The sequence below is a fragment of the Meriones unguiculatus genome (assembly GCF_030254825.1).
Source record: "Meriones unguiculatus strain TT.TT164.6M chromosome Y unlocalized genomic scaffold, Bangor_MerUng_6.1 ChrY_unordered_Scaffold_32, whole genome shotgun sequence".
In the NCBI taxonomy this organism is placed as follows: domain Eukaryota; kingdom Metazoa; phylum Chordata; class Mammalia; order Rodentia; family Muridae; genus Meriones; species Meriones unguiculatus.
Window position 1 is genome coordinate 4,908,445 of NW_026843711.1, and position 144,179 is coordinate 5,052,623.

General features: G+C 39.3%; 1 non-coding gene across 1 annotated transcript; it reads left to right on the plus strand.

Annotated features, from left to right (window-relative positions):
• The first annotated feature begins 123,994 nt into the window (after positions 1-123,994).
• On the plus strand, positions 123,995-124,096 carry LOC132651877 (U6 spliceosomal RNA). Its single transcript, XR_009589428.1, has one exon. It is a non-coding gene; the product is annotated as a U6 spliceosomal RNA (small nuclear RNA).
• The last annotated feature ends 20,083 nt before the right edge of the window (positions 124,097-144,179 follow it).

Sequence of the window (144,179 nt, forward strand, 5' to 3'; positions counted from 1 at the left end):
AGACAAGAGGACTGTGTGTTTCTACTTTGTGTGTTGGAGGTTTGAATGCCACTGGGCAGATTGAAAGTGTCTGAGAGTTCTGTGTGTATATGTTGGCTGGTAAAGATTGCCTTCTGTAGATAGGCAGAAAGGTGCAGATCCTTGAGCACAATGAGAATTAGCTTGACTCTCATGTTCTAAGGTCCTAAGTCTCAGAGGATCTAAAGCACAAAGTTGATATCCTGAAGTTGCTACTGTTGATGGAAAATCCTCCAAATTCCCTTCTAAAAGTAGTGATTGTGTATGACACCTCTGTGTAGAGTGTTGTGTTTCTAGGTCACCAGTTGAAGATGATAGGGAATGCTGACTTCCTTTGGAAGATCCTGAATGTTCCGAAGAGGTCTGGGATGATATCGTAAATTCTAAAGGATCAGCAGCAATGATCAGTGGTCATGAATCACCAGGAGCCGGTGCTGATAGTCCCATTGCCACTATGTTGAATGTTGAAGGCTCTATATGGCCGGGGACAGATGGAGCCTTTCCATGGTTCCTCTGATATGAAACAATTGACATTTTGTTTGGCTAGGTTGTGATGTTCCCAGATTGTTTGAGAAAGAATCCAAATGACACAATGTTCTTGGAAAAATGAAAATGGACTCTGGGTGCTCTGAGCACATATGGATATTTCCTATGGCCCACCTAAAAATAGGAAAATGGAGAAATTTTCTAGGAACCTGTAACACATGCAGCATATATCCCAGTCTGGGGGAAAAGGGCAAAGATCCTGGAGAAGCAAAGAAAACTCTCCTTTGATATTTTGTTAGATAGAAATGGCCTGATAGTCCTTGGTGAAGATTTTGAGTGCAGTACCGTATTTTGGGGAGATGTGTAAAGTTTCAGAGCCTACTGGTGGCAGTTAGATATTTTGAAGCCTTATGAGGAGATGACACCATTCTTACAATCCCCTGTTCAGATGTGGCTAATTTTAGAGACCCTTGAATGTATGTGGAATGCCCTAGAACCCCATTCAGAGATGAACAGGATCATGTAATTCCTTGTGCCAATAAGGATATTCCCAGAGACTTTGGATAGATGGCAAAGTCGTGAAAATTACCTGAGCATTTTGGGTAGAACCTTGAGGTCCTGGATTTGAGGTCAAATGCCCTATAGGCTTCCCTACAGATGTGGGACTCTTATGCCAGTGGCAACATTTCAAGAGCCCTTTATGAAGGTAGCATACATAGGTGCCAAATTTAGGGAAGTGTCTGAAGTCACTTGAAATAATGGAGAATGCACCAGAGACTGTGGAGCAGAATGATATGTTACTGATTTCCCTGACAGAGATAACACTTCTACTACTGCAGGTTTCAAATACTCATCAGCATTTTGGAAAGATGGGTGATTTTCCACTCTACAATGGGAAGATTCAGAATAGTCTAGAGAATATTGGTAAGATGCTGAAGGATCCAAAATCCCTTGAGGCCATATGAAAAGTTTCAGAGACCCTTGGGCAGAAAGTAAATGTTCTAGATAGCCTGGTCCAGATTGTTTAGGCTCCAGAAAACATTGATGAGATGATGGTTTCTCCCTAGACCTTTTCAGTGATGACCTGGTTTTCTTAATAGAGTTGGCAGATGCAGAATGTTTTAATGCCTGTTCTAGTGTGGAAAAATATCTAATCTCCCACTGGGAAAATTTCAATGGCCTTGGGATACCTGTTGTTAATCTCAGAAGTTCTAAAACTTCTAGAGTGGGTGGAAAAGACACAGACTTTCATGTGCAGATAGGGAATATTTCAGAGGCTCTTTAGTTAACAAAAAGTCTGGAGGCTATGGGCTAGCTACAGAAGGTTCCTCATCCCCTGGTGCAGATACTGGTTCTTTTGAAATTTCTAAGGAACAGAGCAAAGATTCTTCAGTTTCCTCTTTTCAATGGTAAGGTCTTAAGCCATCTGTGACAGATGGTGGATGAGGTACTTGATCTTGGGCAGATAGAGAAATTTTACTAGCCTTCTCAGGACAAGTTAGAAAGTTGATGGCTGCTAGAGCAGATGGCAAATTTTATAAAGCCCCTTGTTCAGATTTGCTCATTTCTAAAACCCTTTGATGAGACAGAAAAGTTATGTGATCTTCACGGCCCATGGAAAACTTCAGACTTGCCTGATCATAATGCTTAGATGCTGAGGCCTCAGAAGATGGCATAAGTGCTATGGGTCCTGATGAAGATTTAGACAGCTTTATCATATCTTGTACAGAGAAAGAAGATATGGAAGTTCCCCCATCTCTTGCTGTAGATGCCAACAGTGCTAAAGAAACTTGATCAGATGTAGATGATCCCACTATCCCACTTGTTCAGATTTAAGAGATTCTCACAGATCTTGGGCACAAGGGGAAGATGATGGAGTATTATTTAGCAATGAGGAATGATACCCTGGTGCAAATGAAGAAAAGTTTGTAGATACTAGACTAGATTGAGAAGATCCTACAGTCTTATCTCATGATGAGATCACCAAGAATGCTCTGGTTAGTTAATAGTTGTATTGCATTCCCAATGGAAATAAAAGAATGTTCTACATCGTCTACCAAAGTTGCCAAATGAAAAAGAGTCTGTTGTGAAGGTGTTTAATTTTGCAGTGGCCCTTTGGTAGCTACTAAAGGTCCTTGGGTCTGTGCATTAGATGGAGAAGGTTGCAGTGCACCTGATGCATAGGGTGACTATTTTACACATTCTGTGGCAGATAACAAAGAACATTGAGATTCCTGACCAGATGAGAAAGTTCCCAAAGTCCCTGTGGGAAAGAGTGAATGTGGAGCAGAGGGTGGGATTCCTTTCTCTAGTGTTCCTACAGTAGAAGTTGGAGGAGAAGAAGTAGGAGGTGTCAAGGCATTTAGGGGGATGAATTCTCTCTTTTTTTTTTTTTTTGTACTGTACCTTTGGTGGGTTTGGACAGTTCCACAACCCCTTAGGTAGAAACAAAATTTTCCACTGCTTCTTGGGAGCATGAATACTATTGTAAGAACCCTTGTCCCAATAAGAAATTGTCCAAAGACATTGGGGCAAGCTTTGTTAATCCTAGAGTTTCTGTTGCTGAGGGAGAGGATTCTACAACCTCCTCAGCACATTGTGAATGCTCTGGTGTCTTATTTGTTAATGAGGAAAGTCTCATAGGTTTTAATGCATGTGACAAATATTCTAGAGTCCCTGATATACTTGGGGTAGATTCCAGAACAATCTGTGAAGTTGTCCCAGTTCTGAGTCCCACCTTGGCAGACTGGCAATATTCTAGATTTCATAGAGAAAAAGGCTCAAAACATTTTGGGATTTTTTTGGAGCATTAGTAAATGACCCAGAGACCCAGGTGCAGATAAGGCAACTGCTTTGGGCACTTTAGCAGGTAGTCTGTGTTCAAGATCCATTGGAGCAGATGAAGAGATTTGCAGAACATCTTTGTCATGACCAACTTTTTACACCTTATAGTTAGATGACAACTTTTCAAGAGTCTTTTGGGCAGATGTCAAGCAGTCTTGAGATCCGTGGTTAATTTGTGAATGTAGAAGGGTTCCTATATTGGGTCTCAAATGTTCTGGAGTCTCTGGAGTAGAGAGTGGAATTTTCAGAGGCCCTAGAGCAGATAGAGAAAAGTTTTGGGGCTCTCCGGCAGTAATTGTATGTTCAATAGCCCTTGGAGAAAATAAGGAAGTTTGCAGACAAACTGTGTCAGAATTCTCTACAAACTTACATTGAGAGGGCAAGCTTTAAGGTCGTACTCCTACAGATGTCAAACATTTATCAGTCTCTAGATATTTGGGGAATGTTTAAGAACTCATACATTGGAGGAAAAATGTCCTAAAGGATCTTTGATATATTGGATATATCCTATAGCTTGTTGACAAGAACCAGGGTTTATGGGAGCCACTTCAGCAGCTTCCAAGGGATTGGTGGTCAAATTTTCTAAGCCGGACACTTCTGATATCTTTGGGCAGCCGCTGAATGTCCCACAGCCTTTGAATCAATTGGCAAATATCTGAGACTCTTTTGTACAGGTAAGGAAATTCCCACAGGATTCTGACCAGACAGCATAGATTCTTGCAACTCTAAGGAATCTCTGAAATGTCTTGCAGATCCCAGAGTAGGTAAAAAAAGTATATTTCCTTATCCACAACTACTGATGGCAGGAGTCCTAGGATCCCTTGGGAAGAAAAGGAATGTGCCATATCACCTGAACCAGGTAAAGAATGTTGTAGAATTACCTGTGTAGTTGTTGACAGTTCTAGATTCTTCTATGAAGATGAAGAATATCCCACTGTTCCTTGGAGAAAGGGCAGAGGTCTCACACTCTGTTTGGAGACTGAGGGTCTTTTGTGTTGCCTTTTGGGTAGATTGCATCAAACATAGAATCCCTGAGCAATATTGAGTACTCCTAGACCCCTGAAATCATGTGGCAAAAATAATGGAGTCTCCTGAGATGATGGAGAAATAAAATAAAAGCTCTGGAGCCACTGGTAAGTGTCCAGGAGCCCTTGGGCCAGAAGGGGAAATTACAAGAGCAGCTTGTGCTTATGGCAAAGTTTTGAGCATCTCTTGTGCAGACTGGAAAGTTTCCATTTTGCTAAGGGATGACAAAGGTCCTAGAGCCCCCTGAGTAGTTGGAAAAATACCAGCAGTACACTGAGTAGCTGAGGAAAGTTTCAGAGGGCTTTGCAAAAATACCAAATATCCTTTAACACCAGTTGAGCATCAAGAAGATTCTATTTCCAGAGGCCCCTGATCAGGGATGGAATGTCCTGGAATCCCTTTTGCTAATAAGGGATGTTTCAGTTCCACTGGGATGTGGGGTCAATGTCCTGAATATGCTAGTGAAAATAGAAATTTTTCCTGAACCCTTTGGGGAGATTGCAAAGATTGTATTGTTCCCTGGGCAGATTGGAAACAACACAGATTTTTTGGGGCATATGGTGAAGTTCTTACGTACACCTTATTAGATGCTGATCTTACTGGAGACACAGTGAAAGTGATAAATATTCTCCAGCAAGAAGGTAGGAAGCAGAATGGTCTTTAGATTCTCTGGGAGATACAGAAAATGCCAGGTCCTCTTGTGGTACAAGTCCTAGAGATTGTGTGCACATGTGGACTTTCCCTCATTCCCAGGTGCAGATAGGGAATATTACTCAGCTCCTAAGTGAGGTTTGGAAATGGATGGAGCACTTTGAGTTAAGGGAAAAAGTACTGGAGAGCTTGATAGAAGTGAAAATTTTCCCTGACTCCCCAGGGATGATGTTGAAATTTCTAGACCCTTTGGGATAGACATAGTAGGTCCTGGAGCCTCTTCGGATAATATGGATTGTCCAGGAGGCCCTTGAGAAGATTAGAAACCTTTCACAGCTCTTTGGCCAGATTTGGAATATTTGATGGGCTTTTGGAAAGTTATAGAAGGTGTGTGATTATCCTGTGAAAGAGTTGTGGCTATTGATATTTCTTTTGAAGCAGAAGAAAAATTCAATTTTTTTTTAACAAAAGAGAGGTTGTTGAAAGCATTTTCTTTGGCTGGGAAAGTTATAAAGTCCCCTTGATCTGAAGGATCAATTCTTAACCTCTATTTGGTGGAAATGAGATATTGGAGCCTACTTGGGAAGAGGAAGAATGCCTAATTTCTCCCCCCCTGAGAAGGGCTATTCACAAAACCCTCCTTTATGATGGGGAAGATTGTATAGCACTGTGTTTGGATATGGCAGATCTTAGAGCCTTTCCCTCAGACGAGGTACATGTTGAGATGTCTTGGGAATATATACAAGGATTGACAGTGGCTTCAGAATGAGTGGAAGTTAATAGAGCTTCATGTGTAAGTGTGGCCTTTCCTAGAGCACATGTGAGAGGTTTAAGAGCCTTGTGGGCAGGTAGGGACTTTATTATACCTCCTTGAATTCTTATGGAAATTCCAAGAACACTTCCTTCAGATAAGGAAGTTAATGATAATTTTGGATTAGAGATTTCAGATGCCAGAGCCATCTGGACAGACAAAAGAGATTCCAATGACCTTTTGGTACATAAGGTAGAATTCAAGACTTTGGAGTATGTGACAGGATTAGTGATGATAGTTGTGGGCATGTGGAAAGCATGACATCCCTTTGGAAAGATGGGGAAGAGTCTATAGCATCTTCTATATTTGTGACATATTGCTGATTCTCTTGGGGATATAGGAAATTCCCCACAGACACCTGTGAATTTTGGGAAGTTCCTATGAGGATTTGTGCTCTGGTAGAATCCTAGGAATCCCCTTATTTAGATGTACATGATGCTGTAATGTACTCTTGTGAACATGAGTCCCTTCTCATAGCCCATTTACCATGAATGGACACATCCAAAACCATTGGTGTAAACAGGCTATGTCCTAGAACATCTTTTGTAGATGTGCCACATCTAAGAGCCATTGGTAAGCCATTGGCATGATCCCCTTTTGTAAATGTATCCTATCCCACAGTCTCTTTCTGAGATTGGGTAGTACTCAGAGGGTCTGGAATTGGTTTCTGATGTCCTAGTAACTCTGGTGTATATTTAGAAATTCCAAGATCCTGTCTGACATTTGCAAAGATTTCTAAAGATGGCTGGGGTGGTCAGGAAGGTTGGATTCTCTCAGCCCCACCGAGAGATGTGGAACCTGCAAGGCTCTCTTGGACTTTTGTGTCATGTATATGTCTGTTTTGGGAGAGCTGAGAAGTCAAGAGGACCCTTTTAGCTTGTGGGCAATAATTGAAGTCCTCTTGGTCTGATAGGGACCCTGAGATTCCCCTTGCTCAGAGGGACCATTTCTCAATTTCCTCTTTGAATAGAAAAGTCCATTCTCCCTTTTCATAGGTTTGAATCTCCATTCAGGAGGAAGCACAGGTTTGGGAATATTTCTTTGACACTTTTCTATAGATGAGGACAATCATAGACCCAACTTGACAGAATGGGATGGACTCAGAACCACTGCGGGCTCTCAAATTAAACAATGTATGAAAGGGTTATCTCAGGCCTCCATCCTTTTTACTTGGAGATTGCAGATACCATTATATTATGATAGAATCACTGGAGATTCCCATCTGTTCATGCCTCACACATGGTACTATAAATAAGATTACTTCAGATTTAATAGTCCATGACAAAGATTAATCTACAACAGATAGGAAATAATTTGGATCTTACTACCATCCTCTTTTAGATAACAGAACACAAGTTTGAAACTGGAAATCAGATGTCATGCCATCTGCGTGAAAGTCGGGGCACCATCAGTATTTGTAGAAGCACTTACCATATTGAAAGATTGTTATGATAAGAGCCTAGACAATCAAAGAATTCACTAAGCCTATGCATGCTTGTATTGGGGAAATATAATTGGAAGCTAGTAAGCAGAACCAAAAACTTCCTTCAATACTTAATATCCTATGAGCTTCCCCATCTGACCAGCAGTGTTGTAGGGATATTCTTATTCTGCCAAATATGGATGGTGTCACTCACCCCAAAACAAGACATGTGTGAGTACTCCTTTGCAAATGTGGTCTCAGAACTTTCCTTTTGGAAAAGATGTTCTCAGAACTCCCCTGTCTCCAAGGTACCTCAAAACTTCCCCAGCTTATTGATGTAGTTATGACAAGTAGCCTGGCTCAGAGGAGGCCTCCATAATTTCCTCCTTTACAATGTGGCCTTAGACATTACCCACCTTTACAAGAGGGAATCTGAAGCACCATAATTTTTCTTTTCTTAGTTGAAGTCTGTTCTCATTTTTTAAATTTTTTTACTATTAACTGCACTTTATTCATTTTGTATTCCCCCATAAGCCCTTCCCTCCACCCCTCCCAATTCCACCCTCCCTCCCCCTTCATCATGCATGCCCCTCCCCAAGTCCACTGATAGGGAAGGTCCTCTTCTCCTTCCTTCTTATCTTAGTCTATTAGATCATCTCAGGAGTGACTGCATTTTCAACTTCTGTGGCCTGGTAAGGCTGTTCTCCCCTCAGGGGGAGGTGATCAAAGAACAGGCCTATCAGATTATGTCAGAGACAGTCCCTCTTCCCATTACTATGGAACCCACTTGGATACTACACTGCCATGGACTACATCTGTGCAGGGGTTCTAGGTTATCTCCATGAATAGTCCTTGGTTGGAATATGAGTCTCTGGGAAGTTCCCTGTGTTCAAGTTTTCCGGTTCTGTTGCTCTCCTTTTGTGGTTCCCGTCCTCTCCAGCTCTTACTATTTCCCACTTCTTACATAATATTCCATGCACTCTGTCCAACAGTTGGCCCTAAGTCTCAGCAGCGTCTGCTTTGATTGTCTGCACGGCAGAAGCTTTCAGAGGCCCTCTCTGGCATGTTCCTAGATTGTTTCTTGTTTTCTTTTTCTGATGTCCAGCCTCTTTGCCTTTCACAATGAACCAGAAATCTAAAGAATATCAATGTTCTCCATGTGACAAACTTGTAGTGGAAATGTCTAATGTGGAAGCTATGAAATCCTCTTCCGTAATAAAAAAAAAAATCCCAGTTGATGCAATGACCTGGAAAAGATAAAACTGTGGTTCATTGCCCCAGAAAGGCAAATGATACATGCTCTTATGTGAGGTTCCTAGGATCAGATCATTCCAAGTGCACACATAACCTGGAATAATTACAGAAACCAAAATATTAAAAGTATTTCATATTAAATTAAAACCAACAAGATAAAGAGGATACAAACAAGACACAAATAATCTAAAAAGAGTAATTGAACAATAGGGGTCTTAATTCAGGAAGGAGAGGGATACAAATAGGAAGATAAGTTAAACATAATAAGGATGTCTGAAATGATATATGGTGTCATACCACTCAAGTGAGGGTGAACTGGCCTTGCCCATAGTCTAGACAGCATGGGAGAACTGGCCCTGAAGTCCAGAGAGTGGGAGACCTACCCATGACCCCTCACTGGCTTCAGCACTTGGGTGAGCTTGTCCCAACACTTCAGGGGAAATGCAGATGTGTTGACTATAGTGGCTGTAGCAGTCAAAATTAGCTATAACACAGGCCCAGATCCAGGATTTTGAGTTAACTCATCCGTGAACTGCAATTATGTGTGAGGGGGGACATTCCTGCAGACACATGTAAGAGAAGCTTTTTGGACAAAGGGGAATATTATGTGACAAAGGGGACACTGTACATCTTCTACAGAGAGAGGCTTTGCTTTGTTTTGTATGTGTTGAGTGAGGCAGGAGGATGCTAGGGCAGAGGGATGAGGACTGCGGTGTGTGATATGGAAGTGACAAAGATTCAGTTTCTGAAACTGTTGAAACAACATTACCTATCTACCGTAAAATACATTAAATCATGGTGTGTATGTCTGTGAGCATGTGTGTACATATGTGTGTCTTAATAAATGACAGTGTCTTCTTTTTTCTTAAGGGGGGTTGACAATGCTCACCCGAAGCATCATAGGGCATCTAAAAAATGCCAGCACCCTAGGAGGTTAAACTGATATGTATTAATATACATTTTAACCATGGAATGACACTAGAGTTGGAACTAGCAAAGTGGTGTGTATGGGAATGTTTGAAGGGACAAAATGGAAGAAAGCAGTTATATAATTGTTTTACAGTCTCAAAAATTACAGCAGGTGAGCCAACATTGTATACAGTAAATTTCCAAACCATAAGATACAGGGTAAATTTTGTATGTTAGGGATAGAACAGAAAGCTTGCTGGGGGTGATGATTCAGGAAGTGTCATGAGTCTGGGTGTCTTAAACATGGCCTGAATAAGGAAAAAACTGGGAAACAAGACAACATGAAAGTAGAAAAGCTTACTAGGACGGAGTCTTTACAGAAAGAACTACAGGAAACTAAGGGATAAGTAATCTACCCCAGGGTTGAACACAACAATTTGATTCTCAACACCAAATTCAGAACACTGGAAATGTATATAGGCAGTAACATATGAACTTATCTAGTTGTTTTTAATATGTATGTAATATAGAATATTGCAAACATCTTTAAAAAGCAATATATATTATATATATGGATTTATATATTTATGTAAATGCAATATACATACACTGTATACATATATAGAACATAAACATTTTTAAAATCAAGGAGCTTTAGAATTTACTTTTTTTCCTTCCTATCCTTACTGAACGAGCCTCAAGTGTCATCAATGAACCTAACTAATTGTTTAGACCTACTAAAAACTTAAAAAAAATAAAAGAACTGTCAAAAAAAAAAAAGAAGAGATTCTCACTTTGGCCGAAAAATAATCCTGTGATTGTTTTCAACTTTCCCCATCTTAAAGAATCCCTTTGTAGGTAACTCCCCAGAACTCTCTTGCTGTAACATATCACCATCACATGACAGGTCAAACCATTCAACCAACTTTTTTTATATCCCTGTGTTCCCAAAAAAATGTTCAGGGCCACCTTGCTGTAATTATCATCAACATTCTCCTGGGACCAGATGTTGCTTTTGTATTTCTGGATAAACCTGGTTCCTGCTAAGTATTTGGTGCTTCCTGTGACCAAACTTAACTTTAACTATAACTATGGGGGAATTCAGCTATGCCTCCTTGCAAAAGATGATCCTAGATATTAGCTTAAGATCCTCACCTCCTATTAATAGGTATCTTATGTAGATAGAGGGAGGAAACTGGATGGGAGAGGTGGAACAGAGGGAGCTGTGGTTGAGGATTGGTGATCAGGTATTGGGAAGGGAAGGGGGCTGGAAGAGAATACAAATCTGAAGTGGTGAAAGTCAGAAACAAGGGAGACTCCTAGGGGTCTAAGAAGGTGACCCGGCTGAGACACCTAGCAGCAAGGATAAGGAGCCCGAAGTGGCTACTTCCTCTACTGTGTAGGACTTCAAATGGTGGGAGGGAGACAACAACCCAGCCACAAAACTTCAACCCAAAATTTGTCCAGACTAGAAGAACTGTAAGGACCAAGATGGAGTGGATTGTTGGAATGGATGCCCAATGACAACCCCAAAATGAGACCTACCCTGTGTGAAAGAGCCAATCTTGGTACTATTAATGATGCTCTGCTATACTTTCAGACAGGAGACTGGCATAAATGTCTTCTGAGGGGCTTTCCCCAACAGCTAATGGAAAGGGATGGAGAGACCAGGAGAGCCAAGGATTCTACAAAACGTCCAACACTCAAATGTCCTAGGCCTATGGGGGCTCACAATGACCGTACAACCAAACAAAGAGCATACTTGGACTAGTCCTAATCCCTATGCCAAATTTATCAGAAATGTATCTTGTTCTTCATATGGTTTCCCCAACAACTGGGGACACTCTCTAACACTGATGCTTCTATTTGAATCCTGTTCTCCTAACCAGGAAGTCCTGTCTGACCTCTGTGGGAAAGAATGAGCCTAGTTTTGCTGAGTCTTAATGTGCCAGAGCATGATACCTATGAGGCACCTCCAACTTCTGTGAGGATAAGGAGAAAGGATGTGAGGAAAGAGGAACATGAGGGGTGACTGGGAGGATTGGAGAGAGAGGCTGCAATCAGGTTGTAAAGTAAATAAATGAATAATTTTTTAAGAGAAACAATAAAAATATAACAATTTAATAAAACAACAAAGGAAAAATAAACAGTAACAGAAATATAATAATAACAAGGTTCACAAAGACTGGCATAACAAAAATATGATTTTCAGCTAGCTTGAATAAATATAGGATACCAGTGTGTAGCTTGGTGTTCTTGTGGGACTCCAAAGAGTAGGGGTGGGGGAATCTCTGACTCTTGTTCCTGGTTTGGTACACCTTTCCACCTAATGGGTTGCTTGTTCAGACATAGAATGAAGTAATTTGGACCAATCTTATTGTAACTTCTTATATGTTATTTTGTTGAAATCACTGGGAAGTCTGCCCCTCTCTGAAGGGACACTTTAGAGTATTTGATCTGGGGGAAAGGAGAGAAGGCAAGAAAGTAACAGAGCAGTGTTGGTAGGGGAAACTGAACTCACAATGGAATGTATGAAATGGTAATAATGATAATAACAACAAAGACCAAAAAGTGGAAATGAAAACAGGGTCCATCCTTCTGCAGAATAAATGAAACAAATATCAACAGCAAAGATAACCTAATCTCAGAGTAAAGAATTAGTAAAGATTTTCCAAACAATTTCACCTAAGAAGCAACCTGCTATAGCTATTCTGATAGCCAACAAAATATCCTCCAATCAAAATTATTTACAAGAGAAAGATAAGATCAGGTAATATATGAAAAAAGAAAAAAAAGATAGAAAGATGTTTCAGTGAATAAAATCTGTAGCCAAATGCAAGCGAACCAACTTTTGTAAAAGATATTATTGAAGCTTGAATAACACATTTTCCCTTACACATTGTGATTGCGAGATTTTAATACACCAATGAACAACTCTTCTGGCCAAAAATTAAAGACAACTAGTAGAGCTAACAGGCTTATAAAATGAAGAGAGCAAACAGATATCTATAGATAGTTTCACACAAACACATGATAATATATCTCCTGAACACATTATAGAATATTTTCTAAAACTGACCACATACTTAGTCACAAAACAACTCTTAATAGACAAAAGAAAATTGAAATAACACCCTATATCCTATTACACCACCGTGGATTAAAACTGGATTTCATCAAGCGAAACAGCATAAAGCCTATGAAGTCATGGTAACTCTCTCTATTGAAGGATAGCAGAAATAAATACAGGATTTTCTATAATACATGAAAACAACATTACCAAAATTGTGAGACCCAATGAAGGTGATACTAAAAGGAAAGTTTGTAACACTAAGTACTTAACACTAAATAAATGTGAAGATCTCATATAAGCTATTTAGAAGCACCCCTGAGAGCTCTAAAACAAAAAAAGGAGGAGGAACACTCAAGAGGAATAGATGTCAAGAAAGAATTAAACTGAACACTGAAATCAATAAAAAAGAAACAAGGAACAATATTAAGACTCAATTACACAGAGGTTTTTTTTTGTTTTGTTTTGTTTTGTTTTGTTTTGTTTTGTTTTCCTTTGGGAAAATCTACAATATAGAGAAACAAGTAGCCAAAGTCACTAGATAGAGAGGGAAGCCTGTGTTGTGGAACAGTCCTGCAATCCCAGGACTCTGGCAGACAAAGGGGGTGAATTATGGATCAGTAACAGGAATTTTCCACCCCAATAGGCAAAAGTTCAGGTACTCAGAGCCTTATGAATACTAGAGATTCAAAAGACCCAGCTCTCTTATTACAGAGAGCCTGAGGCACCACATTCCTTTTATAAAGTCAACACTCAGTAAAAAAAATCCCAGATCCCATGAAAGATCTGAAGGAGACCAATGAAAAACAAGCTCCAATACCTTTCATGGCTCCAGAGTGCAAGAGTTAAGAAACTGAATGAATAGGGTAAGCAATCTATTTACTTTAGAGCCTACCACCAAAAGAAAGTTAGACTCACCTTTTCACACATGCCTGAGAAGGTGAAAAAAAATGACTGACTTTGTCTTCTGAGCTTGAGGTCAGCCTGGTCTTCAAACCTTGTCCAGAACAGCCAAGGCTACATTGAGAAAATCAATGTTTGCCTCAAACAAACAAACAACAAACAATAATTAAGCAAGTAAGTTAGTAAATAAATAAGATGTATTTATTAAAAACAAGACACAGAGAAAATGCCCAAATAAATACAGGGTCTTGTATAGAACCCTTCTAGCCTTGCAGTCCACAGATACTCACATTTAACTGCATGCTCACTCCAAATGATCCCACTGTAAAAAAAAAAAAAAAATGACCTGGAGTTCTTAACTCTCCCATAAAGAATGTATCAGTTGTTTTCAGTCTAACCAATTCACACTCATGCTTTTGTATCCCCCCAAAGCATCATCAAGAAAACAAAACTGCTGAAAGAAAGATGGCAAAGTGTGCAACAATGTGTCAGAAAAAAGAAAATCTCCATCAGTATTCTGAATTTTACACTGTGGATCCAAGCTAGAGTCAATCAGCAGCAAGGTTTGAATCACTGAAATTGGATAGTGGAAGGTAAATTGGTGTCAGAAAATCATCATTGTGGCTTCCTGAAAGAGAGGGGACATGACAGGAGCAGAGAATATTTAGATTCACATCAGGTGTGAACTTCACTGGGAACAGAGAAGGGATTTCCATTGTACATGACTTTCTCCTCCTTGGGGGAGCCTACCCACAACACCAGTGAGACTGAGCACAGAACTCACTGTCTGGAGACCAAGAAAAGCAGAGGTGGGGTTCCTGGTTCCTCAGTAGCAGCTGCCAACTCTACTGACCTGCTGGGTCCATATCCACAGTAAAATCCTCCTAGATAACAAGTCTGAGAGTGGCCATATGGTTTCTTCAGAGCCTCCCAGCCAGTGAATGTAGAGTGGCAATCTGTCATGACAAATAGCCAGATGTATAGCCACCACAGTCCAACACAACTGCAAAATCACACAGGTACACCAGTCACCAGGCCACCTAGGTCGGGGGACTTCCCAATAGGTACGTGGACACTCCAGTTCTGCATCTGCATCTGTACTTCCCAGTTCAGTGGCTGCAGCACCACAGAGCTGACTGAGTTCATCCTGCCACATTTGACTCAGCAGGTTCAAACTGGTCATTAGAGAATGGGAGGGACACCTGTGTCTTACAATTTGACCTGCAAGAGAGTGAATGCACCCTCAAATGCCCACAAAGCCCAAGATCCTGGGTGTTTCTAAGCTAGCAACCAGTCATCAGATTCTTCCCACCAGCACAACCACTGTGTGAAACAGAGTGTTTCTTGGGAAATTGAAGCCCCTGGTCTGTGGATCTACCAGTGGAGTTTAGGAAAATAGGTACTAGATCTCAGTTAGAGATTCTTACAAGTAGCCAGTAGGCCACTGACATACTGAAAGAATTTACATCTGCTATCCTCACCAGCACTTGCAATAACATTAGTATCTGAGACCCCTTCAGTGATGCAAAGAGCCCCTTTCTCACACTGAGGTCCTCTACATTGTCTAGCACCCTGTCCCTCAGGCTCACTTCCACTCAGAAGCTTTCCCACTTTCGTCTTTTTGTTCCCATTGACATTCCACCCACTGGTACAGTTGATCAAGCAACACATATGCTGAAAATTGTGGACCTCTCTCATGTTCCTGAAGATTTTTCCAGGCACCAGTCAGAATTGCAGAATCCAAGAATAAACTGTGAAGGTTACAGTAAGCAATGAGCCAGAGGTCTTTGAAAGAACACATCCAACAAATATCAGGACATCATGGCTTCACCAGCAATCCCAGCAAATCAATGGATACTCCATCTCATCAGTAATACAGGAAAGTGAGTTTAAAGATATGTTTAACCAGTTATTAGAGACACATAAATAGGAAAGAAAAATATTGTTAAAAAAATTTGCCACACAGATGGAAGCAAATATAGTGGAAATAAACAAAGCTCTCAAAGAAACACAGGCAAATACAGCCAAACAAGTAGAGACAGAAGTAGTGGCACAATTAGTGGCATATAGAGAAGACACAGAATAAATAAATAAATAAATAAATAAATAAATAAATAAATATCATCATTCAGAGACTGGAAGCCTCATTCAAACAGATCAAGGAAATGGTGGCAGGCATAAAAATAGAATTAGAATTAAAAAAAATGGAGAAAACCCTGGATCTGGAGACTTACACAAAAGATCAGGAACCACAAGGTATGCATCACTAAAAGAATACCAGGGATGGAAGAGAGAATCTCTGGTGCTGAAGAGATACTTATAGAAATTGATACTTCCCTCAAAGGAAAAGGGAGAATGGAAAAGTCCCAAACACAAAACATTGAAGAAATCAAAGACACATGAAAGGCAAAATCTAAGAATAATAGGAATTGATGAAAAGGAAGAGTCCAGGCTCCAAGGTCCAGAAATATCTTCAAGAAAATCATATAAGAAAAATTTTCCCAATTTAAAGAAACAGATGTCCATAAACATACATGAGGCCTATGGAACACCCAATAGATTAGAGGAGAATAGAAATTCCTCTCCTCACACCATAGTCAAAACACCAAATCTCTAGAGAAGCCTTCAATTTATATAGATGGGGAAAACAAAATATTTGGTGGCAAAACTAAATTTAAGTAATTTTTACAGAGTAAACTAGTCCTACATGAGATTCCAGAAGTAAAATTCCAATGCAATAAAAACAACTATTCCAAAGAAAACATAGGGCACAGATAATTTCCTACAAAAATAAATAAATAAAAGAAAACAAGCAATGAATCACAGTAAGACCACAAACTCCACAATAAAAGGAACTAATGTTCATTGGTCACTATTATCTATCAATATCAATGGAATCAACTCTCCAAGTAAAAGACAGAGACTAACAGAATAGATGTGCAACCTGCATCCAACACTCTTATGCATCCAAGAAACACACCTCTGAAACTAAGATAAACACTAGGTCAGAGTAAACAGCTGGAAAATTATTTTCAAGCAAATGGTATGCAAAAAACAATTGGGCATAGCTCAGCTAATAGCTAATAAAATAGAGTTGCAACCAAAAGTAATAAAAAACAATGAACAGTGGCACTGCATTCTCATCAAAGGAAAAATCAACCATGAGGACATCACAATTCTAAACAACTATCCTCCAAATACAAATGTGTCTATATTGGCAAATAAAACATTATTAATTCTTAAATCACACATCCATCCCACCAGCTTAATAATGGGAGACTTGAACACCCCACTCTCACCAAGTGACAGATCCTCTAGACAGTAGGTAAGTATGTAAATAAAATACTTAGGGAGGGCCTAATTCACATGGAACTAACAGATGTCGGCAGAAATTTTCACCTAAACTCAAAAGAGAACATCTTCTTTTCCACACTTCATGGAACCTTCTCCAAAATAGACCGTATACTTGGACACAAAGCAAGTCTCAACAGATACAAGAAGTTGAAACAATCCCCTGTATTCTACTTGACCAACATGGATTAAGCTGGACCTCAACAATAATGGAAATAGCAAAAAGTCTACACACTCATGGAAACTGATCAACTTACTACTCAATGACAGCTGGGTTAAGGAAGAAAAAAAAAGAAAGAAATTACAGACTTCCTAAAATTCAATGGAAATGAAGGCAAAATGTATCCAAATGTATGGGACACAATGAAAGCAGTTTTCAGAGAAAAATAAGTGCTTTCAAGTAGAAATTTATAACATCTCATACGGCCCAACTGAATGCCCTAGGAGAAAAAAGAAGAAGAAGAAGAGGAGGAGGAGGAAGTGAAGGAGGAGGAGGAAGCAGATATACCCAAGAGGAGCAGATGGCTGGAAATAATCAAACTCATCACTGAAGTCAATCAATAGAAACAAATGAAACATTTCAAATAATCAGTGAAACCAAGAGCTGGTCTTAGTCTATCAACAAGATACACAAACGCTTAGACAAATTGCTGAAGTTGCTGAGAGAAATTATGGAAGTTTGCAAAATCAGAAATGAGAAGGGGACATAATTTGAGACATGGAGGAAATCTCAACAATCATTAGGTTGTACTACTAATGCCTCTATGCCACAAAATTTGAAAATCTAAATGAAATGGACAATTTTATTGATAGATTCCATATACCAAATTTAAGTCAAGATCAGGTAGAATGACTTAATAACCACATATCCCCCAAGTAAATTGAAGAAGTCATCAAGAGTCTCCCTCAAAAATCAAAACAAAACAAAACATCAAAATCCCTGGATCAGATTGTTTGAGCACAGGAATCTAGCAGATCTTCATTGAAGTGGTAACTCTAATTCTCTTCAAACCATTCCACAAAATAGAAACAGAAGGAACATAACCAAATGTATTCTGTGAAGCCACAGTCTCCTCAATACCTAAAGCACACAAAGACTGGAAAAAAAAAGAGAGAATTTCAGACCTATCTGTCTTATGAACATTGATGCAAAAATACTCAAAAAATACTTTCAAACGAAATCAAAGAACACATAAAAGATATTCTCCACCATGACGAAGTAGGCTTCATCCCAGGCATTCAAGGGTGTTTGAATAAATGGAAACACATCAATTAAATCCACCATATAAACAAACTGAAGGTGAAAATATACATGACCATCTCCATAGAGGCCAAAAAAGTATTTGACAAAATCCAACACCCATTCTTTCTTGCAGAGTTCAGGGATACATGGCACATGTATATATATAGTAAAATCAACATACATCAAGCCTAGAGCCAACATCAAATTTAATGGCGAGAAAGGTAAATAATTCTCAATGAAATCATGAGAAAGGACAGGCTGTCCACTCTCTCCATATCTCTTCAACAAAGCACATGAAGTCCTAGCGAGAGCAATAAGACAAGTAAAGAAATAAGATCAAGGGATACAGTATGGAAAGAAATATGTCAAAGGTTCAGTATTCACAGATGCCATGATAGTATATATGAGTGACCCCAAAAATTCAACCAGAGAACTCCTTCAGCTGATAAACACCTTCAGCAAAGTGGCTGAATACAATATTAACTCAACATAATCAGAAGCCCCCTTGCACACCCAAGACAAAAGGTCTGAGAAAGAAATGATGGATAGAACACCATTCACAACAGCCACTAATAACATAAAGTACCATGGGGTGATTCCAACCCAGCAGGAGAATGTGCTCTTCAAAAAAAAAAAAAAAATTTAATTCAAGTCTCCGAAGAAAGAAATTGAAGGAAATATCAGAAGATGGAAAGATATCCCATGCTCATGGATCCATAGGATTAACATAGAGAAAATGGCCATTCTGCCAACTATAGATTCAATGGAATTTCCATCAAAATACCAATACAATTCTATAGAGACCTTGAAAGAAAAATTATCAAATTCATATGGAGAAATAAAAAAAAAACACAAAATAAAAAAAAGAATTTCCAAAACAATTCTGTGCAACAACAGGTCATCTGGAGGTATCTCCATCCCTGAATTCAAGCTATATTACAAAGCAATAGAAATAAAAACTGCTTGGTATTGGCATAGAAACAGAAGGTTGGATCAATGAAACTCAATAGAAGACCCAGAAATAAAACCACATGCCTCTGAACACTTGATTTTGGAGAAAGAGGCCAAAAACTTTCAATGGAAAAAAAAACAACATCTTCAACCAATTGTGCAGCTCCAACTGGATGTGTACATGTAGAAAAATGAAAATATATCCATATTTATCACCCTGCACAAAAGTACAGTCCAAGTGGAACAAAGACCTCAACAAAAACCCAGATACTCTAAATCAGTTAGAAGAAAATGCTGGAAATAGCCTAGGTTCCAGAATGCAGTAGTAAGCCACTGATAGGATAGGAATTGAGCATTTTAGCAAGAGTCCTCCCTCTTGATTAGATTCTTTAGGTGTACAGAATTTAGGAGGTTTATCATATATCAAATGTCTATGTGAGTGAGTATATACCGTGTGCATCCTTCTGCTTCTGGGACAGCTCACGCGGGATTATCTTTTCCAGATCCCACAATTTACCTGCAAATTTCAGGATTTCCTTGTTTTTTATTGCTGAGTAATATTCCATTGTGTAGATATACCACAATTTGTGCATCCATTCATCAGTTGAGGGGCATCTGGCCTGTTTCCAGCTTCTGGCTATTACAAATAAGGCTGCTACAAACATGGTTGAGCAAATGTCCTTACTGTGTACTTCAAAATCATTTGGATCCGAACCGTGATTATATTGTTCTAGTAATTACATTCCCATGGAGGCATATTTAGAGGGTCTTAGAAACTTTGGATTTTGAGGAGGGAAGGTATCTTTTACCATAGGCATGTCAGAAATCCCAATGCTCAAAATAAAATTTGTTGGGGAATACATGGGTTGTGGGGATTGTCTAGAATCTGCTTAATGAAAATGGGATGCTTTTGGGTATCTGACTTTTTTGAGTAGGTGCTGTAAATCCAAATTCCCTGTAGGTAAAAGGGAAATTCTTTCTATGGAGACAGTAAATAAGTACAAGAAACTCTAAAGCAGATGGATGAGATACTAGTTTCCAAAAATTTCATGAAATAGCCTAAGCCTCTCTATGACATATACCTGCAGCTCTAGTGAGCAAAAGCTGAAGTTTCATTGATACCTTGAGAATATGTAATGCTCCTGACACTCACTGATTCATTAGCTCTAAAATAAAAGTCACAATCTACACTACGCATCTTCTGAATGTCTGTGACAGGCATGGCAGCAATCTTAGAAGTCTTCTAAGAGTCTGCAGTAAGGAGTCTCCGGATCTGTCTCATCCTCCAATATATTTCCATCCACATATTCCTCTGCATGTAGGAAGGAAGGTATGTGTCTAAGATACGAGAATGAAGACAGAATTTATGCTCACCTTGGTTTTCTGTAATTTAGGGTCTCATTCCTGTATGTTCTGACACCACTTTTACAAAACAATGCTTTTCTGGAGATTCTAATTAAAAGTAGTTGCTATAAAATCATCTGAGCATATGGTGAATAAGGAGGATTTCCTTGCTAACACAGGCAAAGTCTAGAGCAGTCTTGATTATAAACATCTACATCTTTTTATGGAACATTGAGAAAGTGTCTGGGCAAATTTAGATAGGAGTATAAAAGGACAGTATGCCCTTTTTCAAAGAAGTAATGTGGCAGTATCCATTTGAATACAGCAAAATGCTAAAGCAAGCGGGTCATAAGCAGAATTTCTGCGATATTTTGTGCAAAGTTGATCATCTACATCTCTCTGGGATGTAGATAACCTTTGGCTATGCTATGTTCAACAAAACAAGAAAAAACATTTTCCTATGAACAAAACGTAAAAACCTTGTAGAGCAGAGGAAGTTATGTTACTGCCTATCACCTTCCAATGATTTTTCATTTTAGAGTATCCACATATTCTGTGGGCTTTGTGGAAGCCCTGGGAACAATTGCTCCATTTTTCAGCAGGTTGAATGGTTACTTTTGGTCCAAAAAGCCTTTGGTCAGATTAAACAAGCCCATGGAACAATTCTTCATACTGGTAGTGGCTTACACTGTATGAAGCAGGAAGAAGGTTGAAGGAATCCTACACAGTCGGGAAAAGCGCAGGCCTAGATAGTCAGTAGAGCAAGATTGTAGAAACCTCAACAAGAGACAGTAATCCTGACAATTCCCTTGGGAAAATAGGATATTTTAAGGTCTATTTGGAAGTAAGGAGTAGATTTTCCAGCCCTCTAAACAGACAGAGCAAGACTAAGGCTTTCTGAACAGAAGTGTAGTGTGTGAGGCACCCATAGACTGAGGAGAGGAACTGAGTCAATTCTATTAAAGGAGACATTTTCAGACTTTTGGCCACATGGTTCAAATTTCAGGAACACTGCAAAAAAAAAGGAATATTTCACTTTCATATGAGGTGTGCATGTGAAAAAGTGTTATGTAACAGTATAAGGTTTGAGCCTCCTTAAACACAAAGAGAGTGATTTTTGGGAAGATCCTTTTATGAATGGAGTTGGAGTTTGGGACCTGAACTCAGGGTTTCTCAGTCCTATTGCTGACATATTATTTCCACTTGGTTACAGATGGTACATTTGGCATATCATGTAGAGAAAATGATGCTCTAAAGAAATGGTGCTCAGTATTAAAAGACTGAAGAAGACTTCGAGCAATAAATTTACAAAGTCACAAAACCCTTATCATTAGGGATAACAAATCATCCCAGCCTACTTTGTGTAGTGTAAGAAGGACTAAGTCACATTTAACATCTTCAGTCATACATTGGTAAGCCTAATGGCAATCCTATTATTATACATGAGTCAGGACTGTCAGCCTCCAAGGACTCTTGAAGCTTATCATCCCATACAGGGCAACATGCATGCAGGATACCCCTTCCTTTCAGTGACTTGAACACAGGACAGATGATCTAAGATGCAGACTCTTTGAAATAATGCATAGTTAACTATAATCCCTGTGGCTTATAAAGGTATTTTCTTAGGGGTGACGGGTAATCAGTTCACACTTAATCAGAGTGAACTGATTAACGAGGCTCACCGTCATGTTAGAAGCTAACATGAATGTGGAGAATGATCTTTGGGACTGTTAACACTGGTCTCCTTGATTAAAAGGAAAAGTTCAAGATTCCCTTTGTAAAATACAGACATTCTCAAGGTTCATCATACACACAAAGAAAAGGTCTGGGCTATATATTACTACTAATAGAAGAAAGGCATGAAGGCCACTTTCACCAAAGTCAAGATATAATGTCCCTTGAACAAAGGATTGGTGAAGTAAGATACCTTAAGAACTGGCACAGTTCAAAGAGAGTATATGCCGAGCCGAAAATTTTGGGTGCATCCTGAACTACCTGGTTTCAAAAGAAAGTGCCTGACCATGTTTTTCATGAGAGCAAGATTTAGCCACCCCATGGTTCAAGGGGAAAAGACCTAGCTAATCATGGGTAGTGGGACGATGGTATTGCATTACATTATTTGCTTCCAACTCTTCTCAACAGATCCCAGTATCCACATATTGCATAGATACAGGTGACAAGTCTAAGAAACAATCAGAGCACTCAGAAAATAAGTGTTTGCCTGAATTGTTATGCTTTATTCAAGGGTATATTCATCTGGTAAAATCTATAAATTATTGATGATAACATTTTTTTTCTGACAAACACCTGCTAGACATTGGCATGTGTGTTAGTTTTAGATTTTGATATTCTGTCTTCTGACCTAAATCCAAAATTCTGTGAGGTCACATTGGTTGCAATGCTGTTAGCCTGGCAACGGTGGTTAGAGGAATGGGTACTGGTAGTATCCTGAGACTCTACCATGCATGACAAGTGACCTAGTTTCCTTTGGGAAAATGCTGGATGTTCTAGAGGCCCTGGAGTAGAAGACAATAACTCAGAGTTTGTTGGATCAGCATAGAATATTCCAGATTTCCTGGATTACATAGCACAGTTGGTAGAAGTCCTGCAGTAGTTTGGGGATGTTTTGGAGAACCTGGTACAAAGGATGGTTTAACAATACATGGGGAAGAAAAGAAGTTTTGTTTTTTTGTGTTTTTTTTTCTCTGTGTAGGTGAAGAAGAACTCAGAATCTCTGTACCAGATGTTGCATGTTTCAGTATGCCTTGCAGAGATAGAGAATTTCTAGAAGAGTTCAGGAAAGCATGAAAGTTTTCATAAGTCCATGGACAGATGCCAAATTTTCTAGAGTCATTTCATATATGGGATGCCCCAAAGCCCCTTTAGGAGACATACAATGTTCCTCAGTCCCTTGTGTAGATGGCAACATTCCAGGCTTCATATTCACAGGAGGAGCAGATTCTAGTGCTCCCTTGGTACATGCTGATGGCCCTAGAATCCCCTGCACTGATATAGACTCTTCCAGATTATCTTATTCTGAATGAAATTTAATCCCTTTCTTTTGGATAGACACCAGAAGGTATGGGGACTCTTGTGCCAGTGACAACAATTCAAGAACCCTTTGTGAAGGTAGCATAGGTGCCAAAACCTCATGAATATTTAGGGAAGTGTCTGAAGTCACTGGAAATAATGTAGAATGCAGCTGAGATTGTGGAGCAGAATGAGATGTTACTTATTTTCCTGAAAGCAATAACACTTCCACAAGTACTACCACAGGTTTCAAATACTCATAACACTTTTCGGAAGATGGGTGAGTTTCCACTCCACAATGGGAAGATTCAGAATGTTCTAGAGACTCTTGTTTAGATGCTGAAGTATCCAAAATATCTTGAGACCATATGGAATGTTTTAGAGGCCCTTGGGCAGAAAAAATGTTCTAGATCCCCTGGTTCAAATTGAGAAGGCTCCAGAACACATAGATCAGATGATGATTTCTCTCACCTTTTCTTTGAAGACCTGGTTTTCTTAATACAGTTTGACGATGTAGAATGTTTTACTGCCTGTTCTATAGTGGACAAATATCTAAACTCCTTCTGGGAAAATTACAATGTCCTTGAGTTACCTGGGGTTAATCTGGGAAGTTCCACACCTCTAGGGTGGTTGGCAAAGGACACAGAGTTTCATGGGCAGATAGGGAAGATTTCAGAGGCTTTTTTGTAGGTACAAAGAGTCTAGAGGCCATGCAGTAGCTACAGAATATTCCTTAGCCTTGGGTGCAGATACTAGTTCTTTTGAATGTTTTAAGGAACACAGTAAAGATTCTTCAGTTACCTCTTTACAATGGCAAGGTCTTAAAGCACATGTGACAGATGGTGATTGAGGTACTTGATCTTGGACAAATAGAGAAATGTTATTAGCCTTCTCTGGACAAGTTGGAAAGTTGATGGCTGCTAGAGCAGATGAAAAATTTTCTAGAGCCCCTCATGCAGATTTTCATTCCTAGAACCCTGTAATGAGAAAGAAAAGTTATGTGATCTTTATGGCCTGATGGCAAAAGTCCAACCATCACCGGACCATAATATTTACATGCTGAGGACTCAGAAGATGGCAAATGTGCTTTGGGTCCTACAGAGAAAGAAGATATGGAAGTTCCCTCAGCCCCTGCTGCAGATACCAACATTGGTAAAGAAACTTGATCAGATGTAGATGATCCCAGTCTCCCTTGTTCAGATATAAGAGATTCTCCCAGCTCTTAAGCACAATGGGAAGGTGATGGGGTCTGATTTTCGCACTGAGGAATGAAAACCTGATGCAAATGAAGAAAAGTCTGTAGATCCTAGGCTAGATTGAGAGGATCCTACAGCCTTAGCTCTAGTTGTCAGATGATCAAGAACATTCTGTTTGGTTGGTATTTGTGTTGCATTCCCTGTGGAAATAAAGGAATGTTCTACATCCTCTAGCAAAGATGGGAAATGAAACAGAGTCTGTTGGGAAGGTGTGTAAATTTGCAAATGCGCTTTCATGGGTACTAAATGTTCTCAAGCCGGTGGGTTAGGTGGAGAAGGTTGTAGTGCATCTGATGCACAGGGTGACCATTTTACACCTTCTGTGGCAGATAGCTAAGAACATTGAGATTCCTGAACAGATGAGAAAGTTCCCAAAGTGTCTGTAAGAAAGAGTGAATGTGGAACAGAGGGAGGGATTCCTTTCTCTACTGTTCCAACAGGAGAAGTAGGAGGTGAAGAAGTAGGAGGTGTCACAGGCATTTTTTCTACTGTATGTTTGGTGTGTTTGGACCATTACACAGCCACTTGAGTAGAAAGAAAAATCTCCACTGCTTCTTGGGAGGGTGGCAACTTTTGAGAGGACTCTTGTCCCAATACAAAATTGTATAAAGACTTTGGGGCAAGGACCATCAATCCTAGAGTTGCTATTGCTGAGGGAGAAGATTCCACAACCCCATCAGCACGTTGTGAGTGAACAGTGTCTCATTTGTTAACGAGGAAACTCTCCTGTGTTTTAATGCATTTGACAAATCTATAGTCCTTGAAATACTTGGGGTACATTCCAGAACAATCTGTGAATGTGTCAAAGCTCTGATTCCCAGATTGACAGAATGGAGAGATTTCCTAGTGAAAAAGGCGCCAAATATTTTAGAATTTTTTGGAGAGGTACTGAATGACCCAGAGACCAGGTGAAGATGTGGCAATTACTTTGGGCTCTTTATCAGGCAGCCTGTGTTCAAGATCCATTGGAGCAGATGAAGAGGTTTGCAGACCAACTTTGTTATGACAAACTTTTACTACCTTAGAGTTAAATGATAATTTTTCAAGAGTCTCTTGGGCAGATGTCAAGCAGTCTTGAGTTCCCTGATATATGGAAATGTTCAAGGGAACCGATATTGTGTCTGAAATGTTCTGGGGTCTCTTGGGTAGATAGTGGAAGATTCATAGACTCTGGAGCAAATATAGAAAGGTTTTGAGGCTCGATATCAGTATTTGTATGTTCAAGAGCCCTTGGGGAAAATAAGGAAGATTGCAAAAACCTGTGGCAGAACTCTCTACAAACTTACAGAGAGAGGGCAAGTTTTTAAGAGGTGCTCCTGCATATGTCAAGCATTTATCAGTCTCCAGATCCATTTGGGAATGTTTAAGAACTCATACACTGGAGAAAAAAAAAGTCCTTAAACATCTTTGGCACATTGGAAATGTTTTATAGATCTTTGACAAGAGTCAAGTTTTATCAGAGCCACTTCAGCAGCTTCCAAAGGTGGAAGCTTTTTTAAGGTGGAAACTTCTTGATCACTTTAGGCAGACAGGGAAAGTCCCACAACCTTTGAAGCAGGCAGCAAATATCTGACACGTTTTTGTACAGGTAAGGAAATTAGCACAGCATCATGACCAGGCAGCACAGGTTCTTGCAACACTAAGGCACCTGTGAAATGTCTTACAGATCCCAGGTCAGTATGTCCTCATATCCACTCCTATTGAGGGCAGGAGTCCTAGGATCCCCTGGGAAGACAAGGAATGTGCCATATCATCTGGATCAGGTAGAGAAAGTCCTAGAATTCCCTGTGTAGGTATTGAGACTTCTAGAGTCTGCTGTGTAAATGAAGAATATCCTACATCTCCTTGGAGAGAAGGCAAAAGTCTTACACTATGTTCTGAGACTTTTGTGTTGCCATTGTGTAGATGGCATCAAACCTAGGATCCCTGAGCATTATTGAGATACTCCTAGAACCCTGCAATCATGTAGCAAAAATAATAGTCACCTGAGATGTTGGAGAAAAGAATGAAAGCTCTAAGGCCTCTGGTAAGTGTCCAGGAGCCCTTGAGCAAGAAGGGGAAATTTCAAGAGAAGCTTGTCCTGATGGCAAATGTTTGGCATCTCTTCTGCAGACTGGAAATTTCCGATTTTGCTTGGGAATGATAACAAAGTTTATAGAGGCCCCGTGCTAGTTGGAAAAATACCAGCAGTACTCTGAGTAGTTGGTGAAAGTTTCAGAGGCTTTGCAAAGACACCAAAGATCCTTTAATACTAGTTGAGCATGAAGAAGGTTCTATTTCGAGAGTCCCCTGATCAGGGAGGGAATATCCTGAAATCCCTTTTGCTAATAAGGAATGTTCCAATTCCCCTGGGGGGTGGGGCCAGTGTTCTGAATATCTGAAGGAAGATGGAAATATTTTCTTAACCCCTTGGGGAGATAGCAATGGTTGTATTGTTCCCTGAGCAGATTGGAAGCAACACAAAATTTTTGGGAAATTTTGTGAGTGTTTCCAAGACCTATGGATATATGGTGAAGTTCTAAGGTACACCTTATTAGATGCTGATCTTATTGGAGATGCTAGCAAAGGTGAGAAATGTTCTTCAGCAAGAAATCAGGAGGCAGAAATGGTTTAGATGCTCTGAAAGATTCTGAAAATGTCAGGTCCTCTCTTGGTACAAGTACTAGGGGTTTTTGTGCATATGTGGACTTTCCCTCACACCTAAGTAGAGATAGGGAAGATTACTCAACTCTTAAGTCAGATTTGGAAAGTAATGAAGCACTTTGAGTTGGGGAAAAAAGTACTTGAGTGCTTGACAGAGGTGAAGAATATTCCTGAATCCCCAAGACAGATGGTGAAATTATTAGACACTTTGGAGTAGACACAGTAAGCCCTGGAGCCTCTTGGTATGATATAAAATGTTCAGGAGGTCCTTGGGTAGATTGGCATCTTTTCATAGCTGCTTGGTCAGATGTAGAATATTTTATTGGCTTTTGGAAAGTTATAGAAGGTGTGTGATTCTCTTGCACAGGAGTTGTGGCTATTGCTGTTTCTTTTGAAGCAGAAGAAGATAAATTCATCCTTTTTGCAAAAGAGAGGTTGTTGAAAGTGGCTTCCTTGGCTGGTAAAGTTATGAAGTCCACTTGTTCTGAAGATTCAAATATTAACCTCTTTTTGGTAAAATGGAGATGTCTGGGGTCTACTTGGGAAGAGGAAGAGTACCTAATATCTCCCCACTGAGAAGGGCTTTTCACAAAACCCTTGTTTGGATATGGTAGATCTTAGGGCCTCTCCCTCAGATGGAGAACATGTTGAGGTTTCTTGGGCATATAACAAGTGAAATTAATAGAGGTTCCTGTGTATGCTTGCCCTTTCCTATAGCATCATCAGCACATGTGAGAGGTCTAAGAGACTTGTGGACAGGTAGGGACTTTATTATACCTCCTTGATTACTTGTAGAAGTTTCAAAGACACTTTCTTTAGATGAGGAAGGTGATAATCACTTTTGATTAGAGATGTCAGGTTCCAGAGCCAACTGGACAGACAAAAGAGATTCCAATGACCCTTTGGCACATAAGGTAGAATTCACAGACTTTGGAGTATGTGACAGAATTATTGGAGATAGTTGTGGCAAGTGGAAAGCATTTCATCCCTTTGGACAGATGAGGAAGGGTCTATTGCATCTTTTTATTTGTGAGAAATTGCTGATTCTCTTGGGAATATAGGAAATTCCCCACAGTCTTCCTGTCAATTTTGGGAAGCTCCTAGGTGGATTTGTGCTCTGGTAGAATCCAAGGAATCACCTTATTTAGATGTGGGGGATGCTGTAATGTACCATTGTGAACATGTGTCCCTTCCCATAGCCCATTTATCATGAATGGGCAGATCCAAAACTGTGTGTAAACAGGCTGTGTCCAAGAACATCTTTTGTAGATGTGCCACATCTAAGAGCCATTGCTAAATGTGTGGACTTGGCATGATCCCCTCTATAAATGTGTCCAATCCCACATTCCCTTTCTGAGATTGGTTGTATTCAGAGGGTCTGGAATTGGTTTCTGATGTCCTAGTAACTCTGGTGTATATTTAGAAATTCCAAGATCCTGTCTGACATTTTCAAAGATTTCTATAGATGCCTGGGGAGGTCAGGAATGTTGTATTCTCTCAGCCCCCCTGAGAAATGTGGAACATGTATGGCTCTCTTGGAGTTTTGTGGCATATATTTGTCTGTTTTAGGAGTGCTGACAAGTCAAGAGGGCCCTTTTTCCAGTGGGCAAAACTTGATGTCCTCTTGGTCTGATAGGTATCCTGTGGATTCCCCTTGCTCAGAGGGATCATCATGACAATTTCCTCCTTGAATAGAAATGTCCATGCTCCATTTTCATAGCAGATCTTTTGAATTTCCATTCAGCGGGAAGCACAGGTTTGAGAATAATTCTTTGACACTTTTCTGTAGATGTGGACAATCATAAACCCTACTTGACAGAATGGGATGGACTCAGAACCACTGGGGGAAATGGTGAAGCTGATAGATCCCTTTGTGTGTTTACTGAAGGCACAAGAATTGCTTGGGCAGACTCAGGAGATCCTCCCACTTACTGCATATGTGTGGAGCTCTCAAGAGCCCATTCTGAAGAGGGCAAAGGTCCTTGATATGTTGATGTACATGGGGAATTTTTTATTTCCGCTTGTGCATGTTTTAGTAATGAGGGTCTCCTTTGGGGAGGTGTGCTTGGGTTTAGGTCCTTTAGGTAAGTTAGAGATGCTCTGATGATATTCTCTATTAATGGATGGCTTTTAAAGACCTCTTCATTTAATTGGGAATTTCTGACACCCCCTTGGTCAGCAAGGTCATGACCCAAGATCAATTTGCTAAAAGGGAATTGCATAGTCTCCTTTTTGGGAGAGGCAGAACATATTTGGAAGTCTTCCTGAGAGGAACCAACTTTATGGTTCCCCTTGAGAGCTGTCAAGATTTTTCAACTCTCTTGAATATAGGGGAAAATAATAAATCACTGAGTTGCCCTTTTAGAGAAGACTTTAAGGCTTCTTTGTCTAATGGGGCCCTTTGAAGGTCTGCTTGATGAGAGTGGACTGGTCTAAAAACTTTTCAGGGAGATTTGGAAAGATAGGAGCCTGCTTGGGTAAAGAATGACCTTTTGAAACACCCTCTGGAAGAGTAGACATGTATGAATTTTACTCCAGCACAAGGGGGAGGTTTTTGGAACTTCTTTTTAGTTGTAAAATGCCCCTTAACCCTTTGAACACATTTGGTTAGTCCCAGAACCTCTTGGGTGGTTATGGACAATCCCTGAGCCTTTTGGGAAGAAGTGCAAGATCCCAGAGCTGTTGGTCAGATAGGGATGGCTTTAGGGACCCTTGAATATGTGAGGAGATTACAAGTCCTCACTGGTCAGTGGAAGAGTAAGCAGAAGATGGCACAGCCATTGAAGCCACAGGTTCTTCTACCACAGAAGACAAAGTCAGTCTTCTTTTCTTCTTCTCAGGAATGTGCATAATAGATGAGGCCAGTCTCTTCTTGGTGGCATCTCTAAGACAGATGAACCCATTTCCCTGGTCAGTGGCTTCCTCCTGCATTCTGGAACCTTTAAAGGATTTGGAACGTCCTTTTACATGATCTCTTTCAGTTCCTTCATGGAGTTCTGGGACTTTTTACAGCCTGAAGTTTTTAGAATAGTTTTGTGGCACAGCAGGCTCTATGCACTAAGAGTTTCAGTTCTATTGAATCTCTGGCCTTCATAAGGCTCTTTGAGCAGCTAGACTTGTGCCTAGTTGGGCAAATGATGCCTTTTGGTGCAAAGTCCAGAAGTTTGTTGCTGCTCAAGCACTTACCCAGGTTGAGTGTGGGGTCATACTCAATTTGGAGAAGCCTGAAGGGGGTTCCAGGCTATGGAGGTAGCGGACACTTAAGGGCATCTCAGGCTGTAGAGGCTGGGCACATTGAAGGTGTTTCCAGGCCATGGAGGCTAGGTGTACTGGGATTTGACCTCCAAATTGAACCCCAGGACTGACTCTTTCTGGCCTGTCTCCACATTTCTGAACATTTAGACTATAAATAAATTTAGTGATCAGTCTTCATGCCACTTCCTACACTTTGGTGGGAGGATAAAGGGGAGTGGGTGGGTAAGAGTAGAGCACAGTTAGGGGAAACAGGGACAAGGGTGCAGGCTAGAAGAAAAGGAAGGGGGGAAGGAGGGGGCTATGACCAGGATACACATTAAGTAAAATAAAATTAAAAATAAAATAACTTTCAAAAAGTTACTTGATATAGAAATAGGAAAATTGGCTATGACACTTTGCAAGGGGCAATGAATGTTCTTGCCAAAGATGAGTGGTGGCAAGTAGCGGTAAACATTAATAAGTTAGAGGAGCAGCTCTACTCTCTGAGATCTGTGAACATTTCCAGAGGGAACAACTCACAGAATTCAAGTGACTGTTGGCCTCAAGAGTCAAGTATAGCTCGAGGGAGGCAGTTAGAATGTGTGTCCTCTGGCCTGCATGTGCCAGTCCTGGTCTGCCTCATTTGGCAATTTGTATGCAGCAGCAGTACAAACACGCAAGCTTTCTGAATGAAGGGATGCTGAGGACCCACTTCCTTATTGTCAAGAAAGCTAGCTAATCTGGTGCCCATGGTCACAGCCCAGGAGAGGAGATAGTGGAAGAAGCAAGGAGACTACTAATGGCATAGGGTGCTTACAAGACTATGCTCTCAAGTCACTTTTGGAGACAAAGCTATTTACTAAAGCCAAAGCCAAACAGTGAGAAAAGGTCATTTAGTGGAGACCTTACACTATTTAGTGAAAGAGTTCCCTAGGACCCTAAATCATGGGTGATAGATTTGTGAGGACATCCGTCTGTTAGTTTTAGAGCATCCATGAGATATCTTAAGAAAACACCCTTATGGTATCTTGCAGGTGCAATATTCAAGCCATGAAAGCACTCTTCCTATCTCCTGCAGCAGTAAATTAACCTTCCTCCTTTCCTGCCTTCTCCCTATATAAGTTGGGTAAAAATTCCTAATAAAGGAGGCTTTGATCAGACAAACAGACTTGGCCTTAATTTTGTGTGTGTGTGTGTGTGTGTGTGTGTGTGTGTTTCTTGTCCCTTCCCCCTCATTCCTTCCACCCTCCTTCTTTAGGAACCCTTTCAAGTCCTGTCCTTTGGGGCATTTCTGGTGTCCAAGGTGACCTAGAGCTATGGAGGTCTGGATGGAATGTTGTTCTTCAGTGGCCACTAAAATATGTAGGATTCAGCGTTTCCACTGGGCAAATAAAAAATCTACATAAGAGATCTCCACAGAGCTGCCTGTCTTTGAGTTTGATTTGAGAGGTAAGTCAGAATGACCAATTATGGAACAAGATTTGAGTAAACCTGACTTATTCTTACATGGCCTCAAGGAGTTCCTCAAGACTTAAAGAGTAAGGGTTAAGAAAAAGGATTTAGTTAGCTTCTTTGTTTTTAATACCAGCATTTGCCCCTGTTTTCCACAAGAAGGCACTATTTTTTTTTTAGAATATTATTTTTTCCATTTATTTATTTATTTTTTTTAATTTATTCAATGCAGTTTTTTCAGGAACCTTGAACAATCATCTGACTCTGGGGAAAGCCAGCCCACAGCTTAAATAGCCTCTGGGTAGCCAACCCCAGCATGCCACGTGGGCAATGCAGATAGGTCCACATACATGGAAGCAAGCCAGATCCTCAGCCTTAGCCAAATGTGGAGTTGTTTGTGACAGAGAGCACTCACCATCAGGAAAGTGGAAGGCGGAAACCAGCTCCATCTTTCAGGTGCGTCATTACGCATCTCTCTACAGTTCCCCCTTTTTGTTTTAGACGCATCAGGCAAGAGTAGAGGTCTGATCTCTGATATTAGAAATAAATTGGGACTTTGTACTGATGTTCATTTAGGTGTCATCCACCCAAAGAGCATCAGACCCGTCCGATACCTTTTTCTCAGAGGCGGGACCTGGGGCATCAACCTGCATGCAATCAGACATGCTCAAGAAGACACTATTAATGTAAGATGCTGGCAGAGAGTTGGAAATTGTCTTAAAGAATTTTAGGAATCTTGTGATCCACAAAAGTTGCTTATTCAGGCATTTTCCTACTGGAATTTGATTAATGACATTCTTCAGGTCAGACATTCCCAAATTGACTTGCCTGGGGTAGTTTCTCAAACTGAAAAGTTCCTCAAAAATTATTCTAGAGGCATTCACAAATACCTTGAATTGGGTAGGGATGAGACTGCACTTCCCCAACTCTCCCGAGCTCCCTCTGTATACTCTATCTCTATACCTATTCCTGAACCAGAGACTCCAGTTCTAGTTCAGCCTGCAGCCCATTCTCTCTACCCCTCCCTTACAGCCCTCCACACACACACACAGCATTGTCCTAATGGCCAGCCTTTCACTGAAAAGGCCACTTCCCTTGAAGAGAAAGCCAGGTACTGTAACCTAGACTGGCAACCTCTCCTGTTTATGCCTTCATATATTAAAGCTCCTCCTTTCTGCACACCAACCTTACATTTTGATTCTGATGTAGAGGATGCTGCTCAGCATGCTAAAACTAAACTATGGCAGGAGGTCAAATCCCTCAGGGAACTGCTTCAAAATAAAAGGGAGCATTTAATACTTCTTAAATAACTGCAGGCCAATCAGATTATGTCAGAGTGAACTGACAGACTAAGATCAGAAAGGAGAGGAGAACCTCCCCTATTAGTGGACTTGGGGAGTGGCATGCAAGCAGAGGGAGGAGGGAGGGTGGGATTGGGAGGGGAGGAGGGAGGGGCTTATGGGGGGATGCAGAATGAATAAAGTGTAATTGATGAAAAATTAAAAAAAAATAAATAGTGTTAAATTAAAAAAAAATAACTGCAGGAATTGGATCTTGAATTGACCCAACCCCCTCTTGTGGCTGCCTCCCTCCCACCCAAGACAATGAAAAAGGCTTCTAATACCCTGCAGGCTTTTTCAGTAATTCATAGCAGAGCACAGGCTCCTGCCCAACCCCCATGCCAAAGAGGAGGAGAATTTAACCTCTTCGTGATGAGGTCCCTACAGGTGAAAATTAAATTTTTACCACCTTAGATGGGGAGTGGGATGGAAAATATGAACAGTGGTATTGCCACCTTGTCCTTAGATATACAAAGGAACTGAAAAATGCAGTCTCAGAATATGGCCCTGTTGCCCCCTTCACATTGTCCATAATTGAAACTCTGAGTGACCTAGTGGCTCACACCCAATGACTGGTACTTTTTGACTCATGCTGTATTATCAGGAGGTGAGAAGTCAGATTTTACTGAATTTTGCAGACAGACCACACACCGTAACATGGTGGCTGGTTGCACTTCCAATCAGTGGACCTTGCAAAAATCACAAGGGCATAGCCCCTATGATACCAATGAGAAACAAGCCAAGTACCCTCCTGTTCTTCTTTCTCAAATACAAACTGCGGGACTCAAGGCTCAGAAAAGGCTTCCCCCTAAGGGAGCCTTAATAACCTCCCTACCTAAAATCTAGTAAGGAAAAGACTAGCGGTATAGTAATTTAATCAGCCATCTTACTGATGTGATGGAATGGCTTCTGGGCTCACCTGAAAATAAGAGTGAATTCATAAAACATCTTGCTTTCAAAAATGCTAGCCCTGCCTGCCAAGATGCCATATAACCATACCATGAAGGCAAGGGTACATTTCTGACTATATCAAACTCTGTTCAGTTGTCAGCTCAGCTCACTCTATTGGCATAGGCATTGGAGCTGCATTCCAGGACCTAATTCAGGGCTCCATCCCTAAAGCTTGCTTTAATTGCAAACAACCAGGACATTTCACCAAGGAATGCAAGGCTGCTAAAACTGAGCACCAGTGTCCCCTTTGCAAAAGAGGAAACAGTGGGCCTCAGAGTGTTACTCTAAAAAGGATACTCAAGGCAATCCCCTCCAAAGCAGGGAAACCTCTCAAGGGGCCTACCTCTGGGCCCAAACATGAGAAAAAACCCTGGGGCTATAGGGTTTGCCCCCAAACATTAACCCCTCAAGCTCAGGCAGCTCAAGTATTTCCCCCATTCCCAAACAATCAGACCTTTCCTCCCTCCCTCAAGTAACTTCAGGCAGCACAGGGTTGGACTTGTGTTCCTCCACCAGCACAATACTAAAACCTGATATGGAATACAAGTCTTGTATACAGGAGTTTTCAGCCCCCTGCCTCCTGGTACCTTTGGACTACTTCTTGGTCATGCTGGTTCAACTCTCCAGGGACTACATATCTCTCCCAGAGTTATTGACAATGATTATACAGGAGAGATAAAGATTCAGGTTCTTCCACATGTGGTCCCTTAACCATTAACTAGGACAAATAATTGCTCAGCTGTTACTGCTTTCCCTCACCCATTTTAATCAGAAAAGCTTTAAAAAATCCAGAGGCAACAATAATTTTGGCTCCTTGGATGCTTACTAGATCCAGGCAATTGCTCAGGATAGACATCTCCTCAATTTAAAATTGGACAGAAAAAGCTTTGAAGGGCTTTTTCTGATACAAGAGCATCTGCCACCATAATTTCACAAAAATAATTGTCCTCCATCTTTGCCCCTTACAGCGTCCTTAACCCACTTCATGAGCATAGGACAAATGTCCAATCTCCAGCAAAGTTCTAAAGACCTCACATGGACAATTGAGGAAGGTAATACAGGCTCCTGTTCAACCTTATGTTGTGCCTGGCCTACTTGTTAATCTCTGGGGTTGGATATTCCTTCCCAGTAAATATCATTATGTGTAGTACAAATGAAATTGTTACCCACCAAATTAAAACAGGGCTTCCTTCCAAGACAAGGCTTAGGAAAATATTCACATGGAATAAAAGAACCTATCCAGGTAATTGAAAACATTGACCATGCAGAATTAGGCATGAAAAATTTACCCAAATGGCACTTGGCATCCCTGTACCCCATGCAGACAAAATTACTTGGATATCTGATGAGGCTGTTTGGGTTGACCAATGGTCTTTAACCTCAGAAAAGTTAGCAGCTGCTATGGCGTTAGTACAGGAACAGTTTGCCACTGGTCATATTGAACCTACTACTTCTCCTTGGAACACACCTGCTTTTGTTATTAGAAAAATGTCTGGCAAACTGAGGTTATTACAAGAGCTAAGAGAAGTTAATAAAAGTATGCTTACCATAGGTGCTTTTCAACCAGGATTGCCTACACCTGTAGCCATCCCTGTTGGCATTTATACGATAGTTATAATCTTAAAGACTGTTTTTTTTTTTCATCCCCCTGCTCCCCGAGGATAAAAAGTGCTTTGCCTTTAGCCTGCAAGTAAGAAACTTCAAAGGTCCTCTGCCTCATTTCCAATGGAAAATTTGCCCCAAGGCATGGCTAATAGTCCGACCTTGTGTCAAAAGTTTGTAGCTCAGATTATTGATCTTTTTAGAATACTCTGGCCTTCTATTTATATAATACATTATATGGATAATATCCTTTTAGCTGCACCTGATGGTTCATTGTTCCTTCATTGCTGTCAAAAGCTCTCACAAAAACTAATAGATTATGATTTACAAATTATTCACCGGAAATTATTCAATATAAGGCCCATATTTTTATTTAGGATTTGGGCTCCATCATCAAAAAATTACTACACAACAAATCCAATTAAAAACTAGCCATTTAAAGACCTTAAATGATTTTCAAAAGCTCCTAGAAGATATCAATTGGATAAGACCTTATCTTAAACTCAACACAGGGAAACTTATCAAACCTCTCTTTGATATTCTCAAGGTAGACTCTAACCCCTCCTCCCTTCACTCATTAACCCCTGCAATGACACAGGCCCATCAGGTTGTGGAAACAGCTATCCAAAATCAGGGAGCTACATTTATTTCCTATAAGGAACCCCTTTACTTTGCTGTGTGTACCTCATCCCATACATCCACTGGAGTGTTTTGGCAACATAATCCCCTGCTGTGGATGTATCTCTCTGCCTCTCCCACTAAGGTGCTTGCTCCCTATACTATCTTGGTTGCAGAGCTCATCCTTTTGGGGCACAAACAAAAGAGCCAATTTTTTTGGCAAAGATCCTGAGAAAATAATACTGCCCTATTCTAAAGATCAGTTAGAATGGCTAATGCAAACTACCAATATTTGGCCCAATGTCTGTTCTTTTTCTGGGATAATTGATAACCATTATCCTGCTAATAAGTTACTTCAATTTATTAAAACCCATCCTTTCATCTTCCCAAAAATTACTTCCCCTCAACCATTATCAGAAGAACATTTAGTGTTTATGGATGGCTCCTCTAATGGGGATGCCACCTATTCTATTAATGGAAAAACCAATTTTATCCAATCTCCTTTTAAATTAGCACATCTTGTAGAACTTTTTTCAGTAATTAAGGTTTTTCAGGTTCTAGAAAATTTCCCTTTTAATCAATGTGCTGACAGTGCCTATATTGCCCACTCTGTTCCACTTCTTGAAATGGTTCCCTATATTAGACCTACAAATGCTGTTCCTCTTTCGTCAAGCTCCAGGAGTTAATTATCTCTAAAATTCAACCCTTTTATCTTGGTCACCTCTGCATGCACTAAGACCTTTCAGGTCCTCTTTCTGCAAGAAACTTGTGTACTGATGCTGCCACACACTTGGCATTCCCCATTTCAGTAAACCTTTTGAGCAGGCCAGAAAAAAACATGCCCTGCATCATTTAAATGCCCAAATACTTCAACTGCTTTTTAAAATCACCAGGGAGCAGGCATGCAAAGTTGTCAAACAATGTCTTGCCTGTGTCACTCTCTTGCCCACTCCCCATTTGGGAATTAATCCCAGAGGCCTTGTCCCAAATGACATCTGGCAAATGGATGTTACTCACTTACCTGAATTTGGCAATCTTAAATATCTACATGTAACTATAGCTACCTTTAGTGGATTCATTTTTGCCAGTTTACATGCAAGAGAAGCCTCAAAAAATGTTATAGCTCATGTTTTAAATTGCCTCTTGGTTATGGGCAAACCTAAGGTTTTAAAAATGGATAATGGTCCTGGTTACACTGGGAAAACTTTCAGGAATTTTGCCATCAATTACAAATTAAACACATCACTGGTATTCCTTATTAGCCTCAAGGACAAGGCATTGTTGAGCATGCCCATCAAACTATTAAAAACACCCTTCATAAGTAAAAGAAGGGGGAGTTATATCCCATGAAAGGATCTCCAAGAAATATTCTTCATCATGCACTATTTGTTCTTAATTTCTTAACCTTGGACACCTATGGCAAGTCCACTGTTGATAGCCTTTGGCACCCTGAAAGAAATAAAAATTATGCCACAGTCATGTGGAAAGACCCCCTCATTTCCAAATGGAATGGCCCAGACCCAGTCCTTATCTGACATGGAGGATCAGTGTGCCTGTTTGACACCAAGGAAGGGGCAACTAGGTGTGTGCCAGAAAGCCTGGTAAACCAAATAGGTGGCCCCTCCTCTAAACAGCAGAAAAAAAAATAGAACCACCCAGAGACAATCCATGTACTCCTGACATCCAGGGTGGTGAGAACCCCTGAGATCCTTCTCTTTTCTTTATAGATGAGACCACTTTGGATAATATTCCTCCTCGGAGTGAAGATGCAAAGCCAGAAGGTGATTACAGACCAGAAAACAATGTCATCTAACCCTACAAGTATACTCGGGAAGTTTCAGGAGAATATGGTGAGGTATATTATACACAATCACAAGTCACTTCTGATACCAAGTGGTACCCTAACATGTCTTTTCATGCCCCTGAGTCACTCTTCACCTGTGAGCAATGGGAACTGACAATTGGGCTTTATGCCTGCCCAGGTTATAAGAGGATTAATGGATGTGAAGGTGCTGGAGACTTTTGTTGCATCTCCTGTGCATGTGAAACCTCAGCTATAATTGCCACAGGAATCTGGGGACACCTTAATAGTGATGATTACCTTATGATAACTATTACCCTTAAGATTGATATTAACTTCTGGAAATCACATTATTATTTGACAAATACCTAAGACAAGCTAAGATGGTCCCCAAGCTGGCAACAGCTCCATCTCCCCATCTTAAAGCTATCTTTCACTTCTAAAGAAAAACAAAAATCAGTTCCCTGGCATAAGGGCCTCACTTGGGGCCTACTCCTATACTATGGGTGGGCCAACAATGGTCTAGGAGTTATCATTTACCTCACCCTAAGGAAAGAATCAGGTATTCCACCTGTAGCTATTGGACCCAATCCTGTCCTCTGCCCACCCACATAGATAGAACCCAGGAAAAAATGATTTTCCCACACACACATAGCCTAAAGAAACTGTCCCTGCCTTCCTGACTCCTTCCTTTGCTGATAAGCCTATTCCCTCCTTGATTGAAGATGGGATTGATACATGCCATATTATTTTAGACCTTGTTAATCATACCTTTTTAGCCCTGAATCATACACACCCCAAGCTTACTGAGTCCTGTTGGCTTTGTTATGATTCTTCTTCTCCCTTTTATGAAGATATTTCTGTCACTGAGGAAATCTTCTACTCCTCTGACCATTCTAAATGCAGATGGTCAAAACAGGCTGAGGCTAGATTAACGCTGAGTTCTGTTTCTGGCCTTGGGTTATGCATAGGCAATAGTATCCCTCAGAAATACAGATATCTTTGTAATGTAACCATTACACCGTCAAGCCATCTTCCCAATTATATCATCCCAAGCAATAAGAGCTGGTGGACTTGCAGTGATGGCATTACTCCCTGTATATACACCCCTAACCTCAAAAGCAATCTTACTAACTTTTGTGTCCTTGTCCAATTAATTCCCCACCTGACTTATTATTCTAGGAAAGATTTTGCCTGGTTTTGGGACCCCATTAATGAGCATGAATTGCTTAAACAAAAAGAGAGGCTGTAACAGCTGTTACACTAACTGTCCTCCCTGGCCTCAGAGCTGCAGGTGCAGGAATAGGTAGAACCTTTCTCATTCTTTCCAATAAGCATTACTCTGAACTTCACTGGACAATTGACAATGATGTTGGAGATTGACATCACCAACTTGGAGAAATCCCCTCTCTCACTGTCTGAAGTTGTCCTACAAAATCGAAAAGGGCTAGACTTGTTTTTCCTCCAGGGGTCTCTGTGCTGCCCTTAAGGAAGAGGGCTGCTTTTACACAGATTATACTGGGATTGTAAGTAACAGCATGGCTTAAGGTTAGGGTAGGCTTAGAAGAGAGAAAGAGACAGAGAGAACAAGAGGAAAGTTGGTTTCATAATTGGTTTTCAACCTCTCACTGGATCACCACCATCCTTCCTTCAATCTTCGGACCCTTGGTGGATTTCCTTCTCCTCATATCTTTTCGCCCATGGGCCATTAAAGACTTACTGGCTTTGTAAAACAGCAAATTTTCTCCCTGGCATCTAAACCCATACAAGTTCATTATCACAGAATTGATTTGGCTGACAGAGGCTTAGCTGAGCCCGAGAAAGACAGTCCATTGCATGGGTCTTGACTGCTTGCATTTGGCTCTCATGAGAACAGCATGAAAATCAGATAAATGCTTGCCTGTTATAGCATGGGTACCTTTAATGGGGTGCAATATGACCTTTCAAGGGGAGGGCCCAATTGCCCACTTCTGAGTCACCTGAGAAGCAAACCTGATTACATAGAGGTTGGTGTCTGATCATCCCTAAACACAACCTACTGGGGATGCCCTCAAGTTTTTATAGGATCCTCCTCTCCTCCTCAAAATGGACCCAAAAAGGCTATAAAAAGCCTTGGGAGGATCAGGTAATTACTTCACCCATCTGCTTAATGCCCACCATCTGCAACAGACCTCATGTTCAAAACCCACCTGCTAGCCTCTTAAACTGTTTAAGAAGGAAGGAGATGTCAGGAGCCAAGGCTATTTACTGAAGATTAAGTCAAATAGTGATCCAAACCTAGTTAATGGAGACAAAGCTATTTACTAAAGCCAAAGCCAAATAGTGAGCAAAGGTCATTTAGTGGTGACCTAACACTATTTAGTGAAAGAGTTCCCTAGGACCCTCAATCATGGGTGATAGATTTGTGAGGAAATCTGTCTGTTAGTTTTAGAGCATCCATTAGATACATTAAGAAAACAACCTTATGGTATCTTGCAGGTGCTATATTAAAACATGAAATTACTCTTCCTATCTCCTGCATCAGTAAATTAGCCTTCGTCCTTTCCTGCCTTCTCCCTATTTAAGTTGGGTAGAAATTTCTGATAAAGGAGGCTTTGATCAGACAGACTTGGCCTTCATTTTTTGTGTTTCTTGCCCCTTCCCCTTCATTCCTTCCACCCTCCTTCTTTAGGAACCCTTGAAGTCCCACAGGTTGGGGCAGTAGGTATGGTATGGAGAATAAAGACAAAATTATAATCCCCTGTAGTACAGATACTACTTGATTTAAGTTCACAGATTCAGAACACAAACACAGTTGACTCGTGAAATTAACCCCTATGGACTTAAAAATTGTTTTGTCTATCGTGGTTTATATGTTAGGTCCCTATATCATTGACACATTTGGATTGCTTTTTAAAGGTTGATTTAATGTCCCTGAAGACACACTATGGCTAATGGCTCATACAAGTAAATTTGCATGGGTCACTTTCATCTCAATGCTACAGCTGCACCATTGTTTCACATAATGATTGTTAAAACCCTTAGTCCATTTGATGATTCATAGAAAGGTCAAAGAATATTTGCTGATACACTGACAGTTAAAAACCTTTTTATTTTTTTTCGAGTTTTTTTCAGTGTTTTTTATTTAAACTTTTTTTTTTATATTATTTACCGGTTACTTACTTATCATGCCAGCCGTATCCTCCTTCCTCATTCCCTTCCAATCTCACCCTCCTTCTTTCATCTCCTCTCTGCCCCCTTCCAAGTACACTAATAGGGGAGGTCCTCCTCCACTTACATCTGGCCCTAGCTCATCAGGTTTCTTCAGAATTGGCTGCAATGTCCTCCTCTGTGGTCTAGCAAGGCTTCCCCGCCTTTGGATTGGGGAAGAGTGGAAGTTAAAGAGCCAACCATATAGTTCATGTTAAGAATAGTCCCTGTTCCCTAATTAGGGAACCCACTTGGATACTGAGCTACAATGGGCAACATTATAGTAGGTGTTTTAGATTAAATCTATACATGGTTCTTGGTTGGAGAAACAGTCTCATAAAAGACCCTTGTGCCCTGATATATCTGGTACATGTGGAGCTCCTGTCCTCTCCAGGTCATACTAACCAGCCACCCATTCTTTCATATGTTCATATGATTCCTGACACTGTGCTGAATATTGGATATGATTCTCAGCATCTGCTTTGATACACTGTTTAGGTAGAGTCTTTCAGAGGCCATTTGTGGTAGACTCATGTACTGGTACTTGTTTTCTCCTATTTCCAATATCCATCTCATTTGTTTTTCTAAGTGATAATTGATCACAGCACTCCGGGTCCTCTTTCTTGTTCATCTTCTTTAGGTGTACAGATTCGAGTCTGTTTATCCTATCTTATAGGTCTAGTTCCCACTTATAAGTGAATATATAGTGTGTGTGTTTCTACTCCTGGGACACTTCACTCAGGATGATCTTTTCTATATCCCTTCATTTGTCTGCAAATTTCATGTTTTTTTTTTTCTTGTTTTTAATTGTTGAGTAGTATTCATTGTGTAAAATGTAATACCATAATTTCTGTATCCATTCTTTCTTTGATAGACATATTTCTTGATTCCATGTTTTGGCTATTACGAATAAAACTGCCACACATATGGACGAGAAACTGTCCTGTGTACTTGAGCATGTTTTCAATATATGCCTAGGATTGGGATAGCTGGATCTTGAGGAAGCAGTATTTATAACTGTATGAGAAAGTGCCAGATTGATTTCCAAAGTGGTTTTGCAAGTTTACATTCCCACCAGCAATTGAGCAGGGTCCCCCCTCTTCTAAAACCTCGATAGCATATGTTGTCACTTGAAATTTTGCTCTTAGCCATTCCGATGGGTTTAAGGTGAAATTTCAGGATCATTTTGATTTGCATCTCTCTGGTGGCTTGGGAGCATCTCTAGAAGTGTTTCTCTGCCATCCCATATTCTTCTACAGAGAATTCTGTGTTTAGCTGAGTACCCATTTTTTTTTTAATTGGAGTGCTTGATTTATTGATTCTTGACTTCTTTAGTTCTTTATATATTCTGAATATAAGCCTGGGTCTGGTGAAGATCCTTTCCCAGTATTGTTTTGTTTTGACTATAGTGTGCTTTGCTTTACAGAAGCTTTTCAGTTCCATGAGGTCCCATTTACTAATTGTTGCTCTTAGAGCCTGGGCCTTTGGTGTTTTGTTCAGGAAGTTGTCTCCTGTGTCAATGAGCTCTAGGCACTTCCCAGCATTTTCTTCTAACTGATTTAGACTATCTGGGTTTTTCTTGAGGTCTTTGTTCCACTTGGACTTTACTTTTGGGGAGGATGAAAAGATGGACATATTTTCATTTTTCTGCATGTAGACATCCAGTTGGAGCTGCACAATTTGTTGAACATTCTGTATTTTTTTTCCATTGAATGGTTTTGGCTTCCTTCTCAAAAAAATAAAAAAAAGTATTCATAGGCATGTGAGTTTATTTCTGGGTCTTCTATTTAGTTCTATTGATCCACCCAACTGCTTCTATGCCAATACTAAGGAGTTTTTATTTCTATTGCTCTGTAATACAGCTTGAGATCAGGGATGGGGATACCTCCTGATGACATGTTGTTGAAAGGAACATTTTGGAATTTCATTGGGGTTATTTTTGTTGTTGTTTCTCCATATGATATTGATAATTTTTCTTTTAAGGTCTGTAAAGAATTGTGTTGGTATTTTGATGGGAATGCCATTGAATCTGTAGTTGGCAGAATGTCCATTTTCTCTATGTTAATCCTATGCATCCATGAGCACAGGAGATCTTTCCATCTTCTGATATCTCCTTCAATTTCTTTCTTCAGAGACTTGAATTTATGTTTTTTGTTTGTTTGTTTTGACTTTCAAACAGGAATTTCACCTGCTCTTTAGAGTCACCCCAAGGTACGTTATATTATTATTGGCTTTTGTGAAGTTTGTTGTTTCCATCGTTTCTTTCTTGACCCTTTTGTCTTGGATGTACAAGAGGGCTTCTGATTATTTTGAGTTAATTTTGTATTCAGCCACTTTGCTGAAGGTGTTATCAGCTGAAGGAATTCTCTAGTTGAATTTTTGGGGTCACTCATATATACTATCATGTCATCTGGAAATAGTGAACCTTTGACATATTCCTTTACAAACTCTATCCCCTTGATCTTATTTCTTTACTTGTGTTATTGCTCTTGCTAGGACTTCAAGTACTATGTTGAAGAGATATGGAAAGAGTGGGAAGCCTGTTCTTTTCTCTGATTTGAGTTGGATTGATTTAAGTTTCTCTCCATTGAATTTGATGTTGGCTATAGGCTTGATGTATATTTCCTATATATATATGTATGTACCTTGTATCCTTGATCTGTCCAAGAATGAATGGGTGTTGTGTTTTGTGAAATGATTTTTTGGTGTCTATGGAGATGATCATGTGTTTTTTCTCCTTCAGTTTGTTTATATGGTGGATTTAATTGATGGATTTCCATTTATTGAACCACCCTTGAATGCCTGGGATGAAGCCCACTTTGTCATTGTGGAGGATATCTTTTACTTGTTCTTGGATTTATTGAGTGTTTTTTCAACAATGTTCATAAGATAGGTCTGAAATTTTCATTTATGTTCAGTCTTTGTGCACTTTAGTTATCATGGTAATTGTGGCTTCATAGAATGAGTTTGGTAATGTTCCTTCTGTTTCTGTTTTGTGTAATAGTTTCAAGAGAATTGGAGTCAGCACTTCTTTGATGTTCTGGAGTGGCTGCATTGTCTTCTTCTGTTGCCTGATAATGCTGCTTCCCCCTCAGTGAGAAGTAATTAAAGAGTAGGCCAATCAGTTAATGTCAGAGACAGTCTCTGTTCCTATTACAATGGAACCAACTTGGATACTGAACTGCCATGGGCAACATCTATGCAGTGGTCTTAGGTTATCTTCATGCATGGACTTTGGTTGGAGTAACAGTCTCAGTAAAGAACCCTGTGCCCAGATTTTTGATTTTGTTGTTTTTTCTTGTGGAGTTTCTGTCCTCTCCAGATCTTACTGTTTCCCAATGCTTTCATAAGATTCCCTGCACTCTGCCCAAATGTTGCCCATAATTCTCAGCATCTGCATAACAGTCTGCAGGGCAGAGCTTTTCAGAGGTCCTTTGTGGCAGGCTCTTGACTTGTTCCCTCTTTTCTCCTTCTTCTGATGTCCAGCCTCTTTGCCTCTATGGATAGGAATGAAAAATTTTAGCAAGAGTCCTCCCTCTTGATTGGTTTCTTTAGGTGTATAGATTTTAGCAGGTTTATCCTATATTATATGTTTATATGAGTGAGTATATAATGTGTGCATGTTTCTGCTTCTGGGATAACTCACTCAGGATGAGTTTTTCCACATTTCACCATTTGCTTGCAATTTTCATGATTTCTTTGTGTTTTTTTTTTTTTATGGCTGAGAAATATTCCATTGTGTAGAAATAAATATTCCATTGTGTAGTAAATGGCTGGAAAAGTGTTTTCAAGTAAAGGTCCCCAAAACAATTGGGCATAGCTTTGCTAATAGCTAATAAAATATACTTGCAACCTAATGTAATTAAAAAAGATGAAGGCGGCATGCATATCATGGAGACCCTAAGAGAACACAAATGTCATCCTAGGCTACTATACCCAGCAAAATTCTCAGTCCACATACATGGAGAAAACAATATATTCAACAACAACAACAACAAAAAAAAACAAATTTCAACAATAACCACACACAAATTCAGTATTACAGAAGATACTAAAAGGAAAAATACATCCCAAGAAAATATACCACATTCAAGAAATCACAGGAAATAAATAACCTCACTAGAGCAAACCAAAAATTAGCCAAACACACAAACACACTACCATGGACAACATCAATATCAAAGCATCTAACAGACACTGGTCTTTAATCTCCCTCAATATCAATGGACTAATTTCTTCACTAAAAAGATAAAGACTAACAGAATGGATGCATGAACAACACCCAACAATCTGTTGCACACAAGAAAGACACCTAAAGCACAAAGATAGATATTACCTGAGAATAAAGGGCTGGAAGACTGTTCTCCAAGCAAATGGACCCAAGAAGCAAGCAGGAGTAGCCATTCCAATATCTAATAAAATAGATTTTCAACCAAAATTAATGAAAAGAGATAGAGAATGATACTTTACTTTCATCAGGAGAAAAATCCACCAGGAAGACATCACAATCCTGAACATCTATGTCCCAAATACAAGTGCACCCAAATTTGTAAAAGAATCTTTAATAAAACTTAAACGATAATAGACCCCCACATATTATAGTGGGAGACTTCAACAACCCCACACTCAACAAAAGACAGGTCAACAATACAGAAATTAAACAAAGAAACAGTGACTGAGGTCATAAATCAAATGGACCTCACGGACATCTACAGAACCTTTCGCCCAAACAAAAATGAATTTACCTTCTTCTCAGCACCTAAAGAAAACTTTTTATTGGAGAGTTGATTCCATTGATGTTGACAGATAAAATTGAATAATTAAACTTAGTTCTTTTATTGTGGAGTTGGTGGTCTTACTGTGATTCATTGCTTGTTTTCTTTTCTTTTTGTAGGAAATTATCTGTGTCCTATGATTTCTTTGGTTGTAGTTTTTTTATTGAATTGGAGTTTTACTTCAGGGATCTCATATAGGACTAGTTTAATATTTAAAAATTACTTTAATTTAGTTTTATCATGAATATTTTGTTTTCTGTCTCTATATTGATTGAAGTCTTCTATTGAGATTTAGTGTTTTGACTATGATGTGAGGTGAGGAATTTCTATTCTGATCTAATCTATTGTGTGTTTTGTGGGCCTCATGTATGTTTTTGGACATCTGTTTCTTTAAGTTGGGAAAATTGTCTTCTATGATTTTCTTGAAGATATTTTCTAGAACTTGGAGCCTGCACTCTTCCTTTTCATCAATTCCTATTGTTCTTAGATTTTGCCTGTTCATTGTGTCCTTGACTTCTTGGATGTTTTCTGTTTGGGACTTTTCCAATTTTTCTTTTTCTTTGAGAGAAGTATAAATTACTTTAAGTGTATCTTCAGCACCAGAGCTTCTCTCTTCCATCTCTTGTATGCTGTTCGTGATGCATATCTTGTGGTTCATGACGTTTTCTGTAAGTTCTCCATATCCAGGGTTTTCTCTGTTTGTGTTCTCTTTATTGATTCTAATTCTATTTTTATGCCTGGCAACATTTCCTTCTTCTGTTTGAAGCTTACATTCTCTGAATGATGGGTTGTATCTTTTTTTTGTCACTTTCTTCTTTATATGCCACAAATTTTGTCACTACTTGTGTCTCTACTTGTTTGGCTGTATTTGCCTGTGTTTCTTTGAGAGCTTTGTTCATTTCCTCTTTATTTGCTTCATTCTCCATGGTGATTTTTTTAAGAAATTTGTTTCCTCATTATGTGTCTCTAATAACTGGATGAACATATCTTTAAACTCAGTTTCTTGTATTACAGATGAGTCAGAGTTTCCATTGTTTTGGTGGATTGCTTGTGAAGCCATAAGCTCCTGATTTTTGTTGTATGTGTTCTTCTGCAGACCTTCACTATTTGTTCTTGTTCTGCAATTTAGACTGGTGCCATCTTTCTCTGGTGCATGGAGAATTCTTTAGGAAGATGAGAGAGGTCCAGCAGTTTCAACATCTGTGTTGCTGGATCAGGTGTACCAGTGGGTGGAATGTCCATGGGCATAAAAAGACAAATGTGGACAAGCTTCTGAGTGGGAGTGAGCCCCAATGGATAGGGAATGTAGATGACTTCAGTGAGAGGGAGGAGCTCCTTACAAGCACTGAAGTGGTCTCAGGCACTAAAGTTATTGCAAGTGCTGTTGAGGGTAGCAAATGCAAATTCCTTGAGTATGTCAGTGGCCCACTGGCTACTTATAATAGTCTCCAACTGAGATCTAGGAGCTATTTTCCTAAATTCCTCTGGTAGATACATGAACCAGGGACTACAATATTCCAAGAAACCCTCTGTTTTATACAGTGGATGTGTTGCTGGGAAGGATCTGATGACTGGCTGCTAGCTTAGAGTTACCCAGGATCATGTGCTCTGTGGACATTTGAGGGTGCATTCACTCTCCTGCAGGTCAAATGGTAAGCCACAGCCACAGGAGTTCCTACTAGTCTCTACTGGCCAGTTTGGATCTGCTGATTAAAACATGGCAGGATGAATTCAGCCACTGAACAAGGAAGTACAGCTGAAGCTTCAGAACTGGCTATTCCAGGTACCTATTGGGAAGTCCACAGTCCTAATTGGCCTGATGTTTGGTGTACCTGAGCGGTTTTGCAGTTGTGCTGGACTTTGTTGGCTATACATCTGGCTATTTGCCATGAGGGATTGTCATTGAACACTCACTGGGAAGCCCTGAGGAGTCCATAATGCCACTCTCAGATATGGGGTGCATGATGACTATACTGTGGATAATATACCCAGCAAGCAGGTATTGTTTGCAGCTACCACTGAGGAACCAGGTGCCCTGCTTCTGCTGTCTTGGTTTCCAGGCAATAAGTTCTGTGCTCAACCTCACTGGTGCTTCAGGTAGGCTCTCCATAAGGAGAAGGAATGCTTGTACAATGGAAATCCCCCTCTGTGTTCCCATTGAAGTTCAAAATTGACCTGAACCTAAATTTTCTCTGCTCCTGTGATTGCCCCTCTCTTTCAGAAAGCCACAAAGTCTATTTTCTGTCTTCAATTGCACAACCACTCTTCAATTTCAGAGTTCAAAATCCTCTGCCTCTCAGAAACTTTGCCTGCTGGTCACCTCTATCTTGCATCCCATCCATGGTTTAAAATGAAAGATACTGATGGAGACTTCATTTTACTAATACATTTGGTTTGCCAGATTTCTTTCAGCAGTTTTGTTTTCTGGATGTATCTTTTGTGAGAATACAAAAGTGTGAGCCCACATTGGTCAGACTAAAAATATCTGATACATTCATTATGGAAGAATTTAGAACTCCAGCTCATTTTTTTGTAGTGGGATCATTTGGAGTGAGCATGGAACTAAATGTGAGTATCTGTGGACTCCAAGCCAGAAAAGTTATATACAGGACCCTATATTCATTTTGACATTCTCAATGTGTCTTGTTTTTAATAAATTCATCTTATTTATTTACTCAATTGCTTGATATTTTTGTTGTTTGTTTGTTTGAGACAGGTTTTCTTTATGTAGCCTTGGCTGTTCTGGACAAAGTATGAAGACCAGGCTGGCCTCAAGCTCAGAAGTCAAAGTCAATGTTCTTTTTTCCTCCTCAGGTATTGGTGAAAAAGATGAGGCCTTCCTCTTTTTGATGGTAGGCTCTAAGACAAATGGTGCGGTTTCCCTACTCATTCAGTTGCTTACTCCTGCATTCTGGAAACATGAAAGGAATTGGAGCTTCTTTTTTGTTGGTCTCTTTCAGATCCTTCATGGGATCCAGGCTCTTTTTATGAACTGAATGAACTGAATGATCTCTACAGAGGAGCCATGACATGACACAGGCTCTCTGCAGCAAGAGAGCTGTGTCTTTTGAATCTCTGGTCTTCATAAGGCTTTGAGTACCTGAACTTTTGCCCAGTGGGGTGGAGGATTCCTGGTAGTGGTCTGTAATATACAGGACTTTGCCTGCAAGAGTCTTGGGATTGCAGGCCTGTTCCAAAATGCAGGCTTCCCTCTCTATCTTTTAGTGACTTCAGCTACTTGTTTCTCTATTTTGTTGATTTTCCCAAAGAAACAACTCTCTGTGTCATTGACTCTTGACATTGTTCCTTGTTTTTTTTTTTTTTTTATTGATTTCAGTCTTCAGTTTGATTCTTTCTTGCCATCTATTCTTCTATGCTGTTCCTCCTTCTTTTTGGTTTAGAGCTTTCAGGCGTGTTGCTAAATTGCTGATATGAGATCATTACATTTATTTAGTGTGCTTAGCATGACACACTTTCCTTTTAGTATCACCTTCATTGAGTCTCATAATTTTGCTAATGTTGTGGACTTAATTTCATTGAATTATGGAAAATCCTGTATTTTATTCTACAATTCTTCTATAGATTGTTCCATGACTTCATATGCTTTCAGCTGTTATGCTTGATGAAATCCAATTTTAATCAATGGTTGTGTGATAGGATATAGGGTGTTATTTCAATTTTCTTTTATATATTAAGACTTGTTTTGTGACTATGTACGTGGTTAGTTTTTGAAAACTTTCCATAATGTGCTGAGGAGATATATTATCTTGTGTTTGTGTGAAACCATCTACGGATATCTGTTTGGTTTCTTGGTTTATAAGGCTATTAGTTCCAGTAGTTGTCTTTAAGTTTTGTCAAAAGAGCTGTTCTTTGTTGATGATGGCATATTAAAATCTCTCAATCACAATGTGTAAAAAAAAATATGGAATTTAAGCTTTAACAATATATCTTATACAAAAGTAGGTTCACTTGCATTTGGCCTACAGGTTTTATTCCCTGGAACATTTTTATACTTTTTATTTCCTTTTTGTTGTATTAACGGCACTTGTCTTTCTCCTGTAAATAATTTTGAATGAAGGATATTTTGTTGACTCTCAGAATAGCTACAGGAGCTTGCTTCTTGTTTGGAAAATCTTTACTCTGAGATTAGGTTAACTTTGTGTTTGAGATTTGTTTCATATTCTGCAGAAGGATGGACTCTGTTTTCATTTTTATATTTTGGTCTGTGTTATTATTATCACTATTGTTCTTTCATACATTCCATTGTGAGTTCAATTTCCCCTATTTCTACTGCTTTGGTACAGCCTTGCTTTCTCTATTTTCCCTGAGATACAATCCTTGAAAGTTTCCTTTCAGAGAGGGGCAGACTTTCTAGTGTTTTCAGCCAAATGTGGTATATCAAGTTACAATGAGACTAATCCAAAAAAACCTCATACAATGCTAAACAAGCAACCCGGTAGGTGGAAAGGATTAGCAAAAACAGGTAAAAGAGTCAGAGGTTCCTCCACCCCAACTCTTCAGTATCTCAAAAGAACACCAAGCTACACAGTGGTATCATATATTCACACAAGCTAGCTCAAAATCATATTGGCTCCATATTTGTTATGCTAGTCTCTGTGAGCCTTGTTATTGTTATATCTATTACTGTTTATTGTTCTGTTGTTTTTTTTATTAATTTATTCTATTATAATTGTTTCTTTTAAAATTTTTATTCATTTATTTACTTTACAACCTGATTGCAGCCTTCCTCTCCTCTCCTCCCAGTCACCCCTCATACTCTTTTTTCCCTCCTCTCCTTGCTTCTTATCTTCACAGAAGAAGGTGGTGTCCCATAGGTACCAACATGCTCTGCACATTAAGTCTCAGCAAAACTAGGCTCATCCTCTTCCACAGAGGACAGATAAGGCTGCCTGGTTAGGGGAAACAGGATCCAAATAGAAGCATCAATGTTAGAGAGGGTCTCGGATCCAGTTGTTGGGGAAACCATGTGAAGAACAAGCTACCTTTCTGATAAATTGAACATGAGGCTTAGGACCAGTCCACACATGACCTTTGGTTGGTGTTCAGACTCTGTGAGCCCCCATAGGCCCAGACCATTTGAGTGTAGGACTTTTTGTAGAATCCTTGACATTCCTGGTCTCTCCATCCTTTTCCATTAGCTGTTAAGGTAAGCCCCTCAGAAGGCATTTATGCCAGTCTCCTCTCTGAAAGCATAGCAGAACATCATTAATAGTGCCAAGATTGGTTCTTTCATATGCGGTAGGTCTCATGTTGTGCTAGTCATTGGTTATCCATTCTCACAATCAGCCTAGGCTGGACAAATTTTGGGCTGAAGTTTTGTGGGAGGGTTGTTGTTTCCCTCACTCCATTTAACATCCCACCTGGTAGAGGAAGTAGCCATTTCAGGCTCCTTATTCCTGCTGCTAGAAGTCTCAGCTAGGTTACCTTCTTAGATCCCAGGAGCCTCCCTTGTCCCTGACTTGCACCCCTACAGATTTTTATTGTCTTCCAGCTCCCTTCCTCTCCCAAAACTTGAGCCCTAATCCCCATCACAACCTCCTCCATTCCACCTCTCTCATGCAGTTTCCTTACTCTATCTATATACTATGCCTATTTTATTTTGGGGTGAGGATATTAAGCTATCATCCAGTATCATATTTTGCAAGGAGGCACAGCTGAATTCCCCCAAGGTTATAGTTAAGGAAAGTTTGGTCACAGGAAGCACCGGATCCTTAGCACGAACCAGGGTTACCCAGAAATATAAAAACAACTTCTGATCCCAGGAGAATGTTGTTGATAATTACAGCAAGGTGGCTCTGAAACAATTTGTTGGGAACACACGGGCATAAGAAAAGTTGGTTTAATGTTTTGACTTGTCATTTGATAATGATACCTTACAGCCAGACAGGTACCATCAAAGGGATTCTTAAAAATGGGGAGAGTTGAAAGCAATCACAGGGTTGTTTCTCAGCCAAAGTGAGAAAGTCTTCCTTTTTTTTTTTTTTTGACGGTTCTTTTATTTTTTATGTTTTGAATAGTTGTAAACAATGAGTTCGGTCCATTGATGACTCTTGAGTGTAGTCAGTAAGGAAAGGTGGACTACCTGTTGGGAGTAAAAAAAAAAAGTAAATTTCAAAGCTGCATGATTTTGAAAATGTTTATGTTTTATATATATGTTTGTATATTCCATATATATATGTGTATATATATATATTCCTTTTTAAACATATGCTTGCAATATTATATATTACCTACATATTAAATACAACTAGATAAGTTCATATGTTACTGCCTATATATATTTCCAATGTTCTGATTTAGGCTTGAGAATCCAATTGTTGTGTTTACCCTTGGAGTAGATTACTTCTCCCTTAGTTTCCTGTAGTTCTTTCTGTAGGGACTCAGACCTAGTGAGCTTTTCCACTTTCATGTTGTCTTGTTTCCCATTTGTTTTCCTTATTCAGGCCATGTTTAAGGCACCCAGATTCATGACACATCATGAATAATCACCCACAGCAAGCTTTCTGTTCTATCCCTCACTTAAAAAATGAACCCTGTGTCTCATGGTTTGGAAATGTGATGTATAAAATGTTGGCTCAATTGCTTTAATTTTTGAGACTATAAAACAATTATATAACTGCTGTCTTCCAATTTGTCCCTCCACACATTCCCATATACATCACTTTTCTAGTTCCAAGTCTAGTGCACTGCCAAGTGTAATATGTATATTAATAGATATCAGTTGATATAACCTCCTAGGGGTTTGGTGGGTATTTTTTTTTGGATGGTCTATGGTGCATTGGGTTTGTGTTGTCACACTCCTTAAGAAAAAAAAGAGACACTGTCATTTATTAAAACACACATATATGAGCTCACACCCACACCCACACACTCACACACCATGATTTAATGTATTTTAAAGTAGACATGTAATGTTATTTCAACAGTTTAGAAAGTGATTCTTTTCCAGTTTCATATCACATACCCCAGTCCTCATCCCTCTGCTCTAGCATCCTCCCACCCCACCCAACACACACAAAACAAAGCCATGCCTTTTTGTGTGGAAGATGTACAGTGTCACCTTTATCGCATAATATTCTCCTTTGTCCAGAATTTTTCCTTACAAATGTCTGCAGGAATAGAACCCTCACACACAATTGCAGTTCACAGATGAGTTAACTCAAAACCCTGAATCTGAGCCTGTGTCATAGCTGATTTGGTCTGCTGCAGCCACTAGGGCAAACACATTTGCACTTCACCTGAGGGGGTGGGGCCAGCTCAGCCAAGTGCTGAAGCCAATGAGGGGTACGGGTAGATCTCCCACTTTCAGGAACTCAGGGCCACTTATTCCATGCTGTTCAGACTAAGGGCAAGGTCAGTTCACCCTCACTTCAGTGCTATGACACCTTATATCATTTTGGGCATCCTTATTATGTTTAACTTCTCTTCCTATTTATATCCCTGTCCTTCCTGAATTAAGACCCCTATTGTTCAATTATTCTTTTTAGATTATTTGTGTCTTGCTTGTTTCCTCTTTATCTTCTTGGTTTTAATTTAATATAAAAACTTTTAATATTTTGGTTTCTGTAATTATTCCAGGTTATGTATGAATTTGGAATGATCTGAACCTAGGAACCCCACATAAGAACATCATTTACCTTTCTGTATCAGTGAAATACAGTCAGTTTTATCTTTTCCAAGTCATTGGATCAACTGGGAAATTTTATGATTTTTTTTTTAATTAGGAAAGAGGATTTCATAGTCTCCACATTCCACATTTCCACTACCAGTTTGTCATATGGAGAACATTGATGTTCTTTAGATTTCTGAGTCATTGTGAATATAGCTGCAATGAACATGGGTAAGCAACTGTCTGTGAAGAAAGATGACAAGCCTTTTGATATATTCTAAAAGAAGTATAGCTGGATCCTCTGGTACGATTGTTTTTTGCTCTGCACTGATTTCAACAGTAGTTCCACTAGCTTGCAAATCCAACAATAGTGAGCAAGGGTTCCCTTTACTGAATATCTCCTCTCACCACATCAATTTTACACTCCCAAATTTTGTGGTCATTGAAATGACCTATTTATGGCATACTTATCCAAATGATTGAACCCTATTGCCATGGATGTCTCTGCCTTCCTTAATGCAGTGGTGGCTACTGCTTGTAGAACAAAAGAAAAAAAAAATATCTCACAGTAAAGATCTAATACATGTAGCAATCCTCTCCACTGAGGAACAACAGAATGCTTACTCTCTAAAGAGTGTATGACCCAGTACCAGGCCCTCTTCAAGTCCAACTCCAGACCCCACTGCCATCAATCCTCTATCTTCTTGATGACCCAGGGGTGCTCATTCATGACTGTCACAAAATGCCAATATTACTTCTATTGATATTGGCGTGATTTATCCAACATTATACTACCTAAGATTCAATGGTAACAATGACATGTGTAGCTTGAAACTACAGGTGGATAGAAGACACCATATGTGATTGATCATTCTTGAAACAACTGTTAAGATGGTAGGAAACTAATCTTTGTTCACCTGGCATCTGGTTACTGAAATCCATTGTCATGTTGACCTTTGCTTACTGATACACACTTTAAATGTATAATGGAAAATGGAAATATGAGGGAATTGTTCTTTTCAGATGAGAATCTAAAGTGCACAATTAAGTGCATGCCCTTGGCTGGATGTCCCAGTTGCTAGAAACAGAGTATTCCATTGTAAAACTTAGGGTTGTAATGCACAAGGTTCCAAAGAGCAGACAGGTGAATATATAAAAAGAAAGTTTGCACCCAAGCAATGAATAAAGAAATATAAAATCCACTTGGAGTCCAAGACAGTGTTGATTGGTGTTGATCATTGTTCCAAGCAATAGCCAATGGGGGGGGAGACTAAAGATGCCAGTCCAGACAACTTTATACTGAAAAACTTTCAATCACCATTGATGCAGAAAACATGATATTCCATGACAGAGATACATTTATTCAATACTGATGCCCTAGTGCAGCCCCACAGAAGGTACTAAAAAGAAATCTTTCATACAAGGAAGTTAACTTCATATCTCTTACATTCCCTGTCCCCAAAGAACACAGAATTTAAAAAATGCAACAAAACAAAACTAAAATAAATATGCAAACAAACACACATTCACAACCAACATTAAAAATTAAATGACATATCTGTCACTTGTCATTTATCTCTCCCCCAATATCCATGGAGTCAACTATCCAATAAAAAGACAAAGTCTAAAAAAATGGACTTGTAAACAGGAACCAATTTTCTTCTGTATAGAAGAAACACACCTCAGCCACAATGATACATATTTTCAAAAATTGAAATGTGTTTTTAAAACATGTTTTCCAATCTAAAGGACACAAAAGCATGTTCCAGTCACCATCCTCACATCTAATGAAATAAAATTTCAACCAAAATTAATCCAAAGTGGTAAGAAAGAACAGTTCATAAACATCTAAGAAAAAAATACCACCAAGATTATATCTCAATTCTGAACATCCATACCACATATACAGGCACACATCCTCCTTGTAAAATAAGCATTAATAAAGCTTATGCCACACATTGTCCCCTAATCATTAAAACTGTTATACCTCAACACCTCATTCTCAAAAGAGGCAGTTCAATTCAACAGACATCATGCAAGAAAAAAGGACACTAACATATACTATGAATCAAATGGAACCAACACATATGCAGAGAACTTTTGAACCAAATACAAAAGAATTTACCTATCTATTCATCTCCACATTGAATCCTTCCCAAAATTGACCATGTAATCAGGCAAAAGGGAAGATTTAACATATACAAGAAAATAGAAATAATTCCTTGGAGTCTATCAGACCACCATAGAATAAACCTAGACCTCAGAAACAACAAAATTTAAAAGCCTACAGACTCTTAGAAACTAAACAATTTTCAACTTAATGACAACTGGTACAGAAAACAAATACAGAAATTAAAGATTTCCTAGCATTCACTGAAAATGAAGGCACATAGTTTGAAAATTATGGAACACAGTGAAAGCAGTAAGTGAAAAGTTGATAGCACTAAGTGCCTTTTATTCGAGACATCTCTTACAAGCAACTTAATGGCACAAATGGAGGTCCAAGGGGGAAAGCAAATGGAGACACTCACTAGTTGAGTAGAACCCTAGAAAAAACCTCTAGGCTGAAGCAAATATGTTTCCTTATTATGTTTAACTTCCCCTCTTATTTATTTCACACTGTATCCCAAACTAAGACCACTGTTTAAATATTGTTCTTTTCAGATTACCTGCATCTTGCTAGTTCCCTATTCATTTTTTGGTTTTAATTTAAAAAATTTTAACATTTTGTTTTCTTTAAATATTCCAGTTAATGTATTCACATAGAATGATTTGATGCTAGGAACCTCAAGTAAGAACTGGCAGCATTTGCCTTTCTGAGTCTTTGCAGCAGAAATAGAACCACTCAAATTATCAGTGAACCCAAGAGGTGCTTCTTTGAGAAAATCAACAAGATAAACTGACCCATAGACAATCTAACTAGAAGGCAGAGAGACACTTTCCAAATTAACAAAATCAGAAGTTATAATGACAGGCACCAATAAAATCCAAAAAAAGAAACAAAAAAATCAGTAATCCTACTTCAAATGCTGATATGCCACAAAAATTGAATATCTACATGAAATGGACACTTTTCTTGATAGAGTCCCCTATCAAATTTGAATCCATATGTTGAAAATTAAAACATGCTATGAGTCTCAGCTTCTACCTGCTGGGTATGGTCTTTCAGAAGCATTCTGTGGTAGGCTCCTATCCTATATCCTGTTAATTTGTCTTTCTGAATGTGGATTGAGCATCTTGCCAAAGGTCATCCTCCTTGTTAAGATACACACGATATATACTCACTCATATAGACATACAACATAGGACAAACCCACTAAAAATCTGTGCATCTAAAGAAACTAAGCAAGAGAGAGGACCCTAACTAAAATGTCCAATCCCCATACTGAAAGGCAAAGAGGATGGATATCAGAAAAAGAAGAAAACAGGAAACAACATAGGAACCTACCACAGAGGGCCTCTGAAAGCCTCTGCCATACAGACTATCAAAGCAGATGCTGAGCCTGGTGGGCAACTGATGGGCAGAGTGAATGGAATTTTAGGTAAGAACTGGGAAATAGTAAGAGCTGGAGAGGACAGGGCCTCCACAAAGAGAGCAACAGAACAAGAAAATTTGAACACAGGGAACTTCCCAGAGACTCATACTCCAACCAAGGACTATTCATGGAGATAACCTAGAACCCCTGCACAGATGTAGCCCATAGCAGCTCAGTCTCCAAGTGGTTTACATAGTAATGTGAAGAGGAACTGCCTCTGACATAATCTGACTGGCCTGCTCTTTGATCACCTACCCCAGGGGGGATCAGCCTTACCAGGCCATAGTAGAGGACAATGCAGCCAATTTTGATGTGAACTGATAGACTAAGATCAGAAAGGAGAGGAGAACCTCCCCTATCAGTGGACATGTGGAGTGGCATGTATGCAGAAAGGAGAGGGAGGGTGGGAACGGGAGGGGCTTATGGGGAATACAGAATGAATAAAGTATAATTGATGAAAAATTAAAAAAAAAGAAAAAAAAAAGAAAAGATAATTTAAGAACCTTAAATGACTTTCAAAAGTGGAGGAAAACTTGGAGTTAGTCAATTTACATGGAGCACATCTCACCCCTGGGGGCAATGGTCTCCTGAACCAACTCAGACCACAGACATCACCACTGCTAGTTCTAGAACTGATGCAGGATGTACCAAAGAGGGGGTTAAGGCTTCTCATAATATTTCCTATAAGTCCACACCTGTTTGTTTATAACCCCCATTTTTATTCATTGTTAGCCAGATAGAGCCAAGTGATTGTGGTAATGATACTTGCTTTTTTGCCCAATGCCGGAATGCTGGTGAATTTAGGTATGCCCTGATTACTCACATGCCTCCCTGGGTGCCTGTGCTTGTTGATGCCCCTCATGCTATGACTCTCTTCAGACAGAAAAGGGATCTTGGAATTACAGCCGCCATTGTTACTGCCATCTCATTGGCGGCCGTTGGAGCTACCACTACGGCATTAGCCATGAGTCATACTATGCAGACTGTTCAGACCGTAAATAATCTTTTAGCCAATGTAGCTCATGCTTTAGATGTACAAAAAGGAATTAATGCTCAACTAAAATGAGACTTGATGGTGTTCAATCAGAGGATTGACCTCGTGCAGGAACAAATTGATATCCTATGGCAAATTGCTCAACTTCGCTGTCAATGGAAGTTTGCTGGACTTTGTGTCATTAGCATACAAAATGACAATTTTTCCCATTCTGCAAATCTGTCTAAACAATTGTCTAGCTATATTTTAGGTAATTGGACTGAAGAATTCGATACTATGATGGAGCAGCTGAGAGTGGCCATTGTTATGGCAAATTCTACCAGAATGGACGCAGGACTAGCCACAGGATTATCATCATGGATTGCTGCAGCCATGAATCATCTGAAGGAATGGGCGGGCATGGGAGTGTTAGCAGGCCTTCTGGTGTTGGTCTCCTTGGTTTGCCTGTGGTATATATGCAAGATTAGAGTCTCACAACAGTGTAATGCAGCCATGACCATTCAGGCCTTTACAGCCATTGAAGCAGGACAGTCTCCCCAAGCATGGTTGGCTACCATAAAAAGCTAAAATGTTATGCTCAGGATGTGAGGCTAAGCACTGCACTCAGGGTCAGCCGCTTTTGACCCAGAGAAGAGTATGGCTGATTGCATGTGGGTTGCTGCCCCAGGTCCTGCCTCTGAGAAAAAGGTATTGGACGGGTCTGATGCTCTTTGGGTGGATGACACCTAAATGAACATTGGTACAAAGTCCCAATTCATTTCTAATATCAGAGATCAGATCTCTACTCTTGCCAGATGCATCTAAAACAAAAAGGCAGAAATGTAGAGAGCTGCGTAATGACGCACCTGAAAGATGGAGCTGGTTTCCACCTTCCACCTTCCTGATGGTGAATGCTCTCTGTCACAAACAACTCCATATTTGGCTAAGGCTGAAGATCTGGCTTGCTTCCATGTATGTGGACCTATCTGCATTGCCCAGAAGGCATGCTGGGGTTGGTACCCAGAGGCTATTTAAGCTGTGGGCTGGCTTTCCCCCGGGACAGAAGATTGTTCAAGGTTCCTGGATAAACTGCATCAAGAAGAAGAAGAACAACAAAAAATGATCAGAAAGAAGGAGAGGAGGACCTCCCCTATCAGTGGACTTGGGGAGAGGCATGCATGCAGAAAAGGGGGGGAGGGTAGGACCAGGGGGGGAGGAGGGAGGGGCCTATGGGGGGGATACAAAAGGAATAAAGTGTAATTAATAAAAGTTAAATAAAAAATTTAAAAAAAGAAGTGGAACAGAGTGGGCAATATAGGCACTGTCAGTATATAGATTAAAGGGAAATTTCTAGAACCTGAAAAACATTAACTACTACAAAAAGTTCATCAAGCTGCACTGGTATAAAAGGGGATTGGATAGAATTGTTTTTTCTATTAATAGTATAGACGGTGACTGCATTAGAGGAGCCATCTCTAAACACTAAATGTGCTTCTGATAATGGTTGAGGGGAAGTAATTTTTGGGAAGATGAAAGGGTGGGTTGTAATAAATTGAATTAACCTATTAGAAGAATAATGGCTATCAATTAGCCCAGAAAAAGAAGAACAGACAATGGGCCAAACTTTTGTAGATTGCATTAGCCATTCTAACTGATCTTTAGAATAGGGCAGTATTATTTTCTTAGGATCTTTGCCAAAAAATTGGCAGCTTTGTTTGAGCCCCAAAAGGATGAGCTCTGCAGCTAAGGAGTATAGAGGGCAAGCGCCTTAGTGGGAGAGACATTGAGATGAGTCCACAGCAGGGGATTATGTTGCCAAAACACTCCAGTGGATGTATGGGATGAGGTACACACGACAAAGAAGGGGTTCCTTATACAAAAGAAATGTAACTCCCTGATTTTGGATAGCTGTTTCCACAACCTGAAGGGCCTGTGTCACTGCAGGGGTTAATGTGTGATGGCAGGAGGGGTTAGAGTCTCCCTTGAAAATATCAAAGAGAGGTTTAAGTTCCCCTGTTGTGAGTTTAAAATAAGGTCTTATCCAATTGATATCTCCTAGGAGCTTTTGAAAATCATTTAAAGTCTTTAAATGGCTAGTTTTTAATTGGATTTGTTGTGTAGTAACTTTTTGATGATGGAGCTCAAATCCTAAATAAAAATATGAGTCTTTTAATTGAATTTTATCTGGTGCAATTTGTAAACCATAATCTATTAGTTTTTGTGAGAGCTTTTGACAGCAATGAAGCAACAATGAGGCATCAGGTCAAGCTAAAAGGATATCATCCATATAATGTATTATATAAATAGAAGGCCAGAGTGTTCTAAAAGGATCAGTAATCTGAGATATAAACTTTTGACACAAAGTCAGACTATTAGCTGTGCCTTGGGGCAAAACTTTCCATTGGAAACAATGCATTTGAAGTTTGTTACTGGCAGGCTAAAGGTAAAGCACTTTTTATCCTCGGGGTGCAGTGGGATGGTAAAAAAAAAATGTTTTAAGATCTATAACTATCTTATAAAAGTCAGCAAGATTGGCTATAGGGTAGGCAAACCTGGTTGTAAAGCACCCATGGTAAACATAGTTTTATTAACTTCTCTTAGCTCTTGTAATAACCTCAGTTTGCCAGACCTTTTTCTAATAACAAAAATAGGTGTGTTCCAAGGAGAAATAGTAGGTTCAATGTGACCAGTGGCAACCTGTTCCTGTACTAACGCCATAGCAGCTGCTAACTTTTCTGAGGTTAAAGGCCATTGATCAACCCAGTCAGCTTCATCAGATTTCGAAGTGATTTTGTCTGCATGGGGTACAGGAATGCCATCAGCCATTAGGGTAAATTTTTCATGCCTAATTCTGCATGGCCAATATTTTCAATTACCTGGATAGGTTCTTTTATTCCTTGTGAATATTTTCCTAAGCCTTCTCTGGGAAGGAAGCCATGTTTTAACATTTGGTAGGTAACACTTTCATTTGTACTATACATAATGACATTTAACTGGAAAAGAATTTACCAATCCCAGAAATTAACAGGTAGGCCATGCACAACATAAGGTTGAATGGAGCCTGAATTACCTTCCTCATCTGTCTATGTCCTCACAAGGTTTAGAACCTTGCTGGGGATTGGACGTTTGTCCTATTCCCCTGAGGTGGGTTAAGGAAGCTGTAAGGGGAGAGGATGGAGGCCATTTTTTTGTGTGTGAAATTATGGTGGCATCTGTTCTGGTGTCTATAAGCCCTTCAAAGATTTTTCTGTCCAATTTTAAATTGAGGAGGGATCTATCCTGGGTAATTGTCTCAATCCAGTAAGAATCCGAGGAACCAAAATTATTGCTGCCTCTGAATTTTTCAATGCTTTTCTGATTAAAATAGGTGAGCAATTATTTGTCCCTGGTTAATAGTTAAGGGACCAGAAGTGGAAGAACCTGAATCTTTATCTCTCCTGTATAATCATTGTCAATAACTCCAGGAGAGATATGTAGTCCCAGGAGAGTTGAACTAGCATGACTAAGAAGTAGTCCAAAGATAACAGGAGGCACAGGCATGAGCCAAAACCTCCTGTATGCAAGACCTGTATTCCCATATCAGGTTTTAGTATTGTGCTGGTGGAAGAAAACAAGTCCAACCCTGTGCTGGATTTTAGCTAGGGAGGTTGTTAAGGCTCACTTAGGGTCCAAGTAGGCCTCAGACATCTCCTTTTTACCAAAAAGAGGTTAAGAGTTGAAAAGTCCATATATGCACAAAAACATCTAACACTTGTGCCACAAGAGGACCTGACATTTTCTGTATCTTCCAGAGCATCTAAATACACTAAATACCTTCAGAACAAGTGGACTTCATAACTTTCCTAGGCAAGAAAAACACTTTCAACAACCTCTCTTTTGCAAAAAAAAGGATGAATTTATCTTCTTCTGCTTTGAATGAAAGAGCAATAGCCACAATTTCTCCACAGGAGAATCACACACCTTCTATACCTTTCCAAAAGCCAATCAAATATTCTACATCTGACCAAGCAGCTGTGAAATGTTGCCAATCCAACCAAGGACCTCCTGGACAATTCATATCATCTCATATGACTTTATTATTTTTGCGACATGATTAAGGGGGTCTAAGAGTATTTCAACAATGTTCAGGGACCCTATGTTTGATGCCATCTACCCAATGGCAACACAAAAGGCCCTCAGTCTCAGAACACAGTGTAAGACCTTTGCCCCTCTCCAAGAAGCAGTGGAATAGTCTTCATCTTCACAGCAGACTCTAGAACTCTCAAGACCTACACAAGGATTCTAGGACATACTCTAACTGGTCCAGATGATATAGCACATTCCCAGTCTTTCCAGATCCTAGGACTCATGTCCTCAATAGGAGTGGATATGAAGATATTACCTGTGCTGGGATCTGCAAAACTTTTCCCACATGCCGTAGTGTTGCAAGAACCTGTGGTTTCTGGTCAGGATCCTGTGGTAATTTAATTACCTGTACAAAAAATGTGTCAGATATTTGCTGCCTGCTTCAAAGGTTGTGGGACTTTCCCTGTCTGCCTAAAGAGATCAAGACGTGTCCACCTTGAAAAAGTGACTACCAATCCACTGATGAAGTGGCTCTGATAAACCCGGTTTTTTTGGCAAAGAGCTATAGGATAGTACATTTCCAATGTGCCCAAGATGCTTTAGGACATTTTCCCTCCAGTGTAGGAGTTCTTAAACATTACCAAATAGATCTGCAGACTGATAAATGTTTGACATATGCAGGAGCACCCCTGAAAACTTGCCCTCTCACTGTAGAGAGTTCTGCCACACATGTTCTGCAATCTTCCTTATTATCTCCAAGGGCTCTTGAACATACAAATACTGCCATAGAGCCTCAAAACCTTTCTATATATTCTCCAGGGGCTCTGGATCTTCCACTTTCTACCCAAGAGAATCCAGAACAATTCAGACTCAATATCATATCCCTTGAATATTCCCATTTTAATCAGGGGACTCAAGACTGCTTGATATTCTCTCAAGAGAGTCTTGAAAGTTGTAATCTAACTCTAAGGTGGAAAAAGTTGTTCATGACAAAGATGGTCTGCTAACCTATTCATCTGCTCCAATGGAACTTGAACACAGGATGCCTGCTAAAGAACCTAAAGTAGTTACTATATCTGCACCTGGGTCTCTGGATCATTCAGTACCACTCCAAAAAATTCCAAAATATGTGGACTCTTTTTCAATATTAAATCTGGAATCTTTCCAATCTGCCAAGGTGGGACTCAGAACTTTGACACCTTCACAGATTGTTCTGAAATCTACCCGAAGTATTTCACAGACTATATACATTTGTCACATGCTTTAACACAGGAGTTTCCTCATTAAGAAATGAGACACCAGAGCATTCACAATTTGCTGATGAGGTTGTGGAATCTTCTCCCTCAGCAGTAGCAACTATAGGATTGATGGTCCTTGCCCCAAAGTCTTTAGACCATTTCTTATTGGGACAAGGGTCCTCACAATCATTGCCACCCTCCCAAGAAGCAGTGGAGATTTTTCTTTCTACCCAAGTGGCTGTGAAATGGTCCAAACACACCAAACATACAGTAGAAAAAAAATCATCTCCTGAAATGCCTGTGAAATCTCCTAATTCTTCACCTCCTACATCTCCTGTAGGAACAGTACAGAAAGGAAAGCCACCCTCTGCTCCACATTCACTCTTTCTTACAGAGACTTTGGGAACTTTCTCTTCTGTTCAGGAATCTCAAGGTTCTTTGTTATCTGTCACAGAAGGTGTAAAATGGTCACCCTGTGCATCATATGTACTGCAACCTTTTCCAGCTAACCCACAGGCCTAAGAACATTTACTATCCATGAAAGTACCATTGCCAATATACATACCGTCCCAACAGACTCTGTTTCAGTTGCTATCTTTGCTAGAGGATGTAGAACATTCCTTTATTTCCACAGGGAATGCAACACAAATACCAACCAAACAGAATGTTCTTGACCATCTGTCAACTAGAGCTAAGGCTGTAGGATCCTTTCAATCTAGCCTATTATCTACAGACTTTTCTTCATTTGCATCAAGTTTTCATTCCTCATTGCTAAATCAGACCCCATCACTTTCCCATTGTGCTCAAGAGTTGGAAGAATCTCTTATATCTGAAAAAGGGATATTGGGATCATCTACATCTGATCGAGTTTCTTTAGCAATGTTGGCATCTACAGCAGAAGCTGAGGTGACAAAGGTGTATCAATCTTTATCAGGAACTGAAGCACATTTGCAATCTTCTGAGGTGACAAAGGTGTATCAATCTTTATCAGGAACTGAAGCACATTTGCCATCTTCTGAGTCCTCAGTATCTAAACATTATGATCAGGTGAAGGGTGGGCTTTTGCCATCGGGCCATAAAGATCACATAACATTTCTATCTCATTACATGGTTCTAGGAATGAAAATCTGCACAAGGGGCTCTAGAAAATTTGCCATATGCTCTATCAGCCATCAACTTTCCAACTCGTCCTGAGAAGGCTTGTAAAATTTCACTGTCTGCCCAAGATCAAATTCCTCATTCACCATCTGTCACATATGCTTTAAGACCTTGTCAGTGTAAAGAGGAAACTGAAGAATCTTTGCTCTGTTCCTTAGAATATAAAACAAAACAAAACAAAACAAACAAACAAAAACAACAACAACAACAAAAAAATGGTATCAGTACCCGGGGATTAGGAACCTTCTGTAGCTAGCCCATGGCCTCCAGACTCTTTGATACCTACATAAGAGCCTCTGCAATCTTCCCTATCTGCCCTTGAAACTCTGTGTCCTATCCACTAACCTTAGAGGTTGTGAAACTTCCCAGATTAACCCCAGGTAACTCAAGGACATTGAAATTTTCCCAGAGGAGTTTAGATATTTGTCCACTATAGAGCAGGCAGTAAAATATTCTACATCAGCAAACTATATTAAGAAAACCAGGTCCTCAAAGAAAAGTTGGGAGAAATCATCATCTGACCTATGTGTTCTGGAGCCTTCTCAATCTGGACCAGGGGATCTATAATAATTACTTTTTGCACAATGGCCTCTGTAACTTTCCATATGGTCTCAATGGATTTTGCAACCTTCAGCATCTAAACAAGAGTCTATAGAACATTATGAATCTTCCTGTTGTGGAGGAGAAACTCACCTATCTTCCCAGAAGGGTCATGAGTATTTGAAACGTGTGGTGGTGCCTGTGGAAGCATTATCTATTTCAGGGAAATCAGTAACGTCTCATTGTGTTCCACAGTCTCTAGTGCATTCTCCCTTATTTCTAGTGACTTCAGACACTTCCCTAACTGTGCAAGGAGGTTTGGCACCTATGCTACCTTCAAAGAGGGCTCTTGGAATGTTGTCACTGGCACAAGAATCCCTAGAACCTCTGGACTCTATCCAGAAAGGGATCAAATTTCATTGAGAAGATAATCTGGAAGAGTCTCTATCAGTGCAGGGAACTATAGGACCATCAGCATGTACTATAGGGGCTCAAGGATCTGCTCCTTCTGAGTATATGAAGCTGGGAATAGTGCCATCTACACAAGGGGCTGAGAAACTTGTCTGTCTCCTAAAGGGGCTCTGGGGCAGCTCATATATGAAAGGATGACTCTAGAAAATTTGGCATCTGACCATGGGCTTATGAAAACTTCTGCTTTTCCAAAGTCTCCTAGAAATATTCTATCTCTGCAAGGCATGCTGAAACATGCACCATCTGGTACAAAGACTCTGGGTACTTCTTGACCTACACAGAGAATTAGATAAATAAATAAAAACTTCTTGTCTACCCAGGTATTGTTGAACCATCCTCTGTACCAGGTGCTCAAAAACATTTCCAAACTTCTGCAGGGGTTCTCCCAACTGTGCTATGTAATCCAGGAACTCTGGAACACTCTATGCTGATCCTAAAAACTCTGAGTTATTTATCTTCAACTCCAGGGTCTTTAGAAAATCCAGCATTTTCCCAAAGGTAACTATGTCACTTGTCATGCATGGTAGAGTCTCAGGATACTACCAGTACCACTCACTCTGACCACCATTGCCAGGCAAACAACATTGCAACCAATGTGATACCACAAAATTTTGGGTTTAGGTCAGAAGATGGAATATCAAAATCTAAAGCTAACACACATTCCAATGCCTAGCAAGTGGTTGTCAGAAAAACAATGTTATCATCAATATTTTAAAGATTTGCCCAGTGGAATATGCCCTTGCAAACACTTATTTTCTGAGAAGAGTGTTTTGATTGCTTCTTAGACTTGTCACCCAAGTCTATGCAATATATGGATAGTGGGAACTGTTGAGAAGTTTTGGAAGCAAATAATGTAATGTCATACTATCCTCCTACTAAACATGACTAGCTAGGTCTTTTTTCCCATGCACCATGGGGTGTCTAGCTATTGCTCTTATGTTAAACATGGCCAGGTACTTTCTTTCTAAGCCAGGTAATTCAAGATGCCCCCCAAATTTTTAGCTTGGGATATAGGCTCTTTGAACTGTGCCTGTTCTTAAGTTAGTTCACATCACCCGTCCTTTTTTAAGGGACATCAGATATTGACTTTGGTGAAAGTGGCTTTCATGCCTTTCTTCTCTTAGTTGTAATATATAGCCCAGACCTTCTCGTTGTGTGTCTGATGAATCTTGAGAATGCCTGCATTTTACAAAAGGAATCTCAGGATTTTCCTTTTAATCAAGGCGACAGTATTAACAGTCCCAAGGATCATTACCCACATTCATGTTGGCTTCTAATATATCCCTATAATGATGAGCCTCTTTAATCTGTTCCTTCTACCCAGTGCCCCAAGGAAAATACATTTATAACCCACAGGGAGTATAGTTCATTATACTCTGATTTCAAAGAATCTGAATCTTAAGTCATCTGTCCTTTGTTCAAGACACTGAAACAAATAGGTGTCCTGCATGCATGTTGCCATGTATGGGATGATAAGCTTCAAGAGCCCTTGGAGGCTGACAGTCCTGACTCATGAATAAAAATATGATCACCATTAAAGTTAACAATATATGATTGAATGTGTTAAATGTGACATAGTCCTTACACTACACAAAGTAGGCTGGGATGATCTGTTATCTCTAATGTTAAGGGTTTTGTGACTTTGTAAATTTGTTACTCTAAATCTTCTTCAGTCTTCAACTCCTGAGCACCATTGCTTTAGAGCATCATTTTCTCTATATGATATGTCCAATGTACTCTCTGTAACCAAGTGTAAACAATATCTCAGCCATAAGACTGGGACAACCTGTGTTCAGGTCCCAAACTCCAACTCCAGTTATAAAAAGGTCCTCACAAAAATCAGTCTCTTTGGGATTAAGGATGCTCAAAATTTTATACTGCTACATAACACTTTTTCACATGCATGCCTCATATGAAAGGGGAATATTCCTTTTTTGTAGTGTTCCTGAAATTTGCACCCTGTGGCTAAGAGATCCAAAAATGTCTCCTTCCATAGAGTTGCTTCCATGCCTCTCCCTCAGCCTATGGGGGTCTCACAGACTAAACTTATGTTCAAAAATTTAGTCTTGCTCCCTCTGTCTAGAGGGCTGGAAAATCTAATCGTTATTCCCAAATAGACATTAAAATATACTGCCTTTCACAAGGGAAATGTCAGGCCTACTGTCTCTTGTTGAGGTTTCTACAGATCTTGCTCTACTGACTATGTATGCCTGATATATCCCCAAATCTTTATGATTCTTTCCAACCTTCTTCATGTTTCCTACATTGTAAGCCAATACCACACTGAAGAAATGGGCTGTGGGCTTATTTAATCTGACCAAAGGCTTTTTGGACCAAAAATAACCATTCAAACTGTTGATAAATGCAGCAATTATTCCCAGGCCTTCCACAAAGCTCATAGAATATGTGGATACTCTAAAATGAAAAAGCATTGGAAGGTGATCAGGTAGTACCATAACTTCCTCTGCTCCACAAGGTTTTTACATTTTGTTCATGGGAAAATGTTTATTCTTGTTTTATTGAACATAGCATAGCCAAAGGTTTTAAGCCGTTCCCAGAGACATGTAGATGATCAACTTTGCACAAAATGTCTCAGAAATTCTGCTTATGACCTGCTTACTTCAGCATTCCACTGTATTCAAATGGATACTGCAATATTAATACTTTTAAGAAGTGCATACCTGTCCTTTTACTTCTGTCCAAATGTGCCTATGCCCTTTCTCAATGTTCCATAAAAAGATGTAGAAGTTTATAATCAAGAATGCTCTAGACTTTGCTTGTGTTAGCAAGGAAATCTTCCTTATTCACCATATGCCCAGGTGATTTTATAGCAACCACTTTTAATTAGAATCTCCAGAAAAATATTGTTTTGTACAAAGTGGTGTCCGAACATACAGGAATGAGACCCCAAATACAGAGAACCAAAGTAAGCAAAAATTCTGTCTTCATTCTGGTACCTTAGACATATACCTTCTTCCTTCCTACTTGCAGAGGAATATGTGGTTGGACATATATTGGAGGAAGAGACAGATCCAGAGACTCTTGCACTGCAGACTCTTAGAAGACTTCTAAGATGGCTGCCATGCCTGTCAGAGACATTTAGAAGATGTGTGGTGTAGATTGTGATTTTGATTTTGAAGCTAATGAGCAGTGAGTCAGGAGCACACTATATTCTCAAGGTATCAATCAAACTTCAGCTTTTGCTCACTAGGACTATTTGCTTTAGATTTTATTGTATCTATTTCCTGTCCACAGAGAATTTTTTCCTCTTGTGCCTACAGAGAATTTGGATGTATAGCACCTACTAAAAGAAGTCAGATACCCAAAATAATCTACTTTCATGAAGCAGATTCTAGACTATTCTCACAACCCATGTATTCCCCAACAATTTCTATTTTGAGCAGTTGATTTCTGATTTGTCTGTGTTAAAAGATATCTTCCCTCCTCAAAATCCAAAGTTTCTCAGAACCTCTAAATATGCCTCCATGGGAATGTAATTACGACAACAATGTAATAGCGGTTCAGATTCTTCTATTGTGAAACATGGTTTACCAATCTACTGTCTCTGCTTTTCCAAAGAAACACACATATCCTCATTTCATTCAGGTGGTATTCCAGGATGCGTTATTGACCAAGGAGGGACTGTATTCCTCTGTTTCAGGGTACTCATATATTCCTCTCCCCAAACACAAGGCCCTAGAATATGTTTCTTCACATATAGGGACCATAAGGTAATATAAAGGAATGTGAGCTTAGAGTACCAAAGTTCAAGAGTAGCAAGTAGAGGACATAAGCACAAATCCCTCCTTCAAGACAGAAAGCAAAATGATGTGGTCCCCATCATTCACACCTATTGTAGAGCAGCTGAACATATACTTAAGAAGGAAAAACAGCACTGGACTAACATCCAGACTTTTTGGCAAATCATCAGAGTTCTGCCTGACCTGGCACCAATTTCACTACAGCAGAGAGACATTCTAGTTTCTGATGAGGAGCTGGAATTTGATTATACAGCACTGAAATGATAGCTACTGCATGAGGTAGATTGGTACACTGACCTCATGTGAAGAAGACAGTTTGCAAATTCCAATTCTATCCTACCCAACATGCTAGTTTACCCATAACATGCTTTCCTCCTTTATGCAAGGGGATTTCAAATACTTCCCCTGTAACCCTTAGAGCCTTGTGATTTCTCCATGGCTCTTGGACTTTCCTTTTTCACCATACACATGGCAAGCCTGAGAATTCTCACCTCTAACCCAATGATCTAGTTTCTCACTAAGTATCCGAGTAGTTTATGGGCCATTCATTTTCTCACTATGAGTCCTTCAATTGTGCCCACATTAATCAAGTGTTTCTTACAAATATTCTTACTACTGGGTTCTTCAAACATATTACTTCTAATCTAGGCAACTTTAGATGTTTCTTTTTCATTTTGTGGTGTCTCCCTAGTATCAGCATTATCCAAAGGGAGCCTATTTTACCTTCTGGTGTAGCAGGTATCATACTATTCCACTATGCTTTAAGAGAACCCATATTTATACAATGTGACCAAAGATCTGGACATTTTCCACATTGACAATATAATATTCATTCCTTCAGGTTTAGATCAAGAGCAGCAAGAAGAGCCTGGAACAGCAGTCATCATCTTCATGGCATTCATCATTAATGGAGTGGTCCTAACTTTAATGTACAGACCTTTATGTTGGAATGCAAAAGTTCTGGCCTGACATGTCTAGATCATCCCACCACATACTTGGAATGGTATTCCAAGATTCATCTACTAGCATTCAAACCAGCAAACAAATGCTTAAATATTTTACATTCAGCTTTATTTGGAAATCACAATGAATGCCTATCTTACTCCATTTTGTTTCAAAGACATAATGTTATGTAATACTCATTTACAAATATAAATATTTTAACCAGTATTCACATGATGAGCAGTATTGTACAGTTTCCTGTGCTGTGTTCAGTTTTTTCACTTGCTGACTTGATTTCATTGATTTTATTTAGAAGATCGTTTTTTACTGTAGTTGTGTCTTTAAATGCTGTATTTAGAGCTGAGGTTTTGTGGATAAATATCTTCAGCGTCATAAATTCCTTCAGTAGCAGTGCTCTCTAGTGGAATTTAAATATCATTTGATACACAGTAATAGCTGAATAAGTTACAAAGTGTTAAGGGTTTCAGAGTGTAATTCCTGAATATAACCAGCAACAATGGACAGACATATTACTAAACAAACCTTTGTTTATCAATTGGACATTGTGGTATTTGTTTTATTTTTTGATTTATGATTATTTTTCTGTGTGTTTGTGGAATACTTTGAAGTTTAGATGTCCAATCATTTGTTCTTAATTAGGGGTATTAATTGTTGCTCAATATATATATATATATATAGCTAAAGGCACTGTGTTTTTAGTATCTAGTTCATCATTAAATCTGACTGTCTATCATCAATGTTCATAGGTAGGTTGCAATTATCTGTATATCATCAGTCTGTATGTGTATCCCTCTTTTTATCTGTTGATCTTTGTATAATCTATGAATATATATATGCTTGTAGCTAGTAGACATTCAACAATCTATTATTGCTCTATCAAAGTACCTTTCAAGTAACCTATCTAGCTATCTGAAGTCTTGTGTTGTGAGTTTACTATGCATATAGGAGTCAGAAGTACATGTTCTGACATCTATCTTTCTATCTTGTTCATCTGGAGGATCAAACAGAGATCACTTATCTAACCAGTCCTAAGGCTATATAGTAAAACTTACTTAAAGGATTACATAAACTCTTATTTCTAAGTTCAAATGATATCATCATTATAAACCCTATTACTCAATGAATATATATATGTATATATATATACATCTATATATATGTGTGTGTGTGTGTGTGTGTGTGTGTGTGTGTGTGTGGCTTAAACTCTCTGACAAATTGCATGGTATCACTATGAATTGTGGCATATCCCAGTCTTGACTCTTGCTTCTACGAAACATTTTTTTTTTTAAATCAGATCAGGCCCAACCCAAGGAAGGTCTGTTTCATACTCCAACATGGAAGCTTCTAGGATGCTTGTTAGAGAGGGAGAATAGGCTTGAGGTGGTGGTAGTGTCTCCAAGCAACAGTGAGAGTGTTCTTCTAGGTTACAGAACAGAAATTATGGGCAATATAGAGGTGGGATTCTGAAGGCTCCGTCCTCAAGGGAATGAATGACTGTGGTTTGAGAAAGCTTTGCCAGTGTATAATCAGACTCACACACACACATACACACAAACAAACAAACAATGAAACAAACCAACAAGATTCTTATTCTAGAAACACTGGCTAGACTTAAGTATGCCAACATTCACCCTGAGAAAGGATCAGGGCTACACAACAATCCTGAAAACCTAGTGGAGTTGACAGCCAGCTATAAGATATTTTCTTAAAATATCTTGTATTTTAAGCTATTGAAATAGCTTAAACCCATGTACAAGTAGTTTTCTCTGGTGAAACCCCCATAGCAGAATGGCTCTTCTGAAAAGGATCAGATGTACCCCCAAATTATTGCTGACATGTGGGACTTCATTAAAAGTATTTAATTTACATACAGTTAAGCAAATATTCAAGCAGGAGAAATGAAATCCCATAGAATGTGGAAGATTCCCTTCTAGGTATTTCTAAGAAAGAGGATTAACATCCAGAATATGGACTGACCTTAAAAAAAAAAAACAGCAAAATACCTAAATGACATATTAAAAAAAACCTCAAGTGACAATACATGCTGAGAGGATAAGGAGAAAAAAAAAATTCCTCCATTGCTGGTTGGAATATTATCTTATAAAACCACTTTGGAAATCAGTCTGGTGATTTCCTAGACCATTATTAATAGAAATTCCTCAAGATAAAGGTATTCCACTCCTAGGCATATATTCAATATGTACTCAAGTACACAACAAGGATACTTGCTCAAACATGTTCATAGCAGCATTATTCATAAAGAGCCACCACCAGGAAAAAAACAAACAAACAAAAAAACATATGTCCCTCATTGCAGGAAAGGATACAGAAAGAGTGGTACATTTTCATAGTAGAATAATACTCAGTGAATTAAAAAAAAATCATGACTATTTTAGGCAAATGTTGGGTTTAGGAAAGATCATCCTTAGTGAGGTATCCCAGAAGCAGAAAGACAGACACAATATATACTCACTCATAAGAGGAAACTAGGCATATACTGTAGGATAAACATAGTAAAAATCAGTCCACATAAACACGCTAAGCAAGATGGACTACCCAGGGTAAGATAATCAATCAACACTCAAAAGAAAAATGGGATGACATATGAAGAAGGAGAAAGGAGAAAACAGGAAAAGGGTGTACCACAGAGGTCCTCTGAAAGACTCTTCCCAGCACTGTACAAAAGAAAATGCTGAGACACATAACTGATCTTTGGGCAGAGTATAGAAAAACCTTACAACAATTGAGGGATATAGTAACACTTGGAGAGGACAGGAACACCACAAGGGGAGCAAAATATCTGTGTACAGAGGTCTTTCCTGAAAGAGATGTTCCAACCAAGGACCATTCATGGGTATCACCAATAACCCCTGCTCTGATGTAGCCCATGGCAGCTCAGAATCCAATTTGGTGCCCTACTAATGGGATCAGGGATGCACACTGACATAACTCTTTTGCTGACTCTTTGACCACCTGCCATGAGGACAGAACATTCCTGTCAGGCTACAGGAGGACAATGCAGCCAGTACTGATGAGACCTGATATGCTAGGGTTAGACAGAAGGGGAGGAGCACATTCCCCATCACTTGACATGGAGAAGGGCATGGGAGGAGAAGAGGGAGGGACTTTAGAATGGGGAAAGAATGAAGGAGGAATCTACAGCTCACATACAATTTGAATAAACTATAATGATTATAATAAATAATTATATAATTAAACGGTTGTGCCTTTGATTTTGAAGAAGGTTCAGGAGTGGTATATGGGATTTTCTTTTTTTTTTAATTTTAATTTTCTTATTAGTTACATTTTGTTAACTCCGTTTTCCAGGTGTATCCTGCTCCCTCATTCCCTCCCCAACACCACACTCCCTCCCTGGTCTCCTCCCTGCCCCTTTCCAAGTTCACTGATTGGGGAGGACCTCCTCCCCTTTCATTTGACCATGTTTTATCAGGTGTTTTCAGGGATGGCTGCAAAGTCCTCCTCTCTGGCCTAACAGGACTGCTCCTCACCTGGGGTGAAGAGGGGAGGTCAAAGAGCCTGCCCATGAGATCCTGTTAGAAATATTCCTTGTTCCCCTTACTTTGGGAAACTACTTGATTACTGAGCTACCATTGGCCACATCCCAGAAGTTCTAGGTTATATCCATAGATGGTTCTTGGTTGAGTGTCATTCTCAGAAAAGACCCTGTGCCTGGATATATTTGGTCCTTGTAGAGCTCCTAATTCTTTCCATATACTAACTCACCTTCTTTCATATGATTCCCTGCACTCTCCTGAGGGTTTGGTTATGAGTCTTAGTGTCAAAGTCTTAGCTTTGAAACACTGCTAGGTAGAGTCTTTCAGATGCTTTCTGTAGTAGACTCCTGTCATATGTTCAATGCACATGCCATTTTTTTAATTTTATTTTTTCTTCTTATCAGTTACATTTTATTAACTCCCACTTCCTCATTCTCTCCCAATCCTACCCTCCTTCCCTTATCTCCACCCTTCCCCTTTCCAAGTCCACTGATGGGGGAGCCTTCTGCCCATTGATCTTATCCTGTTTTATGAGGTATCTTCAGGACTGGCTGCAAAATCCTCCTCTGTAGTCTAACAGGACTGCTCCTCCCTTGTGGGGTGGAGAGGTCAAAGAGCCAGCCATTGAGTTCCTGTTAGAAATAGTCCTTGTTCCCCTTACTATGGGAGATCAATTGGTTATAGAGATACCACGGGCAACATCCTAGCAGAGGATCTAGGTTATATACATACACAGCCCTTTATTGAATGAGGATTGAATATCTTCACCGGTGTCCACTTTCTTGATTATCTTCTTTAGGTGTGTAGATTTCATTATGTTTATCATATCTTGTAGGTCTATATAAGAGACTATATACCATGTTTGTCTTTCTCCTTCTGGGATACTTCACTCAGAATGATCTTTTCTAGATCTCACCATTTGCTGGTAAATTTCATGATTTTCTCCTTTTTCATTGCTAAGTAGTATTCCATTGTATAAAAATACCACAATTTCCTTATACATTCCTCTGTTGATGGATATCTGGGTTGTTTCCAGGTTCTGGCTATTACAAATAAAGCTGCTACAAACATGGTTGAACAAATGTCCTATTGTGTACTTGAGCAAATTTTGGGTATAGCTGGGTTTTGAGGTAGCACTACTCCTAATTGTCTGAGAAAGCACCAGATTGATTTCCAAAGTGGTTGTACCAGTTTAAATACCCACCAGAAATGGAGAAGGGTTCCCCTTTCTCCAAAACCTCTCCAGCATGTGTTGTCACTTGACTTTTTCATCTTGGCCATTCTGATGGGTGTAAGGTGAAATCTCAGCGTACTGTTGATTTGCATTTCCCTAATGGCTCTTGAGGTTGAGCATTTCTTTGAGTGTTTCTCTGCCATTCAGTATTCCTCTATGGAGAATTCTCTTTTTAGCACTGTTCCCCATTTTTTTAATTGAATTACTTGGTTTGTTGCTTTTCTGCTTCTTTAGTTCATTATATATACTGGATATTAGCCCTCTGTCAGGTAAAGGGTTGGTGAAGATTTTTCCCAATCTGTAGGTGGTCGCTTTGTTTTGATGATGGTGTCCTTTGCTTTGCAGAAGCTTTTCAGTTTCATGAGGTCCCATTTATTGATTGTTGCTCTTAGAGCCTGTGCTGTTGGTGTTCTGTTCAGGAAGTTTTCTCCTGTACCAATGAGTTCTAGGCTGTTATCCATTTCTTTTTACAACTGATTTAGAGTATCTGCTTTTATGTTGAGGTCTTGATCCACCTCAACTTTAGTTTTGTGCAGGGTGATAAATATGGATCTATTTTCATTTTTCTGCATGTAGACATCCAGTTGGTCCAGCACCAATTATTGAAGATGATGTCTTTTTTCCATTGAATGGATTGGGCTTCTTTGTCAAATATAGAGTATTTATAGGTGTGTGGGTTTATTTCTGGGTCTTCTATGTGGTTCCATTGATCCTCCTTTCTCTTTCTATGACAATTCCATGCAGTTTTTATTATTGATGCCTTGCAGCACAGCTTGAGATCAGGGATGGAGATACCTTTAGATGATCTGCTGTTGTACCGGATCGTTTTGGAGATTTTGGGTTTTTTGTTTCTCCATATGAAGCTGAGAATCTTTTTTTCATGATCTGTAAAGAATTGAGCTGGTATTTTGATGGGAATTGCACTGAATCTCTAGATTGCTTTTGGCAGGATGGCCATTTTCACAATGTTAATCCTACCAATCCATGAGCACGGGAGATCTTTCCATCTTCTGATATCTTCTTCGATTTCTTTCTTCAGAGACTTGAACTTTTTCTCAAACAGGTCTTTCACTTGGTTAGAGTCACACCAAGGTACTTTATGTTATTAGTGTCTATTATGAAGGGTGTTGTTTCCCTAATTTCTTTCTCAGCCTTTTTGTCTTTGGTATATAGGAGGGCTTCTGATTTTTTTGAGTTGATTTTGTATCCTGCCCCTTTGCTGAAGGTGTTTATCAGCTGAAGGAGTTCTCTGGTTGAATTTTTGGGGTCGCTCATGTATACTATCATATCATCTGCAAATAGTGACACACTGACCTCTTCTTTTCTGATTTATATCCCCTTGATCTTTACTTGTCTTATTGCTCTGGCGAGGACTTCAAGTACTATGTTGAAGAGTATGGAGACAATGGGCAGCCTTGTCTTGTCCCTGATTTCAGTGGGATTGATTTAAGTTTCTCTCCATTGAGTTTGATGTTGGCTATAGGCTTGCTGTATATTGCCTTTACTATCTTTAGGTATGTGCCTTTTATCCCTGATCTCCAAGACTTTAAACATGAATGCGTGTTGGACTTTGTCAAATGTTTTTCAGCATCTAAGGAGATGATCATATGGATTTTCTACTTTAGTTTGTTTATGTGATGAATTACATTGATGGATTTCCATATGCTGAACCACTGTTGCATGCCTGGGATGAAGCCGACTTTGTCATGGTGGATGATATCTTTGATGTGTTCTTGGATTCAGTTTACAAGTATTTTATTGAATATTTTTGTATAAATGTTCATAAGAGAGATCAGACTGAAGTTCTCTCTTTTTGTTGGATCTTTGTGTGGTTTAGGTATCAAGGTGACTGTGGCTTCATAGAATGAGTTTAGTAGTGTTCCTTCTGTTTCTATTTTGTGGAATAGTTTGAAGAGAATTGGTGTTAGCACTTCTTTGAAGGTTTTGTAGAATTCTGCCCTGAAGCCTTCTGGCCCAGGGCTTTTTTGGATGGGAGACTATTAATGATTGCTTCAATTTCCTTGGGAAATATAGGGTTATTCAGTCTTTCTACCTGATCTTGACTTAATTTTGTGACATGGAATCTTTCAAGAAAATTGTCCATTTCATTTAGATTTTGTGGCATATATTCTTTTGTAGTACGACCTAGTAATTGTTTGGATTTCTTCAGTGTCTGTAAATATGTCCCCATTTTGATTTCTGACTTGCTGATTTGGATAGCTTCTCTCTGCTTTTAAGTTAGTTTGCCTAATTGTTTGTGTATCTTGTTGATTTTCTCAAAAACCAGCTTTTTGTTTCATTGATTCTTTGAATTGTTTCTACTTGATTGATTTTAACCCTTACTTTGATTATTTCCATCCATCTGCTCCTCTTGGGTGTATCTGCTTCTTTTTTTTTCTAGGGTTTTCAGTTGGGCCATTAAGTTACTTGTATGTGATGTTACGAATTTCTTCTTGCAGGCACTTTGTAATATAAATTTTCCTCTGAGCCCTGCTTTCAATATGTCCCATCAATTTGGGTATGTTGTGCCTTCATTTTCATTGAAATCTAGGAAGTCATTAATTTCTTTCTTTATTTCTTCCCTCATCCAGCTGTCATTGAGTAGTAAGTTGTTCAGTTTCCATGTGTGTCTTGGCTTTTTGTTGTTTCTGTTGTTGTTGATGTCCAGCTTTACTCCATTGTGGTCAGATAGTATACAAGGGATTATTTCAATCCTTTTGTGTCCATTGAGTCTTGCTTTGTGACTCACTATATGGTCTATTTTGCAGAAGGTTCCATGAGGTGCTTAAAAGAAGGTGTACTCTTTTGAGTTTGATGAAATGATCTGTAGATGTCTATTAGGTCCATTTGATTTATGGATTCTGTGAGTGCTTTTATTTCCCTATTAGGTGCCTGTCTAGTTGATCTGTCCCTTGATGAAAGTGGGGTGTTGAAGTCTTCTACTATTAAGGTATTCATAATTTATGAATGTAGGTGCTCTTGTATTTGGGACATAGATATTTAAAATTGTGACATCCTTTTGGTGGATTTTTCCTTTGACGAGAATATAGTGGCCCTTCTTATCTTTTTTGATTAAGTTTGGATGAAAGGCTACTTTATTAGATATTAGCATGAGTACTCCAGATTTTTTTCTGGGACCATTTGATTGAAAAACATTTTTCCAGCCCTTTACTCCGCGGTATTGTTTATCTTTGTTGCTTAGGTGTGTTTCTTGGATGCAACAGAATGTTGAATCCTGATTCCGTAACCATTCTGTTAGCCTGTGTCTTTTTATTGGCGATTTGAGTCCATTGATATTGATAGAAAATAGTGACCAATGCATGTTAGTTCCTTTTGTAATGGAGTCAGTGTTCTTACCCTTTTTCTTTGCGTATTTTCTTTTCATTTTTGTTTGGATATTATCGGTATGCCCTGTTTTCTTGGGTGAATTTGTTTTCATTGGATTGGAGTTTTCCTTCTAGTATCTTCTGTAGAGTTGGTTTGCTGTGTAGATATTGTGTAAATTTAGTTTTGTCATGGAATATTTTGTTTTCTCCATCTATGTTGATTGAAAGCTTTGTAGGGTATAGTAGTCTGGGTTGACATTTGTGATCTCTTAGAGTCTCCATGATACTTGCCCAGGCCCTCTGGCTTTTATAGTTTCTGATGAGAAGTCCGGTGTGATTCTGATAGGTCTACCTTCATATGTTACTTGGCTTTTTTCCCTTGCTGCTTTTAATCTTTTCTTTGTTCTGTAGATTTAGTGTTTTGACTATGATGTGTTGTGATGTGTTTCTTTTTTGGTCTAGTCTATTTGGTGTTCTGTAGGCCTCTTGTATATTTATGCACATTCTTCCTTTAAGTTGGGAAAATTTTCTTCTATGATTTTCTTGAAAATATTTTCTGGACCTTGGAGCCTGGAGTCTTCTTTTTCATGAATTCCTATTATTCTTGATTTTGTCTTTTCATAGTGTCCTTGATTTCTTAGATATTTTGTGATTGGAACTTTTCTGATTTTACTTTTTCTTTGAGAGAAGTATCAATTTCTGCAAGTGTGTCTTCAGCCCGAGAGATTCTCACTTCCATCTCTTATATTCTGTTGGTGATGCTTACTTTTTTGGTTCCCACATCAGGACTGATATCCTCTTCTCCACTGTGGCTTTTAGAGAAAGTTCAACTAGGGGTAAGTTATTGATGAATAGGCAACAGTCTCCTTCTTAGCCAAACTCACACTTCTTTAAAGCAGGATGAGTTCATGATTGCCTCATCAAGTGAGGTGTGTAAAAGGACTCCCACAACTGAAGTAAGCATTTTATTCAACCTCTCTTCCCTGGTACTCCATTTTTTGTTGTTGTTGATGATGGTGATGCTCTTCACCACTCAAAACTGAGATAAGATAGATGAAATCTCAAGATTATCTTTAATTGCATTGCCCTAATTACTGAGGGCAATGAACATGTTTAAAATTATTCTTAAGTATATTTATTCATCATGTGACATCTCTATTCAAATTCCTGTATCATAGTTTTTTATCTTTTTTGATCAGATATACAATATCTATCCCTTACATTTCTCCTGATGAAAATCCCATGTACCAGGGGTGTACCAAGATGGTGACAAGCACACAAAGTTCCTGAACTGTGGAAGAGGTAAACCATCTCAGTCAGTGAGTGGAAGTTCCTCTGAACCCAGGAAAACAACAGTGAGGCTTTCTAAAGACAGGAAATATCACATGAGGTAAGGACTTAGATCCCGGGTCACCCGGGGACTTGTTCAGGGAAAGAGAGGAACGATCCTCTGATCACCTTTTGCAGACCTTTGCCCTCCCCCACAGAGCGGAATTACGGAGATTCTCAGCACAAACCTAACTACCTGGGGTCTGCAGCTGCTGAGGCATAGCTTCTACCCTTTAGCACAACTACCAGTGGTACGGTAGAGTACCAGAAACCCACAGAACCAGACCCACACAGCACCATCCTCCCAGAGTTCTGGGCTTCTAGTCGCCATACTGGCTCCTTAGGATCACACAGCCACTGACTGTACTCCCCGACTAATCCCCCAGTGACAGATAATATGCTATATACTCACCAAAACCAGGCAGAAACACCATACAACCTAGGCACACCAGGCACTGGGCCTCCCAAGCTCGAAGAGCACAGTAGAGAGCCTGCAGGAAGCATTTGATCTGGCAAGCCAGTCCCCAGCTACAGATGGACTTTCTAATCTGGCAGCGAAAGCAAAGCAGCATTGAGCTGGCAGGGCACATCAGACTGACAAACCTGCACTCCCGGTGCAGGGTCCATACCGCTCCCTCCCCCAAAAGTGACTCACAGACCTTGGTTCGATGCAAAAGCAAGAGGCAGTTTATTCTGATCGCGTTTGGGGGTCGTCCCTTCAAAGCAGGAGACGACACCGAGCATACAAAGCACAGAGTTTTTATTTTAGGCCTTTACATTGATTAGTTAGCAGAAAAGATAGCAGTTATGCGGTTGGCAGCTGTGGCGGGGAACTCATAGCTCCAAGGACAGTCCTCCCCTCTTCTCCCATCTCTCGGTTCTGTAGCAGGCCGCTTACAGCTTCAAGGACAGTCCTCCCCTAAATTGCCTGACTTGCTCTTTCTTTTTAGCTGGCCCTTATTCAAGGTCCAGTTGTTTTTTCTAATTTGGGATGGTCCCATTTCTCAAGACCTTTTTTGAACATTCAGGATCTTCCACAGCAAGTCAGCATTGCCTGTAATCTTCTGCTGGTGTCCTAGAAACACATCAGTCTGCACAGAGGAGTAATACACAATCCTACCTATAGAAGGGAATTTGGAGACTTCTTCATCAACAGTTGCAACTTCAGAATAACATCCTTCTGCTCCAGACTTTAGAACATGGGAGTCAAGCAACTTCTCATTGTGCTCAAGGATCTTCAGGTCACCGCATATCTACACAAGGGAATCTGAGACTCCCACACATATACAAACAAGACTCTCAGACACTTTCCATCTACCCAGGCACATTCAAACCTCCAACACACACCAAGTAGAGACATACAGTCCTCACCTGTACAGAATACAGTTGCACATTCACCAACTACTCCCTTGTCTCAGGGATATACCCAACATGCCCAATAGAAGGAAGAAACTCTGAAATTGACCCAAAGCTCTCTAAGCTTCACCACAAACTTGGGATATTCCAGGATATTCATCATCTTCACTAGGTATGAAAAAAAATATAAGGCTGCTGCAAGTCATGCAGGATATGAAGAAGATCCTGGGGAACTTTCCATATCTGTGCAGGCAAACTTGAGTTCCTTACTTTCATCTCAATGTGTTTTAGAATTTCCGTATGAAGAGTAGTCACTTTTCATCTCTCCACACCTAAACAAGGTACTCTAGGACCTTGTCCTTCATGCCAAGATCCTCTTGTGTCTTTGCAGTTTGGCCAAAGAGTTCAACGAACAGATAGATCAGCTTCCCACTATTTGAATCTATGCTGTCTTCAAAAGGTCAAGGGTTAGTTTATTTATCTGCACAAAGGGCTATAGGACCTTCTCTCTCTTCACAATCTCTTGGGTGTTTTCTATCTTCTCAAAAGGTACACTATACAGATCCTATTCTTTCAATCACTGCAGGATCTGCAAATTATTTAAAAGGGCACAAGGACAAGGGATTCTTGAACCTACATCATCTTCCCCAGGCACTTGGAAAATTTCCATATCTGTTAAAGTTAGTTCAAGACATTTGTTAGCCATTCAAGAAGGTGTAAAACTTCTCATGTCTTCCAAGGGGCCTCTACAATTTTCCACCTGCGCAGGTGGCAGTCTAGGTATATCCAAATATTCACCAGGGAATTTGGATTCCTCACCATCTCCATCAGTGATTCTAGGATCTTCTACCTCTGCACAAATGGATTTAGTAGTATCTCTACCTGTCTCATTGTCTCAGAGATCTCCTCTATCTGAACCAGGTCAGGGAAAATGCACATCAGTCCAAGGGGCTCTGAAATATTCACCTGCTATGAAGGGCAATACTGAACCTTTGCCATACACTCAAGATGATCTGGGACTCAGGTTTATTTCCCTGGAAAGTGTGAGAGGTTGTGAAGGGCCATTAAAATGGCTGCCACCATCTCCCCATGAAGAATTCAAAACTGCTCTGTCTAGCTCATGGCCTGTAGCATATTTTCTATCTGCTTCAGGATCTTCAGGATGTTTTGCTTCTAACCTCTACAATGTAGTATGCCCTACCCTGTCCTGTCAAAATAATCTAGAACTCTCCACATCTTCAAAGAAGTCTCTAAAATTTTCATCAGTGTGCCAGATATCTCTGAAACATACACCAACTTCCCAAGCCTCTCTGGGAATGGAGCCATCTGGACCAGGTACTCTGGTACATTGCTTACCAAAATGGCAGGTGAAAATGCCTACATCTGCCCAACTGACTCTAGGATAGCCATCACCTCAGGAATGTAATACAGGTAATTTGTCATCTACCCAAGTAATGGTGGGAAAATCGCTCTTACCACAAAAGTCCCCAGGGCATTCAACAATTGTTCACAGTGCTACAGAATCTTTGACATCTTCCATGGAGTTGCAAGGCCTTTCTTATACTCAATGTACTATAGCACATATCTCATCTATCCCAGCAGATGGACTCTCTCTTGCTGCCTATGGTATTCTGCAAATATTACCTCCTTGCCAAGTTCCTCAAATATCAACATCTGCCCAGGGAACTCTAGGAACTTTATCAGGTGATCTTTAACTTCATCTTCATGTCCCAGGGTAACTTCACAATTTTTACAAAATACCTCAGGAAGTGTGCCTTCTCCCTAGGAGGTTTTTAATTTTTCAAGATCTTCAATGGGATCTCTAGGATCATTTCCACTGCTCTCAGGAATTCTGAAAATTTCAATATCTGTTCAGGGTGTTGTGTGTGTTTCTAGTTCTAACCAAAACTTTCAGAGATCATCAACATCTCTCCTGGAAACTATCTTGTCATCTTCATTTTCTCAAATTTCCTTGGGACCTACTCAATCAGTACCGCAGACCTTTGGATCTGTATTATCAGGCCAGTAGTTCCTGTATTGTGTATTTCTTCTCTAGGTTCTATAAGCTTCACTGCCTCAGCAAGTGTGATCAGGAGAATCGTCAGCTACCCAAGGGATCTTGGAATTTCCACATGAGGAAAAAAAGGACTAAAATATTCTGATCCATTGACCTTATGACCACTGTCCAATGAAGAGGAATAGTTTGCCTGATGTGCCAGGGCTTTAGAGTAGTCAGCAGGGCCACAGATCCAGAATGTGTGCCTTAAACTTGGTCAGCAGAAAAGAAGAAGCTGTGTCCTTTTTGTGCACAAGTAGTAAGCTGAATTTTTCAGTCAACCTATGTGGAAGCTGCTTTCTTGCATTTGGGGATTTATCTCAACATCCAGGCTTACAATATATGTATGTTCTAGATTCCCATGACGATCAGATCAGGAAATATTCAGTCCTTCGTTCATCCCCAAACTGACTCTTGTTCTTCCCCTGCTAGCCATGAGACATTTTGGACTTTGTGTGTTCCCCAACGCAGTATGACACTTTGATCCTCTAGGAAAAACTGTCCTCAAAATTCTCTTTGTTTTGGGGTGTCTAACACTTTTACATTCTATCCATGGATACTCCAAATTGTGTGTAGAACAAAGGGGCTCATACTTATTTCTTCAGAACCAGGAGGGATTTCAATTTTTCAACCCCCTGAAGGACTCAAAAGTGCTTTAGGCATATGCCTTGTAAAACAGGAAGTCTAATGTAGGCCAGTAATTCTCATGCAGCGTTCAAACTCAGCACTTCAAAACCACAGATCTTCCAAACTACTGTAGGAACAAGGGGGCTTCTGACCTGTGCCTTTAATATCAGGAGCCTTCATAGTTTCCCCCAATACCTCAAGTACCCTCAGTCTTATCTGTGTAGAAAAGAAAATATGCCTCACATTTTTCACCAGTAAGTCAAGGGTGTTTTAAATCTAACTGCTTAATATGTGCTTCACAATTTCCCCAGTGTTCAACAGGTCATAAACAAATATTCCCTTTGAAAACCAGGGCACCTCAGACAGTCACTCACTGCCCAAATGAACCTCAAATATATACTGCACACAAAGGCCATCACAGCCATCCTCAGTGACTGAAGTTGTCCTTACATATATGACTAGAGTATCAAGGGGTCTTAGACTCAGCCAATGTCCCAAGAACATGAAAAATATCAGTCTTTTAGAAACAAGGAAGAGTAGAATTTCTACAAAGTTATAACAAGGCTTGAGCTTTATATTCTAGAACAAAGCCAGTTTACATCCCCATGCTTCTAATTCCATTAGTATTTAGATATGCCCCCTCAGAACTAATATAAACCACGACAAACAGAGGAGTGACACTGTCCTGGAATAATTTCAGAAGAGATACTTGGACTTATTTTCTCTAAATACAGTAGTCTTTGACTCCTGTCAAGGAGGACATCCATCCTTTTTCTGTTGGTGTATTTTACTCTCTGAACAAAAATTTTAGTCATCCTCTCACTTGACTGGAATTGTCTGAACCATGGCCCAATGATATATCTAGCTACATCAATAACCATGTGACTGAGGGGGTATGTCTCAGACATTGAATGTTAAGTGTCCTTTGAGACTGAATCCCTGTGGCCAAGGAAACATGGAGACTTCTCTTTCTTTTCGTGGCCAACTGAGGTTTACCAGTCAAGTAAGAGAGAGCAGAGCTTCTCCCTCACACATTATTGGATAAAAAAAAATCAATTTTGGCAACCAATGAATCCTCAGAGAACTCAAGATTCATGTCCTGTTTGTCACTGAAGACATACCTCAGCTTGAGTCCAAGGTCATTTTTCTTATTGGTGCTCACCAGAAATCTACCCATTCTCCATGCCCACTTCTGTCTTGCTTATCCTAAGTTAAAGTAGGAAACAGATCCTGGGACAGAGATCCAAGTTGTCAGTCAGAAGAACCCAAGAAAGCCTGTAGTGGACTACTAATGGATATGGATTTTCTCAAGTTCCCTGCAGACATGGAGTCATGGAGTACCTGGACCTCGCCTCTCTACGAGGTAAACTGGAATATTCCCCTTTTGTCCTATTGTTCCACCAATCCTTCTCTTTTGCAAATCTCGGTCTTTTTCATGCCCTGATGATTGAGTCCTTAAAAAGTAGCCTTTGACACAATGAACTCTCAGAGTATTTCCCTCTGAGCAAGGGAACAGGGGCTTTCTAACCCTCATGAAACAGAACTAGCCCTCAGTATAGATTTCACAGATTTCAAAAATGAGAAGCAAATTTTAGAGCCTGATGCCACTTGAATAAAATCATTAGATGTGGTGTGAAATTGTTAGTCCAACTTAATTTTGGTAGGCTCAACACAATTCCAATAAGACAACATTCTGAAACACCCAATCAAGCTGTTTATCAATTCTGATACTGATGCTTGGTATTTTGCATATTCAGCTGAAGACATGGATTTCCTAGACATTGAAGAAGACTTAGAAGCTTAGACAATGCTAAGACCTCATGAGTTATGGTAGTCAAATTTATTTGGCTTTTGCATGCTCTACGCATTAGTCTCTCTGTCAATCGTGCTTCAGAACTTCCCCACTTGCCCTGGCACTCAATTCTCTGGCTTTGGAAATGGAGGCATTCAAACTTCCTACTGAATCAAAGAACATTGTCATTTGTACAAAGTAGGCTTCAGCATTCATTGTGTTTAAATAGGACCATTCTACTTCCTCAAATTATAGAGTAAGCCATAGACTTTTTTTTTCTAAATAAATGGTTCCAAGGTTTGTCCTTCAACACAAGGTGAACTGAACCTTCCACAATGACTCAGATAAGAAACTATGACATGTGTAATCTGGAACTTGGCTAAACTATTTTTTTTTGAACAAGCAAACTATGTACACACTCTTTCTCTTTAGGGGATCTATACAAAATCTTCTGTTTTGGGAAGTTACAAACCAGGCCATTGACATGAAAACTCACTCAGATGTTCATCTTTTTCTCAATGAAGCTTAAAACAACACCCCATGACAATGTTTTCCTCAGAGAATCCACCTCTATACAGAGAAATCTCGGGTCTATTTCTCTAGGTGTTCTTAATATATTCCCTCTGACTTGGATGAACAGGCATACCCAAATGACCAAAGGGAGGGAAGACAACAGTGAACTGAAGTCCTGAGGTAAGACTCCAAATATCTAAGTCCTCACTGAAAACTTTCTACCTTTCAGATTATCACCTTAAATGAGAAACCCCATCTTTGTTGGCCTCACCTCTGTTGTTGATGACAGGCTTGTGGAAGAAACAGAATCAGGGACTACTCACCAAAATGGAAAAGTAAAGTGGTCTGATTGGTGGCAAATATGCCCCAGAGTCCCAGAATACACGATTACTCTCTGTTGTGACCATGTACACCTAATAAGGTACTGGTGCAAGATTTTTCCAATTCCCAAGTTAACCTAGGAGATTCATCTTCTGCCTGAGAGTTTCTAGTAAATTCCTGTGCTTCTATACCCTCCCAACAAATCTCCTTCTCAAGAATCATGCCTATTTTCTTCCAACATATGGCCAGAGTAGTTTCACACCAAACAGATCATTTACAGTTGCATGAGATACTCACTCCACAAACCTCCAGGGATTCCAATTCACTTTGGTTTAAAGTCTCATAGTCCAAGTTTAGCAATCAGAGCAGAGAAGCTGTGCCATCTTCTTTCAGGTCATTCATTAGAAATGAATAACTTCAACATTTCTGCCTTGATATTGAGTGTTGAAATGCAAACTAGAGGAAGCAACTTAGCCAGTGACTGTCATCCACTCCTTTGGAAGAATGCACAAGTTTCTGCCTCATCTCTCCCAGAATGAACACAAACTATGACAATATAAAACTATGAAAGGCCCATGATGAAAATTTTCTCCCCCGGTGTAAGTTATCAGAGACATTCTCTTCACCAGAAGTATGTGTGGGACCTTCACCCTCTGTGTAGTGGAGAGTGTCCTCCTTTTTCAAGAGTTTTCCTTCTTTGCACTGGGACTGAGTTTTTTCCTCTTTCCCCAAAGTTAGCATATTTCTTCTCATTATATTGAACAGAATGTCAGAACTCTGCAAAGACTGGGATTGTCCTAAACGCCACCTGCTATTGGGCCCTAAAACATTTATTTTGTGTTAAGTGGTACTCATATAGTCCTATTGCTACCCTCTGAAAGTATTTTTCTTCTCAGAACAATTGTCCCTTATACTTCACACTCTGCACAAAACAGTTTTACACATTCCAATCTTCTAAATAAGTTTGTGGACCAATTCTCTATCTAAATCCAATGAGAATATTTCAGACATTCAGTTTCTGCAGAAGTGGATCTGGGAAATCTAATTATATTGAGCAAGCTCTCAAATTAGACCATGTGTGCAAGGGATATCTTGGGACTCCATCCTTTTTACTAGGAGGTTGTAGATTCCATTATATGACTAAAGAATCACTGGATATTCCCATCTGTTCATGCCTCACACATGGCACTATAAATAAGAGTATTGCAGATTTAAGAGCCCAGGACCATCAAAGATTAATCCACAAAACATAGGAAACCAATTGGATCTTACTACCATCTTCTTTTAGATAATAGAACACAAGTTTGAAACCAGAAATCAGATGTCATGCCATCTGCATCAAAGTTGGGGCACCATCAGTACTTGTAGAAGAACTAACCATGTTGGAAGATTGTTATGATATAGCCTAGACACACAAAGAATTCACTAAGCCTATGGATGCTTGTATTGGGATATATATTTGGAAGCTAGTATGCAGAACCTGAAACTTTCTCCAATATCTAAGATATCCCATGAGCTTCCCCATCTGACCAGCAGTGCATGAATATTCCTATTCTGCCAAATATGGATGGTGCCAATCACCCCAAACCAAGACATGTGTGAGTACCCCATTGTGAATGTGGTCGCATAACTTTCCAATCTGAGATGAGGTTCTCAATACTCCCCTGTCTCCAAGGTACTTCAGAACTTCTCTTGTTTATTGAGGTGGTCATGACAACTAGCCTGGCACAAAGGAGGCCTTAGTTCTTTTCTCCATTGACAATTTAGACTTAGATATTACCCAACTGTACAAGAGGGAATCTGAAGCACCATCTTTTACCACAGGAAATTCACTACTGTATTCCAAGGTAATATTAGACATGCTCTTTTGAATAATACTGTACCATTCCTTGTAATATAAGCTTATGAACTCCCAAGCATCCTATTGTGCTTTCAATTACCTACAAACAACATATATACACTAAAGAATAAAGATTCAAGCCTTGGTGTCTTCTCATTGCCCTACGTTGATTTCAGTGCCCAAGTACTGTAAGGTAGATTTACAGGCAGGATCCTGAATAATGACCATCCAACTTACAACTAGAAATCAAGTGGCTCTATAGTTGCTGCCCATATACGAACACATGAAGACAAACTGAAGAAGCTAATGTAGCCACAGACAGCAACCCAGGCTGTTTGGATATGGCTCATGTTGTTTCTTGAACTCTTCCAGATCAGCACAAGATATAAAACTTCTCCATCCTATAGAAGAAATGTAAGCTAAAGAATGCTGATGTGACATTCCTGACTGAATAAGGGAGCAGGGAAACTCATGTTTAAACAGAATGTTGAATGACACTTTTCACCTCTGACCCATACCTTCAGAAAACCTACACCTTTGCCCAATCAGGTTTCAAAATTTTCTCTTTCTCATGTGGGGCACAGGTCTTCCTCTATTGCTAAGTTTCCTCACTTCTTTTACTTCACTGAATTAAATGGGAGACCTCATTCCTTGGAAAAGGGATACAACATTGTATCAAATATTCATTTTACAGAAAGACCCTCAAAATTTGTGGTCCTTTGAATAGCGGATTAACTCATTTCCCTTCTGGTGAATGTGGCCTCAGAACAAGTAATCCATTTGCCATTCCTTCTGTAGAAGTAAGAATCAGTTGCCTTCACATGTAGTCCAGTGTAGTGCAAAAGAAAACTATGATGACTTCCTTCAAGCACAACAGCTACAGAGATTTTATTTCTGCCTAAGAAATAGGCCCATGCCACAGTGATAAACAAAGAACATCCTTATCGAAGAGGTTCTCATTATTGCAATCTATTATAATAGTTGTTACAAAAGTAGTGCTGGCCAGAGAACCCCAAGAGCATCCTCTTCTTTCCAAGGACAACTTACACTTGAATTTCAAATATATATCAAGTTAGTACCAATCCCTTGGACGACCATTGCCAGGCAAACAGCATTGCAATCAATGTGACCTCACAGATTTTGGGTTTAGTTCATAAGACAGAATATCAAAATCTAAAGCAAACACCCATGCCAATGTCTAGCAGGTTGTTGTCAGAAAAACAATGTTTCATCATTGTTTTAAGATTTGCACACATGAAAATACCCTTGAAAGAAGCATAACAATTCAACCACATTTTTGAGTTCAGTTTGCTTCTTAGACTTATCACCTGAGTCTATGCAATATATGGATAGTGGGAAATGGTGAGAAGATTTGGAAGGAAATAACATAATGTCATACTATCCTCCTACTAACCATGATTAGCTAGGTCTTTTCCCCTTTTACCAACCATGGGGTTGCTAGATCTTGCTCTTACGTTAAACATGGCCAGGCACTTTCTTTTGAAGCCAGGTAGTTCAGGATGCCTCCCAAAATTTTCAGATTGAGATGTAGGCTCTTTGAACTGTGCCTGTTCTTAAGGTATCTCACATCACCATTTCTTTGTTCAAGGGACATCAGATATTCACTTTGGTGAAAGTGGCCTTCATGCCTTTCTTCTCTTAGTAGTAATAAATAGCCCAGATTTATGTGTGTATGATGAATCTTGAGAATGCCTGCATTTTACAAAAGGAATCTCAGAATTTTACTTTTAATAAATGAAACCAGTATCAACAGTCCCAAAGATCATTCCCCACATTCATGTTGGCTTCTAATATATCTTCTGACAGTAAGTCTCCTTAATCTGTTTTCTCTACCTGTGGCCTCTAGAAAAATACATTTATAACCCACAGGGATTTGAGTTCACTATGCTCTGATTTCAAAGAGTCCTAATCTTAGGTTATCTGTCCTTTGTTCAATTCACCGAAATAAAGACGTACCATCCTGCATGCATGTAACAATGTATCTGAGGATAAGCTTCAAGAGTCTTAGGAGGCTGACAGTCCTGACTCATGAATAATATTAGGATTGACATTAGGCTTACCAAGGTATGACTGAAGATGTTCAATGTGACCTAGTCCTTCTTCCACTACACAAATTAGGCTGGGATAATCTGTTATCCCTAGGGTTATGGGTTTTGTGACTTTGTGAATTTGCTATTCTAAGTCTGTTTCAGTCTCATACTCCTGACACCATTGCTTTAGATCATCATTTTCCCTACATGATATGTACAATAGGAACAATATCTTAGCCATATCACTGTTTTGTTATTAAGGGAGCTCAAACCTTAGGCTACTACATAACACTTTTCACATCCACACCTCATATGAAACGGAAATACTTTTTTTTTTTTTTGCAGTGGTCCTTAAATTTGCACACTGTGGCCAAGAGGTATGGAAACTTCTCCTTTCATCAAGTTGTTTCCATGCCTCTCCCTCAGCCTATGAGTGCTTTCCACACTAAATTTCTATTAAGAAAGACTTAGTCTTGCTCCCTCTTTCTATAAGACTGGCAAATCTACTCCTTACACTCAAATAGACTTTGAAATATCCTGCTTTTTCCAAGGGAAATGTCAGGCCTACTGTCTCTTGTTGAGGTTTCCAGAGATCTTGCTCTACTTACTATGTATGCCTGCTCTGTTCCCAACTACATAGGATTCTTTCCTACCTTCTTCCTGCCTCATACCAGTTTAAGCCACTACCATAATGAAGAAATGGGCCATGGGCTTATTTAATCTGACCAAAGGCTTTTTGGACCAAAAGTAAACATTCAACTTGTTGAAAAATGGAGCTTATCCCCAGGCCTTCCACAAAGAATATGAATATAGAATATGTGGATACTCTAAAATGACAAAGCATTGGAAGGTGATCAGGCAGTACCATACGTTCCTCTGCACCTCAAGGTTTTTATGTTTTGTTCATAGTAAAATGGTTTTCTTGTTTTATTGAACATGGCATAGCCAAAGTCTCTCACAGAGAGATGTAGATGATCAACTTTACACAAAATATCTCAGAAATCCTGCTTATCATCTGCTTGCTTCAGCAATTTGCTGTAATCAAATGGATACTACTATGTTACTTCTTTGAAGAAGGGCATACCCATCCTTTTACTTCTGTCCAAATGTTCCCAGGCCTTTTCACAAAGTTCCATAAAGATATGTAGATGCTTATAATCAAGAGTGCTCCAGATCTGGCCTGTGTTAGCAAGGAAATCCTACTTATTCACCATATGCCCAGGTGATTTGGTAGCTACCATTTTTAATTAGAGTCTTCAGAAAAGTATTGTTTTGTATAAAGTGGTGTCCGAACATACAGGAATGAGACCCCAAACTACAGAGTACCACAGTGAGCAAAAATTCTGTCTTCATTCTGGTACCTCATACAGATACCTTTCTTCCTACTTGCATAGGAATGTGTGGCTGGACATATATTGGAGGAAGACACAGATCCAGAGACTCCTGCACTGCAAACTCTTAAAAGACTTCTAGAATGGTTACAATGCCTTTTACAGACATTCAGAAGATGTGTGGTGTAGATAGAGATTTTGATTTTTGAGCTAATGAAGTAGTGAGTGTCAGCAGAACTATATATTCTCAAGATATCAATCAAACTTCAGCTTTTGCTCACTAGGGCTGCAGGTATATGGCATAGAGAGACTTAGGCTATTTCATAAAATCCTGGGATTTTATCTCATCCGTCTACATTAGAGTTTCTTATATCTATTACATGTCCCCAGAGAAAGAATTCCTTCATGTGCGTACATGAAATTTCAATTTATAGCACCTACCCAAAGAAGTCAGATACCCAAAATTATCCACTTTCATGAAGCAATTTTAGACTATCCCCAACCCACTTGTATTTTCCAATAATTCCACTTTTGAGCAGGTGGATTTCTGACCTGCGGTAAAAGATACCTTCCCTCCCCAATATCCTAAGTTTCTCAGACCTTCTAAATATGTCTCCCTGGGAATGGCATTACTAGAACAATTTTCCAGGGTTCAGATCCTTCTGTTGTGCACCTTTGTCTACCAATCTACTGTCTTTGTTTTTCCAAGGAAACACATATTTCATCCAGGTGGTCTTCAAGGATGCCTTATTGATCAAGGAGGCACTCCTCACACTCTATTCCTCTGTCTCAAGGCACTCATATATTCCCTTCTCCAATCTGGAGGTCCTAGAATATTTTTCTTCACCTAAATTGACCTCCAGAATCTCAGGCTTAAAGTCTCAAATTCCAAGAGTAGCAAGTAGTGGCCCTGCTTCATGACAGAGGGCAACATGATGTGCTCACCATCATTCACACCTATTCCAGTGCAGCTAAACATATCCTTAAGAAGGAAAACCAGCACTGAACTAACATACAGACATTTTGACAATTAATCAGAGTTCTGCCTGACATGGCATTTCATGCACTACAGCAGAGACATTCTAGTTTCTTATGAAGAGCTGGAATTTGATGAGACAGTACTGCAAACATACCTGCTTCATGATGTAGATTTGGACACTGACCTCATGTGAGGGAGACAGTTTACAATTTCCAATACTACCCAACTCAACATGAGTTTACCTGTAACATGTTTACCTCCATTCTGCAAGGGGATTTCACATATTTCCCCTATAACCCTTAGAGTCTTGTGATTTCTCCATGGCTCTTGGAGTTTCCTTTCTTCACCATGCCCATTGGCAAGCCTGAGACTTCTCACCTCTGACCCACTGATCTAGTCTCTCACTAAGTCTCTGATTAGTTTTGGGGACATTCATTTTCATACTATGAGTCCTTCAACTGTGCCCACATGAACTAAATGTTTCATACAAATATTGTTACTACTGGGTTCTTCAAACAATAGTACTTCTAATCAAGGGAACCTTAGACCTTCCTTTTTCATTTTGTGGTGTCTCCCTAATAACAGCATTATCCAAAGTAAGCCTATTTTACCTTCTGACCTAGCAGGTATCATACTACTCCACTACTCCACTGTGCTTAAAGAGAAGCAATATTTTTACAATGTGGCCAAAGATCTGGGCATTTTCCTCATTGACAATATAATATTCATTTCCTCAGGTGTAGGTAAAGAGCAACATGAAGAGCCTGGAAGAGAAGTCATCATCTTCATGGCATTCATCATTAATGGAGTGGTCCCAACTGTAGGGTACAGACCCTCCTGTTTGAATGCAAAAGTTCTGACCTGACAAGTCTAGCACATCCCACCACACTCTTGGAATATTGTTCCAAGTTTTATCTACTGGCATTCAAACCAGCAACTAAATGCTTAAGTTTTCCATATTTTCGGCTTATTTGGAAAACACAATGAATGCCTATCTTCTTCCCTTTTGTTTCAAAGACATACTGCTATGTAATTCTAGTTCACAAATGTAAATATTTTAACCAGTATTCACATGAATATATATTTTATGTGTATACATTTTCCTGTGCTGTTTTCAGTTTTTTTCACTTGCTGACAGTTTTATTGATCTTATTTGGAAGATATATAATTTTTTTTTACTATAGCTTTCTCTTGAAATGCTGTATTCTAGAGCTGAGGTTTTGTGACTAAATATCTTCAGCATCATAAATACCTTCAGTAGCAGTCCTATCTAGTGGAATTTAATTATCAGTTGGTACAACGTAATAACACAAGAGTGAAGAAAGGTTTCAGAATGTACTTCCTAAATATAGCCAGCAACAATGGACGGACTTATTAATAAACAATACTTTGTTTATCAATTGAACATTGTGGTTGTTGTTTTACTTTTTAAATTATTTTTCTTTTCTCTTCCTGTGTGTTTGAGTTTCTGGAAAAATTTGAAGTTTGAATGTCCAATCATTGTGTATTAATTAGGGGTAGTAATTAATGTTCACAGTATGTTTATGAAGTTAAAAGTACCAGGGTTTTTTTTTTTTGTATCTAGTTTATCAGTACATCTGACTGTCTACCTATCAACAATGTACATAGGTAGGTAGTTATGTTGCATCTATCTATATATCAGCAGTCTGTATATGTATCCAAATTTCTATCTGTTGATCCACGTTTAATATATGAACATATGTATACGAGTAGCTAGGAAGGCATTCAACTATATATTATTTTTCTCTCATCAAAGTACCTATCAATTAACCTCTCTAGCTATATGAAATATTGTGTTGAGTGTATAGTATGCATATAGAAGTCAGAAGTACATGTTGTGATATTTATCTTTCTATCATTTTCATCTTGAAGAACAAAGAGAGATCAGATGAAATTACTACTCACTTATATAATGAGTACTAAGTCTATATAGTAAATTTTTCTTAAAGATTACATAAACTCTTATTTATAAATGCAAATGATATCATCATTATGAACCCTATTACTCAATGAATATTTACAATTACATTTTTATATGTTCACCTCACATAGAATCCATTAAAATTGAATAATTCAGATGTAAAATGTGGGACTCCAGAGAATCTCATCTAGTTTTTTTTTTTTTTCATCTTTAGGCTCCCAAACTATGCCCCTGTTTAGTATGGTGTCTCTCTTTGTGTTGCTGTGCTTGTGTCTGCATGTCTATGTTTGTGTGTATTCTTATGCACATGTGTGTTTTCATATGTTCATGTATGTCTAATAAAAGTTCTTTCCCAGCTGTACAGGAAGCTATGCCCCAGAGAGTCAAGATGCAAGGCTACATTTAAGAGACACATCTTAGAGTAGATACAGAAAAGGACAATTGGTTCTGTAGGAAAAGCCACATAGGTCTCAATTACTCAAAATCAGCAGAGGTAGGCACATGGTCTATATTTGGTTAGGGATATTTGTGTATATATATATATATATATATATATATATATATGTGTGTGTGTGTGTGTGTGTGTGTGTGTGTGTGTGTGTGTGTGTGTGTCTTAACATTGCATGGTATCACTGAGTTGTGGCATAGCCCAGCCTTGGTTGTTACTTCTATGAAACATTTTTTAACTCAAATCAGGCCCGACCTAAGGAAGAGATGTTTCATACACCAACATGGAAACTTCTAGGATACATGTTAGTGAGGGAGAATGGGTTTGAAGTGGTGGTAGTGTCTCCAAGCAACAGTGATAATGGTCTTCTTGTATGTTACAGCACAGAAATTCTTAGCAATATAGTACTGGGATTCTGAAGGCTTGGTCCTCAAGGGAATGAATGCTTCCTGTGGGGTGTGAATGTTATGCCCCTGTATACATGGGAGATCTTCTGGTAATCAGACAAAAGACAATTAATTAAACAAACAAGATTCTAATTCAGGAAACAATGGCTAGACTTAAATATGCCTAGTGTGCACATGGGCATTTGCTTAAACATTCATCCTGAGAAAAAATCAGGGCTACACAAAAATCCTGGAAAACTTAAGCGTAGTTGATAGCCAGCTACAAGAGATTTTCTATCACTAAAACCCATATACAAGAAGTTTTCTCTGGTGAAAACCCATATCAGAATGGCTGTTCTGAAAAGGACCAGATATACCCTAAAATTATTGCTAACATGTGCGACTTCATGCACATATTTTAGTTTATGTAGAGTTAAGCAAAGAGTCGACCAGAGAAATGAAATCACATAGAATATGGAAGATTCTCTTCTAGGTGTTTTAAGAATAGGATTAACATCTAGAATACAGTCTGAACTTAAAGAGCAGCAAAATACCTAAATGGCATCTTAAAAAATCTCAAGTAACAATATGTGCTGAGAGGATATGGAGAAAAAAATCAAACCTCCTCCACTGCTGGTTGGAATGTCATCTTGTAAAACCACTTTTGAAACCAGCCTGGTTATTGTCAGATCATTAGCAATAGCAATTCCTCAAGATCCAGCCATTCCACTCCTAGACATATATATAATATTTGCTCAAGTACACAACAAGAATACTTGCTCAAGCATGTTCATATAAGCTTTATTCCTAAATAGCCAGAACCAGGGAAAAACCAACAACAACAACCAAGCATATGTCCTTCAATGGATGAAAGGATACAGAAATAGTGGTACATTTCCACAGTAGTATACTATTCAGCAATTAAAAAAAACATGAATATTTCAGGCAAATGGTAGGTCTAGGAAAGATCATCTTTACTGATGTATCCCAGAAACAGAAAGACAGACACAATATATACTCACTCACAAGAGGAAACTAGACACATAATGTACTTTGTGTAGGATCAACATGGTAAAATCAGTCCACATAAAGATGCTAAGAAAGATGGAGTACCCAGCATAAGATAATCAATCAACATTCAAAAGAGAAATGGGAAGGTCATATAAAGAAGGAGAAAAGAAAAAACAGGAAAGGAACGTACCACAGGGGGCTTTGGAAAGACTCTACCCAGCACTGTACAAAAGAAGATGCTGAGACTCATAACCAATTTTTGGGCAGTGTACAGAAAACCTTACAACAATTGAGGGATATAGTAACAGTTGGAGAGGACAGGAACTCCACAAGGGGAGAAAAAGAACCAAAATATCTGTGTAGAGAAGTCTTTCCTAAGAGTGATACTCCAACTGTGTGCCCTACTAATGGGAACAGGGATGGACACTGATATGAACTCTATTGCTGACTCTTTGACCATCCATCCTGAGGACAGAGCATTCCTGTCAGGCTACATAAAGAACAATGAAGGCAGTACTGATGGGACCTGATATACTAGATTACCCATGTTTGTATAAGCTTTATTTGTAATAGCCAGAAGATAGAAACAGCCCAGATGCCCCTCAAATGAAGAATGGATGCAGAATTTGTGGTACAACTATATAATGGAATATTACTCAGCAATAAAAAATAAGGAAATCATGAAATTTGCAGGTAAATGGTGGGACCTGGAAAGGTTTATCCTGAGCAAGTTGTCCCAGAAGCAAAAAACACACATGGTATATACTCACTCATATAGACACACAACATAGGGCAAACACACTAAAATCTGTGCATCTAAAGAAACAAAGCAAGAGAGAGGACCCTAACTAAAACACTCAATCCCCATCCTGAAAGGCAAAGAGTATGGACATCAGAAGGAGAAGAAAACAGGAAACAACCTAGAAACCTGCTAGAGAGGGCCTCTGAAAGCCAGAAGAAGAAAACAGGAAACAAACTAGGAACCTACCACAGAAGGCCTCTGAAAGCCTCTGCCCTGCAGACTATCAAAGCAGATGCTAAGCCTGATGGCCAACTGTAAGGCAGAGTGAACAGAAGTTTATATAAGAACTGGGAAATAACAAGAGGTGGAGAGGACAGGAACTCCAAATGGAGAGCAAAAATACAAGAAAATTTGAACACAGGGAACTTCCCATAGACTCATATTCCAACCAAGGCCTATTCATGAAGATGACCTAAAACCCTTGCCACAGATGTAGTTCATGGCAGTTTAGTGTCCAAGTGGGTTACATAGTAATGAGAAGAGGGACTGCCTCTGACATAATAGAACTGGCCTGCTCTTTGATCAAATCCCACTGAGGGTGGAGCAGCCTTACCAACTAACAGAAGATGACAATACAGCACTTTTGATGAGAATTGATAGACTAAGATCAGAAAGGAGAGGAGGACCTCCCCTATCAGTGGACCTGGGGAGGGGCATGCAACAAGAACGGGGAGCGCAGGTGGAATCGGGAGGGGAGGAGAGTGGGGTTTATGGGGAGATACAAAGTGAATAAAATGTAATTAATAAAAGTTAAATAAAAATTTAAAAAAAGAAAGAAAAATAATTCTCACAGACCAGCAGTTACAAACCACCATCACTGAACTGGGCTCCAGCCAAGAGTACAGATAGTTGCTGCATGGCCAACTCTTGAGAACAGGCAGAGCTGTGCACCCCAGGACACCAGAAATTGGGAGTCACTGTCTGGAAAAATCCTCACAGGGAACGAAGCATGGGGGACTGACTTAACAAACTTAAACAAACAAACAAACAAACAAAAAGCAACAACACATGATAATCTTCCCAGATGGAGAAATAGCATTAGACAAAATCCAACATCCTTTCATTTTTAAAGTATTTGAGAGATCAGGGATATATGGTACATACTTAAACATAGTAAAGGCAATATACAGCAACTTATGGAACCTTCTTCAAAATAGACCACATAGTTGGTCACAAAGACAGCCTCAACAGATGTAAGAAGATTGAAATAATCCCATGTATCTTGTCTGATCACCATGGAATAAAGCTGGACCTCAATAATAGAAATAGCAAAAACCCTAAACACACATGGAAACTGAACAACTTGCTACTAAATGAGAGCTGGGTAAGAGAAGAGATAAAGACATTAAAGTCTTCCTAGGACTCCATGTAAATGAAGACACAACATAACCAAAATTGTGGGACACAATGAAAGCAGTGCTAAGAGGAAGTTTCATAGCACTAAGTGCCTTCAAGACGAAATTCGAGACAGCTCATTCAAACCATTTAATGGCTTACTTAAAAACCCTAGAAAAAGAAGAAGCAGACACACCAAAAAGGAGTAAAAGGATGGAAATAATCAAACTCAGCGCTGAAATTAATCAATAAGAAACAAAACAATTCAAAGAATCAATGAATCTAAGAGCTGGTTCTTTGAGAAAATGGACAAGATAGAGAAATCCTTAGCCAAGCTAACTGAAAGGCAGAGAGACATCATCCAAATCAACAAAATCAGAAATGAAAAGGGGGACATGCTTACAGACACTTAGGAAATCCAAACAATCATTAGGACTTACTTCAAAAGTCTATATGCCACAAAATTTGAAAATAAAAATGAAATGGCAATCAAACAATTTTCTTGTTAGATTTGACTTACCAAAGTTGAATCAGGATCAGGTAAATCACTTAAATAATCCTATATCCCCTAAGAAAATAGAAGTGATCATCAAAAGTCTCCCATCCAAAAAAAAAGAGCCCAGGACTAGATGTTTTCAGGGCAGAATTCTACCAGAGCTTCAAAGAAGAGCTAACTCCAGCACAGGCTTTAAGAGCAACAATAAATGGGACCTCAAGAAACTAAAAAGCTTCTGTAAAGCAAAGGACACCATCATCAAAATGAAATGACTGCTTACAGATTGGAAAAGATTCTTCACCAAACCTCTATTTGACAGAGGGCTAACATCCAGGATATATAAAGAACTAAAGAAGCTGGAAAGCAACAAACCAAGTAATCCACTTGAAAAATGGGGAACAGAGCTAAACAGAGAACTCTCTGTAGAGGAATATCGAATGGCAGAGAAATACTTAAAGAAATGCTCAATGTCATTAGCCATTAGGGAAATGCTAATCAAAATGACCCTGAGATTTCACCTTACACACTTTGGAATGGCCAAGATGAAAAACTCAAGTGACAACACATGCTGGAGAGGTTGTGGAGGAAGAGGAATCTCCTCCAGTGCTGGTGAGAATATAAACTTGTACAACCACTCTGGAAATCAATCTGGCCTTTATCAGACAACTAGAATAGTGCTTCCTCAAGGTCCTGCCATACCACTCCTAAGCATATATCCAAAAGAGGCTCAAGTACACAATAAAGACATTTGCTCACCCATGTTTGTAGCAGCTTTACTTGTAATAGCCAGAAGCTGGAAACAGCTCAGATGCCCCTCAACTGAAGAATGGATGCAGAAACTGTGGTACAATACAGGATGGAGTATTACTCAGCAATGAAAAATAAGGAAATCATGAAATTTGCAGGTAAATGGTGGGACCTGGAAAGGATCATCCTGAGTGAGCTGTCATAGAAGCAGAAAGACACACACAGTATATACTCACTCATATAGACATATAACATAGGATAAACCTACTAAAATTTGTACATCTAAAGAAACTAATTAAATGAGAAGACCCTAATTAAAATGCTCAATCCTCATCCTGAAAGGCAAAGAGGATGTACATCAGAAGAAGAAAACAGAAAACAACCTAGAAACCTTCCACAGAGGGACTCTGAAAGACTCTGCCCTGCAGATTATCAAAGCAGACACTAAGATCTATGGTCAACTGGTGGGTAGAGTGCATGGAATCTAATGAAAGAGGGGAGAAATAGTAAGATCTGGAGAGGACAGGAAACCCACAAGGAAAGCAACAGAGCCAGAAAATTTCAACGCAGGTTTCTTCCCAGAGACTCATACTGCAACCATGTACCAGGCATGGCGATAACCTAGAACCCCTGCTTAGATGTATCCCATGGCAGTGTAGTGTCCAAGTGGGTTACATAGCAATGGAAAGAGGGACTGCCTCTGACATAATCTGATTGGCCAGCTCTTTGATCACCTCCCTCTGAAGGGGGGCATTGCCTTACCAGGCCACACAAGATGACAATGCAGCCACTCCTGATGTGATCTGATAGACTAATACCAGAAGGAAGGATAGTAGGACCTCCCTTATCATTGGACTTGGGGAGGGTCATGTGAGAAGATGGGGGGACAGGGCGGAGGGAAAGGGAGAACAGGGGGCTTATGGAATTATACAAAGTAAATAAAGTGTAATTAATAAAATAAAATAAAAATTCAAAAATAAAACAAAAAACCTGAATTCATCATTGTAGCACCCTGACACCATTCCCAAGTAAAGCCAGCAGTCCTGAATAGATTTATACTTCATCAACTTGATCACAAGTTTTTCTTATGTAGTTATTTATTACAATTTGTTTACATTGTATCTCTGCTGCTTCCCCCTCCCTCTTCTCCTTCCAGTCCCACACACCCTCCTTCTTCTACCCATATGCACTCTCTGTAGTTCACTGATAGGGGAGTTCCTAGTCCCACTTCTATCTGACACTAGCTTATCAGGCCTCAACATGGCTGTATTGACTTCTGTGGCCTGATTCTCAGGGAATTGATCTCCTTGTGTTCTCAACTTCCTCTACTTAGGACACTTCCTGCCTCTTCTCCTGCAGGCTTCCCAGAGCTCTGAGGGGACAGAAAATTTCATTGGGAAATCCCATTTAGAGCTGGGAGTTTTAAGGCCTCTCTCTCCATAATATTGAACTTTGGGTCTTTGTTGCAATTCCATTTGATGCACAAGGATGCATCTCTGTGGATCCAACACATGGCAATATTCTATCAGTTGAGGGCAGAGAGCAACATATTTTAATAATAAAAGCCTGGACTGCTTTAAAATTTCTGTAGGAAGGCCTGGCCCAGAAATAACTAACTGCCATCCAATCTCTTCAGTGAATGACTTATGTGGTTATAAATGATGGACAAATGGAACTATATCCCCCAATATTATGATAGCTGCTAATAATTTAATACACACCATATTTCTTTCTGCATTTTAGTTATTTCACCAAGAAGGTTTTACCTGGTTCCATCCATTTGCCTGAAAATATTATGATGTCATTTTCTTAGCTGAATAATACTCCATTATGGGAATATTCCACATTTTCCCCTAAGGAGTTTGTCAGTCCTATTCTACAGTTCTTGGAAGTTGTTGGGACAAGTTTGTATTGAATGACAAACTTTCAGGGTAACTATGTTCTTTTAGCCTAGAATTTCCTCCATCTTCTACTTTTGGGTGAATGGAATTGTAATGTCCTCTTGAAACTCATATATTTACATCTATTGTCTCCAGAGAGAAAATGTATGGGAAGCATAAGGCAGTATGGCTTTGTTAGATAATATAATTCTTATTGTAGTTATATCATAGGTGGGTATACTGTGAGGTTGATATGCCAAAGAAAATGATCAGAAAGAAAGGAGTCTCTGTATCTTGGTCTCTGTCACTTTTTATCTTTGTTTCTGTCAGTCTATGACTCTCTATTTCTGAATCTGTCTCTTGAGCTTTTTTTCTCCAGTGAATAAATGTCTGGTAATGTGGGAGTAAGGGGAATGTACTGAATGGCAAGGCACATTCTTGAATCTGAAATTTCCTAGGTTGTGATTTTGAACTGAGCAGTTACTGGCGTAATGACTAAATATACCTTCACATACTTATCGATATAATAGCCTGTCAGGGTCTAGGGTTCCCTGGAGTATTGAGTCTTTATGAGCATGGAAAAGAAAAGGCGACCTGACAGTCCTGAAGGCTATTCTAACAGAGTCCACCTGAAAGGGGGAGTGTAAATGGGGGAACAGAGACATTAACAATAGAAAAAGGACAGATTCAAGTCTCAGTTTACTGAGCCTGCAAACAATGCTTATAAAGCAAAGGGTACAAGCAAAATCTTTTTCACAGTAGCAACATATCTGTGCCACATGACAAGGCATCCAGGAATTCACTCAAGTTTACACCAAGTTTTCTCTCTGGAGCTTGCTATCTACTTCGCAGGTTAAGAACAGCCCACTTGCAGAGACTGCCAAGGACAGTCTCTGAAACATGGAACTCAGATAACACCTGCAACCTCCAAGACTGTAAATCAGAATTCCAATTACCAGACTCCTTCAGTTACCCCTTCTTTGTTTTATGGAGATCCTTTCTTAAGTTGGTGATATATGCATTTTTCCTTACTCATCATCAAGGTCTTGGATGCGATTTTTACAAATATCTGTCTTAGGTTGGAAAAAACACAATTTTAATCTTACACCTCCATATCAAATGGGGTTGTTAGAGATATTTACTTTATTTATTTTATTTTATTTTTTTTCCTTTTATTTTATTTTATTTTTTTTATCAGTTACATTTTATTAACTCTGTATCCCAGCCATGTCCCGATCCCTCATTCCCTCCCAGTCCCTCCCTCCATCCCTCCCTCATCTCCACCGTGCCCCTTTCCAAGTCCACTGATAGGGGGGACCTCCTCCCCATTCATCTGATCCTGTTTTATCAGGTATCTTCAGGACTGGCTGCAAAGCCCTCCTCTGTGGCCTAACAGGACTGCTCCTCCCTTCGGGGGTGGGGAGACCAAAGAGCCAGTCATTGAGTTCCTGTTAGAAATAGTCCCTGTTCCCCTCACTTTGGGAAACCAATTGGTTACTGAGCTACCACAGGCTACATCTGAGTGGAGGTTCTAGGTTATATCCATACATGGTCCTTGGTTGAATGTCAGTCTCAGAAAAGACCCTGTGCCCAGATATATTTGGTCCTTGTGGAGCTCCTATCCTTTCCCCATCAGATTAACTCCCCTTCTTTCTTATGATTCCCTGTACTCTGCCAAAGGGTTGGTCATGAGTCTTTGCTTTGAAAACACTGCTAGTTAGAGTCTTTCAGATGTGCTCAGTAGACTCCTGTCATATGTTCAATGCACATCCCATCTGTCTTTCTAAATGAAGATTGATCATCTTACCCCATGTCCGCTCAATTGATTATCTTTTTTAGGTGTATAGATTTCATTATGTTTATCATATCTTATAGGTCTATATAAGTGAGTATATCCCATGTTTGTCTTTCTCCTTCTGGGATATTTCACTCAGAATGATCTTTTCTAGATCCCACCATTTGCCTGCAAATTTCATGATTTCCTCCTTTTTGATTGCTGAGTAGTATTCCATTGTATAAAAATACCACAATTTCTGTAGCCATTCTACCGTTGATGGACATCTGGGTTGTTTCCAGGTTCTGGCTATTACAAATAGAGCTGCTATAAACATGGTTGAGCAAGTGTCCTTTTTGTGTACTTGAACAAACTTTGGGTATATACCTAGCAGTGGTATAGCTGGGTCTGGAGGAAGCACTATTCCTATTTGTCTTAGAAAGCGCCAGATAGCTTTCCAGAGTGGTTGTACCAGTTTACATTCCCACCAGCAGTGGAGCAGGGTTCCCCTTTCTCCACAACCTCTCCAGCATGTGTTATCGCTTGAGTTTTTCATCTTGGCCATTCTGATGGGTGTAAGGTGATATCTCAGGGTCGTTTTGATTTGCATTTCCCTGATGGCTAACGAGGATGAGCATTTCTTTAAGTGTTTTTCTGCCATTCGATATTCCTCTGTCGAGAATTCTCTGTTTAGCTCTGTTCCCCATTTTTTAATTGGATTACTTGGTTTGCTGCTTTTCAGCTTCTTTAGTTCTTTATATATAGTGGATATTAGTCCTCTGTCAGATAAAGGGTTAGTGAAGATTCTTTCCCAATCTGTAGGCAGTCGTTTTGTTTTGATGACGGTATCCTTTGCTTTACAGAAACTTTTCAGTTTCATGAGGTCCCATTTATTGATTGTTGCTCTTAGAGCCTGTGCTGTTGGTGTTCTGTTCAGGAAGTTGTCTCCTGTGCCAATGAGTTCTAGGCTGCTCCCCACTTTTTTTTCCAATTGATTTAGGGTATCTGGTTTTATGTTGAGGTCCTTGATCCACTTTGACTTTAGTTTTGTGCAGGGTGATAAATATGGATCTATTTTCATTTTTCTGCATGTAGACATCCAGTTGGTCCAGCACCATTTGTTGAAGATGCTGTCTTTTTTCCATTGAATGGAATTGGCTTCTTTGTCGAATATCGAGTATTCATACGTGTGTGGATTTATTTCTGGGTCTTCTATGCGGTTCCATTGATCCTCCTTTCTGTTTCTATGCCAGTACCATGCAGTTTTTATTACTGTTGCCCTGTAGTACAGCTTGAGATCAGGAATGGAGATATCTCCAGATGATCTGTTGTTGTACAGGATCGTTTTGGAGATTCTGGGTTTTTTGTTTCTCCATATGAAGCTGAGAATCTTTTTTTCAAGGTCTGTAAAGAATTGAGTTGGTATTTTGATGGGAATTGCATTGAATCTGTAGATTGCTTTTGGCAGTATGGCCATTTTCACAATGTTAATCCTACCAATCCATGAGCACGGGAGATCTTTCCATCTTCTGATATCTTCTTCGATTTCTTTCTTCAGAGACTTGAAGTTTTTCTCAAACAGGTCTTTCACTTGCTTGATTAGGGTCACACCAAGGTACTTTATGTTATTAGTGGCTATTGTGAAGGGTGTTGTTTCCCTAATTTCTTTCTCAGCCTTTTTGTCTTTGGTATATAGGAGGGCTTCTGATTTTTTTGAGTTGATTTTGTATCCTGCCACTTTGCTGAAGGTTTTTATCAGCTGAAGGAGTTCTCTGCTTGAATTTTTGGGGTCGCTCATGTATACTATCATATCATCTGCAAATAGTGACACTTTGACCTCTTCCTTTCCGATTTGTATCCCCTTGATCTCCTTTAGTTGTCTTATTGCACTGGCTAGGACTTCAAGTACTATGTTGAAGAGATATGGGGACAATGGACAGCCTTGTCTTGTCCCTGATTTCAGTGGGATTGATTTAAGTTTCTCTCCATTGAGATTGATGTTAGCTATAGGGTTGCTATATATTGCCTTTGCTATGTTTAGGTATGTGCCTTGTATCCCTGATCTCTCCAAGACTTTAAACATTAATGGGTGTTGGACTTTGTCAAATGCTTTTTCGGCATCTAAGAAGATGATCATATGGTTTTTCTCCTTCAGTTTGTTTATGTAGTGGATTACATTGATGGATTTCCGTATGTTGAACCACCCTTGCATGCCTGGGATGAAGCCTACTTGGTCATGGTGGATGATATCTTTGATGTGTTCTTGGATTCGGTTTGCAAGTATTTTATTGAGTATTTTTGCGTCAATGTTCATAAGAGAGATAGGCCTAAAGTTCTCTTTTTTTGTTGGGTCTTTGTGTGGTTTAGGTATCAAGGTGACTGTGGCTTCATAGAATGAGTTTGGTAGTGTTCCTTCTGTTTCTATTTTGTGGAATAGCTTGAGGAGAATTGGAGTTAGCACTTCTTTGAAGGTCTTGTAGAATTCTGCGCTGAATCCATCTGGTCCAGGGCTTTTTTTGGATGGGAGACTTTTAATGACTGCTTCGATTTCCTTAGGAGATATAGGGCAATTCAGTCTTTCTACCTGATCTTGACTTAGTTTTGGTAGATGGAATCTTTCAAGAAAATTATCCATTTCATTTAGATTCTCAAATTTTGTGGCATATAGGCTTTTGTAGTATGACCTAATAATTGTTTGGATTTCCTCAATGTCTGTGGTTATGTCCCCATTTTCATTTCTGATTTTGCTGATCTGGATAGTTTCTCTCTGCTTTTTAGTTAGTTTGGCTAAGGGTTTGTCTATCTTGTTGATTTTCTCAAAGAACCAGCTTTTTGTTTCATTGATTCTTTGGATAGTTTTATTTGTTTCTAATTGATTGATTTCAGCCCTTAGTTTGATTATTTCCAGCCGTCTGCTCCTCTTAGGTGTATCTGCTTCTTTTTCTTCTAGGGTTTTCAGTTGGGCCATTAAGTTGTTTGTATGTGATGTCACGAAATTCTTCTTGCAGGCACTTAGTGCTATAAATTTTCCTCTGAGCACTGCTTTCAGTGTGTCCCATAAATTTGGGTATGTTGTGCCTTCCTTTTCATTGAATTATAGGAAGTCTTTAATTTCTTTATTTCTTCCTTAACCCAGCTGTCATTGAGTAGTAAGTTGTTTAGTTTCCATGTGCGTGTCGGCTTTTTGTTGTTTCTGTTGTTGTTGAGGTCGAGCTTTAGTCCATGGTGGTCAGATAGTATACAAGGGATTATTTCAATCCTTTTGTATCTGTTGAGGCTTGCTTTGTGGCCCACTATATGGTCTATTTTGGAAAAGGTTCCATGGGGTGCTGAAAAGAAGGTGTACTCTTTTGAGTTTGGGTGAAATGATCTGTAGACGTCTATTAGGTCCATTTGATTTAGGGATTCTGTGAGTGCTTTTATTTCCCTATTTGGTTTCTGTCTAGTTGATCTGTCCCTTGGTGAGAGTGGAGTGTTGAAGTCTCCCACTATTAAGGTATTAGGATCAATGTATGATTTAAGCTTTAATAATGTTTCATTTACGAATGTCGGTGCTCTTGTATTTGGGGCATAGATATTCAAGATTGTGATGTCCTCTTGGTGGATTTTTCCTTTGATGAGAATATAGTGGCCCTCCTTATCTTTTTTGATTAACTTGGGTTGAAAATCTATTTTATTAGATATTAGGATGGCTACTCCAGCTTGTTTTCTGGAACCGTTTGCTTGAAAAACAGTTTTCCAGCCCTTTACTCTGAGGGAGTGTTTGTCTTTGTTGCATAGGTGTGTTTCTTGGATGCAACAGAATGTTGGATCTTGTTTCCTTAACCATTCTGTTAGCCTGTGTCTTTTTATTGGTGAGTTGAGTCCATTGATATTGATAGATAATAGTGACCAATGCATGTTAGTTCCTTTTGTAATGGAGTCGATGATCTAACCCTGTTTCATTGCTTGTTTTCTTTTCATTTTTGTTGGGACATTATCTGTATGCCCTGTTTTCTTGGGTGAATTTGTTTTCATTGGATTGGAGTTTTCCTTCTAGTATCTTCTGTAGGGATGGTTTGCTGTGTAGATATTGTATAAATTTAGTTTTGTCATGGAATATTTTGTTTTCTCCATCTATGTTGATTGAAAGCTTTGCAGGGTATAGTAGTCTGGGTTAAGATTTGTGATCTCTTAGAGTCTCCATGATACTTGCCCAGGCCCTTCTGGCTTTCATAGTTTCTGATGAGAAGTCCGGCGTGATTCTGATAGGTCTACCTTCATATGTTACTTGGCCTTTTTCCCTTGCTGCTTTTAATATCTTTTCTTTGTTCTGTAGATTTAGTGTTTTGACTATGATGTAACCTGATGTGTTTCTTTTTTGGTCTAGTCTATTTGGAGTTCTGTAGGCCTCTTGTATATTTATGGACATCTCTTTCTTCAAGTTGGGAAAATTTTCTTCTATGATTTTCTTGAAAATATTTTCTGGACCTTGGAGTCTGGAGTCTTCTTTTTCATGAATTCCTATTATTCTTAGATTTTGTCTTTTCATAGCATCCTTGATTTCTTGGATATTTTGTGATTGGAACTTTTCTGATTTTACTTTTTCTTTGAGAGAAGTATCCATTTCTGCAAGTGTGTCTTCAGCTCCAGAGATTCTCTCTTCCATCTCTTGTATTCTGTTGGTGATGCTTACTTTTGTGGTTCCTGATCTTTTCTCCAAGTTCTCCAGCTCCAGGGTTTTCTCATTTTGTGTTTTCTTTATTGATTCTAATTCTGTTTTCATGCCTTGCACCATTTCTTTCATGTGTTTGAATTTGGATTCCTGTCTCTACGATGGCCTCTATTTCTTTTTTCATTTCCTTCTTATATGCCACTAATTTTTCCTCTACTTGTGTATCTATTTGTTTGGCTATGTTTGCCTGTGATTCTTTAAGGATATTGTCTATTTCTTCTTTCTTTGCCTCCAATTCACTGGCAATCGCTTTGAAAGACTTGTTCATTTCCTCCTTATGAGCCTCAAATAATTGGGCAAGCATGGCTTTAAAATCATTTTCCTGTGCTTCTGCTGAATTGGTGTATCCATCGATTTGGGGGTTTGCTGGTGAAGTCATGATGTCCTGATTTATGTTGGAAGTGTTCTTTCGCCTACCTCTGGCCATTGGCTTATCTGAAACCTTCCCTGTTTGTTTTTGGATTCTGCAGATCAGACTGGTGCTGTCTCTCTCTGGTGTCTGGAGAGTTCTTCAGGAAGCTGAGCACTCTCAGCGTGTGCTGAGGACTGGCTGTACCTGTGGGAGGAAAGTACGCAGGCGCAAACGGGGCAAATGCAAGCGTGTGTGTCTGTGTGTGTAAGTTTGCGTTGATGAGTTTCTCGAGGGACAGAGTGATGGCTAAGGTTGAACCCTTGAGTGTGTGGGAGGGGCTCTGCACTGTATATGTCGCAGGCGCTAATGATGATCGCAGCGCAATTTCTGGCATTAACTGTCTTAGCTCCTCAATCAGGCCCACAGGGCAGGAACTTCAATGTCCCTATTGCCCCTCTGTTTCCCAAAGTGGGTATGTGGGTGGGAGGGGGGTTCGATGCCTGGCTTCTGATTTAGAAGGACCCAGGATCTGGGGAACTGCAGATTCTCAATGGTGCACTCACTTACAGGCAGGTCTCTTGGCAGAGATCGTGGTATCCGGGCTCTCTGCTCTCTGGTTTGGCCCTGCTTCTTTGATGTGTTCCGCCTGTTCTGTGCTGCTGTCACTGCCAGGTTCTGAGGTCTTGCTGTAGCTGGAGATTTCAGGGTGGTCACTTCAGCAGGGAAGGGGCAACCAGGCTCTCTGTTCTCTGGTTTGGCCCTGGTTAGTCTTAAACTGGAGGGCTGTGGTGCCCCGCCAGTTCAGTACTGCTCCGCTGCCACGTCCCGCTGTAACTGGAGACTGGCTTGCTAGTCCCAATGCTTTCTGGGAAGTGCTGGGATCTCTTCCTTGTGCTCTCCAAGCTTGGGAGGCCCAGTGCCTGGTGTGTCCAGGTTGTATGACGTTTCTGTCTGGTTTCGGTGAGTATATAGCGTATTCTCTGTCACTGTGGGATTGGGCGGGCCTTACCGTCAGTGATGGCGATCATGCAGAGCTAGTATGGTGTCTAGCAGATTCACGCCCTGGGAGGATGGTGCAGCTGCTGAGCGAATCTGGGACTCCGGGGCACGTACTGCTGGCTTTTGTCTGCCGCTAAAGTGCTTGGGGCTCTGTCTCAGTGGTTGCATACCCCAGGCAGTTATGTCTGCGCTGAGAAAGAAGAGTCCGCTGTGCCTCTGTGCCCAGATATTTACTTTAAATTCATGCAACTTCACTTGCATGCATTAAAGTTCTTGATGAAGGAGCTGTAACATACAGGTCAGGCAGGCACAGGCCAACAAATCTATACCTGCCAAACCCACAATTTTCAGTCCCCACTTAAGCACAGAGTCAACTAATGGAAATGGCCTCCTAAAGCTAGTAAATATATCCCAGGCTGTATTGGCCAACTCTAACCTAGGTTTCTTGGCAGATTCTCTCATGGATCTTATTTATCATCATTAACATGTGCAATGAGAAGTTTTTGCTAGACCAAATACCAGCAAGGTAATTATGAACCTGATTCCAATTAAATTCTATTTCATCATACCAAGAATCAGATACCCTAAAAGGAATCATAACAAAAACTGGTTGATTAACAACTAATTTTGAAAGAGCATTGTTATCAGCACTAACACAATTAGTAAGATTGGAATATACACATTCAATTGAATAGGTATCATTGTTCTTAAAATGTCTTACTACAGTGTTTCCAATTAGCAGTAAATAAGGAGGATTAACACATGCCAAAACAGAAGTATACTTGATTAATTTAGCAAAGCTACTTGCATTTCCAGAGAGAATACCTATATATCCCAGCACAACCTGCAATTTCCATACATAGGTTTGCCAATTTTTATTTGAAGTCCTCCAAAGTCCAGCACTAATTGCTTTTTCTAAAACAAAGAATTTTGACTGCCTTTTCCCAAAGCCAAGTTCTTAATACCCTTAATAATAGACCAGTCTAGTCCCTAACTGTAAATGCATGGTCATTGTCCCAGGAGTATATGGTGGGGGTTTCTCAATGCCTCTTGTCCAAGAAACCATCAGTCAAGGACAAGTGTCTTTTCTCACAGGGTGGATAACCCATTTGAGATGTAAGACTGTCATTTTTAACTCCCATAAGAAGGGACAATAATATCCCTTCAATGATCCACTTTGCCTGCTTGCAAAGGGAGGTTTGAGCTGCCACCCCAACTTTAAAGTAGTAGGCATTCTGACTTATGACCTGGACAGGGAAGAATTGTAAGCAGTCCTGATGGATACTATCCCTGGTAAAGGTAAGATAATGACCTCTTCTTATTCCTCAAAAGTTAAGAATCTCTTTTACTTGCATTCCTTCAAAAGCAGAAAAATCCAGCAATCAAGTGTATTTGACATAAACAAGGACTCCTGGATCATCCCAGGTAACTGGATATAGTAGAGGTAGATTAGGAATGTGTTCCCAATAAACAGTCATCTTGACTTGACCAGAGGTGGCTTCACTGACATCATTATAATTGTCAGGAGGAAATTCCTAATCCACTTCTCGCAACATTCATTCTGTTAACCATTGAGCTGCATTTTCCTTAGTAAAAGCACAGACAGATCCTCACACCCATATGAGTACAGGGTTGGGTCCATGCCATTGGTTTGTTAAAGTATCCCTCCATTCTCCTTTAGCAAAAGTTTTCTTGGCTTCTGTATGCCAAAATCTATCAGATGTAGAATTATCATGCTTATCCAAATTAAAAAAAAAATTCAGAATGAAAAGAATATGTTTATGATGATTCTTAGTTGTCCAGGGGAGTAGTTCCCCCATGTTTTTTTTTTCAAATGAATCTTAATTGTTTAGTGGGCATGCCCTACCATGCCTTGTCCTTAAGGATTGAAAGGTATTTTAATTATATGAGAAACTTGAAACAGATGACAAAATCTTTTAAAAGATTTACTAGTATATCCTGTTCCACTGTCAGTTTTAAATTGCTTAGGAACTCCTACAACATTAAAAGCATGTAGACAAGGAGCAATAACATAATTTGCAGCTTTTCCTGGTTGAGGAGTTGCAAATGTAAATCCAGAATAAGTATCTATGCAAACATTTACATATTTTATTTGTTTAAATTCAGGAATATGATTAAGATCCTTTTGCAAAATCTGATTTGAAATCAGTGTTTTAGGATTGACTCCCAAATGAGGAATAGGCTGAAATTGAGGACAAGTACCAGCAAGCCTTGACTATATTAGGGGCCTGATCCTTAATCAAGCCATATTTAATCAAACTCAACATTTGACTATTAAGAGGATGGATCTCATGAGCATCCTGGGCTCTTTTTAACTGTGAACAATAAACTTTGGTGACTTTATCTGTCAATGCATTTCCTTTTGACAGGGGTCCTGGCAAATTAGAATGAGCCCTCAAATATTCTATAAAAACGAGAAAGGTTTTTTTTTTTTATCAAATTTTGAATTTGTAAAACTAAAATTCAAGCAGGAGATGTCTGAACTTGGCCTGCAGTCTCTAACCTAGGCAAAGACTGAATATATATGCCTATCTGTAAAAAATGTTCAAAGACTGCTTATTAAAACTTTGAAACATAGCTAATACTGCATATAACTCTGCTATTTGTGCACATGTGTTAGACACTTAAAAATATATTGTGTTACTTTTATGAGCATAGAACACATCACCAGATAATAAACCATCAGTAAATTCTGTCAAAGTATCAACAATTAGGCTAACTTTTGTTTTAAATGGAAAAAACTATAGGATGCACCTATAAAATTTGAATTTTAATTATTTTTTGTGCCACAATAGGTTTGACTATGTCATAATAAGCTTACATACGTTAAAATCCCATATTTGTCAGATCTCTGAGAAGTCTGAGGGCCAGGATATTTAAGTTAACCCTTGTTTACCTTTATCATCTGATCTAAACTTCATCCTATAAAATAGGATATTATAATCTCAATTTTGTCATTTTTCAAATTTATGTTTTAGAACTGCATTTTAGTAGATCTATATAGGTAAACTTCATGGTTACTAATTATAGATTTAACCTTAAAAAATACAAAAACAACCTAAACAAAAAGACTAGGGAAAACTAAATCTTGTACTCAATATAATCTTTAGCATGACTCTAATTCTGCTCTTTTTAAACTAAAATTAAAGAAAAAAATTTAATTACACATAATTTATAAAGGGGCTAGCAAATCTTATTAATCCTATCATATTGTATTAAAAATTAATAGCAACAAAATAATTATACTACAAAAGTTTTATTTATCAATAAACAAAGAACTAAACTTAGCCTGTGGCCCTCAGCAAAAATGGACTATGCTGCACGTACCAAATCTATAGGACAGAAAGAAACAGCATTAAATCATTTTTTTAGCTACTGGCAGCCAAGGATATATTTTATAAAATGGTTGACAATGATCTGACTATAACCCTAGTCTAACATAGAACTGTAGTCCATTTTTTTCTTTTTCTTGTAAAAGAACATAAGCAAACATTTTGCATTGAAGAATCTCCAGGCTTTTTAAATGAAGAACTACCTATTTTATAGTTTTTTTATACAAGATATATTGAATTAAATGTAGTTTTTGTTTAATTTGCTTAAACAGCATGGCTTGGTTTTACTTTGTAAAATTAAGAAAATGAACACAAAGTTTTTTATTTTGCCCAAAAGGTTGAGAAACTGTTTTAAGTTCTTTGTTAGACTACTCAAGGATTACTATTTTAAAATGCCTGATAAAATTTAAAATGTTTTATATCATTTAAATCCAATGGTCCAGTACCAAACTCATAGGTGTTGTTTCAACTTACCGCACGCCTAAAAATATCCAAGTCTACAGATAAACATACAGAGAGAGAGAGAGAGATACATAAGGAACATAGAAATGTGACATTGTCACCTTGGAGTAACCAGAATACCCAAATACAATGAGTTGACCAGCCTGTACTGGACAAAAATCCGACAGATTCCAGAAAGAGTGGACCCTCCCTCATGGGTCTCCTCCATACAGATGTATTCCAGAATGCACAGAGCCCCCATAGCCCTTTGCACAACTTTGGGATGGAGACAGATCTCCAGCAGCACTCTTATCACACAGAATAGAGTTCCAGTGACACTCTCGCCTGGTCACAAAAGGAGAAAACCTTTATGGGCCTCTTCAGGAACTGGATCATTCTCCAGATTACCTGGACCACATTGTAAACTCTCCAAGTTTTACACACCTTTTGAGAAAACCAAAACCAAAAACCAAAACAGAAGCTGGCAGACAAAAACAAAAAACACAAAGACAAAAAACAACCATGGTACCTGCTTTTTAAATATTTTAATATTTTTTAAAACCTGTTTTTGTAATATTAAAACAAAACACCCTCTTTAGAAGTGAAAACATAAAGCACATTTATAATTTTAAAAGTCAAAACCAGACTTTAAAATTTACCAGTGCTTCCGCTCCCATGCCCGCCCATTCCTTCAGATGATTCATGGCTGCAGCAATCCATGATGATAATCCTGTGGCTAGTCCTGCGTCCACTCTGGTAGAATTTACTGTGACAATGGCCACTCTCAGCTGCTCCATCATAGTATCGAATTCTCCAGTCCAATTACCTAAAATATAGCTCGACAATTGTTTAGACAGATTTGCAGCACAGGAAAAATTCTCATGTTATATGCTAGTAACTCACAGTCCAGCATATTTTCGTTGACAGCCAAGTTGAGTATGGTTGGATACCATAAAAAGCTAAAATGTTACGCTCAGGATGCGAGGCTAAGCATTGCACTCAGGGTCAGCCGCTTTGGACCCAGAGAAGAGCAAGTCTGGTTGCATGCGGGTTGATGCCCCAGGTCCTGCCTCTGAGAAAAAGGTATCAGACGGGTCTGATGCTCTTTGGGTGGATGACACCTAAACGAACATTGGTACAAAGTCCCAATTTATTTCTAATATCAGAGATCAGACCTCTACTCTTGCCTGATGCGTCTAAAACAAAAAGGGGGAACTATAGAGAGCTGTGGAATGCTATGCCTTAAAGATGGAGCTGGTTTCAGCCTTCCACCTTCCCGAGGGTGAGTGCTCTCTGTCACGGACAATTTCACATTTGGCTAAGGCTGAGGATCTGGCTTGCTTCCATGTATGTGGACCTATCTGCATTGCCCACGTGGCACACCTGGGTTGGCTACCCAGAGGCTATTTAAGCTGTGGGCTGGCTTTCCCCAGGGTGCGAGGATTGTTCAAGGTTCCTGAATAAACTGCATTGAAAAAATAAATAAATAAAGCTGCTACAAAAAAAAAATTACCAGTGCAATCAATCCAATTGTATTATTATTGTTATTATTTATTACTATAATTGTTACTATTATTATTATTATTTTAGTTTTAATTTATTTAATTCCCTGAATAACTGAACTTGTTCCCTTCATAATTAGACTTTCCCTCAGAGAGTAATATCCTCCTGCAGTGGTCCCATATCTCCTGTACATGTGGCTGGGAAAGCACTTTGTCTTCCTCCCTGTGATACGTGGTCATCATGAAGCACATAAGGTGTGAGGTAGCTGAAAAAGGACTAGTTCATTGCTAGCATTCTCTGCTAGATAATGAGTTCCTGGAAAGTGTGCCTTACAAAGTCAAACTCTGCCCTTCTTTAGGGGAAACTTTTTTCCATGTTAATAGTCATTGTAAAAGTTGTCAACATATTCTTTTTATTGGTTATGTGGGAATTTCATATAATGTACATTACAGTCCTTTTCCATTGCTCCCAGGTACAAATTCCCTCCCATGTACCACTCTAAACTTTTTTCTTTAAAATAAATCAATTGAAGTATGTGTTGTTCATCTAATTATTGACACATGATCAGAGTCTTAGTCCCACCTACTCTCCTTCATCTACCCCTAAGCCCTTTTTCTACTCCCCTAATAGGAGATTTCCTCCTCCCCATTCTATCTGACTCTAGCTTCTCAGGTCTCATCTTGGTTGTCAGAATCATCATCCTCTCTGGCATGATTCTCATGACATTGTTCTCCTTGTGTCCTCAATTTCCTCTACTTAGGACACTCTTCCTGCCTCCTCTCCTGCAGTCTTCCCGGAGCTCCAAGGAAAGGGAGAATTCTTTTTATGAATTCCATTTAAAACAGGGTGTTTTAAGGTCTCTCTCTGCCTATTATAGTACTGTGGGTCTGTATGCAATCCAATTTGATGCAGAAGGAATCATCTCTGTGGATACAAGGACATGGCATTCACCTATCAGTTGAGGGCAGAGAACAACATAATAACAGTCTGGGTTGCTTAAAAATTTCCATAGGATGCCCTGGCCGATCAACTCAATTAACTGATGCCCAATCTCCCTATTGGAAAGCTGATTTGTTCACAATAGATGGCCTTTTGGATCTTTTCCCCACATTATTAGGAGAACACCTAATAACTGAATTGAAAATGTATTTGTCTTTTTGCATTTTAGTAATTTTTTTTTAATGCAGTTTATTCAGGAACCTTGAACAATCATCTAACCCTGGGGAAAGCCAGCCCACAGCTTCAATAGCCTCTGGGTAGCCAACCCCAGCATGCCTCGTGCGCAATGCAGATAGGTCCACATACATGGAAGCAAGCCAGATCCTCAGCCTTACCCAAATGTGGAGTTGTTCGTGACAGAGAGCACTCACCATCAGGAAGGTGGAAGGCAGAAACCAGCACCATCGTTAAGGCTCGGCATTACGCAGCTCACTACAGTTCCCCCTTTTTGTTTTAGACATATCAGGCAAGAGTAGAGGTCTGATCTCTGATATTAGAAATAAATTGGGACTTTGTACAGATGTTCATTTAGGCATCATCCACCCAAGGAGCATCAGACCCGTCAGATACCTTTTTCTCAGAGGCGGGACCTGGGGCATCAACCCGCATGCAATCAGCCATGCTCTTCTCTGGGTCGAAAGCGGCTGACCCTGAGTGCAATGCTTAGCCTCGTATCCTGAGCATAACATTTTAGCCTTCTATGGTAGCCAACCATGCTTGGGGAGACTGTCCTGTTTCAATGGCTGTAAAGGCCTGAATGGTCATGGCTGCATTACACTGTTGTGAGACTCTAATCCTGCATATATACCACAGGCAAACAAAGGAGACCAACACCAGAAGGCCTGATAACGCTCCCATGCCCGCCCATTCCTTCAGATGATTCATGGCTGCAGCAATCCATGATGATAATACTGTGGCTAGTCCTGCTTCCACTCTGGTAGAATTTACTGTGACAATGGCCACTCTCAGCTGCTCCATTGTAGTATCGAATTCTCCAGTCCAATTACCTAAAATATAGCTAGACAGTTGTTTAGACAGATTTGCAGCACAGGGAAAATTCTCATGCTGTATGCTAGTGACTCAAAGTCCAGCATACTTTCATTGACAGCAAAGTTGAGCAATTTACCATAGGGTATCAATTTGCTCCTGCACGAGGTCAATCCTCTGATTGAACACCATCAAGCCTCCTTTTAGTTGAGCATTAATTCCTTTTTGTACATCTAAGGCATGAGCTACATTGGCTAAAAGATTATTCAGGGTCTGAGCAGTCTGCATAGTATGACTCCTGGCTAATGCCGCGGTGGTAGCTCCAACGGCCGCCAATGAGATGGCAGTAACAATGGCGGCTGTAATTCCAAGATCCCTTTTCTGTCTGAAGAGAGTCATAGTGTGAGGGGCATCAACGGGCACAGGCACCCAGCGAGGCATGCGAGTAACCAGCTAGTAATGTTACTAGCATTCGAGCATTGGGCAAAAAAGCAAGTATCATTACCACAATTACTTGGCTCTATCTGGCTAATAATGAATAAAAATGGGGGATATAAACAAACAGGTGTGGGCTTATAGGAAATATTATGAGAAGCCTTAACCCCCTCGTTAAAACATCCTGCATCAGTTCTAGAACTAGCAGTGGTGGTGTCCTAGGTCTGAGTACGTTCAGGAGACCATTGCCCCCAGGGGCGAGATGTGCTCCATGTAAATTGACTAACTCTATGTTTTCCTCCAATTTTGAAAGTCATTTAAGGTTCTTAAATTATTTTTTCCCTTTTTTTAATTTTTCATCAATTACACTTTATTTATTCTGCATCCTCCCATAAGCCCCTCCCTCTTCCCCTCCCAATCCCACCCGCCCTTCTCCCTCTGCATGCATGCCACTCCCCAAGTCCACTGATAAGGTAGGTTCTCCTCGCCTTTCTGATCTTAGTCCAACAGTTCACATCAAAAGTGGCTGCATTGTCCTCTAGTATGGCCTGGTAAGGCTGCTCCCACTCAGGAGGAGGTGACTAAAGAGCAGGACAGTCAGTTCATGTCAGAGGCAGTCCCTCTTCACATTACTATGTAACCCAATTGGAATCTGAACTGCCCGGGGCTACATCTGTGCAGGGGTTCTGGGTTATCTCTATGAATAGTCCTTGGTTGGATTATGGGTTTCTGGGAAGTTCCCTGTGTTCAAATTTTCTTGTTCTGTTTCGCTCCTTGTGGGGACCCTGTCCTCTCCAGCTCTTACTATTTCCCAGTTCTTACATAAAATTCCATTCACTCTCCCCAACAGTTGCCCATCAGGCTCAGCATCTGCTTTGATAGTATGTAGGGCAGAGGCTTTCAGAGGCCCTCTGTGGTAGGTTCCTAGGTTGTTTCCTGTTTTCTTTTTCTTCTGATGTCCCTCCTCTTTGTCTTTCCGGATGGGGATTGGACATTTTAGTTAGGGTCCTCTCTCTTGCTTAGTTTCTTTAGATGCACAGGTTATAGTGGGTTTGTCCTATGTTGTATGTCTATATGAGTGAGTATATACCATGTGTGTCCTTTTGCTTCTGGGACAACTCACTCAGGATGATCCTTTCCAGATCCCACCATTTACCTGCAAATTTCATGATTTCCTTATTTTTCATTGCTGAGTAATATTCCATTGTGTAGATGTACCACATTTTCTGCATCCATTCTTCAGTTGAGGGGCATCTGGGTTGTTTCCAGCTTCTGCCTTTTACAAATAAAGCTGCTACAAACATGGTTGAGCAAATTTCCTTTTTGTGTGCTTGAGCCTCTTTTGAATATATGCCTAGGAGTGCTATGGCTGGATCTTGGGGAAGCACTATTCCTAGTTGTCTGAGAAAATGCAAGAATGATTTCCAGAGTGGTTATACAAATTTACATTCACACCAGCAGTGGAGAAGGGTTCCTCTTTCTCCACAACCTCTCCAGCATGTGTTTGTCACTTGAGTTTTTGATCTTGGCCTTTCTCATGGGTGTAAGGTGAAATCTCAGGGTTGTTATGATTTGCATTTCCCTAATGGCTAGTGAGGTTGAGCATTTCTTTAAGTGCTTCTCTGCCATTTGGTATTCCTCTACAGAGAATTCTCTGTTTAGTTCTGTTCCCCATTTATTATGTGGATTACTTCGTTTGCTGCTTTTCAGCTTCTTTAGTTCTTTATATATACTGGATATGAGTCCTCTGTCAGATAAAGGGTTGGTGAAGATTTTTCCCAATCTTAGGCGGTCGCTTTGTTTTGATGACGGTGTCCTTTGCTTTGCAGACGCTTTTCAGTTTCATGAGGTCCCATTTATTGATTGTTGCTCTTAGAGCCTCTGCTGTTGATGTTCTGTGCAGGAAGTTTTCCCCTGTACCAATGAGTTCTATGGTATTCCCCAATTTTTTTCGAGCCGATGTAATGTGTCTGGTTTTATGTTGAGGTCTTTGATCCACTTGGACTTCAGTTTTGTTCAGGGTGATAAGTACGGATCTATTTTCATTTTTCTACATGTAGACATCCAGTTGCACCAGCACCATTTGTTGAAGATGCTATCTTTTTTGCATTGTATGGTTTTGGCGTCTTTGTCAAATATCAGGTGTCCATAAGTGTGTGGGTTTATTTTTGGGTCCTCTCTTTGGTTCCATTGATCCACCATTCTGTTTCTATGCCAGTAACATGCAGTTTTTAAAACTGTTGCTCTATAGTAAAACTTAAGATCAGGGATGGAGATACCTCCAGAAGATCTTTTATTGTAGAGGATTGTTTTAGCAATTCTGGGTTTCTTGTTATTCCATAGGAAGTTGAGAATTTTTCTTTCCAGGTCTGTAAAGAATTGTGTTGGTAATTTGATGGGCATTGCATTGAATCTGTAGAATGCTTTTGATAAGATGGCCATTTTTACTATGTTAATCCTGCCAAGCCATGAGCATGGGAGATCTTTCCATCTTCTCATATCTTCTTCTAGTTCTTTCTTCAGAGATTTGAAATTTTTTTCATACAAGTCTTTGACTTCCTTAGTTAGGGTTACTCCGAGGTACCTTATGTCGTCTGTGGCTATTGTGAAGGGTGTTCTTTCCCTAATTTCTTTCTCAGCCATTTTGTCTCTTGTATAAAGGAGGACTACTGAGTTTTTTGAGTTAATTTTTTATCCGGCCACTTTGCTGAAGGTGTTTATCAGCTGTAGGAGTTCCCTGGTAGAGTTTTTGGGGTCACTCACGTATACTATCATATCATCTGCAAATAGTGATAATTTGACTTCTTCCTTTCCAAATTGTATCCCCTTGATCTCCTTCAACTGTCTTATTGCTCTAGCAAGGACTTCCAACACTATGTTGAAGAGATATGGAGAGAGTGGGCAGCCTTGTCTTGTCCCTGATTTCAGTGGGATTGCTTTAAGTTTCTCTCCTTTTAGTTTGATGTTGACTATAGGTTTGCTGTATATCGCCTTTACTATGTTTAGGTATGTGCCTTGTATCCCTGATCTCTCCAATACTTTAAACATGAATGGATGTTGGATTTTGTCAAAGGCTTTTTCAGCATCTAGGGAGATTATCATGTGTTTTTTTTTTTTTTCTTTCAATTTGTGAATATGGTGGATCACATTGATGGATTTCCATGTATTGAACCACCCCTGCATAACTGGGATGAAGCCTACTTGGTCATGGTGGATGATATCTTTGATGTGTTCTTGTATCCGGTTTGTGAGTATTTTGTTGAGTATTTTTGCATCAATGTTCATAAGGGAGATTGGCCTGAAGTTCTCTCTTTTGGTTGGGTCTTTGTGAGGTTTAGGTACCAAGGTGACTGTGGCTTCATAGAATGAGTTTGGTAATGTTGCTTCTGTTTCAATTTTGTGGAATAGTTTGAAGAGAATTGGAGTTAGCTCTTCTTTGAATGTCTGGTAGAATTTTGTGCTAAAATCATCAGATCCTGGGCTTTTTTTTTTTGATGGGAGACTTTCAATGACTGCTTCTATTTCCTTGGCGGATATAGGACTAGTTAATTGATTTACCTGGTCCTGATTTAGCTTTGGTAGCTTGAATCGATCAAGAAAATTGTCCATTTCATTTAAATTTTCAAATTTTGTTCCATATAGACTTTTGAAGTAAGTCCTAATGATTGCTTAGATTTCCTCAGTGTCTGTAGTTATGTCCCCCTTTTCATTTCTGATTTAAGAGGTTGTCTATCTTGTTGATTTTCTCAAAGAACCAGCTCTTGGTTTCATTGATTCTTTGAATTGTTTTATTTGTTTCTAATTGATTGATTACAGCCCTGAGTTTGATTATTTCCAGCCATCTTCTCCTTCTTGGTGTGTCTGCTTCTTCTTTTTCTAGGGTTTTTAAGTGAACCATTAAGTTGCTTGAATGTGCTGTCTCAAATTTCTTCTTGAAGGCACTTAGTGCTATGAACTTTCCTCTTAGCACTGCTTTCATTGTGGCCCACAAGTTTGGGTATGTTGTGTCTTCATTTTCATTGAGTTCTAGGAAGATTTTAATTTCTTTCTTTATTTCTTCCCTGACCCAGCTGTCTTTTAGTAGCAAGTTGTTCAGTTTCCATGTATGTGTAGTCTTTTTGCTATTTCTGTTGTTACTGAGGTCCAGCTTTATTCCACAGTGATCAGACAGGATACAAGGGTTTATTTCAATCTTCCCGTATTTGTTGAGGCTTACTTTTTGACCAACTATGTGGTCTATTATGGAGAAGGTTCCATGAGGTGCTGAGAAGAAGGTAAATTCTTTTGTGTTTGGATGTAAGGTTCTGTAAATGTCTGTTAGGTCTATTTGATTCATGACCTCTGTTAGAGATATTTTTAATTTCTGTTTTGTTGACCTGTCCTTTGTTGAGAGTGGGGTGTTGAAGTCTCCCACTATTAGTGTGTGGGGATCTATATGTGGTGTAAGTTTTATCAATGCAGATCACAAACAGGTGAGTACAGCCAGCCATCACAGCTCTGGGCCCAAACAGGGAGCACAGAGTGATTGGAAACTCAGCTCTCACATGCTCTAAGAGCAACAATTAATAAATGTGACCTCATAAAACTGAAAATCTTCTGTAAAGCAGAGAACACTGTCATCAAACAAAACAAATGCCTACACATTGGAAAAGACTTCACCAAACCTCTTTGTGACAGAGGGCTAATATCCAATATATATATATATATATATATATATATATATATATATATATATATAGAACACCAGAAGTTGAAAAGCAACAAATGAAGTAATCCAATAAATAATAGGAGAACAGAGCTAAACAGAGAATTCACGATAGCGGAATACTGAATGGCAGAGAAACACTGAAAGAAATGCAAAATGTCATTAGCAATCAGGGCAGTGCAAATCAAAACAACACTGAGATTGTACCTTACTCCCAACAGAATGGCCAAGATCAAAAACTCAAGTGACAACACATGCTGGAGAGGTACTGGAGAAAAGGAAATCTTCTGCCCTTTCTGGTGGGAATGTAAACTTCTATAACCAGTCTGGAAATCAATCTCTAGCTTCCTCAGACAACTAGGAATAGCACATAGTCAAGATCCAGCTATACTACTCATAGGCATATGTCCAAAAGAGGCACAAGTACACAATAAGAACATTTGCTTAACCAAGTTTGTGGCAGCTTTATTTGTAATAGTCAGAACCTGGAATCAACCAAGATGCCCCCCCAAATGAAAAACGGAACAGAAATTATGACACATCTACACAATGGAATATTACTCAATAATAAAAAAAAATAAAGGAAATCATGAAATTTGCAGTTAAATATTGGGAACAGGAACGATTATCTTGAGTGAGCTGTCCCAGAAGCAGAAAGAAATACATGGTTTATACTCAGAAATATAGACATATAATATAGGATAAACCTACTAAAATCTGTACACCTAAATAAACTAATTAAGAGGTAGTACTCTGGCTAAAGTACACAATCCCTATCACAAAAGGCAAAGAGGATTGACATCAGAAGAAGGAAAAAACATGGAAAAATTTAGGAACCTGCCAAAGAAGGCCTCTGAAATGCTCTGCCTTGCAGACTATCAAAGCAGATGCTGAGACTTATGGCCAACTGTTTGGCAGACAGCATGGAATTTAATGAAGTAAGTGGGAAGTAGTAAGATCAGGAGAGGCCAAGATCTCCAAAAGAAGAGCAACAGAACAAACAAATCTAAGCACAGTGTTCTTTCTTGAGTCTCATACTCTAACCAAGTACCACACATGGATATAACCTAGAACCCCTACACAGACATAACCAATGGCAGTTTGGTATCCAAGTGGGTTCCACAGTAATGGCAACAGGGACTGTCTCTGACATGAAGTGATTGACCTGCTCTTTGATCACCTCCCCCTCATGGTTTATCAGCCATCACAGGCCACAAAGGAACACAATGCAGCCACTCCAGATGAGATCTGATAGACTAGGATCAGAAGCAAAGAAAGGAAGACCTCCCCTATCAGTGGACTTAGATAGGGTCATGTGTGGAGAAGAGGAAGAGACCGGGGTTTATGGGTGGATACAAGGTGAATAAAGTGTAATTAATTATATTTAAAGTAAAAAATATTTTAAAAATGTAATTCCTTTTGGAAAAATAATATAAGAGAATGTGCTTTGAGGTTGATATACCAATGAAACTGACCAAAAAAAAAAAAAAAGAGTCGCTGTCCCTCTGTCTCTATCGCTTCATATCTTTGTTTCTCAGGTCCCAGTCTCTATTTCTCAATATGTCTCTCTACCTCTGTCTCTCTCTGTGTGTCTCTTTCAGTCTCCCTCTCTCTGCCTGCCACTTGTGGTTCAGTATGAAAACCTCTCAGCTTTGGTGAAGGACGACAGCAAGATGATTGCTTGCCAATGTGACATCAAGGATGGTCGCTGTAAAAATATAAGCAATGTCCCAATTAAACACTTTTTTTTCAGAGGTTTGCCTTGGTCAGGAAGCATTTTCATAGAAAATAATTCACTAACCTAGGACATATCTGTCCTTTAAGAAATAATAATTGAATCTAAGCTTATATGAAACTCACAAGTCAAAGACATGTGATTTATTAAAGACCACTTGAAATAAATATGTAGCGCTGGCTTCAGGAGCACATATTGGAATAATAAAGAGAAGATTAGCATGCCCCCTGCACAAGGATGACACAAAAATTCATGAAGAGTTTCATATATTTTTAGAGAAATTAAAGAAAACACAAATATAGAAAATTCTGGAGAGAAGAAACTCAGGGAATAAAACAGGAACAACAGAGGTAAGCATAACCAATAGACTACAAGAGATGAAAAAAAGAATATGAGCTGTGGAAGATACGATGGAAGAAATCAATGTATCTGTCAAAGAAAAGTTATATCTAAAATATTCCTGACACAGACCATCCAAGAAGTTCAAGACAACATAAAAATACAAAACCTAAGAATAATAGGAATAGAGGAAAAAGAAGATATCCTCCTCTAAGGGCCAAAAATTATTTTCAACAAAATCATTGAAGAAAATTTCCTCAACTTAAAAGAGAGGCCAATAAGCATACAAGAGGTCCACAGAACGCGTAATAAATTAGTTCAGAAAAGAAAATCTTCCCATCAAATAATAATCCAAAACAATAATTATACAGAACAAAGAAAAGCTACTAAAAGCTGCAAGGGAAATGGCCCAGTAACATATAATGGCAAACCCATTAGAATCACACCTGACTTCTCAACAGAGACTATGAAAGCCAGAAGGGCCTGAGGAATATCATGCAGACACTAAGAGAACACAGATGTCAGCCCAGGCTATTATAGCCAGCAAAACTCTCAGTCCTCATAGATAGACTGAGAAAACAAGATATTCAATGACAAAAACAAATTTCAACAATAACTACACACAAATCAAGTGTTACAGAAGACAGTAGAATGAAAAAATATAACCCAAGAAAGCGAGCCATTTTCAAGAAAACATGGGAAATAATTGCCCTCACTACAGTAAAACAAAAAGCAACCAAGCACACAACCTTATAATCACAGCCAACATCAAAATCAAAGGTTCTAACAACCACTGGTCATTAGTCTCTCTCAACTTCAGTGGACTCAATTCTCCAATAAAAAGACACAGACTAACAGAATTGATGCATAAACAAGACCCAGCCATCTGTTGTAAACTAAGTCACAAAGATAGACATTAGCTGATGATAAAGGGTTGGAAGATGACTTTCCAAGCAAATGGACTCAAGAAGCAAAAAGGAGTAGCCATTCTAATATCTGATAAAATAGACTTTGATCCTAAATTAATAAAACGAGATGGGCAAGGACATTTCATACTCATAAAAGGAAAATTACACTAGGAAGACATCATAATCCTAAACATCTATGCCACACATACAAGGACACCCAAATATGTAAAAGAAACATTGATAAACTTAAACCACACATGGATCCCCACACATTAATAGTGGGTGACTTCAACACCCCACTCTCAACAAAGTACAGATCAACAAAACAGAAATTAAACAAAGTAACATTGTTTCTAAGAGAGGTCCTGAAACAAATGGACCTAATAGACATTTACAGAACCTTACACCCAAACACACACACACACACACAAAACTTCGCCATCATCTCAGCATCTCATGGAACCTTCTCCAAAACAGATCATATATTTGGTCACAAAGCGAGCCTCAACAGATACAAGAAGATGAAAATAATCCATTGTATTCTATCTGATCACCATGGAATATAGCTGGACTCCAACAACAACAAAAATAGCAAAAAGCCTATGCAGACATGGAAAATGAACAACTTGCTACTAAATGACAGCTGGGTCAGGGAGGAAATTAAGAGAGAAATTAAAGTTTTCTTAGAATTCAATGAAAATGAAGGCACAATATACCCAAACTTATGGAACACAATGAAAGCAGTGCTAAGAGGAAAAGTTTATAGCACTAAGTGCCTTCAAGAAGAAATTTGAGACATCTCATTCAAGTGATTTACTGGCTCACCTCAAAACCATAGAAAAAAAAGAAGAAGCAGACACACCAAAAAGGACATGGAGCATGAACCAGACATAAGATTGCACAAAAAACAAGTATAATGTGTGAAATCTAAATGTTAGGAAACTATGAGGGCTTGGAGGTTTTGAATGGAGTAACTGTTGCCCAGCATTGGTGTTCTAGGTTAACTAATTAAACCCAGTGTCTGTGTGGTGATTTGGTGACAGCTTTTTAGGAATAACAGCAGCATTAGCAGAAGATAAATATTAAGTAAATATTAATCTCCATTTACAACAAATGGCACCCAACTAAGCATCCACATCCTTTAAATCATACTTAACATAATTTGGCAGGGGGGATAAGCCTCCAGTGATAAAACTCAAACTTAAAACCTAAAAACTCCCAGATCAATTACTGTCTATTTAAGAGAGACTCTTAAACAGGCCTTGGAGTAAAAGACAGCATACTGTGTGCAGACCTCAGACTTAACATAACAAAACTGGCTGCCACTACAGTCTAACAGGATGGAAGAAACAAAAAAAAAAAAAAAACAGACTTCTTGGATCTTGGCTGATAATCTATTCTATGGTTTTAAGATTGAAATAAAGGAAACTCTAGAAATTATGGCTATGCTTATATTTCTAGTCCTCAATTTAACTTTAGTCATTGCATTAGCCTTTTATGTCCTTGCAAAGGTAAAGGCTTTAAAAAAGATACTAGAACAATATAAAAGAAAAAATGAAGTTTGGAAATTTGACATAAAACAGGAGATACAAAAACTTACAGAATGGAATAAACAACTGGAAGACAGAGAAGAGGTTTTAGAAAAGATACTAGAACAGAACAAAAAACAACTAGAAAAATACAAAGAAAAAAATTAAAAGTTGCAAGAGAGGCATAAAACAAGAGAGACAAAAACTTATTGAACAAAACAAACAACAGGGAGATAGGTATGAAATTTGACTTAAAGAGAAGACTTAAAGAGAAGAGTTTAGAATACTAATTAAAGAAAATACTCAGGCAGAGGCAAGAGACAAAAATAAAGAATGCCAACCAAAGGTGATTAGAAAACAAGCATTGGCTTATCCAGTGAGTATAGAGCAGAGAGTAGCAGATAATGATCATCAACCAAATAATCATGAAGCTGAATGGTACCCTGTGGAAGTGCTAGATCTGAGGATATTTAAGGAAAGTGTCACTAATTTTGGAATGCATTCACCATTGTAAAACAGATGCTGAGTTTCTGGTCAATCAAAAGTAGAGCAATCCCAAGGACTGGGAGAATATGGCAATAATAGAACCTGGGCCATATTTACAATGGCTTTCATGGTGGAGAGAATAAGGTAGAGGAAAGCACACAAGAATAGAGCCAGACATGTTGGTGTTTCTAAGGAACAGCTGGTTGGTGATGTATGTTGACATGTAAGACCTGGGGTCTCACAGTTCAGGAGTTCAAGATCGCGACCTTCCCAGAAACTCCCCCAGACCAAGACTCATTGCAAAAGCAAGAGGTTTATTAACCATTGCACAATGGGATCACCCCTGCCGGTCAGCAAAGAGTGGCATCTGGAGACAAAGGCCTTCAGGTTTTTAAAAGAAAAATTGCGGGAGATTTGAAGTTGCAGTCTTGGCAATTTAGGATGGATGAGGAAGCTATAAAGTAAGATAATCGGTTAGTCTTAGGTGCTCAGGCTTGGCCAGTCCTGCCAAGTGTGGATGCAGCTGCAATTGAAGGTGGGGGTGGTTAGCTCATCCTTGAAGATTAGGGGCTACAGACTTTTTGCTGGAGGTCAAAAGCTACTCAGAAGAAGTCTAGGTTCATTGCTAAGAAACACTATCTCAAAGACAAGGGTCTGGTCCTTCTTTTGCTGAGTGAAGGTCATTGCTTGCTTGCATTTTTATTATATCTGTCCTCACAGATAATGTCACATTCTTCCATTCTCTGGAAAGGTACTAAGAGGCTTTAGCTTAACCTGGATGTAAAACTCAAAACTATAGGCTTTAGAAGACATATAGGTTACAAAGTTAGCCTAACCATTTCAGACACAGAGATAGAAGCTGTATATAATGAAGAAACCTTACCATTATGTCACCTAGTAGCCTTAAATGCTTGGGACAAGGATGAGGAATCAGGAAAAATGCTTGAGCCATTCTCCCAGAACATACAAGGTCCAACAGAAACATTTACTAACTTTTTGCAAAGATTGACTTCAGCTGTGGATAGAAGTATATACTATCCAGTAGCTAAAAAAGCACTAATAGCTTTTAGTGCTTTAGCTAAACAACTTAAGATTTTGAAAATACTAATAATGAATGCAAAGAGGCAATAAGGCCATTAAAAGCAAGATCTGCTCCAATAGATGAATGGATTAGAAATATGATTGATATCAGACCTCATTCACCCAATTTTACCTTGATAGGAGAAACTGTCCCAAAAGACCCTAGGGAATGTAATTGTGATGGGTTAGATTACTAATAAAAGAGATTATCAGGAAAACCAAAATAATTCAAGAAAGGAGCCTATGCTTCCTTGAATAAGTGGAAGATGTGGTAAGCGTTGGCATTGAACATGTAGATTTTACCTGTTTTCATAATTATTATTGTATTGAAAGAAAAGGAGCCTTTTATAGGACTTAAAGGTGGAAATGTTGGTATAATGTTCTTTTGAAAAGTATATACTGTTGTAGGTGTTTATTAATATTTACTATTTTTTATCTTCTAGTAAAGCTTGCTGTTAATCTTAAAACAGCTGTATAACCAAATCATCAAACAAAGACTGCGTTTTTAATTAACCTAGAATGCAATGCTGGGCAATATTTACTCCCTCATAAACTTCCAAACCCTCAGTTCCCTAACATTTAGATTTCCCATCTTATATTTGCTTTTTGTGAAATAATCTTATATGGTTCATGTTCCACGTCCTCCAAGATCTCTCCTTCAGCTCTGACTCCCAGCTCTCCTCTCACCCCATCTCCTCCCACTCATCTCCTGCCTTCTGGTCCTTGCCTCTTTACTCTGGCTCCTCCCTGCTCAACATTGTATCTAATTGCTTTATTTTGTTCCTGTTTACACAAGAGTTGAGACAGGATGCTTAGAATGAGTATCACAATGCAATATCTGAATTGAAACCAGAGAGTTGGGGTAGGGTTGGTGAGAAATCAGTATTTGAACAAGGGTAAGGTGTATACATTAAAAAAAAAATTATACCAACAGTACACCTTAGACTTGTTCATTCAAATGCTGATTTCTCCCCACTACACACTCTTTGGTTTCAATCTGGATAATACATTGTAATGCAACCTGTCTCATCTTGTAAACTTCAAAATAAAGCAACTAGACACAATGTTGAGCTGGGAGGAGCCAAAGGACAGGAAAGAGGGGAAGAGCTAGAGGGCAGGAAATGAGTGGGAGGAGAAGGGGCAAGAGGAAAGCTGAAAGACAGAGTTAGAGGAGAGATATTGGAGGATGTGGCACATAAAACAGCCCTAATACTTCACAAAAAAGCAAGTATAATATGGGTAATCTAAATGTTAGGCAGCTATGAGGTCTTGGAGGTTTATGATGGAGTATTGTGTTCTGGTTAACTAAATAAACCCAGTCTCTGTGTGGTGATTTGGGTATATAGCTGTTTAGGAATAACAGCAGCACTAGCAGAAGATAAATCAATAGTAAATATTAATCCCTTATTACAACAAAAGATATTTGCTCACCGTGATTGTAGCAGCTTCATTTGTAAAAGTCAGAAATTGGAAACAACCGAGATGCCCCTCAAGTAAAGAATAGATATTGAAATTGTAATACATTTACATAATAAAATATTACTCAGCAATAAAAACAGAGATATCATGAAATTTATAGGTAAATGGTGGAAACTGGAAATTATCATCCTGAGTCAGCTATTCCAAAAGCAGAAAGACACACACAGTATATACTCACTCATATAGATATATAATAATAATAAATATAATACTATACTATAATATATATAATAATATAATAGCATAATAAATAAATATAATAAACTTACTAAAATCTCTAGACCTAAAGAAAGTAATCAAGATGGAGGACTCTGGCTGAAATGCTCAATCCCCATCCTGAAAGACAAAGAGGATGGATATCAATAGAATGAGAAAACAGGGAACAAGTTAGGAGCTATAGAGGACCCCTGAAAGTCTCTGCCCTGAAGACTATCAAAACAGATGCTGAGACTTGTGGCAAACTGTTGGGCAGAGTGCATGGAATCTAATGAAAGAAGTGGGATAAAGAAAGATCTGGAGAGGACAGGAGCTCCACCAGAAGACAAACAGAACCAAAAACTTTGAGCACCGGATTATACCAATCAAGTATAATACATGGAGATGAACTAGAACTCCTGCACAGATGTAGCCCATGGCAGTTCAGTGTCCAAGTAGGTTCCATAGTAATGGAAACAGGACTGCCTCTGACATGAAGTCATTAGCCAGATCTTTGTTCAGTTTCCCCTGAGGAAGGCCACAATCATACAAGGGCACAGAAAATGACAATGCAGCCACTCCTGTTGACATCTGATAGAATAGGTTCAGAAGGAAGGAGAGGAAGACCTCCTTTATCTGTGGACTTGAGGAGAGGCATGCATGGAGAAGGGAGAGGAAAGATGGAATTGGGAGTGGAGAAGGGAGGTATTTAGGGGAGGAGACAAAGTGAATAAAGTGTATTTAATAAAATTTAAAATAAAAAAAATTAAAAAAGTAATATGTGTCACTTTTCCTGAGCTAAGAGTCTTGGACATAGGAACTGTCATCTATGGGCTTATACTTTGAGCTGACCAGATTGAGGTATGTAGGGCTGCTCAGCCTTTTTTACAAGCATGCTGTCAACTTGGCCACCTCAATAACTGACTCCTGAAACTTTTACAGGCTTTCACCTGTTGCATGACATCATTCTGCCTTTCAGAAAATCAGCACCTGAGAGAATCTTGAGGTTTCCAAGAAGATGACTAAACAAACTTTTCTCAGTGTCCAGTTTCTTTGATCATGTTCACATGTGACTTTTTCTTGTGAAACACAGCAAGCCTTTATCTCATCCCTATATCCAGATCCTACACCTTTACTCCAGTTTATTTGTGACAATGTTAAGTAGGAAATGAAACTTTAATGTTTCATTAATGTTTTAATGTATAATTAATGTTTTAATGTTTAATTGGAAAGCTTCCTAAGTAGGGAAACTTTAAAATTATGTGGGATTATGGGAATGTACGGATGACAAGGTGATCTCTTACTGTGTTCTTCAATCTGAAATTTCCTAGGTAGTGACTTTGAATGGAGCAATATCTTGCATCCTCACTGAGTTTATCTTCACATTCTTATTGATAATATAGGCTTGCAGGGTCGAGGATTCCCTGGGATATTGAGTCCTTAAGAGCAGAGAAAATAGAAGGAAAGCAAACAATTCCTGGGAGTTGTTTGGCAGTAACAGAGAAAGATTGGTGTATATAAAAGGAGAACCTAGGGGCATTAAACTATTTTACAGCTGGTGTTCTTCCACACTAGTGTTTCCAACCCTCTGTGAGCAGGGTTGCCTTGTCTCACCTGGCTGGATTGGCAGCTGTGTCCTACTCTTGTGTCAGTGAGAAACCCTCCTGGTTCTGGGATTTACAGTTAAATCTGTTAATTCACAATGGAGAAATGTGTCCCTGTTATTTCCCTAGAACAAAAGAGCAGCTGTGTCCTACAGACAAAACAAATGTAAATGTAGTGTTAGTGACAGGACTGCTTGTTCAGAGGTGCCACCTGAGCTCATTAGGTCTGAAATTTCTGGGTAACCAAATAGTTCAAAGCTAGGATTCTCTGCTACATAATAAGTTCCTGGAATGCATGTCTTATAAAGACAAACATTCCATCCTTTAGCAAAATATTTTCTCTGTATTAAAATTCATTGTAAATGTTGTCAACATAAAATTTTTATTTATTATGTTTGAGTTTCCTATGACATGCGTTACACTCCTTTACCATTGCACCCAGGATCAAATTTCTCCCAATTTGTCATAATAAAAATTCTTTTTCATTAAAATACATCAATTGAAGCATGTGTTTTTCATCTCATTGGAACACGATGAGAGTCTCATTGCCAAGTCCCATAAAGAAAAATGCAGTTCATCCTTGCCACACCCTGGCACCACACTCAAAGAAGAAGTCCTCAGTCCTGAAGATCTCTATACTTCAACACCTTGATCACAGATTTTCTTATGTATTTACATATTATGATTTTTCACTTTGTTTTTTCTCTGCTACATCCTCCCTCTTTTTTTTCCAGTTTCACTCAGACTCTTTCTTCTACCCCTATGTCCTTTCTCTAGTTCTTTGATAGGGGAGGACCTCCTCTCCCTTCTATTTGACCCTACCTTATCAGGTCTCATCAAGGCTGGCTGCATTGTCTTCCTCTGTGGCCTGATTCTCAGGGCATTGCTCTCCTTCTGTCCACAATTCACTGTACTTGTGACATTCTTCCTGCCTCCTTTTCTGCAGGCTTCCCAGAGCTCTAGGAGAGGAAGAATTTCATAAGGAAATCCCTTTTAGAGCTGGGTGATTTAAAGTTTCTGCATAATATCAGAATGTGGGTCTCTGTATGCATGTCCATTTGATGGAGAAGGAAGTATCTGTGGATACAGAAAATGGCACTAATCTATTAGTTGAGGGCAGAGAACAACATATTTTAATAACAAGAGTCTGAGTTGCTTGAAATATTCTATAGGATGTCCTGGTCCAACCACTCAATTAACTGCCACCCAATTCCAATAGTGGAAGACTGGCTTGTTCACAATAGATGGACTATTGGAACTTTATCCCCACTATTAGGAAACCTCCTAATAAGGGAAAACATACCTGATTTGGTTTTCTGCATTTTAGTTACTTCACCCAGGATGATTTTTTGTGGATCTATCCATTTGCCTAAAATGTCATGATGTAATTTTCTTAGTTGAATATTATTCCATTATGAAAATTATCCACATTTTTACCTAAGGATTTTATCAGTCCTGTTCTTTAAATCTTCAAAGTTGTGGGGATTTAATAATTATATTGAATGACAAACTATCTGGATTACTACGTTCTATGGAATGCCTAGAAGGCATTCCGTCTTATTCAACTTCCTTTCATTTGAATTGCAATGTCTCCTTGAAGCTCATCTATTTAAAAGATTAGTCCAAAGTGAGGTAATGTTTATAAATGGTTAGATGATATGGTCTTGTTAAGTAATGTAATTCCTATTGGAGTTATATTACTGGATGGTGTGCTTTAAAGTTGATATGCCAATGAAAGTGATGAGACAGAAAGGAGTTTCTGTCTCTTGGTATCTGTCACATTATATCTTTGCTCTGGCTGTCTCATTCTCTCTATTTCTGAATATGTCTGTCTAGCTAGAGTCTTGGACACAGTAACTGTCATCTCTGTTGAATGCTTTTAGCTGTCCAGATTGAGGCATGTAGGGCTGATTACCCTTTCATTCCAGCAGGCTGTCCACTTTGCCATTTTAATTACTGGCTCTGGAAACTCTTACTGGTTTTCACCTGTTTCATGACATCATTCTCCCTCACAGCCAATCAGCACCTGAGAGAATCTTGAGGTTTCCATGGAGTCAAGAAAACAAACATTCCTCAGTGTCCTGTATCTCTGATTCTGTGCACATGTGATTTTTTCTTGTGAAAACCAGCAAGCCTTTATCTCATCCTTTTATCCAGGTCCCACACCTTTATTCCTGTTTGCCTCTGTGACAATGTCAGGTAGGAAATATTTTTTTACATTTTTTATTTAACTTTTATTAAGTACACTTTATTCTTTTTGTATCCCCCCATAAGCCTCTCCCTCCTTCCCTCCCGGTCCAACCCTCCCCCCATTTCTGCATGCATGCCTCTCCCCAGGTCCACTGATAAGGGAGGTCCTCCTCTCCTTCTTTCTGATCTTTTTTGTTGTTGTTGTTCTTCTCAATGCAGTTTATTCAGAATCCTTGAACAATCTTCTGACCCTGGGGAAAGCCAGCCCACAGCTTAAAATAGCCTCTGGGTAGCCAACCCCAGCGTGCCTCGTGGGCGATGCAGATAGGTCCACATACACAGAAGCAAGCCAGATCCTCTGCCTTAGCCAAATATGGAGTTGTTTGTGACAGAGAGCACTCACCATCAGGAAGGTGGAAGGCAGAAAACCAGCTCCATCTTTAAGGCACAGCATTACGCAGCTCTCTACAATTCCCCCTTTTTGTTTTAGACACATCAGGCAAGAGTAGAGGTCTGATCTCTGATATTAGAAATGAATTGGGACTTTGTACCAATGTTCATTTAGGTGTCATCCACCCAAAGAGCATCAGACCAGTCCGATACCTTTTTCTCAGAGGCAGGACCTGGGGCAGCAACCCGCCTGCAATCAGCCATGCTCTTCTCTGGGTCGAAAGCGGCTGACCCTGAGTGCAGTGCTTAACCTCGCATCCTGAGCATAACATTTTAGCCTTCTATGGTAGCCAACCATGCTTGGGGAGACTTGTCCTGTTTCAATGGCTGTAAAGGCCTGAATGGTCATGGATGCATTACACTGTTGTGAGACTCTAATCTTGCATATACACCACAGGCAAACAAAGAAGACCAACACCAGAAGGCCTGCTAACGCTCCCATGCCTGCCCATTCCTTCAGATGATTCATGGCTGCAGCAATCCATGATGATAATACTGTGACTAGTCCTGCATCCACTCTGGTAGAATTTACTGTGACAATGGCCACTCTCAGCTGCTCCATCGTAGTATCGAATTCTCCAGTCCAATTACCTAAAATATAGCTAGACAGTTGTTTAGACAGATTTGCAGCACAGGGAAAATTCTTATGCTGTATGCTAGTGACTCAAAGTCCAGCATACTTTCATTGACAGCCAAGTTGAGCGATTTGCCATAGGGTATCAATTTGTTCCTGCACGAGGTCAATCCTCTGATTGAACACCATCAAGCCTCCTTTTAGTTGAGCATTAATTCCTTTTTGTACATCTAAAGCATGAGCTACATTGGCTAAAAGATTATTTAGGGTCTGAGCAGTCTGCATAGTATGACTCATGGCTAATGCCGCGGAGGTAGCTCCAACAGCTGCCAATGAGATGGTAGTAACAATGGCAGCTGTAATTCCAAGATCCCATTTCTGTCTGAAGAGAGTCATAGCGTGAGGGGCATCAACAGGCACAGGCACCCATCGAGGCATGTGAGTAATCAGGGCATACCTAAATTCACCAGCATTCCGGCATTGGGCAAAAAAGTAAGTATCATTACGACAATTACTTGGCTCTATCTGGCTAACAATGAATAAAAATGGGGGTGGACTTATAGGAAATATTATGAGAAGCCTTAACCGAAAATTTAATATTTAATTGTACAGCTTTCTATGTAGGGAGCTTCAATGTGATGTGGGATTAAGAGGAATGTTCCCAGTGACAATGTGGTATCCTACTGTGGTCTTTGATCTGAAATATCCTATGTTGTAACTTTAAATTGAGCAGTTATTTGCATACTCAATAAATGTACCTTCCCATTATTATTTATATAATTGGCTGGGAGTGTCTAGGGTTTCATGAGCTATTGCGAGTTTAAGAGCACGGAAAAGTGAAGGAGACCAGATAATTGCTGGGATTGATCTGGCTGAAACAGAGAAAGATTGGTGTATGTAAAGTAGTACTGAGGGGCAATAAACTATTTGACAGATGGTGCTCTTTTTAAGTGAATACACACCATATTTTTGTCTACATTTTATTTACTTCTTCTAGGAATATTTTTCCTGGTTCTATTCATTTGCCTGAAAATATAATGATGTCAGCTGAGTAATACTCCATTATGGAAATATTCCACATTTTTTTCAAAGAAGAATGTGAGGGCTGTTCTTTAGTCTTTGGAAATTGTTGGGGCTTTCATCATTGTATTGAGTGACAAACTTTCAGGATAACTATGTTCTTTTAGCCTAGGAATGCCTCCATCTTCTTTCACTTACTTGTGGTTGAATTGCAATGTCCCCTTCAAGCCCATCTATTTACATGTGGAGTCCCCAGTGAGGAAATGTCTGGGAAGTGCTAGGAGTTAAGGCATTGTTATATAATGTAATTTCTTTTGATTCCCTAATTTCTTTCTCAGCCCTATTGTACTCACAGTCTTGAGTAGTGGTTCTCAACCTTGCTAATTCTGTGACCCTTCAAAAAATTTCCTTCCATCAAGGTGACCATGATCCAAAATAAAACATCATGTGTGTTACTTTAAAACTGTAGTTTTGCTAGTGTTATGAATCACAATGTAAATTTCTAATTTGCAGTACATGTGACATGTGAACTCTGTGAAAGTTTTACATATCCCCACACAAAAAACAGGGGTAAAAAACTCACAGAGAACTGTTTGTCTATGGGAACGTGGAAGGATCAATCTAATCACACAGCTCCTATCAACACTACTAATTTATCTGAGAATGTAGGTAAAATAAAACATGATGATACAAGGAAATGCAAATGAGTCATTTCAGTCTTGCTTGGAATTTGAATGAACTGGTATGCAGCAAGTGATCTAGTATGTACTTTATATTCTTTCGGGAACCAATTTATTTTGGTATTTTCCCTTAGTTGTCACAATTATACACAGAATCAAAAGATGTCATCATAACTATGTTAGTTTTCCCAGGATGAGGTCAGATTCTTTCTTCCAGTCAAGTTATAATTCATTAGCAGTAGAGGAAGACCAAGGCTTTGAAGCAAGTGGACCAGATATCTAAGTAGAATATCTCAGTGGTCTACACAAAGTGCTTGGAAGATGCATTACTCAGAAACTAGGACTTGTTTCCCCATGTGGCTTTTTGCCATTTTTACAGATACAGTAATGCTAAATATTCACCTTCATGAAGACAGTGACAGATTTCCACTATTTCCATTATTAACAGAACATATCCGGATAAAATGACTCAAATAATCTTCAATCTGAGAAGGTATGGGTATTCCAATCTTTCTTTGAAATTTAATTGCTTAGAATTTGTAGTTCATATTAAAAACAAGGTCACAGGTCAACCTGTAATGCTAGAAAACATTTTAAATTACCTGGTTCTGGAACCTTGCTTTGTGGTTATTAAGTAAACAAATTTTCAGAATAACAATGTACATTTGCCCTAGAATTCCCTCCATCTTCTTCTACTTCCTGGTAATTTGAATTGCAATGTCCCTGGAAGCCCATATATTTATACGTGGTTTTCCCCTTGAGGAAATGTCTGATTAGGTTTAGGAGGTATGGCCTTGTTGGATAATATAATTCTTTTGTTTCCCAAATTTCTTTCTCAGCCCTTTTATCTTTTGTATAAAGGAGGGCCACTGATGTTTTTCAATTAATTTTGTATCCAGCCAGTTTGCCGAAGGTGTTTATTAGCTGTAGGATTGCCCATGTAGAATTTTTGGTGTAGCTCAGGTATACTAGCATATCATCTGCAAATAATGATATTTTGGCTTCTTCCTCTCAGATTTTTATCCTCATGATCTCCTTCAACAGTCTTATTTCTCTAGCAAGGATATCCAGGACTATGTTCAAAATATATGGAATGTATGGGTAGCCTCACCTTGTCCCTGATTTCAGTGGGATTGCTTTAAGTTTCTCTGTTGAGTTTGATGTTGGCTACAAGCTACAGGCATGCTGTATATTGTGTTTACTATGTTTAGATATGTGTCTTGTATCCATGATCTCTCCAATACTTTAAACATGAATGGATGCGGGATTTTTGTCAAATGCTTTTCAGCATCTAAGGACCTTACCATGTGTTTTTTTTTTCTTTCATTTTTATTAATATGGTGAATCACATTGATAGATTTACATATATTTAACCACCCATGCATACCTGGGATGAAGCCTACTTGGTCATAGTGGGTGATATCTTTGATGTGTTCTTGTATTCAAAGTGTTATACCCAGTTTGAGAGCCCCCAAAAGATCTCCAGGAATCGACTCCATTGCAAAACACATGAAGGTCTTTTTATTGTAAAACACAAGCTGCAGCTTGGGCTACACAGCCCCACCACTGAAGCGGTGGGAGCTAAATGCCGTGTACCCAGGTTAGTGGGGTGATTTATAGATTCTGGTCCATCCCAGCATGCCCAATGCAGGGGCAATTCCTGCCTGGCAAGCATCTATTGGTCAAGGTGCTACATTTTGAATCAATTGGCTATAGGAAGGTTCCCAGACTATTAATGCCCAGGTGTCCCTCCCTAGGGGGAGGGTCCAGTTTCCTAGCAACCACATCTCTAGTGGGTGGGGAAAGAACACAGTGAGGTAGCTCTCCCCTCAGGGAACTTACTAACTGCTATACCGTGCCTACTCTACATAGTCTTAAAGATCGCTGCTTATCTTTTGTTCTCTCAAGACAAAGACATAAACTACCATGGTATGACCCTAACCAAGCAAATCAAAGATTTGTATGAATAAAATTTCAAATCTCTGAAGAATTACAAGAAGATATCAGAGGATGGAAAAAACTCCCATGCTCATGACTTGGCAGGATTAATATAGTAAAAATGGTCATCTTACCAAAAGAAATCTACACATTAAATTCCCATCAAATTACCAACACAATTCTTTACAGACCTTGAAGGAAAAATTCTCAAATTCATATGGAAAAACAAGAAATATAGAATTGCTTAAAACAATCCTCCACAATAAAAGATCTTCTCGAGGTATCACCTTCCTTGGTCTCAAGCTGTACTATAAAGCAACAGTAATAAAAACTGCATGATACTGGCATAGAAACATAACGTGGATCAATGGACCCAAGTAGAAGACCCAGAAATTAATCCAAACACTTATGGACATCTGAGTTTTGACAAAGATGACAAAATCATACAATGGAAAAACAGATACCATCCTCAACAAAAGGTGCTGGTTTAACTGTATGTATACGTGTAGAAAAATGCAAATAGATCCATACTTATCACCCTGCACAAAACTAAAATCCTAGTTGATCAAACACCTCAACATAAAACCAGACACATTGGTTAGAAGAAAAAGTGGGGGAGAGCCTTAAAAAACTCTTTGGAAAAGGAAATTACTTCCTGAAGAGAACACAGACAGCACAAAGTGCATAGAATCTAATGAAAGATTTGGGAAATATTAAGATTTGCAGAGGACAGGATCTCCAAAAGAAGAGCAACAGAACCAAAATATCTGAGCACAGGATTTATTACTAAGGCCTATACTGCAACCAAGTACCACAAGTGGAGATAATGAAGAACCTCTCCCTAGATGTTGCCCATGGCATTTCAGTTGCAAAGAGGGTTCCAATAGTAATGGGAACAGGACTGCCTGTGACATGAACTGATTAGCCTGATCTTTAATCACATCCCCCTGAGAGTGGAACAGTCTTACAAAGCTACAAAACATGACAATGCAGCCACTCCTGTTGAGCTCTCATAAATTAGGTTCAGAAGGAAGGACAGGAAGACCTCCCCTATCATTGGACTTGAGGAGGGGCATGCATGGAGATGGGGGAGGGAAGATTGGATTGGGAGGGGAAGAAGGAGGAGTTTGTGGGAAGAGACAAAATGAATAAAGTATAATTAATAAAAATTAAAATTTAAAATTAAAAAAAGAATGTGTGAGACTTTTCCTGATCTAAGAGTATGGGACATAGGAACTGTCATCTCTGGGTTGTGTGCTTTCAGCTGCCCAGATTGAGGCACTTAGGGCTGCTAAGCCTTTCTCTTATATAGGCTGTCCACTTGGCCCTTTTAATAACTGGCTCCTGAATCTTTCTGGCTTTCACTTGTTGCATGACGTCATTCTACATCTAAGCCAATCAGCCCATGAGAGAATCTTGAAGTTTCCCTGGAGATGAGTAAACAAACTTTCCTTAGTGTCCAGTATCTGTGATCCTGTGCATATATGATTTTTTTTCTTGTGAAACTCAACAAGACTTTATCTCATCACTTTATCCAGATCCCAAACCTTATTCCTGTTTACCTCTGTGACAATGTCAGGTTGGAAATGAAACTTTAATATTTATTTAGTTGGAGTTCTTCCTAAGTAGGGAAGCTTCAAAGTGATGTGGGATCATGAGGAATGTACTTAATGACAAGGTGTTTTCCCACTGTGGTCTTGAATCTGAAATATCCTAGGTTGTGACTTTGAACTGAGTAGTTATTAGCTTTCTCACTAAATGTACCTTCACATTCTTATGGATACAATAAGTCTCAATTGGGTATTGAGTCTTTAAGACCAGGGAAAAGATAATTCCTGGGCCTGGTTTGGCTAAAAAAAGAGAAAGAATGGTATATGTAAACGTATTACTGAGGGGCCATAAACTATTTAACAGATTATGTTGTTCTGCACTAGTGTTGCTAACCCTGTAATAGCAAGGTTGCTTTGCCTGACCTAGCTGGTTTGACAGCTGTGTCCTACTCAGTGGTCAGTAAGGAATCCACCTTTTCCTGGGGATTACAGTTAAAACTGGGCCTTCAGAAAACAAAAATTCTTCTATTTTATATGCTTTGGGCATAAGAGCAGCTGTGTTTCCTTCGTTGGTCCTCCAGGCAAACCATCTAAACATAGTGTTAAAGCCAGGACTGCTTGTTCAGAGGTGCCACTTGAGCTCTTTGGATCTGAGGTTGCTGGGTAACCACTAGTTCATGGCTAGGATTCTCTGCTACATAATGAATTCCTGCAAAGCATGCCTTATAAAATCAAACTCTTCCCTCCTTTAGTGGAATCTGTTCTCCAGGGTAAAATTCATTGTAAAAGTTGTCAACATATCATTTTTATTGATCATGTGTGAAATTTATATACTATACATTACATTCTTGTTTCATTGCCCCCAGATTCAAATTCCTACACATTTCTATTGATTTAATTGGACAGATTCCTAAGTAGGGAAGTGTCAATGTAATGTAGGATTAAGGGGAATGTATGGAAAAACATGGTGATCTCCTACAGTGGTCTTAGATCTGAAATTTCCTACCTTATGACTTTAAACTGAGCGGTTACTCGCATACTCAAAAAATGTACCTTTTCATTCTTATTGATATAATAGGCTATCAGGGTCTGGGTTCCATGGGGTATTGAGTCTTTAAGAGCAGGGAAAAGACAAAGAAAACAGAAAGTCCCTTGGACTGGTTTGGCTGAAACAGAGAAAAATCTGTGGAAGTAAAGGGATAACTGAGTGGCAATAAACTCTTTGAGGGCTGGTGCTATGCAACACTAGTGTTGCCAACCCTCTATGAGCAGGTTTTCCTTGGCTGACCTGGCCTGAGGTCTGTCCCAAACAGTGGTCAGTTGGGAACTCTCCTGTTCCTGGGTTTTACAGTTAAAACAGTCATAAGGACAGATAAATTGTTCTGTGTTGCATGCCTAGGACTCAAGAGCAACAGTGTGTTCTGCTGAGGTCCTCCAGGCATACCCTCTAAATGTAGTGTTTTTATCAGGACTTTTTGTTCAGAGGTGCCACCTTAGTTCATTGGGTCTCAGGTAGCTGAGTAAACACTAGTTCATGGCTAGGATTCTCTGCTACATAATGAGTTCCTGTAAAGCATACCTTACAAAGTCAAACTCTGCCCTCCTTTAACTGACTCTTTTCTCCATATTGAAAGTCATTGTAAAAATTGCTAATATATTATTTTTTTTATTTGGATATTTCATATAATATACATTACACTACATTTCCATTGCTCCAGGTTCAAATACCTACCCATGTGCTACATATAATTTTTTTTTCTTTAAAATACATCAATTTATGTATTTGTTTTTCAAATACTCATTAAAACATGATCACAATCTCAATGCCAATTCTGTTAAACAAAATTGAGTTCATCCATGCCACACCCTGGCACCACCTGTAAGAAGACCATCAGTCAAGAAGAGCTCACCTTGATCACTTTTTTCTATGTACACATATATTAACATTTGTTTATTTTGTATCACCTATTCTACCCACCCTCTCTTCTCCTTCCAGTCCTACCGAGCCTCTTTCTTCTACTCCTATATCCTCTTCTAATACCCAGAAAGGTGTTGGTCCTCCGAGCATGTCAGGTCTCATCAAGTCTGGCTGGATCATCTTCCTCTGCAGCCTGATTCTCAGGGCATTGTTCTTGTGTACTCAGTTTCCTCTACTTATGACACTCTTCCTGCCTTCTCACCTGCAGGATTCCGAGAGCTCTAAGAAGAGGGAGAATTTCATAGGGAAATCCTATTTAGAGCTGTGTATTTAAGGTCTCTCTGTGTGTAATAAAGGGCTGTGGATCTCTGTATGCAATCCCATTTGTTGCAGAAGAAAGCATCTCTTTGGATACAACCATATTTAAATAACAATAGGCTGGATTGCTTGAAAATCTCCATAGGATGATCTGGCCCAAAAACTCAATGCACTGCCACTCTATTCTCCTAGTTGAAGACTGGTTTCGTCACAATAGAAGGTCTATTGGAACTTATCCCCCACTATTAGGAAATCTTTTAATATGTGAATTTGTCTTTCTTCATTTTAGCTATTTCAACCAGGATGATTTTTTTCTGGTTCGATCATTTGCCTGAAATATCTTGATGTCATTTTTTTATAAGAATAATACTTCTTTACGGAAATATTCCACACATAACCCACAGGAGATTGTCAGTCCTGTTCTTTAAACTTGGAGGTTGCTGGGACTTTAATCATTGTATTGAATGACAAAGTATCAGGGTAAATGTGTTCTTTTAGCCTAGATGTCCCTCTATCTTCTTCCACTTTGTGGTAATTTGAATTTCAATGTCCACTTGAAGTTCATATATTTACATGTTAAATCCCCAGTTTAAAAAAAAATGTTTGGGAAGTGTTAGGAATAATGGCCTTTTTAGTTAATACTATTCCTATTGGAGTTATATTATAGGAGGGTATGCTTTGAGGTTGATCTGCCTAGCAAAGTGACCAGACAAATGGAGTCTTTGTCTCCCAGTCTCTATCACTTTATATCTTTGATTCAGTTGTTCTCCATCTCTCCTTCTGAATCTGTCTCTCTATCTCTTTCTATCTCCTGTATCTCTGTCTCATTCTCTCTGACAGCTGCTTGTGAAACAGTCTCAGAAATGATGAAGGGCTACAACAAAATGACTGCTTGCTGATGAGACATCCTGATGGTCTCTGTAAAAATCTAAGAAAACTGCCAAAGAAACAGTTTTTGCTCAAAAAGTAATATTTGTCTGGGAGCATTTTTCTCACTAAGTAATTCACTGACTTAGCACATATCTGTGCATTTAACAAATAATAATGGAATCTGTGATAACATGAAAGTCGCATGTCAAGGACACATGACTTCAGTAATGAACACTTGAAAGAAATATGTGACAATTTTCTTGAAATAAGAGTCTTGGAAACAGGAAGTATAATCTCTGGGTTTGTGCTTTCAGCTTCCCAGATTGAGGCATGTAGGGCTGTTCAGCCTTTTTCTCAAGCAGGCAGTCCACTTGGCTCCTGAAACTCTTACTGGCTTTCACCTGTTTCTTGACATCATTCTTCCTCTCAGCCCATCAGCATCTGAGAGAATCTTGAGGTTTAAATGCAGGTGAGTAAACAAACTTTGTTCAGTGTTCAGTATCTCTGATCCTATTCACAGGTGACTTTTTCTTGTGAAGACCAACAGCCTTTATCTATTCCCATCATCCTTTTCCCACACATTTACTCCTATTTTCCTCTGTGAGAGTTAAGCAGGAAATTAATATTTATTTATTTGGACAGCTTCCCAAGCAGCAAAGGTACAACGTGATGTGGGATTAGGGGAATGTACTGAATGACAATTACTACTGTACTCTTGGATCTGAAATTTCCTAGGTTGTGACTTTTAACTGTGCAATTACTCACATACTCACTATATTTACCTTCACATTCTTACTTTTATCATAGGCTGGCAGATTCAAAGGTTCCTTGGAATATGAGCCTTTAAGAGCAGGGAAAAGAGAAGTAAACAAGACAATTCCTGGTACTGGTTTGGCTGAAAAAGATAATGATCAGAGAAATGAGGTTCAAGGTATTATTTGACAGCTGGTAAACCCTATATAAGCAGGGCTGCCTGGGCTGACCTGGCTGAATCAGCAGCTATGTACCACTCAGTGGTCACTGAGAAACCTTCCTGAGGTCCTGGGGTTTACAGTTAAAATTAGGCCTTCAGGACAGAGAAATGTGTCTGTGTAATAGTCCTAGGCGAGAAGAGCAGATGTGTCCTTCAGACAAACTCTCTAAATGTAGTGTTAGTGCCAGGTCTGATTGTTTAAAACTTGAAACTGAGCTCATGTTTTCTGGGGTAGCTGGGTAACAACTAGTTCA